At 43.8% G+C, this 144,179-nt stretch overlaps 1 protein-coding gene across 3 annotated transcripts; it reads left to right on the plus strand.

The window, feature by feature from the left end:
• The first annotated feature begins 6,330 nt into the window (after positions 1–6,330).
• Positions 6,331–111,534, plus strand: C4H15orf39 (chromosome 4 C15orf39 homolog). Of its 3 annotated transcripts, XM_069765759.1 has the most exons (4): positions 6,331–6,514; positions 53,326–57,186; positions 85,907–85,940; positions 107,111–111,534. In XM_069765759.1, the coding sequence occupies exons 1-4, from the start codon at positions 6,478–6,480 to the stop codon at positions 107,112–107,114; spliced, it is 3,936 nt and encodes a 1,311-aa protein (XP_069621860.1). In that variant the 5' UTR covers positions 6,331–6,477; the 3' UTR covers positions 107,115–111,534. The 3 variants fall into 3 exon arrangements, with proteins under 3 accessions (XP_069621860.1, XP_069621858.1, XP_069621859.1); XM_069765757.1 differs by lacking the exon at positions 85,907–85,940; XM_069765758.1 differs by lacking the exons at positions 85,907–85,940; positions 107,111–111,534 and adding an exon at positions 76,608–77,576.
• The last annotated feature ends 32,645 nt before the right edge of the window (positions 111,535–144,179 follow it).

Raw genomic sequence — 144,179 nt, forward strand, 5'->3', positions numbered from 1 at the left:
TCTGTGTTGGCAGGTCATCCTGGAATATTTGGTACTAGAGACTTGGTGGCCAGGTCTTTTTGGTGGCCTTCCTTGTCGAGGGATGTGCGTTCTTTCGTGCAGTCTTGTGGAGTTTGCGCTCGGGCTAAGCCTTGCTGTTCTCGGGCCAGTGGATTGTTGTCACCTTTGCCTATCCCGAAAAGGCCTTGGACGCACATTTCCATGGACTTTATTTCGGATCTCCCTGTCTCTCAAAAAATGTCCGTCATATGGGTTGTGTGTGACCGCTTTTCTAAGATGGTTCATCTGGTACCCTTGCCTAAGTTACCTTCCTCCTCTGAGTTGGTCCCTCTGTTTTTTCAAAACGTGGTCAGTTTGCATGGCATTCCGGAGAACATCGTTTCTGACAGGGGATCCCAGTTTGTGTCTAGATTTTGGCGGACGTTCTGTGCTAAGATGGGCATTGATTTGTCCTTTTCGTCTGCATTCCATCCCCAGACGAATGGCCAGACGGAACGAACTAATCAGACTTTAGAAACTTATTTAAGGTGTTTTGTTTCTGCTGATCAAGATGACTGGGTTTCCTTTTTGCCACTTGCCGAGTTTGCCCTTAATAATCGGGCTAGTTCTGCTACCTTGGTTTCTCCTTTCTTTTGTAATTCGGGGTTTCATCCTCGTTTTTCCTCTGGTCAGGTGGAGCCTTCTGATTGTCCTGGAGTGGACATGGTGGTGGATAGGTTGCATCGGATTTGGAGTCATGTGGTGGACAATTTGAAGTTGTCCCAGGAGAGGGCTCAGCAGTTTGCTAATCGCCGTCGCCGCGTGGGTCCTCGACTTCTTGTTGGGGACTTGGTGTGGTTGTCTTCTCGTTTTGTTCCTATGAAGGTCTCTTCTCCTAAGTTCAAGCCTCGGTTCATCGGTCCCTATAGGATCTTGGAAATTCTTAACCCTGTGTCGTTTCGTTTGGATCTCCCGGCATCGTTTGCTATTCATAATGTGTTCCATCGGTCGTTGTTGCGGAAGTATGAGGTACCTGTCGTTCCTTCGCTTGAGCCTCCTGCTCCGGTGCTGGTGGAGGGTGAATTGGAGTATGTTGTGGAGAAGATCTTGGATTCTCGTGTTTCCAGACGGAAACTCCAGTATTTTGTCAAGTGGAAGGGTTATGGTCAGGAGGATAATTCTTGGGTGATTGCCTCTGATGTTCATGCTGCCGATTTGGTCCGTGCTTTTCATAGGGCTCATCCTGGTCGCCCTGGTGGTTCTCGTGAGGGTTCGGTGACCCCTCCTCAAGGGGGGGGTACTGTTGTGAGTTCTGTTTTTGGGCTCCCTCTGGTGGTTACTGATGGTACTGGGTGACTTGTGTTCTCTGCGGTCTCTGGTGTCCACCTGTTCCATCAGGTTATGGGAGTTTCCTATTTAACCTGGCTTTTTTGTCATTTCCTCGCCGGCTATCAATGTAATCAGCGTGTCTTTTTACCTCTGCTCCCTGCGTCTGTTATCTTCAGGACAAGCTAAGTTTTGATTTTCCTGTTCCACGTTTTGCTTAATTTTTGTCTTAGTCCAGCTTGCAGATATGTGATTCCTTGCTGCTGGTTGCTCTAGTGGGCTGAAATTACTCCTCATGTTCCATGAGTTGGCACATGAGTTCAAGTAATTTCAGGATGGTTTTTTGAAGGGTTTTTCGCTGACCGCGCAGTTCACTTTTGTATCCTCTGCTATCTAGCTTTAGCGGGCCTCATTTTTGCTGATTCTATTTTCATAACTACGTATGTGCTTTCCTCTCATTTCACCGTTATTACATGTGGGGGGCTGCTATTTCTGTGGGGTGTTTCTCTGGAGGCAAGTGAGGTCTGTGTTTCTTCTAATAGGGGAAGTTAATCCTTCGGCTGGCGCGAGACGTCTAGGAATCATCGTAGGCACGTTCCCCGGCTACTGCTAGTTGTGTGTTTAGGTTCAGGATCGCGGTCAGCTCAGGTTCCATCACCCTAGAGCTTGTTTTGTTTTTGTGCTTGTCCTTTTGTGATCCCCTGCCATTGGGATCATGACACCCACCTGCAGAACCACTGCTTTATTGAGTGTGTCTTGATAATTGCCAATAATTTCCATCTGTTGTCTATTCCATTTGCACAACAGCTTGTGAAATTGATTGTCAAACAGTGTTTCTTCCTAAGTGGACAGTTTGATTTCACAGAAGTTTGATTTACTTGGAGTTATATTCTGTTGTTTAAGTGTTCCCTTTATTTTTTTTGAGCAGTGTATATGCTCAGTAATGATTAGTGCTGTGGGGTCAGAAGTCAGGGAGATTGAGGAGTCAGTCAGTGGTTTGGCAAACCGACTCCACAGCCTTGAACAAAACTCGATTCTCCTTCTCCACAGACGCAGCTCCATCACTTCTTCATCTCCTCAGACACTGCTCCCTCGCTTCTTCTTAGGCACGGCTCCCTTGCTTCTTCTTCTCAGACACAGCTCCCTCGCTTCTTCCTCTCCTCACACACAGCTCTCTTGATTTTTCATCTCCTCAGACACCGCTCCCTCGCTTCTTCTTCCTGTCAGACACAGCTCTCTCACAATGTCCTCTCCTCAGACACAGCTCCTACACAACTTCCCCTGTCAGACACAGCTCCCTTGATTCTTGTTCTACTCAGACACGGCTCACAGGCACAGCTCCCACACAACTTCCTCTCCTCAGACACAGCTCCCTCAATTCTTCCTCTCAGACACAGCTCTCACAACGTCCTCTCCTCAGACACAGCTCCCTCACAACTTCTTCTCCTCAGACACATCTCCCTCACAACTTCCCGTCAACAGACACAGCTCCCTCAAATTTCCCCTCAACAGACACAGCTCCCTCACAACTTCCCCTCAATAGACACAGCTCCCTCACAAATTCCCCTCAACAGACACAGCTCCCTCACAACAGACACAGATCCCGCACAACCTCCTCTCCTCAGACACAGCTCCTACACAACTTCCCCTTCTCAGACACAGCTTCCTAACATCTTCCCCTCCTCAGACACAGCTCTATTGCTTTTTCCTCTTGTCAAAGACCACTCTCTTCTTTCTCTCAGTCACAGCTCCCTCTTTTCTTCCTCTCGTCAGAGCTCCCTCGTTTCTTCCTCTCCTCAGAAACAGCTCCCTCCTTCTTCCTCTCCTCAGACACTGCTCCCTGGCTTCTTCCTCTCCTTAGACACAGCTTCCTCGTTTCTTCCTCTCCTGACACAGCTCCCTCGCTTCTTCATCTCCTCAGACACTGCTCCCTCGTTTCTTCCTCTCCTCAGACACTGCTCCCTCGTTTCTTCCTCTCCTCAGACACTGCTCCCTCGCTTCTTCCTCTCCTCAGACACAGCTTCGTTTCTTCCTCTCCTCAGACACTGCTCCCTCGCTTCTTCCTCTCCTGACACAGCTCCCTCGCTTCTTCATCTCCTCAGACACTGCTCCCTCGTTTCTTCCTCTCCTCAGACACTGCTCCCTCGCTTCTTCCTCTCCTGACACAGCTCCCTCGCTTCTTCATCTCCTCAGACACTGCTCCCTCGTTTCTTCCTCTCCTCAGACACTGCTCCCTCGCTTCTTCCTCTCCTTAGACACTGCTCCCTCGCTTCTTCCTCTCCTTAGACACAGCTTCCTCGTTTCTTCCTCTCCTCAGACACTGCTCCCTCGCTTCTTCCTCTCCTGACACAGCTCCCTCGCTTCTTCCTCTCCTTAGACACAGCTTCCTCGTTTCTTCCTCTCCTCACACACAGCTCTCTTGATTTTTCATCTCCTCAGACACCGCTCCCTCGCTTCTTCTTCCTGTCAGACACAGCTCTCTCACAATGTCCTCTCCTCAGACACAGCTCCCATACAACTTGCCCTGTCAGACACAGCTCCCTTGATTCTTCTTCTACTCAGATACGGCTCACAGGCACAGCTCCCACACAACTTCCTCTCCTCAGACACAGCTCCCTCAATTCTTCCTCTCAGACACAGCTCTCACAACGTCCTCTCCTCAGACACAGCTCCCTCACAACTTCCCGTCAACAGACACAGCTCCCTCAAATTTCCCCTCAACAGACACAGCTCCCTCACAACTTCCCCTCAATAGACACAGCTCCCTCACAAATTCCCCTCAACAGACACAGCTCCCTCACAACAGACACAGATCCCGCACGACCTCCTCTCCTCAGACACAGCTCCTACACAACTTCCCCTTCTCATACACAGCTTCCTAATATCTTCCCCTCCTCAGACACAGCTCTCTTGCTTTTTCCTCTTGTCAAAGACCACTCTCTTCTTTCTCTCAGTCACAGCTCCCTCTTTTCTTCCTCTCGTCAGAGCTCCCTCGTTTCTTCCTCTCCTCAGAAACAGCTCCCTCCTTCTTCCTCTCCTCAGACACTGCTCCCTGGCTTCTTCCTCTCCTTAGACACAGCTTACTCGTTTCTTCCTCTCCTCAGACACTGCTCCCTCGCTTCTTCCTCTCCTGAGACAGCTCCCTCGCTTCTTCATCTCCTTAGACACTGCTCCCTCGTTTCTTCCTCTCCTCAGACACTGCCCCCTCGCTTCTTCCTCTCCTTAGACACAGCTTCCTCATTTCTTCCTCTCCTCAGACACTGCTCCCTCGCTTCTTCCTCTCCTGACACAGCTCGCTCGCTTCTTCATCTCCTCAGACACTGCTCCCTCGTTTCTTCCTCTCCTCAGACACTGCTCCCTCGCTTCTTCCTCCCCTCAGACACAGCTTCCTCGTTTCTTCCTCTCCTCAGACACTGCTCCCTCGCTTCTTCCTCTCCTGACACAGCTACCTCGCTTCTTCATCTCCTCAGACACTGCTCCCTCGTTTCTTCCTCTCCTCAGATACTGCTCCCTCGCTTCTTCCTCTCCTGACACAGCTCCCTCGCTTCTTCCTCTCCTTAGACACAGCTTCCTCGCTTCTTCCTCTCCTCAGACACAGCTTCCTCGTTTCTTCCTCTCCTCAGACACTGCTCCCTCACTTCTTCCTCTCCTCAGACACAGCTTCCTCGCTTCTTCCTCTCCTCAGACACAGCTTCCTCGTTTCTTCCTCTCCTCAGACACTGCTCCCTCGCTTTTTCCTCTCCTGACACAGCTCCCTCGCTTCTTCCTCTCCTTAGACACTGCTCCCTCGTTTCTTCCTCTCCTCAGACACAGCTTCCTCGTTTCTTCCTCTCCTCAGACACTGCTCCTTCGCTTCTTCCACTCCTGACACAGCTCCCTCGCTTCTTCATCTCCTCAGACACAGCTCCCTCGTTTCTTCCTCTCCTCAGACACAGCTTCCTCGTTTCTTCCTCTCCTCAGACACAGCTCTTTCGTTTCTTCTTCTCCTCAGACACTGCTCCTTCGCTTCTTCCACTCCTGACACAGCTCCCTCGCTTCTTCCTCTCTTGACACTGCTCCCTCGTTTCTTCCTCTCCTCAGACACTGCTCCTTCGCTTCTTCCACTCCTGACACAGCTCCCTCGCTTCTTCATCTCCTCAGACACAGCTCCCTCGTTTCTTCCTCTCCTCAGACACAGCTTCCTCGTTTCTTCCTCTCCTCAGACACAGCTCCTTCGTTTCTTCCTCTCCTCAGACACTGCTCCTTCGCTTCTTCCACTCCTGACACAGCTCCCTCGCTTCTTCCTCTCCTTAGACACAGCTTCCTCGTTTCTTCCTCTCCTGAGACACTGCTCCCTCGCTTCTTCCTCTCTTGACACTGCTCCCTCGTTTCTTCCTCTCCTTTGACACTGCTCCTTCGTTTCTTCCTCTCCTCAGACACTGCTCTCTCGCTTCTTCCTCTCCTGACACAGCTCCCTCACAACTTTCTCTCCTCAGACGCAGCTCCCCACTTTATTTTCTCAAACACAGCTCCTACACAACTTCCCCTCCTCAAACACTGCTCCTTTGCTTCTTCCACTCCTGACACAGCTCCCTCGCTTCTTCCTCTCCTGAGACACTGCTCCCTCGCTTCTTCCTCTCTTGACACTGCTCCCTCGTTTCTTCCTCTCCTTTGACACTGCTCCTTCGTTTCTTTCTCTCCTCAGACACTGCTCCCTCGCTTCTTCCTCTCCTGACACAGCTCCCTCACAACTTTCTCTCCTCAGACACAGCTCCCCACAACTTTATTTTCTCAAACACAGCTCCTACACAACTTCCCCTCCTCAGACACTGCTCCCTCGCTTCTTCCTCTGCAGACACAGCTCTTTACGTCTTCCTCACCACCTCATCAGACCCAGCTCCCTCACTAATAATACCGTCCTCGACATCCATTACACACCCTCAAACAGAACTCCCTCAATCACAACTTCGGACTTCCCCTATTTCCCACATGGCGCCTCCTCCTCTCCCTCCCCGCAGCCTACGTCCGCCCCTTCAGTTCAGTGTCTTGCGCTCAGAGATAACGTGCAGGATGTACACAACGATGTCCTACTAACTTATGGCCTTGGCGATATGAGACTTGTCCCGGTAACCAGGCTGAAGACTGTGCTGGCCGTGCAGCGCTGCGGGTCGGGCTATAGTGCGCCGCTGATGCATGTGGACGAGGAGGCTGCGGGCTGCACACACCGCATGTGAGTACGGGGTGTGAGTACGGGGTGTGTGCGCTCAGTGCTGCTCTGTGGGGTGGGTCCTGGGTGATCCCAGCATAGTGAACCCATGGACTTCTACTATGTGCCTGTGTATGATGGAGGCAGGTTACTGCAGGGTGCGTCTGCACATGTATTGCAGGACCCACAGGTGCCTTGTGCTGGCATAGTGTTTGTCACTACATTGCAGAGGGTACTACATGCCCCATGGCACTTGAGGAATAGGGCACAGAGATAAACCCTTATGTCTTCACCGACAAGTATCTGGAAGTAATGTGTCACATAGAGTGAAGCTTAAAAGCCAAACCGCCTTTTCCTGACAATTCCTGAACTAGTTGATGAAGGGAAAAGTGTGTGTTTTGTTAGTATGGCGGTATGCTCTGTTGGCACGAATTCGGTTCTGTAGGGTTACTGTTTATGTGATGGCTTCATTGAATGGAAGAAAAGCTGCAGTACCCTGCACAACCACTACTAAAAGTCCTGCGCTGTGGAGTACCGAGCAGTGTAAACAATGACAGGAGACAGGGCTTGCTGGGATGCAGCTGCCCCTTTAAACATCTGATTGCTGAGGGTACCACATAATCATGGGTATCCTAAAGCCATCATACACATTTGACTAACATGTGCCAAACCCCCTGATAAGGACAGGTTTGGCTGACCACCCAATGTTTATGTGGTGCCCCCCGACTCTTCTGACAGACTATGTCAAGGGATATAAGATATCCAGCATGTACAGCAGTGGAGGTTTGTACAGAGCGAGTGCTCCTATGTATGGGAGAGTCGGACGAGATGTACTGGCCGAACAATCATTGGGCTGTCACTAAAGTGTGTGTGTTTGGGGGGGGCGTAAGGTTAGATCAGTGGTCGGATAAGTCTTTGAAATAGGCATTAAATGTTTTATTAGTAGCCGGTTAGATCTTGAATGTGACCAGTCACTGTACCGGTGTACACAATGTAGGGGATGCTACATCACAAAGAGCCCTTTACATCACAATTATACACATCACAAATTGGGGTACTGGGCTATTGATGGATATATTGGACTTATGAAGGGCTGGGGCATTTTGATTAGTGGTACCTATGGTACCTATTAGTCATGTGGTGTTGGAGCTAAACCGTGATGTAGGAAAAACGACAAACATCGGACCCGCTGAAGTGCCACTCTGCACGAAACGGCCGTCGTCCGATCTTTATCCACTCCCTTCCCTGCTTTTTGTACAAAGTCCTAATAAAGTGGTGACTATTTTACCTGGGTAAGTGCGCTCCAATCTTTTTCCTCGTTTTTCCTTTATGAACTCTGTATGCTTTTGTTGGATGCAGCACCCCGTTGGTAATGAAAAGGAAATTATCAGCCATATACGCCCTTTGCATGTGGTTTTTGCTGTTGTGCACATTGGGGTCAGATTATCGGGGCAGTACGGAAGTAGAACTTTCTTTTACCCTGTAAATCGTGATATAGGTGTGCATGTGTCTGTAAAATATATAGATCTGTGATATAGGTGGGCATGTGTCTATTATATATATATATATATATATATATATATATATATATGTGTGTGTTAAAATAAAAATAAAAAAAAAATATAATGTAGGCGTGTGTATATATACCTTCCTCAAAGTATTTGTGAAAAGTGCTCTCCCAAGCTGTTACAGCGGGGACTTTCTATGGTTCTGTGATAAATATTGTCTATTTGAAATCTATATTTCCCCCTCCCATTCATTGCTCATGGGACTGCTGGAGGTATTTGTCTTTGCTGAGAAGTCACATAGACAATCAGTAGGACAGTGGTTCCACCTCCGCTCCATTTAGATGGGACACTGTAGAGCCCCATTCTCTGAATACATAGTCCTGTTGTAGGGATTTCTGGATGTTCAGGCGGTCGTCCTCTTAGTGATCAATAAGTTATCTTCTATCCTATGGATTACATTTAAGAAGTAATTGCAAACTGTTTATATTTGGCGAAGGCATCTGTAAGGATAATTTTTTGCATATTTCGAGATGATGTAGAGGTCTTTGTATAAGTCTCCAAAGCATAAATATTGTCTGGTCTCCTCTATATAAAATCTAATGTGTACTAGTACTTAAAAGCAGAAAATAACACAGCGGTTCAGTGCCTGAACAAGCTCGCAGAAATAGTTCAGAGAATGAATATGCTCACGTATGAGTAAGGCCAGACTTGGTTTTCACATCATAGCTGAGAAGCGCAGTGGCTACAGCCGCTGTATCTTTCAAATTGCCTAATAAACAATCTATTGATTTTGCGGATGAACAGTTGTCTGACCCGCACAACATAACAATCAGACTTCTGGTTTTGCAATTGAATCAGTTGTTCCCCATCAAAACCAAGTAACTAAGGACTCATTCAGATGTGAGATTTTTCTTTTGATACACAACAAAAACACCTGTCCGAATTGCATCTGGGTTTGTGATCCTTTTTTCATTAGTGTTTGGTCCGTGTCGGTTTTTATAATCATTGTTTCATCAGTGGTTTTCTCATATGAAAAAATAAATGCATTGCAAAGCCTTGTATCAATGACAATGTTAATCAAGGCCAGCACACAGGTTACACACTGATACCATCTGTGTGCTGTCTCTTATTTTTATAAACCCAAAGACTTGCATGGTAATTTTGATCTGTGAGGCCAGCATGGTGGCTCAGTGGTTAGCACAGCAGCCTTGAAGCACTGGAGTCCTGGGTTCAAATCCCACCAAGGACAACATCTGCAAGGAGTTTGTATGTTCTCCCCGTGTTTGCGTGGGTTTCCTCTGGGTTCTCCGGTTTCCTCCCACATTCCAAAGACATACTGATAGGGAATTTAGATTGTGAGCCCCATCCGGGACAGTGATGATAATGTCTGTAAAGCGCTGTGGAATAAGATAGCGCTATTTAAGCAAAGCATAATACATCTGTAATATATGGTCAACAAAAAGGACATGGACATGTGAATATCGCCACAGATTATAAGGGCTATGTGTTCTATCCATCAAAAACTCTTGCCACAACACATTTGTGATTCACGGACATCTGAATGAGGCTTTTAGTCCGCAGTCTGCATTAGATGGTAGAATAGATTATTTCTTTGCACTAGATGGTAAACAGTGCCCTAGTGCTGGATAACTTTGGATGTGTGCACTGCAGCCACCAGATGTGCGCACTGCAGCCACCAGATGTGCAAGACAATGGGAGGAAACAAATGGTTGCACATTTCATTACTTGATATTGATGTAAAAGCATACAAAAAAATCATTGGCATACAATTGACATGGAAATTTATGTTAATGAAGTGGACAAAGCCACCATATACATAATAAATGCTTCAATAGTAGCAGAAGTAAGTGGTTAAATTTGGAGAATCACATTCAGGTGACATGCTAATTCTGTTAGTTAACATGACAGAGAAGCTGTATATACATGAAACCAAAGGAAGCTCAAAGCCCAAAATGGAAAGGTACATTTATGCTGCACTAGTAGCGTGAATGAGTGTTCATAGGAATACTTGTTTCCTAATAATCGTGCAGTGTAAACAGGCTGCAGATCACCCAACAATCGAGCAAATGATAACCTGATCTTTTTTGCCGTAGAAATGTTTTTTTTTCAGTACATCATCCTGCAGAACTCAAGCTATTGAGAACAATGGCTGCATATGTAGCACTGAATGATCTATTGCAGAATTACACAAAAATTGTTACTTTGTCTGTTGCCGCCGGACAAACAATTTTTGATGGATCCGGCAAACGATGGATGAAACGTGAGGCCATCTGTCGCAATCCATCGCTAAGGCTACGTTCACACTAGCGTTCGGCTAGTGTGCGTCGCGCTAGCGTCGGGCGACGCACGCGTCATGCGCCCCTATGTTTAACATGGGGGACGCATGCATTTTTGCTTGTTGCGTTTTCCAACACGTGCGTCTTTTTTGACGCTAGCGTCGGACCAAGAAAACGCAACAAGTTGCATTTTTCTTGCGTCCGATTTTCGTCAAAAAACGATGCACGCGTCGAAAAACGCAGCGTTTTTGCGTGCGTTTGCACGCGTTTTTCGGTGCGTTGTGTGTCGCGTCGCCGACGCAGCGGCGCACAACGCTAGTGTGAACGTAGCCTTATACAAGTCTGTGAGAAAAAAAACGGATCCGGCAGCATCAGTTGCCGGATCCAATTTTTTCCAAATTTGACGGATTGTGATTCATAGCAAAAAAGCTGATGAGCGAAAGGGGCCTTACAATGCCACCTTTCATGGGGAAACATACATTGTTGGTGATCGTTCTTGGACTTGATGTGTTAGAAGCAGAAAAAAAATTAGCAAATGGAAGTTGCTTTGTTGTGATGTCCTAATGACTGGGTCCAGAGGATGTTCAAACTACCCAGAGTCACCCCTCACTTGAATACTTGGCTTTTTTGCTAGGTTCACTAAATGCTAAAACTGACCTGCCAATATGATTCTCCAGGTCATTACGAGTTCATAGACACTGAACATATCTAGGTTTTTTTTTACCTAAATGGTGAAAAACAATTCCAAAATTTGCTGAAAAAAAATAAAATTGCGCAATTTTCGTTACCTGTAGCGTCTCCATTTTTTGGGATCTGGGGTTGGGTGAGGGCTTATTTTTTTGTGTGCCGAGCTGACGTTTTTAATTATACCACTTTTGTGCAGATACTTTTTTTTTGATCGACCGTTATTGCATTTTAATGCAATGTCGCGGTGACCAAAAAAAATGTAATTTTGCCGTTTTGATTTTTTTTCTCGCTGCGCTGTTTATCGATCAGGTTAATCCTTTTTTTTATTGATAGATTGGGCAATTCTGAACTTGGCGATACCAAATATGTGTTTGATTTTTTTTTAATTGTTTTATTTTGATTGGGGCGAAAGGGGGGTGATTTGAACTTTTATTTTTTTTTTAAACACTTTTTTTTTGGCATGCTTCAATAGCCTCCAAAGGAGGCTAGAAGCATGCACTACATGATCACCTCTGCTACATAAACGTGAAGCACAAATCACCTCTATGTAGCAGAAATGAAGCATTGCTTTGAGTGCCGACCACAGGGTGGCACTCGCAGCAATCTGCCATCAACAACCATAGAGGTCTCAAGGAGACTTCGGGTTGTTATGGCAATGCACCGATGACCCTTGATCATGTGACGGGTTCAGCGGTGCGAGTGCTTCCAGCTGCTCAGCCGTTGGTGCTTGTTAAATGCTGCTGTCAAACTCTGACATTTAACTAGTTAATGGGCGCTGGCGGATCGCGATTATGCTTGCTCTCATTGCGGCCACATGTCAGCTGTTAACAGCTGACATGTCGCGGCTTTGAGGTGGGCTCACCGCCGGATTCCACCTCAAAGTGGGGGAGTCTGCCACCTGAAGGGATAGTACGTCAGTTGGCAGAAAGGGGCTAATCTTTTCCTTTTATTAGCCAGTCTCAGATACGGCTTTTTCTTTGCCACTCTGCCCTGAAGGCCAGCATCCCGGAGTCGCCTCTTCACTGTAAATGTTGACACTGGTGTTTTGCGTGTTCTATTTAATGAAGCTGCCATTTGATGACCTGTGAGGCATCGATTTCTCAAACTACAGACTCTAATGCACTTGTCTTGTTGCTCAGTTGTGCAGCGGGGCCTCCCACTTCTTTCTTCTCTGGTTAGAGCCTGTTCGTGAATCTCCTCTGAAGGGAAGAGTACACACCGTTGTAGGAAATCTTCCATTTCTTGGCAATTTCTCGCATGGAATCGCCTTCATTTCTAAGCGCAAGAATAGACGGTCGAGTTTCACGTGAAAGTTCTTTTTTTCTGTCCATTTTGAGAGTTTAATGGAACCAACAAATGTAATTCTCCTGATTCTCAACTATCTCAGGGCAGTCCCACACTTCCAGATAATTCCGGTAACGGAATTATCCGTTTCTGTGGCACATCAGTGTGGCACACGTGTGCCGCCCGTGTTCCCACTGGGTACCACACGCACTGTGCAGGAGACAGCGCTAAAGTTTAGCGCTGTCCCCTGCATCTGGTGCTGAAGCCGCAATTCATATCTTCCTGTCCTGGCCGCACCTTCTACTGTATGAGCGGTCACGTGGGGCCGCCGATTACAGTCATGAATATGCGGCTCCACCTCCCTTAGGGGTGGGGCCGCATATTCATCACTGTAAATGAGCGGCCCCACGTGACCGCTCATACAGTAGAAGGTGCGGCCAGGACAGGAAGCAGCGCCAGCCAGCGAGGGAGTCGGGTGAGTATTTTAAGAACAGCGGGCGGGCGCACAGGGGGTGGGAGGGGGGTGGGGACATGGACCTTTATTTTAAACACGAGAAACAAAGAAAAAAAAAAAGGATTTATCATATCTTCTTTACAGCAAACGCTGCTGCAGAGAAGATATGAATCGCGGCTTCAGCACCAGTGGGGGGACAGCGCTTACTGTAGCGCTGTCTCCTGCACGGCACACGGACTGCACACGGACAACGTCCGTGTGCGGTACGTGTTTTACACGGACCCATTGACTTTAATGGGTCCGTGTAATTTGTGTGCTCCCACGAACACTGACATGTCTCCGTGTTTGGCACACGGAGACACGGTCTGCAAAAAATCAATGACATCTGCACAGATTCATTGATTTGAATGTGTCTACGTGTGTCAGTGGCTCCGGTACGTGCGGAAACTGTCACCTCATGTACCGGAGCCACTGACGTGTGAAACCGGCCTCAAAGGAAGGTCAGGTTTATAGATTCTCTAATCAGCCAAACTATTTTCAGCTGTGCTAACATACTCGCACAAGGGTTTTCAAGGGTACTCTAACAATCCATTAGCCTTCTTATAAAGTTAGCAAACACAAAGTACCATAAGAACACTGGAGTGATGGTTGTTGGAAATGGGCCTCTATACACCTATGAAGATATTGCATTGCAAACCAGACTTTTGCAGCTAGAACAGTCATTTACCACATTAACAATGTATAGTGTATTTCTGAGTCATTTAATGTTAGCTTCATCGAAAAAAAACTGTTTTTCTTTCAAAAATAAGGACATTTCTAAGTGACCCTAAACTTTTGAACGGTAGTGTGTGTGTGTGTGTGTGTGTGTGTGTGTATATATTGCTCAAGAAAATAAAGGGAAAACTTAAACAACAGAATATAACTCCAAGTAAATCAAACTTCTGTGAAATCAAACTGTCCACTTAGGGAGCAACACTGTTTGACAATCAATTTCACATGCTGTTGTGTAAATGGAATAGACAACAGATGGAAATTATTTGCAATTATCAAGACACAATAAAGGAGTGGTTCTGCAGGAGGGGACCACAGACCACACCTCAGTACCAATGCTTTTTGGCTGATGTTTTGGTCACTTTTGAATGTTGGTTGTGCTTTCACACTCGTGGTAGCATGAGACAGACTCTACAACCCACACAAGTGGCTCAGGTAGTGCAGCTCATCCAGGATGGCACATTAATGAGGGCTGTGGCAAAAAGGTTTGCTGTGTCTGTCAGCGTAGTGTCCAGAGGCTGGAGGCGCTACCAGGAGACAGGCCAGGCGACTTGGAGGGATCCGAAGGAGGGCATCAACCCAGCAGTAGTACCGCTACCTCCGTCTTTGTGCAAGGAGGAACAGGAGGAGCACTGCCAGAGCCCTGCAAAATGACCTCCAGAAGGCCACAAATGTGCATGTGTCTGCACAAACGGTTAGAAACCGACTCCATGAGGATGGTCTGAGTGCCTGTCGTCCACAGATGGGGGTTGTGCTCACAGCCATTTGCCACAGAACACCAGGATTGGCTAATTCACCATTGGCGCCCTGTGCACTTCACAGATAAAAGAAGGTTCACACTGAGCACATGTGACTGTCTGGAGATGCTGTGAAGAGCGATCTGCTGCCTGCAACATCCTTCAGCATGACCGGTTTGGCAGTGGGTCAGTAATGTTGTGGGGTGGCATTTCTTTGGAGGGCCGCACAGCCTTCCATGTGCTCACCAGAGGTAGCCTAACTGACATTAGGTACCGAGATGAGATCCTCAGACCCCTTGTGAGACCATATGCTGGTGCTGTTGGCCCTGGGTTCCTCCTAATGCAGGACAATGCCAGACCTCATGTGGCTGGAGTGTGTCAGCAGTTCCTGCAAGATGAAGGCATTGAAGCTATGGACTGGCCCGCCCGTTACCCAGACCTGAACACATCTGGGACATCATGTCTTGCATCATCCACCAATGTCACGTTGCACCACAGACTGTCCAGGAGTTGGCGGATGCTTTGATCCAGGTCTGGGAAGAGATCACTCAGGAGTCTATCCTCTGTCTCATCAGGAGCATTCCCAGGCGTTGTAGGGAGATCATACAGGCATGTGGAGGCCACACACACACTACTGAGCATCATTACCTTGTCTTGAGGCATTTCCACTTAAGTTGGATCAGCCTGTAACTTTATTTTCCACTTTAATTTTGAGCATCATTCCAACTCTAGACCTCCGTGGGATATTAGTTGTGATTCACATTGATCATTTTTAGGTTTTATTGTTCACAACACGTTCCACTATGTAATGAATAAAGATTTACAACTGGAACATTTTTTTCAGTGATATCTAGGATGTGGGATATTAATGTGCCCTTTATTTTTTTTGAGATACAGTACAGGCCAAAAGTTTGGACACACCTTCTCATTTAAAGATTTTTCTGTATTTTCATGACTATGAAAATTGTACATTCACACTGAAGGCATCAAAAGTATGAATTAACACATGTGGAATTATATACTTAAAAAAAGTGTGAAACAACTAATAATAATAGTCTTTAACTGAAAATATGTCTTATATTCTAGGTTCTTCAAAGAAGCCACCTTTTGCTTTGATGACTCCTTTGCACACTCTTGGCATTCTCTTCATGAGCTGCAAGAGATTGTCACCGGGAATGGTTTTCACTTCACAGGTGTGCCCTGTCAGGTTTAACAAGTGGGATTTCTTGCCTTAGGCCGGGATCACACATGCGAGAAACACGTTTGTGTCTCGCATGTGAAATCCAAGCTCTGGCGCCGGCACTCCAGAGCGGAGCGTGCGGCAGCATTGCAATACATGGAGCCGCACGCTCCGCTCTGGAGTGCCGGCGCCAGAGCTTGGATTTCACATGCGAGACACGGACGTGTTTCTCGCATGTGTGATCCTGGCCTTATAAATGGGGTTGGGACCATCAGTTGTGTTGTGCAGAAGTCTAATGGATACACAGCTGATAGTCCTACTGAATAGACTGAATTTGTATTATGGCAAGAAAAAAGCAGCTAAGTAAAGAAAAACGAGTGGCCATCATTACTTTAACCCCTTAAGCCCCAAGGGTGGTTTGCACGTTAATGACTGGGCCAATTTTTACATTTCGGACCACTGTCCCTTTATGAGGTTATAACTCTGGAACGCTTCAACAGATCCCGGTGATTCTGACAGTTTTCTCGAGACATATTGTACTTCATAATAGTGATAACATTTCTTTGATATTACCTGCGTTTATTTGTGAAAAAAGCGGAAATTTGGTGAAAATTTTGCAATTTTCCAACTTTGAATTTTTATGCCCTTTTGTCACACAAAATACGTAATAAGTAACATTTCCCACATGTCGACTTTACATCAGCACAATTTTGGAAACACATTTTTTTTTTTGTTAGGGAGTTATAAGGGTTAAAAGTTGACCAGCAATTTCTCATTTTTACAACACCATTTTTTTTTAGGGACCACATCACATTTTAAGTCATTTTGAGGGGTCTATATGATAGAAAATAACCACGTGTGACACCATTCTAAAAACTGCACCCCTCAAGGATCTCAAAACCACATTCAAGAAGTTTATTAACCCTTCTGGTGCTTCACAGGAATTTTTGTAATGTTTAAAAAAAATGAACATTTAACTTTTTTTCACAAAAAATTTACTTCAGCTCCAATTTGTTTTATTTTACCAAGGGTAACAGGAGAAAATGGACCCCAAAAGTTGTTGTACAATTTGTCCTGAGTACCCCGATACCCCATATGTGGGGGTAAACCACTGTTTGGGCACATGGCAAAGCTCGGAAGGGGAGGAGCGCTATTTGACTTTTCAATGCAAAATTGGCTGGAATTGAGATGGGATGCCACGTTGCTTTTGGAGAGCCACTAATGTGCCTCAACATTGAAACCCCCCACAAGTGACACCATTTTGGAAAGTAGACCCCCTAAGGATCTTATCTAGATGTGTTGTGAGAGCTTTGAACCCACAAGTGTTTCACTACAGTTTATGACGCAGAGCCGTGAAAATAAAAATTATTTTTTTTTCCACAAAAATTATTTTTTAGCCCCCAGTTTTGTATTTTCCCAAGGGTAACAGGAAAAATTGGACCTCTAAAGTTGTTGTGCAATTTGTCCTGAGTACGCTGATACCCCATATGTGGGGGGTAACCACCGTTTGGGCGCATGGCAGAGCTCGGAAGGGAAGGAGCGCCATTTGGAGTGCAGAGTTAGATGGAATGATCTGCAGGCGTCACATTGCGTTTGCAGAGCCCATAATGTACCTAAACAGTAGAATCCCCCCACAAGTGACCCCATATTGGAACCTAGACCCCTAGGAACTTATCTAGATGTGTTGTGAGAACTTTGAACCCCCAAGTATTTCACTACAGTTTATAACGCAGAGCCGTGAAATAAAAATTTTTTGTCCCACAAAAATGTTTTTTTAGCCCCCCAATTTTTTTATTTTCCTAAGGGTAAAAGTACCTTCACACTGATCAACTTTCCAACGATCACGACCAGCGATACGACCTGGCCGTGAACTTTGGAAAGTCCTTGTGTGGTCGCTGGGGAGCTGTCACACAGACAGCTCTCCAGCGACCAACGATGCCGAAGTCCCCAGGTAACCAGGGTAAACATCTGGTTACTAAGCGCAGGGCTGCGCTTAGCAACCCGATGTTTACCCTGGTTACCATTGTAAAAGTAAAAAAAAAAAACAAAAAACACTACATACTTACATTCCGGTGTCTGTCACGTTCCTCGCCGTCAGCTTCCCGCACTGACTGTGTGGGCGCCGGCCGTAAAGCAGACGTCACCGCTGTGCTTTACGGCCGGCGCTCACAGTCAGTGCGGGAAGTTGACGGCGAGGGACGTGACAGACACCGGAATGTAAGTATGTAGTGTTTTTTTTTTTTTTACTTTTACAATGGTAACCAGGGTAAACATCGGGTTACTAAGCGCGGCCCTGCGCTTAGTAACCCGATGTTTACCCTGGTTACCCGGGGACTCATCGCTGGATCGGCGTCACACACGCCGATCCAGAGATGACAGCGGGTGACCTGACGACAAAATAAAGTTCTGGCCTTCTAGCTCCGACCAGCGATGTCACAGCAGGATCCTGATCGCTGCTGCGTGTCAAACACAACGAGATCGCTATCCAGGACGCTGCAATGTCACGGATCGCTATCGTTCAAAAGTTGCTCAGTGTGACGGTACCTTAACAAGAGAAATTGGACCCCAGAAGTTGTTTTCCAGTTTATCCTGAGTACGCTGATACCCCATATGTTGGGGTAAACCTTTGTTTGGGCGCACGGGAGAGCTTAGAAGGGAAGGAGCACTGTTTTACTTTTTCAGCGCAGAATTGGCTGTAATTGAGTTCGGACGCCTTGTCGCGTTGAGAGCCCCTGATGTGCCTAAACAATGGAATCCCCCAATTCTAACTGAAACCCTAACCCAAAAACACCCCTAATCCCAACCACACCCCAAACCCTAACCAGACCCCTAACTCCAACACACCCCTAACCCTAATCCCAACCATAACCCTAACCACACCTCTAACCCTAATCCCAACCGTAAATGTAGTCCTAGCCCTCACCGAAACTCTAGCCCTAACCCTAATGGGAAAATGGAAATAAATAAATTTTTACAATTTTTTTTATTTTTCCCTAACTAAGGGTGTGATGAAGGGGGGTTTGATTTACTTTTATAGCTGTTTTTTTAGCGGATTTTTATGATTGGCAGCTGTCACACACTAAAAGACGCTTTTTATTGCAAAAAATATTTTTTTGCTTTACCACATTTTGAGAGCTATAATTTTTCCATATTTTGGTCCATAGAATCAAGTGAGGTCTTGTTTTTTGCGGGACGAGTTGACGTTTTTATTGGTTACATTTTCGGGCACGTGACATTCTTTGATCGCTTTTTATTCCGATTTTTGTGAGGCAGTATGACCGAAAACCAGCTATTCATGAATTTCTTTGGGGAAGGGGGGGGTGGCGTTTAAACTATTCCGCATTTGGTAAAATGGATAAATCAGTTTTATTCTTCGGGTCAGTACGATTACAGCAATACTTCATTTAGATATTTTTTATGTTTTGGCGCTATTATACGATAAAAACTATTTTATAGAAAAAAGAATTATTTTTGCATCGCTTTATTCTGAGGACTATAACTTTTCTATTTTTTTCACTGATGATGCTGTATGGCGGTTCGTTTTTTGCGGGGCAAGATGACATTTTCAGCGGTACCATGGTTAGTTATATCCATATTTTTGATCGCGTGCTAATCCACTTTTTGTTTGGCGGTATGATAATAAAGGTTTGTTTTTTGCCAGTTTTTGTTTCTTACGGTGTTCACTGAAGAGGTTAACTAGTGGGACAGTTTTATAGGTTGGGTCGTTACGGACGCGGCGATACTAAATATGTGTACTTTTATGTATTTTTTTTATTATTTAGATAAAGGAATGTATTTATTGGAACAATTTTTTTTTTAGGATTTTTTTCTTTTCTTTTACATATGTAAATATTTTTTTTTTAAACTTTTTAAAAACTCTGTTACTTTACCCCGGGGGGGCTTCACATTATATTGACAGATCACTGATCTGACATCTTGCTGTGCAGCGATCACACAGGCACAGCAGGGAGGCTTACTAGCATTTGCTCTGAGCAGGCGCTGGTAAGCCACCTCCCTGCAGGACTCGGATGCAGCCCCGCGGCCATTTTGGATCTGGGCCTGCAGGGGGGAGGAGGTAAGAGGCCCTCTGAGCAAAGCAATCACATCGCGTTGCTCCGAGGGTCTCAGGGAAGCATGCAGGGAGCTCCTTCCTTGCGCGATGCTTCCCTATACCGCCGGAACATTGCGATCATGTTTGATCGCAGTGTGCCGGGGGTTAATGTGCCAGGGGCAGTCCGTGACCGCTCCTAGCACATAGTGCCGGATGTCAGCTTCGATAGTCCATGAGCGCGGCTGATCGCACTGGACGTACTATCTAGTCACTGGGAATTAATTCCCAGGTCACCTTGACGGGATAGTACGTCCAGTGGGATTAAGGGGTTAAGAAATGAAGGTTAGTCAATCCGAAAAATTAGGAAAACTTTGAAAGTGTCCCCAAGTGCAGTGGCAAAAACCATCAAGCGCTTCAAAGAAACTGACTCACATGAGGACCGCCCCAGGAAAGGAGGAAAGGAAGACCAAGAGTCACCTCTGCTTCTGAGGATAAGTTTATCTGAGTCACCAGCCTCAGAAATTGCAGGTTAACAGCAGCTCAGATTAGAGACAAAGTCAATGCCACACAGAGTTTTAGCAGCAGACACATCTCTACAACAACTGCTAAGAGGAGACTTTGTGCAGCAGGCCTTCATGGTAAAATAGCTGCTAGGAACCCACTGCTAAGGACAGACAACAAGCAGAAGAGACTTGTTTGGGCTACAGATCACAAGGAATGGACATTAGACCACTGGAAATCTGTGCTTTGAGTCCAAACTTGAGATCTTTGGTTCCAACCACCGTGTCTTTGTGCGACGCAGAAAAGGTGAATGGATGGACTCTACATGCCTGGTTCCCACCGTGAAGCATGGAGGAGGAGTTGTGATGGTGTGGGGGTGCTTTACTGGTGACACTGTTGGGGAGTTATTCAAAATTGAAGGCATACTGAACCAGCATGTCTACCACAGCATCTTGCAGCGGCATGCTATTCCATCCGGTTTGCGTTTAGGTGGACCATCATTTATTTTTCAACAGGACAATGACCCCAAACACACCTCCAGGCTGTGTAAGGGCTATTTGACCAAGAAGGATAGTGATAGAGTGCTACGCCAGATGACCTGACCTTGTTGGCGAAAGAGCCAACAAGTGCTAAGCATCTCTGGGAACTCCTTCAAGATTGTTGGAAGACCGTTCCCGGTGACTACCTCTTGAAGCTCATCAAGAGAATGCCAAGAGTGTGTAAAGCAGTCATCAAAGCAAAAGGTGGCTACTTAGAAGAACCAAGAATATAAGACATAATTTCAGTTGTTTCACACTTTTTGTTAAGTATATAATTCCACTTGGGTTAATTCATAGTTTTGATGCTTTCAGTGTGAATTTACAGTTTTCATAGTCATTTAAAATATTAAAATACAGACAAATCTTTGAATGAGTAGGTGTGTCCAAACTTTTGGTCTATAGTGTGTGTGTGTGTGTATATATATATATATATATATATATATATGTATATATGTATATATATATATATATATATATATATATATATATATATATATATATATATATATATATATATATATATATATATATATATCTCTAAGGGTCACTTCCATCTGTCCTTTTGTTTGTCTGTCAAGGTTATTCATTCGCTGATTGGTCTCGCCAGCTGCTTGTCATGACTGCCGCGAACAATCAGCGACGGGCACAGTCCGGAAGAAAATGGCCGCTCCTTTCTCCCAGTCCCCGCAGTCAGTGCCTGTCGCCCGCATACTCCCCTCCGGTCACCGCTAACACAGGGTTAATGCCGGCGGTAACGGACCGCGTTATGCCGCGGGTAACGGACTCCGTTACCGCCGCTGTTTACCCTGTGTGTCCCCAACATTTTACTATTGACGCTGCCTATGCGGCATCAATAGTAAAAAATGTAATGTTAAAAATAATTAAAAAAAAATTAACCTGCTATACTCACCCTCCGTAGTCCGCTGAGCCGCTCCCGCTGGCCGCCATCTTCCGCTGCAGTTTCCGGTGGCAAAGATGGTATGGCAGAAGGACCTGCCATGACGTCACAGTCATGTGACCGCGACGTCATCACAGGCCCTGCGTGACAAGGACCTGCCATGATGTCACGGTCATGTGACTGCGACGTCATCACAGGCCCTGTGCGCCTGCGCTAGAAAGACCTGCCATGACGTCATGGTCATGTGACTGCGACGTCATGACAGGTCCTGCGCTCTGATACCAACCCTGGGACCGGAAACTGCCGTGGACTACAAGGGGCCTTCAGAAAGGTGAGTATATGTTTATTTTTTATTTTTTCACCTGTGACAAACCTGGCTGGGCAATTTACTACGTAGCTGGGCAATATACTACGTGACTGGCCAATATACTACGTGGCTCTGTGCTGTATACTACGTCACTGGGCAATATACTACATCACTGGGCAATATACTACGTTACTGGCCAATATACTACGTGGCTCTGTGCTGTATACTACGTCGCTGGGCAATATACTACGTGACTGGGCAATATACTACGTGACTGGGCAATGTACTACATAACTGGGCAATATACTACGTGACTGGGCAATATACTACGTGGCTGCGCAATATACTACGTGGCTTTGTGCTGTATACTACGTCACTCGGCAATGTACTACGTTACTGGCCAATATACTACGTGACTGGGCAATATACTACGTGGCTGGGCAATATACTACGTGGCTGGGCAATATACGACGTGACTGGGCAATATACTACGTAACTGGCCAATATACTACGTCACTAGGCAATATACTACGTGGCTGGGCAATATACTACGTGGCTGGGCAATATACTACGTGGACATGCATATTCTAGAGTACCCGATGCGTTAGAATCGGGCCACCATCTAAATATATATATATATATATATATATATATATATATATATATATATATATATATATATATATATATATATATATATATATATATATATATATATATATATATATATATACACACATAAGAATCATAGATACTGATTAAAGAGAACCTGTTACCAGGTTTGGCTGTTGACAGATATGACCATCACCTTTCAGGGCTGAGGAGAAAAATAACTTTTATTATACACACCTGCAGTCCGTTCCGATGGGTATCACTCTTCTTGGTCTGGCGCCCCTCTTCTTCTTGCGATGCCGTCCTACTTGCTTCATATGGATGACTCGGCTCCTTAGCACCGCGCTCCTGCGCAGGTGAGCTTCTCTGCTTTGTTAAAGGGAGAGTAAAGTACTGCAGTGCGCAGGTGCCTGGAACGGTCAAAGAGCTCCGGCGCATGAGCACTGCAGTACTTTGCTCTTTCTTTGACAAGGAACGGAAGTACACCTGTGCAGGAGTGCTGTGCCAAGGAGACTGTGTGGATGACGAAGGAACGTGTCATCCACACGAAGCAAGCAGGATTACAGGGATCCTAAGAAGATGGGAGGCACCGGACCAAGACCAGCGACACTCAGCGGACCGGACCACCCCCCAGGTAAGTATAATAAAAGATAAGGTCGGATTGGGGGCTGATATACAGCATTATAGAATGCTGTATATCAGCCCTGAAAGGTGATGGGCGTATCTCTTATCGGCCATACCTTTTGGCAGGTTCACTTTAATGTTGGAATGACCTCTAGTTTGCCTGTACTACATTGTAGGAAGTCACCTCATGTTGATAAAAGATCTACATACTATGTGGAACTTGTGCAAATGGAAAAACCCTAATGATTCTTCCACTAATAAACTTTATTGATGTGAAGGAAAGACAGGATAATAAAGATAACTGACCATATTGATTGACTTTGAAGATTGTGTGAGACAGATGTGAGCTTGACTTAATTGATTAACTATTAGAGTAATATAGATAATGACATGTGGGCGACAGATGTCAGCAATGATTAGCAATAATTATGAGATAAGACAATGAGGTAATGTGTCTTTCATCCCGTGTGGCTCCATCTTGAGTCCATTTCTTCTTTGGATGCTTGCTTCTGGAGTGTTTAGAACATCTTTTCCCAGGATTGTCCCTTTTCCTCTGTTTCCGGATCCATTAGCGAGTACAAATGAGATGTTTGTGTGAAGTGGTAGCATTGCTGCTTCTTTTGCTGTTGCGTCAGCCAGTCTATAGATCACTGCTTTCCTTGAGGTTCCTCCAGTATGTGCTTTCACCTTTACCGCAGCAACTCTTTCTGGCATCAATAAGGACTCCATCAGTTCTTGTATGGCTCTGTGGTGTCTGACGTTCCATTAGCCGTGATGAAGTCTCTTGCTCTCCAAATTGGTCCATAGTCGTGACACATGCCATGACCGTAGCGAGAGTCGGAGTATGTTGTAGCTTTGCATTGAGCAGACATCTTGCATACTTCTGTCAAGGCCTGCAGTTCTGCCTCCTGTGCAGACAAAGATGGAGGCAATGGTTTTGCTAGCAGCATGGTGTCTTCTATGACTACTGCTGTATCAGTGTGGAAACAGCGTTTTTGGTCTGCATACCTTAATCCATCCACAACGAACGTCAGGTCAGGATCATTCAAAGGTACATCAGTGACGGAGTCAAATCCGGAGGTTTCTTGCCTCATAAGAGTGAGACATTCATATTGAGCCATCTCAGAGTTGACTACCTCTTCCACTAGTGTGTTAAAGATGTGATCTAAATCCTCTTTCCCCTTCCCCCCTTGGCAGAGGTAGGAGAGTAGCTGGGTTAAGTACCGTGCATTTGGAGATGGTGACTTTGTCTGGGAGCAGAAGAGAGCATTGTAGATGCAGGTGGCGGGCAGCAGACAGATGTTTTGGCCAGAATGGCAGTAATGTCATGGGCCATTATTTTCAGCTGGTTGCTCAGAATGATGTCAGAAGTCTTATTCAGCAACATGTGGTTTGCAAACATGGCTCTCGAGCAGGTTGGTGCTCCTCCGGCAACTGAGTCAAGTCTGGCAGAGTAGTACCCAAGAGGGTGTTGTTTTCCTCCGTGAAGTTGTCAGGACTCCAGTTGCATGGCCTTGCCTCTCCATGACAAACAGGCGGAACAGTTTGTTGTAGTCTGGTAGGCCTAGAGCAGAAAAGGAACGTGATTGCAGCCTTTAGCATGTAGAAGCCATCAATGACTTTCCTGGTAAGACTGAAGGGAGTGTCCTTGAGGCAGTCATACAGGGGTTGCATGTGTGGAGTCATCAAGGATCCAGGGACGGCAGTAGGGTACAAGTCCAAGGAAGGACTGTAACTGCATAGGCTTTGTTGGCATAGGTATGTTCTGTACAGCTGCTTTCCTGTCTTCAGTCAGGTGTTTTGTTTAGTGGGAGATGTAGTGTCCTAGGAACATAACTTTTTCCAAGCAGAACTGCAGTTTGTGTTTAGATGACTTGCATCCATTGTGTGCCAGGAACTGAAGTAAGGAGACAGACTCCCTCTGTGCTTCTGCCTTGGTGTCCGAGCAGAGGAGGAGGTCATCAACGTACTGTAGAAGAGTGATCGTGGGATGTCATCTTTCAGGGCTCCAGGACTGTGGTCATATTCTGGGTGAACATAGAGGGTCTGTTTTGTGCCCATTGAGGCATTACAGTCCAAATATATTGTTGGCCCTCATGCGTGAAAGCAAACAAGTACGGTTTGTCAGGGTGTAATGGGACACTGAAGAAGGCATTGGCCAAATCGATCACCGTGAACCATGGGGAGGTAGGAACAATTGGTGTGTCCAGTACTGTGCCTTCATTGACAGCACGCAAGTCATGTACCATGCGGAACTTGGTAGGTTGCCCCTTTGGTGTTTTCTTCTTCACTGGAAATAATGGAGTATTGCAAGGTGGCTTAATGGGGTTGATTGCTCCATTTCCAAGGTAGATTTTGAGTTGTTGGGTACTTGCAGATTGTGGAATGGAGAGTGGGTATTGTGGATTCGGAGGTAGCAGGGCTCCTGGTATCAGTTCTACTTTCACAGGCTGGACCTGGAGCCTGCCCGTGTCTTCTGAGCCTTTTGCCCACAGTGTGTCCAGGACTTGTGCCATCAGCTTAGCATCTACTGGGTCTACACGTATGTCCTGTAGCGAGAAAAGGAGTGATGAGGGTGACCATTACATTGTCATGAAATAGAATGCTGGCTTGGAGTTTTGACAGTGGGTCTGATCCCAGAAGGTTGACAGGGCAGGTTGATGATACTACTAGTTGAGACTACATACTCTGTGTAGGTTATAAGAACCACAACTTCATGAGGAGCATGCCCATATAACAGTAATAACAGAATTAAATATAGTCAAAATTAATCATGGGCCATAAAGGATAGACTACGGGATAATCGCTAACCAAAGATATACTTAAACCATAGAAAATAAACGATCCAATACCCAAGCATAGTATAATAAAAAATAATACTTTATTAAATACATATAAAAACAGGGTATTCAAAGAAAGCCAGGGAGGGAAGAATGAAAGCACTCAGGTCACAATGTGCAATATGAAACGGTCAGGGGTACAGGCATGTGGACCATCCAAAATAAGGCTAGACAATAACTAGGTTCCAACGAAGGAATCCTACAAAGCGCCATAGCAGGAATATTAATATCAAATGAAGAAAAAATACGTTTATCTAAACAGAGTACACCATCAACAATCGCTGTTATGTAGGTAAACATCTGTTAGTTACCTGCGTAGGCGCAAAAATCGGCCACGGTCCACAGCGTGCACCCACCCCAACGCACGTTTCGGCGTAATGAGCCTTTTTCAAGGGGTGATGGGTAAGGGAAAATGGGAAACTTAAAATAGCAAGCGCCCACCAATCCCTGCTCAGGGTATCAGCTGAGTTATATCAACATAATCATAGAAGGCTGGACAAGTGATGAAATAGAGGTGCACATTCGGATCATAGGAGTCACACACACTACACTGTGCCGCCATTACCACATGTCAGGAGTCACCGCCATGATGGTATAACGTCACCAACCCAGCCCATATAGTAACCGCCCACCTCATAAAACGCACGCGTAGCTGTAACAACTCAGGACGCCAAGCAATACCGGCGTGTAGCGTCAAAGGGGAGGTGGCACGGGATCATGTCATATCCGGCCCATCGCCACACATACCCGCCCACCTCCAGTGACGCGTACGTCACCGAGGCAACCCAGGACGCCGAGCGGCGCCGGCGTCTAACGCCAGGAGGGAGGATGGTTCCTCACTCCTCAGCATACAAGACGCCGGAAGCCGGACGACGGACCAGGCGCCGCAGTGCGCACGCGTCTGAGTGACGGGCAGTGGGGGCAAGAATTGGTAATGGCAGCGCAGGAGGAAGCGTGAGGCATCAAGAAGGTGCACCATCTATTAAAACCAATGTAACAAACTACCAACATCTGCCTGCTATATATAAATTGGAGTAATACAGCAAAGAAAGAAAGAAACTCCACCTACAACATATATATCAATACTGCAAGGTAACATGACAGTTCACATATATTACACATATTCCAACCACATTAGTATATAAGAAAATAAAATACGTACACACATCATGTTAACATATACAGAAAGAATATAATATGAATATAAAAAATAGTAGGGAGTAACTCCAGATGTTCTTATAGCCGCACATGTTCAAACGACGTGATGTCTTATCACTCCAGCATAATCCAAAATATCCAGAAATTATCAGCAATATATACGTTGAGCAGAGGAGAAGCGGAAAAATGCTAGATAAAAGAATATAAGAAAGTTAAAAACAAGAAAACCGCCTAACTATTGCACAAAACAGAGAAAACCATACATGATAGATTTAATTTAGGCCCGGAGAGAGAGAAAGCTACCTCATAAAAAGGAAACAAAACTAATAGTCTCATTAAGCCCCTTTGGCTGGACAGTGTCCAAAGCCCAAATCCACCTCGTCTCGCAACGGGCCAATTTCTGGCTCAAGTTACCCCCACGAATTCCAGGAATAATAGTGTCAATACCCCTGACCCTCAGGAGGGAACTGTCGCAATTATGATGGAGTTTAAAATGACGTGGTAACGTCCTGAGCGTGGCTACGTCATCATGGCCGGCCGCCGCCTGTATACCCAAGACATGCTCGCGCACCCGCACCTTCAGTTGGCGAGTAGTCATACCGACATAAATGAGATTACAGGGGCACACAGCAAAATACACTACATACCGTGTAGTACATGTGATGTGCCTCCTGATCTCATATGTCCTAGTACCGGCAGAATTAACAAAAGTGCGGGTGCGCTCCACATTTGGGCAGGCGACGCACCGGCCACAAGGAGCACAGCCACACACAGGACGACCCACATCGAGAAACGTGGATTTAATTTCACCCTGATAGTGACTATGCACAAGGTGGTCTCTCAGATTACGTGAACGTCTCACCGTAATACTAGGGGCAGCGGGTAGTAATTGGTTTAGAACCGGATCAGTTTGTAAGATCGGCCATGCTTTTTGGAGACAACTCCGCATCCGCGAAAATTGAGCATGATAGTTCGTGACAAACCTGATCTTTTGGTCACTCTTAGGGGTTTTGTTCTTATACAGTAGAGATTGCCTGGTTGAATGTAAGGCTCTGTTGTATGCTCTCTTAATAGAGCGTCCACTGTAACCCCTTTCACGGAATCTCATGCTCAACTCATGAGCTTTAGTTTTAAAATCACTCTCGTCAGAACAAATCCTGCGAAGACGCAGGAATTGTCCGACCGGAATAGAATTGATAAGATGCCTAGGATGGGCAGAGGAAGCATGTAGCAACATGTTAGATGCAGTTTCTTTTCTAAAGATGGTAGTTTGCAGAGTATCCTCCGAATCCCTCCATAGCCTAACATCAAGGAAATCAATGCTAGTAGCATCATACTGATAAGTGATATGGATATTTTTATCATTCTGATTCACTACCTCCATAAATTCTGATAGTTGAATACGATTCCCCTGCCAGATCAGGAAAATGTCGTCGATGTACCGTACCCAAAATGGGATACGGTCCATCGACACCCCCCGATCTGACAGGGGGAGGTCCCTCTCCCACAGCCCCAGGAACAGATTAGCATATGCCGGGGCAAAAGCCGCACCCATGGCGGTGCCCTGGAGCTGTAGGAAGAAGGACCCCTTAAAAATAAAAAAATTATGGGTAAGGGCAAACTGAAGGAGTTCCATAATCAGGTGGATGATCCCCATATGTAAATTGGACATGTCCAAAAAGAATTTAGTTGCGGCCAGACCATCCTCATGTTTAATATTTGTATACAGGGATTCAACATCACCTGTTACAAGTATAGTTTCTGGCCCAATATGGAGACCATCCACCCTTTTAAGGAACTCCCCAGTATCCAACAAAAATGAGGGGAGGCTTTCAACGAGAGGTTGAAGTTTAGAATCCAACCATAAATTAACCTTTTCCAGGTAATTCCCTGAACCCGAGATAATCGGACGTCCTGGGGGAGCCTCACGGTTCTTGTGTATCTTAGGTAACAGATACATGGTGGAAATAGTTGGTTCATCCACCAGTAGTGCCAAAGCCAGCTCTTTCGTAATAACCTCCTTGTTAACAGCAGTTTTTATGATCTTCTTGAGCTGGTCAGTAAAGGACAGCAGAGGATTGAATGTCAACCGCCTGTAACATGTCCTATTCTCCAACTGGCGAAAGGCCTCAGCTTCATAGGAGGATTTGGGCCAAACGACAACATTTCCGCCTTTATCGGCTGGCTTCAGCACTACGTCTGGAAGCTCCCGCAGGACCTCCAACCTCTCACGTTCGGTATGAGTAAGATTGTCTCTACCAACCCCTCTGGGGATCCTACCAAATTCCCTTGTAACAACCTGCACGAATAGGTCTATTGCTGCACATGTGGATAAAGGAGGGAATTTCTTAGACCTGACTCTGATGGATGACGGGATCTTACCTCCTTCTCCCGTACGATGTTCCAAGGCTAATTCCTCTAGATCTTGTAGTGCTATTTGTTCCTTTTCTGTAGGAAATAAAGATTGTAAATGGGGATCAAAGAAGTATCTTTTAAATATCAATGTTCTAGCGAACAAGTGCAAGTCCTTGATCGCTGAAAACATATCAAACCTTGATTTCATATTGCACATTGTGACCTGAGTGCTTTCATTCTTCCCTCCCTGGCTTTCTTTGAATACCCTGTTTTTATATGTATTTAATAAAGTATTATTTTTTATTATACTATGCTTGGGTATTGGATCGTTTATTTTCTATGGTTTAAGTATAACTCTGTGTAGGTTGTAGGCCTATGTGCAGGAGTTTGGTCATTGGGGTGTACTATGTGTTAGCACCCACCCCTACACAAGGCACCACTTCATCCGTGAGACAATCCGGGTCTGTTAAGTCAATGTTCCTGATTACACTTCTGGCTGCATCGGTATACACTAGGAAATTGAGGGGTTTACCCTCAACCTCTATATGGATGGTAGGTGTTGGTCCACTTGGCTGTTTTGTAGAGTGTAAGAATATAAGTGGTCCTGAAGTATGTGGTGGATCCGGCTTGCCAATGTCCTATTGTGGCTTGGGTCCAAGTGGCCCCTGTGGTTGCCACTGCTGTCTTGACTCCCTCTCCAGAGGAGCTATTCTGCAGTTCCTTTTCATGTGTCCTACCTTGCCACAGTTGTAGCAGGTCATCCTAGGTGTTTGTGCGTTTATGTTGTGTGAAGATTTTTGTGACACCAGAAGATTGGTGCGAGACATGGCTGGCTGTTTCATCTCCAGCCCTTTTGCCAAAGTGTGGAGTACGTTTGAGTCTAGCCTCCAATACCAATCCTTGTGGTCTGTAGTTGTTTGCGTATAGGCTCTCTGAGGCCTTGCATAAAGGCTTTTACCTAGATCTGGTGATAGGCTTTTTCATTGAGATCGAACCCCAGGTCTGTGAACATTTGGTTTAATCTGTGGAAAAATTTTTTCACAGTGTCACCTTTCTCTTGCATGGTATCCTGCAAGGTAGTGGCCTAGTCTGCTAGGCGGTCTTTAGCCCAAGCATGGAGCCTGTCAAGGAAATACTGCCCTGAATCTAATGTTGGAAAATGATCTGGTGTCCCATAATCGGGCCTCAAAGCTAATTCCATTTCAGGCCAGAAGTAATCTGATTTAATTTCAATGAGTCCAATCGGGTCTACCCATGAGGCGGCATGTGTTTTGTGTATTTGACTCATTTTCCGGAAGAAGGTGTAGGGATCTGTACTCATTGGGCTGCACTTGAGGCAGGCACTGGAAGCCGTATTACTGGAATGTCCAAGCAAATTTATTAAAACTGCATGAACCGCTCCGGATAGAAAAACAAATTAACAGCTATTTCCAGCACAAAGTGAAACAAACAGAAAATAAACAGTTCATAAAGAACTGCTGTCCTGCTTGCTCATGTCAATGTGTTCAGCACCCACATGGAGGTCTCTGATATGACCTGGTGGTTAGGAGCACCCGGAATGACCTGATAGTTAATCCTCATACAGGACGAGCTCTGGGATGTGGGAACTCTGCTGACCGCAAGCCCTAATCCTATCACACACACTAGAAATAGCCGTGGAGCGCTCCTGACCAGACCTAGGCGCCACGTCACAGCCTAAGAACTATCTAGCCCTAGAGATAGAAAATAAAGCCTACCTTGCCTCAGAGAAATTCCCCAAAGGTAAAGGAAGCCCCCCACATATATTGACTGTGAGTAAAGATGAAAGTCACAAACGCAGAAATGAAACAGGTTTCAGCAAAGGGAGGCCAGACTTACTAAATAGACAGAGGATAGGAAAGGTAACTTTGCGATCAGCACAAAAACCTACAAAAGACCACGCAGAGTGTGCAAAAAAGACTCACAGTGCGGAGGGGCCACTCTGCATCCCAGAGCTTCCAGCTAGCAAGACAATCATGAAAACCAGCTGGACAAGAAAACAGAGAACAAATAATGACTATCAGGAAATTAGCTTCTGCAGGAGAAGGCAGGTCACCAGAGAGATCCAGGAGCGAACTGAACCAATGCAAAAACATTGACAGCTGGCATGGAGTAACGATCTGAGAGGAGTTAAATAGAGCAGCCAACCAAAGGATAAACCACGTCACCTGTGTAAGGAACCTCAGAAGCAGCAGCTTCACTCACAGCCACCAGAGGGAGCCCATAGATAGAACTCGCCGAAGTACCATTCACGACCACAGGAGGGAGTTCGGCAACAGAATTCACAACAGGTCTCCACACCTCCAGCCACAGACACTGAATGAGGCAATTGGCCTCCATTTTATTAGCCAAACCACGCCCCTGGGTGGGGACATGTGAGTGGTCATTCCCACCCATCTCTTTTGACCGCTCGTAAAATCCGGCCCTGGAGCAGCCCAACAACTCTCTCACCACTATAAGTGCTGGCGCATACATCCGAGCTCACATCACTGCAGCTAATAGCCGCGATGACACATATCTCCCCTCAAGGACTTGTCCGGCGACCACCTTACAAAGGGCATAGGATGCCCATCCGGATCTGGTAAACTGTTCACCAGAGTAGCAGCTTCCTGGGGCTTCCAACTTACATAACGGGTGCTACGTCTAGGAGAAGGAGTTTGACGGTAGGTGTTGCTTGTGAGAGCTCGGTAGTTGTCACAACAGATTGCTTGCTTGGAGTATTTTCACAGTAAAAGGGCATTTTCCCCCCTTGTTTGGTGTGCTCTTGTCCCGTTGTGCTACTGCTGGGGTCTGCTTCCCCGTTCTGTAGTGGGGGTGAGGTTGTAGCATGAGGGGATTCTAAATTTTCCTCCTTAGCAGTTTCTTCATCCTCTTCATCCTCACCCTGTGTGTGTATGTGCCAGATACTACCGGAGCTAAAATAGCCGCTGGGTGGGGCATGCCCTTACCTTAAATGTCTGCTGGTGTGGGTGTGGCCTGGCTTAAGATGGCTGCTGGGACATAGGGCGTTCCATCTGCATTGATGACTGGATACTAGGAAGTAGGATTCTGTGGGCGTGAAGCCCCACAAACAGCGCACTTGTCCCTCCAATCTGGGTTTTTGTTTTGGCAGACTGCACATGTCCACCCCTCTGGGGTGTATGGGGGTGGTCTGTATGGTGTGGGTGCAGCTGCTAAAGTCAGAGACATTTTGTCAGGAGGTGGTTGGTACATACTGTATTTTTCGGACTATAAGACGCACCGGACCATAAGGCGCACCCCAAATTTTCAGAAGGAAAATAAAGAAAAAAGTGTCAAATTGAGGTCCGTCTTACAGTCCGAATTCAGCTTACCGGGGAGGGGTTTCGGCATAGGTGGAGGAGTGGTCACAGGGGTTGTTTGGTGGTCCAGGCTGGTGCGGTGGCCACCAGGAAATCCCATCCCAGGCTGGTGCGGTGGTGCTGCTCTGTGGCATTTTGTGACAGGTGCTCTGTGGGGCTGAGGTGGCCTGTGGGGTCCGGTGCTCTGTGGTACGGGGTGGCCGTGATCTGTGGGACGGGGCGGCAGTGGAAGTGGTCTGTGGGGCAGCGGGGCTCTGCCAACATTTTGTGAATGCCCGGAGGCCTTCGCAGATCAATTCCTGCGATGCGGTGGCCTTCGGGAAAATGGCCACCGGGGGGCAGTGCATGCTCAGATTCAGTTTTTTTGAGGGAAAAAGTGTGTCTTATAGTCCAAAAATACGGTATATTCACCAGTTACAGAATCACATATTTCAATCCACTTTTGTTTCTTAACTTTCTTTGCCGGTCTGTACCATGCCTATGCATCCTTAAAGACCTTGTGATCTCGTAGGAGGCCTTTCTTGCTCATCATACATTTCCATTCCTCATTAAGTCTCCCCCCACAGGTTATAGATCCTGTGATCTTCAAGAGAACGTTTGCATTTTCAACATACTGTTTTCCTTCTTTTTCTGTCACTAACTCCTGTACAGAGAACTGACTGGTTTTAGACTGATTGGTACCCATGTTACAGGTTGAGTCCCAACCATTGTACTTCCTCCTTTGCCAAAATCTCAAACTTCTGGACTACCGTAGTTACGGCTACACCTAAAGGGTGCTACGTGTGTGGGGTTATGAAGACACAAAAGAGCACAGTGAGGTCAAAAATACTCTGTTGTAAAAAAAATCACAGTAATAAGCAAGTGCTTGTCAAAAGATGGAAAAAAAACAGGGTATTTAGTTGATACGTTTTTTTGCAAAAAAATTTATACTAAGCTTCTCCACCAATTGTCAAGGTATACCTTTATAGAGCAGATTCTCCTCACATTAACCCCCTCCTTGATTGTTCCCTAGCCTAACCTACATTGATTTAATGTCGTATAGTTATGACTAGTATATGTGAGTTAATATGGGCAGGTGATACAACCTGTGGTGGGGGTTCTTTTGGAGGCTATTGATCCTTCATTTGTGGTGTACATGATTATGCACTATAAATTGTTCTGTACTATTCCGGTCCGGTGTTTTGAGGTTCCCTCATGGTATCTGTATCTGTCTTTTAAATGTATGTTGTTTATTGTATATTTGTAATAAATTTTTGTACTATTTTTACAAACACTCCACATTTTCCTCCTGTTTTTGTATATGATGCATTGGGAGTTGTAGCTAGAGGGGCCGGGATTTATTCCTGTGCTACCCGTTACCATGAGTCTGGGTTTTTGTATATATTTAATGAAATTAGTCTGACCGGTTGGTAGGCTTAGGACTTTCAAATTGTGGTCAATTATTGTCCAGAGACAACAGCCAACTATCTCTAACCCAGGCTGGACATGCCCTAGAGGGAATTTAGGAAAGATGACCTATTTTCTCACCTGGAGTGGAGCTGCAGTCTCCTGCCCAAAAGCGGCGTCCATCCTGGGGAGAGATGTGTTGCGGTTGTGGTCGTCTGCATGCTTTGCCTTGGCCCCACGTTGGGCGCCAAATTGTTAGAGAGTCACACTAGGGTGTGATCTGCTTAATTGTCTGTAGCTGCCGATGAAATCGCAAGACATGGACAGTGAAATGAGTTCTGCTTTATTGGTTGGAATGCACAACATTTTATAGGAAAAATAAGGGACTTTGTCACATATTACCTCATTGCTGTATCTCATAATTATTGCTAATCATTGCTGAAGTCTGTCTCCCACATGTTGTTATCTATATTACTCTAATGGTTAATTAATTAAGTCAAGCTGACATCTGTCTATTATATAATGTTCAAAGTCAATCAATATGGTCAGTTATCTTTATTATCCGGTCTTTCCCAACCATCAATAAAGTTTATTAGTGGAAGAATCATTTGGGTTTTTTCATTTGCACAGTTCGACATAGCATGTAGACCTTTGACCAACATGACGTGACTTGGTACAATATAGTATGGGCAAGCTAGAGGCCATTCCAACAGTAATCAGTATCTGTGATTCATTATATATATATATACATACATACATACATACATACATACATACATACATACATACATACATGTGTGTGTGTGTGTATATATATATATATATATATATATATATATATATATATGTGTGTATATATATATATATATATATATATATATATATATATATATATATATATATATATATATATATATATATATATATATATATATATATACACACACATACATACAGTTATATGAAAATGTTTGGGCACCCCTATTAGTCTTAAGCTTAATGTTTTATAAAAATGTTTTTTTTGCAACAGCTATTTCAGTTTCATATATCTAATAACTCTTGGACACAGTAATGTTTCTGCCTTGAAATTAGATTTATTGTACTAACAGAAAATGTGCAATCTGCATTCAAACAAAATTTGACAGGTGCATAAGTATAGGCACCCCACCAGAAAAGCGACATTAATATTTAGTAGATCCTCCTTTTGCAAAAATAACAGCCTCTAGTCGCTTCCTGTAGCTTTTAATTAGTTCCTGGATGAAGGTATTTTTGACCATTCTTCTTTACAAAACAATTCCAGTTCAGTTAAGTTTGATGGTCGCTGAACATGGACATCCCTCTTCAAATGATCCCACAGATGTTCAATGATATTCAGGTCTGGGGACTGGGATGGCCATTCCAGAACAGTGTAATTGTTCCTCTGCATGAATGCCTGAGTAGATTTGGAGCGGTGTTTTGGGTCATTGTCTTGCTGAAAGATCCATCCCCTGCGTAACCTCAACTTTGTCACTGATTCATAACATTGTTGTCAAGAATCTGCTGATACTGAGAGGAATCCATGCGTCCCTCAACTTTAACAAGATTCCCGATGCCGGCATTGGCCACACAGCCCCAATGCATGATGGAACCTCCACCAAATTTTACTGTGGGTAGCAAGTGTTTTTCTTGGAATGCTGTGTTTTTTGGCCGCCATGCATAACTCCTTTTTGTATGACCAAACAACTCAATCTTGGTTTCATCAGTCCACAGGACCTTCCTCCAAAAAGAAATTGGCTTCTCCAAATGTGCTTTTGCATACCTCAGCCAACTCTGCTTGTGGCGTGCTTGCAGAAACTGCTTCTTTCGCATCACTCTCCCATACAGCTTCTCCTTGTGCAAAGTGCTTTGTTTAGTTGACCGATGCACAGTGACACCATCTGCAGCAAATTGATGCTGCAGCGCTCTGGAGGTGGTCTGAAGATTGTCCTTGACTGATCTCACCATTCTTCTTCTCTGCCTTTCTGATGTTTTTATTGGCCTGCCACTTCTGGCCTTAACAAGAACTGTACCTGTGTTCTTCCATTTCCTTACTATGTTCCTCACACTGGAAATTGACAGGTTAAATCTCTGAGACAGCTTTTTGTACCCTTCCCCTGAACAACTATGTTGAATAATCTTTGTTTTCAGATCATTAGACATTTGTTTTGAGGAGCCCATGATGCCACTCTTCAGAGGAGATTCAAACAGGAGAACAACTTGCAAGTGGCCACTTTAAGTAGCTTTTCTCATGATTGCATGCACCTGGCTATGAAGTTCAAAGCTCAATGATGTTAGAAAACCAAAAAAAGTGCTTAAGTAAGTCACTAAAAAGTAGGTAGGAGTATTTAATACAAGAAAATAAGGGTGCCCATACTTATGCACCTGTCAAATTTTATTTGAATGCAGATTGCACATTTTCTGTTAGTACAATAAACCTCATTTCAAGGCAGAAACATTACTGTGTCCAACAGTTATTAGATATATGAAACTGAAATAGCTGTTGCAAAAAAAAACAATTTTTATAAAACATTAAGCTTAAGATTAATAGGGGTGCCCAAACTTTTTCACATAACTGTATATATCAGTACAGACATTTTTAACATTAGATCTTTTTACTATTGATGCTGCCAGAAATGGTTTTCCCTTCACAGGTGTGCCCTGTCAGGTTTAATAAGTGGGATTTCTTGCCTTATAATTGGGGTTGGGACCATCAGTTGTGTTGAGCAGAAGTCTTGTGGATACACAGCTGATAGTCCTACTGAATAGACTCATAGAATTTGAACTATGGCAAGAAAAAAGCAGCTAAGTAAAGAATAACGAGTGGACAAGTCAGTCAGTCCGAAAAATTGAGAAAACTTTGAAAGTGTCCCCAAGTGCAGTGGCAAAAACCATGAGGACTGCCCCAGAAAAGGAAGACCAAGGGTCACCTCTGCTTCTGAGGATAAGTTTATCCGAGTCACCAGCCTCAGAAATCGCAGGTCAACAGCAGCTCAGATTAGAGACCAGGTCAATGCCACACAGAGTTCTAGCAGCAGACACATCTCTACAACAACTGTTAAGAGGAGACTTTGTGCAGCAGGCCTTCATGGTAAAATAGCTGCTAGGAAACCACTGCTAAGGACAGGCAACAAGCAGAAGAGACTTGTGGAAATCTGTGCTTTGGTCTGAGTCCAAACTTGAGATCTTTGGTTCCAACCACCGTGTCTTTGTGCAACGCAGAAAAGGTGAACGGATGGACTCTACATGCCTGGTTCCCACCGTGAAGCATGGAGGAGGAGGTGTGATGATGTGGGGGTGCTTTGTTATTGACACTGTTGGGGATTTATTCAAAATTGAAGGCATACTGAACCAGCATGGCTACCACAGCATCTTGCAGCGGCATGCTATTCCATCTGGTTTGCGTTTAGTTGGACTATCATTTATTTTTTAACAGAACAATGACCCCAAACACACCTCCAGGCTGTGTAAGGGCTATTTGACCAAGAAGGAGAGTGATTGATGGGGTGCTACGCCAGATGACCTGGCCTCCACAGTCAACAGACCTGAACCCAATCGAGATGGTTTGGGGTGTACTGGACCGTAGAGTGAAGGCAAAAGGGCCATCAAGTGCTAAGCATCTCTGGGAACTCCTTCAAGATTGTTGGAAGACCATTCCAGGTGACTACCTCTTGAAGCTCATCAAGAGAATGCCAAGAGTGTACAAAGCAGTCATCAAAGCAAAAGGTGGCTACTTTGAAGAACCTCAATATAAGACATAATTTCATTTGTTTCACACTTTTTTAAGTATATAATTCCACATGTGTTAATTCATAGTTTTGATGCCTTCAGTGTGAATTTACAATTTCTATAGTCATGAAAATACAGAAAAATATTTAAATGAGAAGGTGTGCAAACTTTTGTATATATGTTTTCACGAATATTTGAGCCCATGGATTCATTATTTGTCTATATTGCAAGCCGGCGAGAGAATCTCGCCATACGGATGTCACGGATGCTTAAATGCGAGAAAATCGCATTCTCACACTGCACACGGATGACATACGGATCTCTGTTCAGGGAACATTTCTGCGATTGTTGTCCGTGTTAAACGGACCCCCTTTTTTTTTTTGTACGTTCTTTTTGACTCCAGCCTAAAGGAGATCCTCTAACATTAAACATAATGATATTTTACTTACTGATAAGAAGGGGTGTGATTGTCAGGACCTTGCAAAAGAACAGGGGCAGCAGCATTTGTTTCCCCTCCTCAGCAGCACTGCCATCTTTCTGCAGTGTAGTTAACTGCAACAGAGCCCTATGTATGTGAACGGAGCAGCTCCCTGTACGGCAGTGCCACTTTGACAGTAAAAATGATGGAGAATTGACCCCATAATTGAGCATATTTACACCATTATATAATAATTGGGAATATCCCTTTTAAAAAAAAGTAATATCTGCAGATTATTTTACCTTTTTTTTCCCCTACGGTTGGATTTTTTTTTTTTTTGCAATGTTGTTTCCACCAATCTCTCCCATCGGGAAACAACGAATGGTCTGAGTTATGTCTACGCTGCAGTTTTTTTACTTCGAACCAGAGGTGACTCCAGGTCACCAATATGCTGCAACCTTAGAAGGAAGATAGACTTTTCAATGACTGTCCAATAATACGGAAAATCTGATGGTTCAGAACCTGTCCGGTCCTTTTTTTTAGCTGCATTCATTTATATCTTCAGTTTTAAAGCTGAAGTCCTAAACAGGTAAAGTTTTACTTTTATTCTACTTTCACATATGTAGCAAATATTTTATATGTACCTGCCTGAAATCAGCTTGGGCAAGGAGTTTGGCAAGCTGGAAAGCCCCCAAGGCAAATGTTAGGATTTGTTTCAGCCTTGTGGTAGGGCAGCACGGTGGCGCAGTGGTTAGCACTGCAGCCTTGCAGCGCTGGGGTCCTGGGTTCTAATCCCACCCAGGACAACATCTGCAAAGAGTTTGTATGTTCTCTCCGTGTTTGCGTGGGTTTCCTCCGGGCACTCTGGTTTCCTCCCACATTCCAAAGACATACTGATAGGGATTCTAGATTGTGAGCCCAATCAGGGACAGTGATGATAATGTGTGCAAACTGTAAAGCGCTGCGGAATATGTTAGCGCTATATAAAAATAAAGATTATTTATTATTTATTTATTTGGGGTAGTGTGGTTTTCCTTACTACAGGTTTATGAAAATTAATGTTTAAAGTGTATTTTGTGATCACATCGTGGATGTGTGGTTTGTTTGGCTATTTTCTTGCTGAAGGAGGCAAGTTTACCTTTCAAATGGTTTATCATTTTTGTGTGTGGGTGCGTGCAGTATGAACGGAGGTACAAAGTAATCACAAAAAAAGAGTGTTTTGAAATAATATAGAAGGATTCCATCTCAGCAGTGCATAAGTGATGCCTCCATTCTTTTCCTTTGTATTTGGGGTCGTCTGTTTCGACCGATATCTGTGCAGCAGCTGTTACATGCCGTTTGTGTTGCCATTAACCCCTTTTTCATTTTTGCGTTTTCGTTTTTCGCTTCCCTCCTTCCCAGAGCCATAACTTTTTATTTTTCCGTTAATATGGCCATGTGAGGGCTTATTTTTTTGCGGGACGAGTTGTACTATTGAACAACACCATTGGTTTTACCATGTCTTGTACTAGAAAACGGGAAAAAAATTCCAAGTGTGGTGAAATTGCAAAAAAGTGCAATCCCACACTTGTTTTTTGTTTGGCTTTTTTGCTAGGTTCACTAAATGCTAAAACTGACCTGTCATTGTGATTCTCCAGGTCATTTCGAGTTCATAGACACCAAACATGTCTAGGTTATTTTTTACCTAAGTGATGAAAAAAAATTCAAAACTTTGCTGAAAAAAAAAAATGCGCCATTTTCCGATACCCGTAGTGTCTCCATTTTTCAGGATCTCGGGTCAGGTGAGGGATTATTTTTTGTGAGCCGACTTTTTAATGATGCCACTTTTGTGCAGATACGATCTTTTGATCGCCCGTTATTGCATTTTAATGCAATGTCCCGGCGACCAAAAAAACGTAATTCTGGCATTTTTTAATTTTTTTCTCACTATGCTGTTTAGCGATCAGGTTACTGCTTTTTTTTATTGATAGATCGGGCGATTCTGAACACGGCGATAACAAATATGTAGGTTTTTTTTTTTTGGATGGGGCAAAAGGGGGGTGATTTAAACTTTTTATATTTTATTTTTTTCACATTTTTGAAAACATTTTTTTTTTAACTTTTGCCATGCTTCAATAGCCTCCATTGGAGGCTAGAAGCTGGCACAAGTGGATTGGCTCTGCTGCATAGCAGCGATCATCAGATCGCTGCTATGTAGCTGAATTGCAGGCTTGCTATGAGCGCCGACCACAGAGTGGCGCTCACAGCAGGCCGGCATCAGTAACGATAGAGGTCTCAAGGACCTCTATGGTTACTATCCTGACGCATCGCTGACCCCCGATCATGTGACGGGGGTCGGCGATGCGCTCATTTCCGGCCACGCTAAAGGGACTCTGTCACCTGAATTTGGCGGGCTATGTAAATTCCCTGTGTCCGGTCCGATGGGCGGTGTTTCCTCTTCTTTCATTCACCCCTTCCTTTCCCGCTGTCCGCAATATTTTCTTGAAGTTGAGTAGGTTTCCTCCGTAATTCACGTGTGTGCAATGCAATCTTGCCTTGTGCATGCGCAGTATGCTTTGCCCAACTGCGGACAAAGCCGTAAAGGATTACTGCGCATGCGCTGCCGCACTATGTCCCGGAACACTGCGAAATATTTCCGGGACATAGTGCGGTGAGAGGAAACACCGCTCATCGGACCGGACACAGGGCATTTACATGGCCCGCCAAATTCAGGTGACAGAGACTCTTTAACCTTCGTCCGGCTGAGTAGGTACAATTGTAACTATTCCGTTTTAAAATTGCAATAACTTTTTTTTCAAAAAAGCCGTAGAGCAGGGGTGTCAAACTGCATTGCTCGAGGGCCTCAAACCATGCGTGTTTTCAAGATTTCCTTAGCATTACACAAGGTGCTGGAATCATTCTCTGCAGGTGATTAAATTATCACCTGTGCAATGCAAGGAAATCCTGAAAACATGACCTGTTTGCAGCCCTCGAGGAATGCAGTTTGACACCCCTGCCGTACAGGGCTGAAATTTCGTGACATCTCTGCAGTTTTGGTCCAGAATATATTGGCCAAATTTCAATAAAATATATAAGAAGGTACAATTGTACCTCTGCAGCCTGTTAACGTTGTAAAATTATGCAGCCTGACGAAGGTTAAATGCCGCTGTCAGCATTTGACAGCGGCATTTAACTTGTTAATAGCGGCAGGTGAATCGTGATTTCACCCGCGTCTATTGCGCGCACATGTCAGCTGTACAAAACAGCTGACATGTCGCGACTTTGATGTGGGCTCACCGCCGGAGCCCACATCAAAGGGGGAGACACGACATGCGCCGTACTAGTACGGGGCATGTCGTGAAGGGGTTAAGCAACTCAGCAAGGTGAGTGTATCTCCACTTTTCCCTGACACCCCTTTGTCATTGATAAGACCCGATTGTGCTTTCTTTCTTCCCAGTTCTTACTTGTAATACCTTTCATGGGGAAACCTGTATTGCGAGTGATTGTTCTGGGACTTGATATGTAGCAAATGTAAGGATTTAAGTTGCTTTGTTGTTATGTCTACAGTAGATGACTGGGTCCAGAGGATATTCAAACTACACAGAGCTATTGCATATCCTAGTAGGCAGTGGTTAGTTCCAATCAATAGAAGTTTAGGGAATGACAAGCAATAACTGGGTCCTGTGTGCCCAAGGCTCATTAACCCCTTCCCGACCTTTGACGCACCTTATGCGTCATGAAAACCTGTGCCATTCCGACCTGTGACGCAGCATATGCGTCATGGCCGGATTGGGCTCCTGCAGGCCGGGTGAAAGGGTTAACTGTAATTTCACCCGGCCTGCAGGGACAGGAGGAGTTGTACTTTAGCCCGGGGGGGGTGGCTTCACCCCCCCGTGGCTACGATCGTTCTGATTGGCTGTTGAAAGTGAAACTTCCAATCAGAGCGATTTGTAATATTTCACCTAAAAAACTGGTGAAATATTACCATGGCCGATGCTGCAATATCATCAGCCATGACTGGAAACACTGATGTGCCCCCACCCCACCGATCGCCCCCCCAGCCCTCCGATCTGTGGTCCGCTCCCCTCCGTCCTGTGCTCCACTCACCCGTCCTCCTGTCCGCTCCCCCCGTGCTCCAATCCCATCCCCCGTGATCCAATCCACCCCCCGCACTGCGATCCACCCCCCGTGCTTCGATCCACCCCCCGTGCTCCGATCCACCCCCCCCCCGTGCTCGCCCCCCATGCTCGCCCCCCATGCCATCATACTTACCGAGCCTCCCGGGATCCGTCCGTCTTCTCCATGGGCGCCGCCATCTTCCAAAATGGCGGGCGCATGCACAGTGCGCCCGCCGAATCGGCCGGCAGATTCGTTCCAATGTGAATTTTGATCGCTGTGATAGGTTTTATCACAGTGATCAAAATAAAAAAAACAGTAAATGACCCCCCCCCATTGTCACCCCCATAGGTAGGGAAAATAATAAAATAAAGAATTTTTTTTTTCCACTAAGGTTGGAGTTAGAACTAGGGTTAGGGTACAGTATGTGCACGTGTATTCTGGTCCTCTGCGGATTTTTCCGCAGCGGATTTGATAAATCCGTAGTGCTAAACCGCTGTGGATTTATCACGGATTTACCGCAGTTTTTCTGCGCATTTCACTGCGGTTTTACAACTGCGATTTTCTATTGGAGCAGTTGTAAAACCGCTGCGGAATCCCCAGAAAGAAGAGTCGTTCTGCGGAATGTAAACCGCTGCGTTTCCGTGCAGTTTTTCTGCAGCATGTGTACAGCGATTTTTGTTTCCCATAGGTTTACATTGAACTGTAAACTCATGGGAAACTGCTGCGGATCCGCAGCGTTTTCAGCAGCGTGTGCACATACCTTTAGAATTAGGCTATGTGCACACGGTGCGGATTTGGCTGTGGATCCGCAGCGGATTGGCCGCTGCGGATCCGCAGCAGTGTTCCATCAGGTTTACAGTACCATGTAAACATATGGAAAACCAAATCCGCTGTGCCCATGGTGCGGAAAATACTGCGCGGAAACGCTGCGTTGTATTTTCCGCAGCATGTCAATTCTTTGTGCGGATTCCGCAGCGTTTTACACCTGTTCCTCAATAGGAATCCGCAGGTGAAATCCGCACAAAAAACACTGGCAATCTGCGGTAAATCCGCAGGTAAAACGCAGTGCCTTTTACCCGCGAATTTTTCAAAAATGGTGCTGAAAAATCTCACACGAATCCGCAACGTGGGCACATAGCCTTAGGGTTGTGGTTAGGGTTAGGGGTGTGGTTAGGGGTGTGTTGGGGTTAGGGTTGTGATTAGGGTTATGGCTACAGTTGGGATAAGGATTAGGGGTGTGTTGAAGTTAGAATTGAGGGGTTTCCACTGTTTAGGCACATCAGGGGTCTCCAAACGCAACATGGCGCCACCATTGATTCCAGCCAATCTTGTATTCAAAAAGTCAAATGGTGCTCCCTCACTTCCAAGCCCCGACGTGTGCCCAAACAGTGGTTTACCCCCACATATGGGGTACCAGCATACTCAGGACAAACTGCGCAACTTATCTCTCTGATTTAAGGGCATAAAAATACAAAGTTTGAAAATTGCAACATTTTAAAAATTTTCGCATATTTCCGTTTTTTTCATAAATAATCGCAAGTAATATCGAAGAATTGTTACCACTAACATGAAGTACAATATATCATGAAAAAACAATCTCAGAATCAGCGGGATCCGTTGAAGCGTTCCAGAGTTATAACCTCATAAAGTGACAGTGGTCAGAATTGTAAAAATTGGCTCGGTCATTAAGTACCAAATTGGCTCTGTCACTAAGGGGTTAATAAATTTATATTGTACTGTTTATTTGGTGATCCCAACTAGAGATGAGTGAACCTTTCAGGGTTCAGTTTGGTTCGCCGAACGTTTTAAACATCCACCGAATAGTTCGACCAACGTACCCGAACCCCATTGAACTTAATGGGAGGCCTAACTAAACGTATACACAACACATTAAGGGGTGAGTAAAAGCTTCCTAAACCGCAAAAATTGAGAGCAAACACTATGAAGAGTGTCATCAATTGGCCCATGGTAGAAATTTGCAAGTGGCAAAGCAGCAGCCAGCCATGAGCCATGCATGGGGTATCGGGGTCTGGCCCAGTATTTACAGCTTGGAATTGAAGTTTCAATTAGGACCTGGTGGTTAAAGGAGCGGTGACACAAACATCAGTTTCATACGGTACTATTGGTAGAAAAATGTAAGGAAAGTAACAGGTATTTGAAAATAAGTGTAGGTCTGCCTGTTTGGGAGCTCACAGGCAACTCACCAGATAGAGACCCAACTTAGCTACTGACAGAGATTTTTTCAGGGAATAGATAATGTTTTCTGTGAAATGCTGGTGTAGCGCAGGCACAGCTTTCTTAGAGAAGTAATGGCGACTGGGCACTTGGTACTGGGGGACTGCAATGGCCATCAACTTTCTGAAACTGTCTTTATCCACCAGATGGAAAAGCAGTATTTCCGTGGCCAACAGATTGGAGATGAGGGAGTTCAAGCTCTTAAGGTACCGTCACACATAACGATATCGTTAACGATATCGTTGCAATGTCACGCTTTTGGTGACGTAGCAACGATCCCGCTAACTATCTCGTTATGTGTGACAGCGACCAACGATCAGGCCCCTGCTGGGAGATCGTTGGTCGTTGGGGAATGATCAGGACCATTTTTTGGTCGCTGCTCACCCGCTGTCATCGCTGGATCGGCGTGTGTGACGCCGATCCAGCGATGTGTTTACTTGTAACCAGGGTAAATATCGGGTTACTAAGCGCAGGGCCACGCTTAGTAACCCGATATTTACCCTGGTTACCATTGTAAAAGTTAAAAAAAAAAAAAAAAAACACTACATACTCACATTCTGATGTCTGTCATGTCCCCCGGCGTCCACTGTGTCAGCGCCTGGCCGTAAAGCAGAGCACAGCGGTGATGTCACCGCTGTGCTCTGCTTTACGGCCGGCGCTGACACAGTCAGTGCAGGGAAACTCTAGGCAGCAGCGCGTGCATTAGCAGCGCTCCTGCCGAAAGCAGTTTTAACTCTGTGGACGCCGGCGGGGGATGTGACAGACATCAGAATGTATGTAGTGTTTTTTTTTTTTTTACTTTTACAATGATAACCAGGGTAAATATCGGGTTACTAAGCGCGGCCCTGCACTTAGTAACCCGATGTTTACCCTGGTTACCCGGGTGCTGCAGGGGGACTTCGGCATCGTTGAAGACCGTTTCAACAATGCCGAAGTCGTTCCCCTGATCCTTGGTCACTGGAGAGAGCTGTGTGACAGCTCCCCAGCGACCACACAACGACTTACCAAAGATCACGGCCAGGTGTAAAGGTACCTTTAGCTGTGGCTTGTTGTGATGACTCAATGTTTTTTCTTAATTACGCCAGATGAAAATTGTGTAGGTCCAGAATCATAATCTGGTGTCTGAAGTATTGACTCTTGCTGTAGGGTGAATATTAACCCCTAATACTATCTCCTACAGTTTATCTTCTGTTATCTTTGTAAAACAGTAAGGCATGGCTACTGAACAATGATGTTTGCTGATATGCTAATTATGCATTGTGTTACGGAGCCAGTTTGTTGACTTCCAAAGCAGAGTGGGAAGACTGTGCAAATACTTTAAATAATCAAGTAATGCTATTTGATCTAATCACCATTCTTCTCCTTATCTGTATTGCTAGACTGAAGGACCCTTGTTAAATCTAAAAATAGGTTACATTCCACTATATAAAGAGACATTTTCTTCTGGTCCGTGTCACTCTTCAGGATCTCAGCTTAGGGTACTAGGGACCTGGCTGGTAGAACACAGGACTGCTTCATTGACCATCACTGAAACCCCATAGACATCTTAAAGAATCCAGATTGGAACAATCGGTTCACCTGGCCACATACCTCATTGTTCTCGGTTAGCCTCCTAAGCTTGTCGTTATCTCCTCGCTGTGGGGGCCCACCAAAAGTGGGGAGCCACTGGTGGGGGGTATGTGACACTGGAAGCAGCTCTAATCCCAGCGAGGTAGCGGATGGGTAAGACTCTGTAATTTGCACCATCTTGAATATTTGCTGGGTCTGTTCTGTATGCTATTGTGTTGGTAGTTCAATAAATTTTTGCCACACTGTTTTACCCTCGCATAGTGTTCTACCCACATTAAAATGCAGTTCTGGCTAGCGGACCTGGGTGCCCAACGATCCTCCATGTCTCCACACATGTGTAGGAGGAAACATTACTTCACATGACCAAAACTGCGGGACCGAGAGCTTGCTTATGTACTGAGAGAGGGTGGAGTACGGAGAACCCTGTAAATTGTGAGCCCTCGCGGGCAGGGTCCTCTCTCCTCCTGTACCAGTTGTGACTTGTATTGTTCAAGATTATTGTACCTGTTTTTATTATGTATACCCCTCCTCACATGTAAAGCGCCATGGAATAAATGGCGCTATAATAATAAATAATAATAATAACAGGACAAACTGCTGGACTGTGAGTGAGGTGCAGGCTAAGATGTTATGGTGAATTGAGAAAGATGTGTTGTGCTAGGTGACACAAAACCAGCAGTCATGTCCACTTCCGTCACCGCTGACGGGCTTTCACTCACCCCAACTGTAGGGGGTAAACAAGTGGAGTTTATGCGGCTAGAGACCTGTGTGAAAAGATTTGGCAAGGTGACAGAGAAGGAAGTAGCAGCAGATGTGGTTGATGGGACGGCTTGTGGTTGGCGAGGCCCTCTAATCTGCATTTTAGCACAGTGAAAGGTGGCTCTTTTACTTAAAAACGCCCTGCGGGAGTGACAAGTTCCCTTTAATTATTTAAAAATCATATAATGTGATTTTTACTTTTAGATTCTGTCTCTCATAGTTGAAGTGTACCTACAATTTCAAAATTAGACCTCCATTCTTTGTAGGTGGGAAAACTTGCAAAATCGACAGTGTATCCATCACTTATTTTCCACACTGTATTTGTTTTTGTTTTTTGTTAAGTAAACTATTGTCCCTAAAGGTACCGTCACACATAGCGACGCTGCAGCGATACCGACAACGATCCGGATCGCTGCAGCGTCGCTGTTTGGTCGCTGGAGAGCTGTCACACAGACCGCTCTCCAGCGACCAACGATCCCGAGGTCCCCGGTAACCAGGGTAAACATCGGGTTACTAAGCGCAGGGCCGCGCTTAGTAACCCGATGTTTACCCTGGTTACCATCCTAAAAAGTAAAAAAAAAAAAACACTACATACTTACCTACCGCTGTCTGTCCTCGGCGCTCTGCTTCTCTGGTCTGGCTGTGAGCGCCGGGCAGCCAGAAAGCAGAGCGGTGACGTCACCGCTCTGCTTTCCGGCTGACCGACGCTCACAGCCAGAGCAGGAGGAGAGCAGAGCACAGCGCTGGAGGACAGACGGCTGTAGGTAAGTATGTAGTGTTTGTTTTTTTACTTTTAGGATGGTAACCAGGGTAAACATCGGGTTACTAAGCGCGGCCCTGCGCTTAGTTACCCGATGTTTACCCTGGTTACCAGCAAAGACATCGCTGAATCGGTGTCACACACGCCGATTCAGCGATGTCTACGGGGAGTCCAGCGACGAAATAAAGTTCTGGACTTTCTTCCCCGACCAGCGATCTCCCAGCAGGGGCCTGATCGCTGCTGCCTGTCACACTGGACGATATCGCTAGCGAGGACGCTGCAACGTCACGGATCGCTAGCGATATCGTCTAGTGTGACAGTACCTTAAGTGCAGTTCAGTGCAAGATAAGCAGACCACCATCTACTTGTCTTCCCCCAGTGCCCAGCAGCATGTGCCGACTATTTCAGCTATGCCGCTGGGCTCAGTAATTGGCTGCAGTGCTGTGATTATGAAGTCAGCCCTGTATACTGCAGCAGAAACTGGGGCAGCGGAGGAGACACATCACTGAACTCTGAAAGGGTACGGCTAAATTCCCACAATGAGCTTTTGGTGAGTTTTTGATGTTGGCGATTATCTGAACTATTTCTGTACCCATTATGTAAAATAGGTTACTTACATTTTTTTTTTTAGAAAATATGCAGCATAAAAACTCATTGTGCTTCGTAGCCTAAAGCAATTTTTTTTTTACACTGAGCTGCGTCTGTATATATGATACTTTACCAATACTGAAAAACCTGTTTAAAAAGGTAGTAGTTGTGTTTTAGTAGAGCCATATTCTTTTTTGGATTACATAGATGCATATATGGCTGTATTTACTTTCCATTCTGTGTTTGTCGTCTTCGTTTCCTTGATCAGATTAGACTTTTTTGTTTTGATTGCAAACTGTCATGGGATCCATCCTTCAGTCCTGAGGGCATTGTTACAATTTAGACTTGTGAATTTGTGCCAGCTCGCATTGTACTGTATGTGTACACTTTCTGTGGGTTCCTCCTTTGTTATATTAGTTGGCATTATTTAAGATGCTGGTCTTGTGGCCTCCGCAGACTTTTTGCTTGCTACTAACCATTGTGCTTTCTTATGTTTGTTGATTGATTTGTGATTCTTGAAATATGGTCACATAGTAGTGTCATTTGAATAATGTTGCTCTGCTTTGCAGGAATTGCAGATGATTTTCAAAGTGGATCTGTTGCCTTATTTCACAATGCAAACTACATTATTAACCGTATCAGGCAGACAGTTGCTACGCTACCATTATAAGGCCACAACGCTGCAAAAGTGTGAAGAGCGGCTTCTAGCTGTACAACTGTATAGATAACATATCACTTACTATGAAATGGCTAGCAGCTGTGGGGAGCGTCCTCCCATTGCTGGGCAATCCCCCTGCACTTGCACAGACACAAGGTGGCGGTGAGCTCCATCTGGAAGCGCCGCCGTGCAGTAGTGAGGTAAGCGGAGGACTTGGTTTTTGGGACAGGCTTGTGTATGGGCCAATTACCGATGCATTTCGAAGGACACAGGAATTAGGACTGTGTCCGCTCTTCACACTTTTGCAGCATATACTCACCTGTGCATATTGTGGCTTCATATTGGTAATGCGGCAACTGCCGCCTGATTCAGTACTTTCTTTTATCTACATGGACAGGATTGCACACATAGCCTGTCAAGTTGCCAGCAGCTCCAGCAGCAGTTTTGTGAGCGCCAGTGTGTATTGGTGTTTTACATTATTAGCCCCTTTAATGATGTAGCCAGTTTTGTGTTTTTTTTTTTTTTTTTTTCATCCCCTTCTACCAAGAGCCATAACTTTATTTTACCATTCCATGTAGTGGAATACAGGAAAAAAATGTCATGAGGTTATTTAAAAAAAAAAAAAGAAAATACTGCAATCCTGCTACATTTTTTGGGTCTTGTTTTTATGATGTTCATTTTGCAATTAAGTGACCTGGCAATGGGCATCAGAACAGAGGCCCCACCATGCTCGCACCACTTGAAAGAATTAAAGGCGTTGAAGTGGTCAAACAGCAGCGATTGGTGCTGGCTTTAAAACAGTTGGTACCTGCCCTGTGTGGTTCAGACTCTGGTCTGTGAACCATCTTCATAAAGTAATAGTACATCATGGGCAGGGAGGGGTTAAGTTAAACTTGGACCTGGTGAGGCTGGAGTCTTTGAAATTCCAGGTCCTAATGTCTGTATAATCATGATAATTAAATATGTAACTATATAATGAGAGAACTCAAAGTTCAAGTGGCTTCAATCTCCTCCCATCCAGTCTGACTGACAGCTGTAGGTTGTACTGAGCAGTGTGAGAACTTAATAGCAGGAAGGCGGGACTTGGAAAAAAGATTACTGCCATTTTGACATGGATATTTCGGAGTACAGCAGCCTCATTTACTATATAATTGTCTAAGGGTCACTTCCATCTGTCTGTCTGTCACGGATATTCATTGGTCGCGGCCTCTGTCATCGAAATCCATGTCGCTGATTGGTCGTGGCAAAACGCTCACGACCATTGCCACGACCAATCAGCGACGGGCACAGTCCGGTGGCAACATGGCCGCTCCTTCCTCCATGCAGTCAGTGCCCGCTCCATACTCCCCTCCAATCAGCGCTCACACAGGGTTAATGGCAGCGCTAACGGACCGCGTTACGCACTCCATTAACGCTGCTATTAACCCTGTGTGACCAAGTTTTTACTATTGATGCTGCCTATGCAGCATCAATATTTAAAAGATCTAATGTTAAAAATAATTAAAAAAAAATAAAAAATCGTTATACTCACCGTCCGTCGGCCCCTCGGATCCACAACAGGCCTTTCCCGCTCCTCGTGACGCGCCGGTGACTGCTCCATGCATTGCGATCTCGCGAGGTGATGACGTATTGGTCTTGCGAGACCGCTACGTCATCATCTCGCGAGACCGCAATACACTCTTCAGACCGGAGCGCGCGAGGAGCGTCGGTAACCGCTTCGATCCGGGGGGCCAGCGGAGGTGAGTATATAACTTTTTTATTTTAATTCTTTTTTTTTAAACAGGGATATGATGCCCACATTACTATGTACTGCGCGGGCTGTGCAATGTACTACGCGGGCTATGCAATGTACTACGCGGGCTGTGCAATGTACTACGCGGGCTGTGCAATGTACTACGCGGGCTGTGCAATGTACTACGCGGGCTGTGCAGTGTACTACGCGGGCTGTGCAGTGTACTACGCGGGCTGTGCAGTGTACTACGCGGGCTGTGCAGTGTACTACGCGGGCTGTGCAGTGTACTACGCGGGCTGTGCAGTGTACTACGCGGGCTGTGCAGTGTACTACGCGGGCTGTGCAGTGTACTACGCGGGCTGTGCAGTGTACTACGCGGGCTGTGCAGTGTACTACGCGTACTACAGTGTACTAATATATATATATATTTTTTTATTCTTCAACCACTGGTGGCTGAAATTTGCGTGTGTTGTAATGTGTCAAAACATGACACTTTCACAGAGCAAATACGGCAGACAGGTCATAGGAGAGTAGGATTGCATCAGCTGGTAACTGTACACACTCCCTTCCATGTGTAGTTCACCGCTGTATTTTCTGCTAGGTGCCTTTTTATTGCAGCCCAGCGCTTTGCGCTGAGCTACGTTTTTTACTCTATGACCACTCGATGCTAATTAGAGAAATGTTGCGAGCATAGCAGCCTACTCCTATCCTGTAATTAACGGTGAGTGGTGACAGCAGATCAGGTCAGCAGGATGTTGTGATGACTATGACCTGTTCTCACTGCAGGAAGACCTGCTTTCACCGCTAACCACTATTTACAGAATTCAGATTGCAGTAGTCAAATAATCGCCGACTGCTGCTCTCTGAACACTGTAATTAGCGGTGAGTGGATGTGGTGATGACTTTGACCTGTTCTCACCACAGGAAGGGCAGCCTGCCATAGCACTACTATTACAAGGTTTACCGACCTGTTTACCCTGCAGGAATAAGTCACTGCCACCTGCCCTGGAGCACGACCCGCTGTCGCAACTCACCAGTAATTACAACGTGCAGAGTACAACAGCCAGCGATGATAAATACTGCAAGTAGTGATGAGCGGTGACAGCAGGTTGAGCATCGGGGCATGTGGCTGTGACTTCTTCCTGCAGTGAAAAAAGATTGGGAAGCCTTGGATTAGTAGCTCATCCCCCTTCGCTTTCAATAAAAATAAATAAAAACAAAACATAGTTATTACCTCATCGAGTCTATCAAAATTTAAATTAATTGTCAAAAAAAAGAAAATTGATTCCAATGCCAGAATGGTGTGTTTTCGGTTATTTCATCTCCCAATAAAAATAGCAATAGAAAGCAATCAAAACATTATATTTACCTGTAAATGAAATTAATAAAAAGATCAGTTGACTACACAAGAAACAAGTCCAAACACCTGTCCATTAGCTGAAAAATAACATTACTGGTCTCGGAAAATGGGGGCACAAACAAATTATTTGCTTATTAATTTTTACAAACTTCCGATTTTTTTTTTTTTCCGAAACTATCCACATGTCAGTATCACATTGCAGTCACCACCCAGATGGCTCTACTTTAGCAAACATCCAGAAAGGGGATGATGTCTCGCAATTACTGCAGTTGTAATGCAAGCTAAAGGTACCTTCACACATAACGATATTGTTAACGATATCGTTGCTTTTTGTGACGTAGCAACGATATCGTTAATGAAATCGTTATGTGTGACAGCGACCAACGATCAGGCCCCTGCTGGGAGATCGTTGGTCGCTGAGGAAAGTCCAGAACTTTATTTCGTCGCTGGATCTCCTGCTGACATCGCTGGATCGGCGTGTGTGACACCGATCCAGCGATGTCTTCACTGGTAACCAGGGTAAACATCGGGTAACTAAGCGCAGGGCCGCACTTAGTAACCCGATGTTTACCCTGGTTACCATCCTAAAAGTAAAAAAAAACAAACACTACATACTTACCTACCGCTGTCTGTCCTCCAGCGCTGTGCTCTGCTCTCCTCCTGTACTGGCTGTGAGCGTCGGTCAGCCGGAAAGCAGAGCAGTGACGTCACCGCTCTGCTTTCCGGCTGCTGTGCTCACAGCCAGACCAGAGAAGCAGAGCACAGCGCTGGAGGACAGACGGCTGTAGGTAAGCATGTAGCGTTTGTTTTTTTTACTTTTAGGATGGTAACCAGGGTAAACATCGGGTTACTAAGCGCAGCCCTGCGCTTAGTTACCCGATGTTTACCCTGGTTACCGGCATTGTTGGTCGCTGGAGAGCGGTCTGTGTGACAGCTCTCCAGCGACCAAACAGCGACGCTGCAGCGATCCGGATCGTTGTCGGTATCGCTGCAGCGTCGCTTAATGTGAAGGTACCTTAACACTACATTTGCTCTACATGCCCAATTTGAGCAGCTGCTCCACCTAGTGGTGTTGAAAATTTCAAAATTTAAATCATTTTTCATATTTTATACCAAATGAAAAAATTAATGCTTAAATTATAAAAAATCAATCATAAAAAATATTTTAAGAATGTTGGTGCTTTATTAACAGAAACAAGAGGGTTTTTTTTTCCTTTGATGTGGTATTTTTGTTCATGTATTATGATCACTTCTATGAATTAATTACAACCAATGTTTTGAGTAGTGGTAATACCAAGCAATGGTGACGAACAATGGCTATTTTAATTTTTTTATAATACAAAATATCTTTTACGACTTTGTACTCAGTGTCACTCTTCTTTTACAGGGCAAGAGACTTGGCCACAAGAAGTTCTTTCAGGACTATATCAACTTGTTTTAATAATGGCTGGAAAAAGACACTTTGGCGCCTTGGATCATGTATTGCACAATAAGTTATCCAGATTGGAGTCTGCAACACAACGTTCTACAGCTTGTTTTGGGATTGCAGCCACACAAGATTTGCAGACATGTCAGAACTTCATGACCTATTCTATGTCTGATGCTGAGGGGCATGGATCTTCGAGTCCCTGGAGCTCTTCAGCATATCTACAGTATGCAGGCAGTACCCCAAATAAGCATCTGCAAACGAAGGAAACTTCCGTGAATTATCAAAGACCACATACTGACAGACCACATAACCCTTTGCAACTGTCAGATAATCCAAACAATCAGGTTTCTGTTCACCAAAATCTCCAAGGACATAGTTACCATATGCCATATCCACGTTCATGCCCTCCAATTGCAATGCCCAGGCCTGTTTACAGAAATGCAAGCAATTTTATGGATGTAGCATATGGATCGAGTGGTTTTCAATCTATGAGTGTTTGTGTAGCTTCTAAACCGTTATGTCCACCACCTGTAGAATGGAGTCCTTCTAGATTTGCTAATTCAACATCCCCATTATATGTCTCTGGAACAAAGATGCATCTCTCCACGCCAAGCACTTACCCTGAGGTAGCTCTGAGCCCATCTTCTCTGTCTCATGACATACAAGAGCAAAATTCTGCTTACAGACACAGAGCTGATTTGAATCTTGGTGTAGGTGTTTCTGCAACATGTTCACAAAAAGACATTGTCACTGATGCCTGTCACCCTGTTTCTCGTGAAAATATGCAGCTTTTTTATGGTGAAGGCAATATACCTTTAGGAAAGCATAGAAGTTCAGCCTTTACAACACCCTCTCCACAACATAACAAAAAAGCTAGTCCATATCAAGGGAGCCTAGATCACAGATTGGGGCATTTGCATTCAAATAATCTTTACAGTAATACAATAGATAATATACACCAAAGATCCTCTCCACTTTCTGCCAGTTCGGACTTGACAGGATCTCCCCATAGTGTAAGGGGGGGTGCAGTTTATTTAAATCGTGCACACCATATGCATTCAGGCTATGTAAATGCAGAGATAAGAGCCCAAACATCTTACCTTGACGGAACCATACAACCAAATAAGACACCATTTCAAGTAAACACAAGTCCCCAAAAAAACATTACAGTGAATCCATTGTGCGCATTCGAAAGAGATAAGAATTTGTTGGTGCATTCTCGTCAGATGAATCAAGATATATGTGGGATGTCTAGCCGACTGAGCAAAGAAATGTTTTTTGACTCAACCCCAACAAATAGGCAGTCCTTTACTGCAAACTACTATCGAGAGCCTTTTACTGGACCAGATACACATGCTGCTTTTGTTCAACAAAGTACCAGTTCTGTTCTATCCCCAGTTGGGTCCAGTCATGAGCTTTTTTCTGGTCAACATACTAGTAGACATTCAGTGACATTAAAGGAAGCTTCATTGCATAGCTCGATCCAATCTTACCAAGACAGTAGCGTTACAGGTGTCCAAGCTGTAGAAAACACTACCTTGATTCAAAGTAGTAGATCACGCGTAACTGTAGAACATGCAGAATCAATAGTTCCAAGTCCTTCCTCTGTTTCTGTAGTTGGCTGTCAGTATCAAATGAATCGTAATAATGTGAGATCAAGACATAATGAATTGTCTCCAGAACGTGAAATTGTGGAAGGTGGTGAGCCAAAATCTACTCCTACATCTGTCAGTGAAAATGTGAATTTTGATAATCCAAAATCCCCACCAATGCCAGTTATTAATGATGTGTTTAGTCTTGCCCCATATCGTGATTATTTGGAAGGAAAAGCCCCTCATCCTTTTTCTTCACATCAAGAATCTGAAGCAGAAAATGGAGCATCTACATCTGATTTCTTAGAGGATCCACTTTCTGAAGGAAGGAACAAAAAAACAGAAGGAGTTTGTAGCAGCACTGAAGAAGTCGGTGCTAAGAATATAAAAATTCAAGATGGAGAATGTGTGCAAACTGGAGAACGAGAGGTGTCTGCACAAAGTACAGGCATCGAACCTGTGGTTCTGGATCTTAGTTTGAAAAAGTTACCTCAATCCAGTTCCCATCCTTGTAACCAACAAGATGTTTCTTACCATGACACGGATACCCTGCTAACTGCCTCTGCAGTCAAATTCAGTGATAAAGTTGGAAATCAAATTGAGGGTCAAGATGGATTCAGATCTTCAGACAGCAACAGGATGTTACAATTGCGACAGGAGTGTTTTTCCTCTAAAGCAGCCTCTAACGTCAAGAGTCAAGATAGCTGTCCACCTGTTGACAAGCGGTCTTCTTTAAGCCAAGAGAATAGACTGTATAATGAAAATGTATTTTGCCAAAGGCAGGAAAATATTGCATCTCAGACCCACAAACACTCTCAATGGATGCTTCAGGAAAATTGTCAATCTCAAGGTTCAGGCTCAGAAAATAACAATTTGAAGGAAAGCTCAATGTCTTTGGCCACCAAAACCTTGTCCAATCAACATCGGGAGAATGATTATTCTCAAAGTACTCAGCGATTTCCCAGTCAACATCCAAAAAGTTCCTCATCTCGGGTGATTGAACGCTTAACACAACAACGTCAGCAGAATTCCTCATTTCCGTATAAAAGCAAATCCCATAACATTACAGGCAGTTACAAATCACATTCAAACAAAAGCCTGTCCCTCGAACCCCATGATAATTATTCTTCATGGGTACCTGAAAGAAATAACCTTTCCAGTAATACAAGTCAGGCTGTAATGACATTACCTGTTCAAACTTCAGTACAACATTCCAGTCACTCAGATTTTTCAATCTTTGTGAATAACCTACAGACCCAAAAGACCAGTTTGCCAGTTGTGGTATCCTCATCACCTACTGTTTACTTCACAAACACTATAACGATACAAGCTTCACAACCACCATCTATACAGAGACCTATGCAAATTGCAACAAAAAACCTGGAATTGTGCCATTCACTTTCTTCACCCTCGAGTTCAGAAAATGAAAATAATGGCTTCCAGAGTTCAAAATCATTCATGCTTCGGAAGTACAAACTAAACAAGATTTCTTCGTCTGAGGAAGAGACACATAGACCTACTACCTACTCCATCTCCCAGAATGTGTCAAACCCATTTTTAACTGACACAGTTCATTCTCTGCCTCCCAGTGCGCCTGAATCCTCGCCAGCACTAGGGGAAGCTAATGTGTCTTTGGCAAGTGTTGGCGAACCTCCTGTTAGTAGTAGTCCTGGTCAGCAGTTTTCTGAACTTCACCGTTCTGTACTCACAACGATCACTAGTTGTACTGCTAGATCTCCTTCTGGCTTGCTTGAGGACTGGCTCTCAAAAACCAAAGAGGAAGAGGGAAGCAAGGCACCGGTGAAGGCTAAAAATAGTTCTAGGTCAAATGATCAGTCATTAGCCTCGAAAGACCATGATATATGGCTTGAATTCGATGGAGTTCGTTTACTTATTCAAAAGCTGCTGTCCCAGTTGGAGACTTTCATGTTTACTCGGAGTTGCCCTTTTCCTCATGTCATACGAGCAGGGGCAATCTTCATCCCGATCTGTCTCGTAAAGGAAGTTTTGTTTTCAGAGTTGTTGGGCCCTGCTATTGATAAAGTTTTACAGAAGCACAAGGTTGAACTTCGTCCCACTACGTTGTCTGAAGAAAAACTCCTTAGAGAGACCAAGCTTAAAGATTGTTCTTCTCGAATGTTAAAATTACTTGCTTTGAAACAGCTTCCTGATGTTTATCCAGACTTGCTGTGTCTGTTTTGCAAACACACTATACATCAGAAGCTCGGTGAGTAGAATTTGTCTACTGTTGAATTTAGTACTTTACATGCTGCTTTCTTTAAAATGTGCTGTTAGTTTTTATTGGAAGGCATTATTTAACAAGTGGCAGTTTAGAGTATTTTACTAAATCTGTTTGCCATTTAGATCACTGAATTACCATCCTTCTTTTCTAACTTTCTGCTTTGACATTTCCGGCTGAATGTTTGTATTTTCAGATGCTTGACACAACCGCATTATGGGAAAAAAATCCTTATCTAGCAGAATTACTTTCAGAACCATTGTCTCCAAAAATAAGAAGGCAGTATAATTAACTCATTCCTGACCAGACTAGGTTTCCTATTATTACCCGTTAGTTTTTTTTTCTCTTCCTTTCTTACAAGAGCAATCTTTTTTTTTTCTTTCTTTTTTCTTCTTTTTTTCCTTCAACATAACGGTATGAGATTTTTCAAGTGTGGCAAAATTGTGGGGGAAAAAAAGCCATTGTTTTGTTTTGGGGTTTTCTTTTTACAGCCATCATTTGACTTTAAAAATGAACTGGCAGTATGATTCTCCAGGTCAGTAAGATTACATTGATATCACGCATGCTTGAATCTATCTTTCTTTTAATTGAAGGGGTAAAATATATGCAGTATTTTTTTCTTTTTTGCCTCTGTCGCCATTTTCCAAGACCTATGAGTTTTTTTCAGTTTTTAGTCAATGGGGCTGTGTGACTTTTTTTTTTTTTTTTTTTTCTGCGCTCCCTGAGTTGACATTGAAACCATTGTGTGGTAGATGCGCTGTTTTGATTGCTTCTTATTCCTTTGTGGTGATGGGGCAGCCAAAAAACCCGCCATCCTAGGGTTTAGATTTCTTTCTCATAATGTCATGTACCCATTGGGTTAATTAATTTTTGTTTAAATTATTTTCAATAAATATATATATATATGTTTATTTGTTAATGGTCTAAGGGGTAATGTTTCTCCTTGTGGTGAGTGACATACCAGCTCTGGCTTGTCAAGGTATGGAGGCTTATTTGCTGTGCAATGCTCCTCTGGGAAATTTAATATGCAAATTGCCTCTTCAGAGAAAAAGAGGACTTGAACTCTATAGCGCCACCTGTTGAAAGCAGCGATCCTACAAGTCACAATCAACCCTTTAACGAGTCTTGCAATATGACTTAGGATAAAAGCCAAATCAGTATCTCAATTCGCAGACACGGTGTTTTGGGCTTTTGGCCCTCGTTGGTGACAAACCAGAGCTGGTATGTCACTCTCCACAAGGAGAAATGTTACTCCTTAGACCCCAGTCCAGAGCCTCTCACCTAGCCAAATCAGTTCTCATGCTTCGCACTGATGAGGCCCCAAGAGCCCGAAACACCGTGTCTGCGAACTGAGATACTGATTTGGCTCTTATCCTAAGTCATATTGCAAGACTCGATAAAGAGTTGATTGTGACTTGTAGTATCGCTACTTCCAACAGATGGCGCTATAGAGTTCAAGTCCTCTTTTTCTTTGAAGAGGCTATTTGGTATTTGTTAACTTTTTTGCTGTATTGTAGGACTTTTTAACATGCGATCGTCTGATCGATTGTACTATATACAGCAATGCCATAGTATTTCTGTACATTAAAAAAATCATGGTCTCCTATGAACGGTAGACCACGTCAGGGGACACCAATGGGTAGTTAGAACAGCATGCCTTCAGAACGCCGTGCACTGTAAATGCTGTTGTCACAGATTTAAAGCATCAATTAACAGGTTAAGGCTACGTTCAGACTAGCGTTGCGCGCCGCTGCGTCGGCGACGCAACGCACGACGCACACAAAAACGCGGCAAAACGCACGCAAAAACGCTGCGTTTTGCGACGCGTGCGTCGTTTTTTGCCGAAAATCGGGCGCAAGAAAAATGCAACTTGCTGCGTTTTCTTGGTCCGACGCTAGCGGCAAAAAAGACGCAAGTGTTGCAAAACGCAACACACAAAAACGCATGCGTCCCCCATGTTAAACATAGGGGCGCATGACGCGTGCGTCGCCGCTGCGTCGCCCGACGCTAAGGCGACGCACACTAGCAGAACGCTAGTGTGAACGTAGCCTAACAGCTTCAGATGAAGCTCTGCTCAAGTAGCTAATGTTAGTCAGATGACGGCTGAATAATACAACTGTCATCTGCCAGCAAAGATGGCGACTCAATTCTTGAGCCCGCATGAAAGACAGAGAGCCAACGTATGACAAACCATTTTGTCCTATATTGGTAAGGGGTAGTGGTGTGCGAACGTGCTCGATAACGTGTTATAATGTTTTGAGTAGCTGTTTCATTCAGATGAGCTACCTGTATCGCTCGTGTTTAAAGGAAACATGTCAGCAAGATTGGGCGCAGTAACCTACAGACATTGTCAGGTCGGTGCCGTTATACCGGTTAAAGTTAAAATGATACCTTGGTGGATGAAATCAGTCTTATGGTGGTTGTTTAATCTTTTTTTTTTTTTCAGTTCTGAATTTATGATATGCTCGTGTTTCTGCAGGCATGCGCCAGCCGTGGCACCTGCATTGCAGCCTGATCGCATATCTACTGTGTATATAATTACCATATATACTCGAGTATAAGCCACCCCGAGTATAAGCCGAGACCCCTAATTTTGCCACAAAAACCTGGGAAAACTTAATAACTCGAGTATAAGCCTAAGGTGGGAAATGCAGCAGCTACTGGTAAATTTCAAAAATAAAAATAGATACCAATAAAAGTAAAATTAATTGAGACATCAGCAGGTTAAGTGTTTTTGAATATCCATATTGAATCAGGAGCCCCATATAATGCTCCATACTGTTCATGATGGCCCCATAAGATGCTCCATAATAAAATATGCCCCATAAAATACTCCATAAAGTTTGTGATGGGCTCCATAAGATAATTCATAGATAATATGCCCCATATAATGCTGCATAAGTTGATTATGGCCCCATAAGATCCTTCATAGATAATCTACCTCATGCAATGCTGCATAGATTGATTATGGCCCCATAAGATGCTCCATAGAAACATTTGCCCCATAGCCGGCTGCTGCGATAAAAAAAAAAATCACATACTCGCTTCTTGTCCTGAGCAGGCCCTCGACACTTGCAATATTCACCTATCCGCGTTCCACCGCTGGGCGCCGCTGTGTCTTGCGCGTCCTCCGCAGTGACTGTCCAGGCAGAGGGCGGCGCACACACTAATCGCGTCATCGCGCCCTCTGACCTGAACGTCACAGGCAGAGGACGCAGAAGACACAGAGGCGCCCAGCAGTGGAACGCGGACAGGTGAATATTTCGCAATACTCACCCTCCAGTCCCCTTTATACTCACCTGATCCCGGCGCGGTCCCTGGCAGCCTCTCACTGACAAGTGATCTTCAGCGCCCGCAGCTTCTTCCTGTGTTCAGCGGTCACATCCTACCGCTCATTAAAGTAATGAATATGCGTCCATATTCATTACTTTAATGAATGGTACTACGTGAACACAGGAGGAAGCTGCGGGCGCCGGAGAAGCAGGAACGTGCAGAGACACGCCAGGAGCAGGTAAGTATAATTTGACAGCTGTCACTCCCCCGTTGACCCCCTGGGACAATGAGTTGAGTATAAGCCGAGAGGAGCACTTTCAGCCCCCCAAAAATGGGCTGAAAATCTCGGCTTATACGCAAGTATATACAGTAATATGTTTTAGGTTCTCCTGATATTCAATATAAAAAAGATCCATTTGAAAATGGCACCTGCCAGGCCTGCGCAGTAGCAGCTATTGGTGATCCGATAGTTGCTACTGCACAGGCGGCAGCGGTGCCATTTTGCTAGAGAAAAAAAATGTCCTCCTCCAATATGGCGCTGGCGGCGCCTGCGCAGTAGCAACTATCAGCGATCACAATCTTGGAGTAGGAATTATTTTTCTTCTCAAGCAAGATGGCTCTGCCTGCACATTAGCAGCTATTGAAGATCGCCAATAGCTGCTACTGCGCAGGCGCCGGTGAAGCTATCTTGGAGGAGCATTTTTTTTTCTGTAACAAGATAGTGCCGCCTGCACAGTAGCAGCTATTGGATCACCAATAACTGCTACTGCATGGGCAACGTTTTCAAGTGGATTTTTTTTCTTCAATATGTATAATTAATATTCATTATGTAAACTAGGGGGCAGGTCAGTGAGGGATCAGTGACCTGACAGCAGTCTGCATTATGAATAGCTAATCAGAGCACCACATTATTATTATTATTTATATAGCACCATTAATTCCATGGTGCTGTACATGAGATGGGGTTACATCAAAATACAAATATCACTTAGGCTATGTGCACACGTCCGGAATTGCCGCGGAAATTTCTGCGGCAATTCCACAACTGTGCCGCGGGTAAAACGCATGCGGAATTGGCATGTTTTGCAAGCGTAATTAGCTTGCGGAATGCTAGCGTTTTCCAAGCGATCTGTAGCATCGCTTGGAAAACTGATTGACAGGTTGGTCACACTTGTCAATCAGTGTAGTAAAAGAATATTAAAAATAACAATTAAAATAAAAAAATCGTGATAGTCTCACATTCCGGCATCCCCTGCAGCGTTCCCGCTCCTCACGATGCTCCTGTTCCCAATAATGCCTCGCGGCAATGACTCCAGATGATGTAGCGGGCTCGCAAGACCGCTACGTCATCCCAGGTCATTGCCGCGAACCATCCCTGGGAACGGAAGCATCGCGAGGAGCGGGAAGGCTGTGGGGGACGCCGGAAGGTGAGATTATCACGATTTTTTATATTAATTCTTTTTTTTTTTTCTTTTTTTTTTTTACAGGTGTATGGGTCCCAGGGCCTAGAGGAGAGTCTCCTCTCCACCACCCCGGGTACCAACCACACATGATCCGCTTACTTTCCTTATGGTGGGCATAGCTACATGTGGAAAGTAAGCGGATCAATGCATTCTTATGTGTGCGGAATCCCCGCGATTCCGCACAAAGAAAGAACATGCTGCGTTTTTTTCTGGAATGCGATTCCACCGCCAAAAAAAGTGCAACATGTGCACAAAAATTGCGGATTGCATTCTAATAATAGGATGCTTAATGTGTGCGGTTTTTTTCGCGATTTTTATCGCGTTTTTATAGCGAAAAAACGCAAAAAAATCCTGAACGTGTGCACACAGCCTTACAGTAAACAAACTAACAATAACAGACTGGTACAGAGGGAAGAGGACCCAGCCCTTGCGGGCTTACTTTCTGCAGGATTATGGGGAAGGAGACAGTAGGTTGAGGGATGCAGTAGCTCCGATGGTGTTGAGGTGGCCGTGTGGTCATTACAGGTTGTAAGCTTTCTTGAAGAGGTAGATTTTCAGGTTTCTTTTGAAGGATCCAAATGTGGTGGATAATCGGACGTGTTGGGGCACAGAATTCCAGGGGATGGGGGATATTCAGGAGAAATCTTGGAGGCGATTGGGTGAGGAGCGAATAAGTGTGGAGGAGACAAGGAAGTCTTGGGAGGACCGGAGATTACAAGAGGGAAGATATTGAGAGATTAGTTTGGAAATGTATGGAGGAGAAAGGTTATGGATGGCTTTGTAGCTCAGTGTTAGTAATTCAAACTGGATATGCTGGGAAATTGGAAGCCAGTGAAGGGATTTGCAAAGAGGGGAAGCAGGAGTGTAGCGAGGAGAGAGATTAATTAGTCTGGTAGCAGAGTTAAAGGGACACTGTCACCTGAATTTGGAGGGAACAATCTTCAGCCATGGAGGCGGGGTTTTGGGGTTTTTGATTCACCCTTTCCTTACCCGCTGGCTGCATGCTGGCTGCAATATTGGATTGAAGTTCATTCTCTGTCCTCCGTAGTACATGCCTGCACAAGGAAATCTTGCCTTGCGCAGGCGTGTACTATGTAGGACAGAGAATGAACTTCAATCCAATATTGCAGCCAGCATGCAGCCAGCGGGTAAGGAAAGGGTGAATCAAAAACCCCAAAACCCCGCCTCCATGGCTGAAGATTGTTCCCTCCAAATTCAGGTGACAGTGTCCCTTTAAGGACGGACTGGAGGGGTGCGAGAGTGTTAGAAGGTAGGCCCCAAAGAGGCTGTTGCACTAGTCGAGGCGGGAGATGATTATGGCATGCGCAAACATTTTGGTAGAGTGAGGGTTGAGGAAAGGACGAATTTTGGAAATATTTTTGAGCTGGAGGCGACAGGAGGTGGCGAGAGCTTGCATGTGGGGTTTGAAGGACAGGGCAGAGTCAAGGATTACTCCGAGGCAGCGGATTTTGGGGACGGGGAAAGTGTGTGAAGACCCCCCCACAAGCTGCCCCGGAGCACAGGCATATCATTAACTCAAGACTGAAAATAAAGATTACACAACAACCACAAGACGGATTTCATCAATCAAGGTATCATTTTAATCAGTATAACAGTTCTAACCTGACAATGTCTGTAAGTTACTGAACACAATCTTGCTGACAAGTGCCCTTTAAGTACAAGCCCATTTAGACAGGTTACTGCTCATAAATGAGTCTATTTGTGCTCATTTATGGTCCAGTTACATAATAATAGTCATCAGCATGCATCATGCACATTGTCGGCATAACATTCCCAGTTTACATTGGGGCCATGTGCTGCTGAAAACGTTGAATAAATGATCTGAACAGCTGACAAGCGGCTGTCTTCTAATCGGCAGCATATTTACACAGATGGATGATCAGGAACTAGTACTCTTATGAATGCTCATTTGCCGAATAACCATTTGACATTGTAAAAAGCTTTCTTTATAGTTCGGTACAGAATATAGCATATGTTTTCTGCAGTTTGTCAATCACCCACCTTCTTTAAACCTTACCCCAGTATATTCAGAGGGGCTACAATAATGATTTGCTCGTGTTTTCTTTGGTATCAGTAGCTCCTATCTCTTCAGAATGTTTTTGTACATGCTTTCTATGTACAATTTTCCTACCTTTAGAGAACTGAGGCTACTTGATGTTTTAGAGAATTATGTTGAACATTTAGATAGAAACCATTGTATTCTGCAGTTATTTACACTGTGGTGAAGCTAGGTGTTCAATATGTTGGCAAACTAAGATCCTAAATTATATGAAAGTTTTTATTAACAGGTTTATAGCAGGAACAAAATCACATAACGATTATTGGTAAAATTAAAGTTATGTTTAGTAAAAACAATTCTATAGATATACAGTGCCTTGCTAAAGTATTCGGCCCCCTGGAACTTTTCAACCTTTTCCCACATATCATGCTTCAAACATAAAGATACCAAATGTAAATTTTTGGTGAAGATTCAACAAGTGGAACACAATTGTGAAGTTGAACGAAATGTATTGGTTATTTTACCTTTTTGTGGAAATTCAAAAACTGAAAATTGGGGCGTGCAATATTATTTGGCCCCTTTAACTTAATACTTTGCTGCACCATCTTTTGCTGCGATTACAGCTGCAAGTCACTTGGGGTATGTCTATCAGTTTAGTACATCGAGAGACTGAAATTCTTGCCCATTCTTCCTTGGCAAACAGCTCCAGCTCAGTGAGGTTTAATGGGACATCGTGTGTGAACAGCAGTTTTCAGCTCTTTCCACAGATTCTCGATTATTCGGCCCCTTTACTTGCAGTGCAGCAAACTTACTACAGACATTCGTTGTGGATCTCTGAATGATCCAATGTTGTCCTAAATGCCTAATGATGCTACATATAATCCACTCGTGTGTAATTAAGTCTCCGTATAAATGCAACTGCTCTGTGATGGTCTCAGGGTTCTGTTTAAAGCACAGAGAGCATCATGAAGACCAAGGAACACAGCAGGCAGGTCCGTGATACTGTCATGGAGAAGTTTAAAGCCGGATTTGGATACAAAATGATTTCCAAAACTTTAAACATCCCAAGGAGCACTGTGCAAGCGATCATATTGAAATGGAAGGAGTATCATACCACTGCAAATCTACCAAGACCCGGCCGTCCCTCTAAACTTTAATCTCAAACAAGGAGAAGACTTATCAGAGATGCAGCCAAGAGGCCCATGATCACTCTTGTCGGGATCACACTCAGTCGGAGCAGCCTTTGGAAGTGGGGAATCACCAGAAATAATACACAAGACACGTCTTGTATAGTGTATCACTGGGAAGTCTCTGAAGCACGCCTGCCTTCAAGGTGCTATCCCTTCTTTATATAGTTGTTTCAGTAGGTTTAGTGGTTATACAAGTTTTGCATGTTTAAACAAAGAGACAAAACAGGAAACAAAGAAAAGAAAACCGTTTCGTGGGCGGCAGTTTCACAACAAACAGTACAAAGGCAATTCCACAGACAAGAAAAACAGGATTTCATACTATAGCTAAAATGTCCTTGAATGGACAGGTCAATGTTTATCACAAATTCTTTTTTTTTTTTTTTTTGTTCATTGAGGTAATCATTTTTGTTCTGCTCTTCACAATCCCCCCTTTGACATATTCCATTCAAAACCTTGTCGATCATTTTAGTCATTCTTTTTGTGATATTACAAAAAAAAAACTTTATATTCTCGCATCCATTACACAAAATTTATTTGTGCATACCGAGATACCCTTGAGTACAACCTTGAATAATACATATATAATTACAATAACCATAACTGTATGTATTAGGCTTTGCATAATCCCGGTAACCCACCCACCGATCCCTCTGAACCAATTGGCCGGGTTAAGAAAAGAAAAGGTATCTGACCACCAGCTATCCTTATTTTGGTCATTGTCTTTGTCATACTGATCCCTGAGTCGTTGTACGTCTTTTAATTTAAATCTCATACTCATAGTACTATTCGGGTCTATATAATGACAGCAGGTGGGTCCGATGATTTGACACATACCCCCTTGTGAGGCAGTTAGGTAATCCAATACCAGGGTATGTTGGTTAGTGACTATTATAAGCTGATTCTGTACAGCTACACTAGTATTTAATATGTCCAATATATCCCAAATCTGATCATCTAGATAATCCGTGGCTCTAACTAATTTATCCCACATCTGTGTTAACATAGGATAAATAAAAATGGTACTAGCAATTTTGTTGGGAATTCCCATTTGTACTATATGCGGCCTCCCCGAGGGACGTGGTGAGTTATCTGCAGCTCTTTTATACAGTGTGTGCTTGGGCACGGCTTGCATATTCACTTGTTTATTTGAAATTATGAAAGTAGCCGGGGTTAGGCGTCCTAATGTACAAGTACCCTTTATACCTACGGGAAGCCATTTATATGCTCCTTCTCCGCATATCCAAAATGTACCCTCAGGCAGATCCCACAAAGCTGAGTGCTGCAATACCAATCTGTGAGCCAAATCCACAAAACTAGATACATTCTGAAGCATACACCAAGAGGGTTTTTGTCCCAAGGGGCTACAGTACCCGGCTGCGGGATTCCCACATACATGCATTCCGTTGACATACTCATTGGATTCATTACAAACCAGGTTCCCCGGCTTACTTGTACAACTGTTTGCATCACCTTGGGGGAACAACTCAGAATGTTCCCATTTTCTATTATGTATATATCTTTCCAATACTGTAGGTTTGAAAGCATCAGAGGAAGGGGTGGTTGTACTGAAACTGAGCTGTAGATTTTCAGTGGGGACCTGTCCTAAATCAGTTAATCCAGTCTTATTCCTAGGTACCCATTTTCCTCGCTTGAATGCTAAATATTGTAAGTTGTCTATTTTTCCTGTAAGATTGCCCTGCCACCAAGGAAATTCTACCCATCCCACAATTGGTATGGCGATTGTAGTATTCCATAGTCTAGTATTGCCAGGTTGGTTGTTGGCCAGGTTGTCTGAACAATTAGGCCAAGCGAATATTTCTTCAGCTGACACGGGAACTGCTAGAAAAGGTATACTTGTGGCTGATACTGGTGAATGGGTACAGATCCAACAATCTGCCAGGGGTTGCGTATTATTTAACAAGTCATGCACTAATTTTCTATGATGTTGTACGAATCTATTGTTCAAAGGGGCTAGAGAATTCAGTCTTTCCCATGCCTCCGTTGAGGTTAACATTATTAACATCAATATCATGAGTCTTATACTGCTTTTTTGCAATGGCTTGCATGTATCCATGATGCCTTTCCTTCAAGCTTGACTGCTGTTGGAGTTGTTAACAGGACTTGGAAAGGTCCGTCAAATCTCGGTTCCAGAGTCTTTCTGGTGTGTCTTTTCACGTAGACTTGTTCACCAGGTTCCAACTTGTGGCCTCCTTCGAGATTTTCTGGATCTGGAAGCAAAAACTTGCGAATGCACTTTAGTTAAACGTTTTTGTAATTCTTGTACATAAGCAGTTAAAGTCTCAGTATTCAACATCAGTTGTTGTGGAAAATAACAACCCAAATTTGCTGCTCTACCAAAAAGAATCTCATGTGGTGACAGCTTAGCCTTCCCCCTTGGGGTGTTTCGGATGGAATACAGGGCAAGTGGTAGACACTCGGTCCAAGGCTTTCCTGTTTCTGCCATGGCCTTCTGGATTTTTAATTTTATTGTCCCATTTAATCTTTCCACTTTACCTGAACTCTGTGGATGATATGGAGTGTGAAACTGGTTTTCTACTCCCAACATTTTCATAACATTCTGGAATATTTCCCCAGTAAAATGGGTACCTCTATCTGACTCGATCACCTCAGGCATGCCGTAACGGGGTATCAGTTCATGTGCTATTTTAATGGCAGTAGTTTTTGCTGAGGCTTTACGAACTGGATAAGCCTCTGGCCACCCTGAGAACCTGTCCACACACACAAGCACATATTCGTATCCATTGTACCTAGGAAGTTGGATGTAGTCGATCTGGAGTCTTTGAAAGGGATACAGTGGTCTTACATGATGCTTGGTTGGGGTTTTAATGGCCTGACCTGGATTGTGTGCCAGGCATATAGCGCATGCAGCACACATGTTCCGAGCAAAATTACCAAAACCTGGAGCCAACCACCTTTCTTTTACCTTGAGCGTCATACCATTTGCCGACACATGCGTGGGTAGGTGGAGGTCACTTGCCACTGCGGGGTACCAGGCTCTGGGTAAACACAACAAAGTTCCTTTTTTCCATAATCCTTGCTGATCTTCTGCCCCTTTTTTCTGCCACTGCCCTCGTTCTTCGTCGTCTACCTGTTTCTGAGCTTCCTACAATCTTTCCTCATCATCTTCAGAGCTATCTAGTGTGTGGGCATGATGTAAGGGTTTACGTGCTGCCTGTTTTGCTGCCTTATCGGCTTTATCGTTACCCCTGGCTTCCTCGGTGTCGAGTCTCACATGTGCAGCTACCTTTATCACCGCTATTTCTTTAGTTTCTTGTACTGCCTCCAGAATCTGTCTAATGAGGGAGGCATGTTTAACAGGTTGGCCTGAAGCAGTCATATAACCTCTGGCTCTCCATATTACGCCAAAATCGAAAATAATGCCATGTGCATATCTAGAATCAGTGTATATGTTTGCTGTCTGATCTTTGGCTATTTTTAGAGCTTCAACTAATGCCGTAAGTTCTGCTTCTTGTGCAGACTGATTAGCAGGGAGAGGTTCTGCTTTCAGCACTTCATGCTGAGTTACTACCGCATAACCTGTATGAAATTGTCCATTCATATCTGCATATCTACTGCCATCTATGAAAAGTTCAAATGTAGCATTACAGAGTGGCTTGTCACGTACATTACATAAGCCCTGAGTCTCTTGTTCCATTAATTGTACACAATCATGCATTGACTTTGATGGGTCAAAGGAGTTGGAGAGTGCAGTTGCAGTTTCCTCAGGTATGGTACCCCCCTCAGACTCTAAAGGGAGCAAAGACGCGAGATTAAGAGTCTGAATCCTGGCAAAGGAAATTTTGGGCGGCAGTAGTAGGGAACATTGGAGACGGAGGTGTCTGGCCATTGAAATATGTTTAGGTTGGACCTGGTTAAGAATGCCATGTACATCATGAGTGGTCTGAACTAGAAGTGGGTGATCAAGAACAATCTCAGAAGCTTTATCTAATAACAGTGAAATTGCGGCTACTACTCTTACACAAGAAGGTGCGGCTCTAGCTACAGGGTCCAGATGAGCTGATATGTATGCCACAGGTCTCTGTTTGTTTCCATGTTTTTGTGTGAGCACCCCTGTAGCATGTGAGGATATCTCAGCTGCCATCAATTGAAAAGGTTTAGTGTAGTCTGGGAGTCCCAAAGCCGGAGCTGATACCAGTGCTGTTTTCAAAGAGGAAAATGACTGTTTAGCCTCTTCACTGAGTGAATATGGTGTGTTGGCAATACAGTCATATAAAGGCTGCATGAGTTGACTTGCATGTATGATCCACTGTCTACAGTGTGAAACAATACCTAGGAAAGCACGCAGCTGTTTGTGATTCCTGGGTTCAAGCATGTTACGTATGGCTTCCGTACGTTGAGGTGTGAGGTGTCTGATGCCCTGTGATATGCAGTGACCTAAAAACACGACTGTTTGTTGACAAGCCTGGAGTTTCTGTCTATTTACTTTACAGCCTTCTTGCGCTAGGAAAATTAAGAAATTAACAGTTGAGGTAACTGCCGTCTGCTCATCAGGGCAACAAATAAGTAAGTCATCTACATACTGTAGAATGACTACTCCTGGTTCTGGGATGAAATTTTTTAGCACGGTCTGCATTGCTTCAGAGTACAAAGTTGGTGAGTGTACCATACCTTGTGGCAATCTTGTCCATGCTAATTGTTTACCCTTGAATGTAAAGGCAAACAAATGCCAACAGTTCTTATGTAGTGGCACAGAAAAAAATGCGTTTGATAAGTCAATTACCGTAAAATATGCAGCAGTGCTGGGAATTTGAGACAGTAAGGTATGAGGATTCGGTACCACAGGGGTGACCGGTGCCAAAACCTTATTGATTTCCCGTAAGTCGTGCCCCATGCGATATTTCACCATAGTTTCTTTGGAGGACACTTTCTTTTTAACAGGATATAAGGGTGTATTGGCGGGTGACCTGATTTCTACCAAAACACCTTGTAACACATAATCCTGAATTTGTTGAGAAATCGCCTGTTCTTGCTGGGCGCTGATGGGGTATAGCCTAAGCTGAGGTAATATGGTTCCTGGGGCAGTTTCTAACAGTATAGGAGCTACTGATAAAAATCCTACATCAGTGTCTCCTTTTGCCCATAGGCTGTCAGGAACCCGAGACAAGTCAATTTTTGCTTGTTGAGTGTAAATTTCGGGAAAATCCTCCATTGCCTGTATTCTAACATATGGTTCCAGAGTTTCTGCATCTTCAGGGATGGTCAGCATAACTGTGCCATCTTCTCTAAAATGGATGTTTGCATGCATTTTACTTAAGACATCAGTACCCAACAAGCAGGTAGGTGCACCTTTAGCAAATAAAAATTTGGATACAAAAGTTTTAGGGCCAAAGCTCACATTTAAAGGTTTTGTAAAGGGCAACGCCTGAATTTTACCATCATACCCTTCTGCATATGTAACCTTTGAGGATATATTGTCAGGATATGGTAAAAAGTCCTGATTTAAAATGGAGGATGTTGCTCCCGTATCTATCAGAAAAGGTACATTTTTACCCTCAACTTCAACTTGTATTATTGGTCTTCTAGAAGGAAGAGAGACCTGCATAACTTTCAGTCATTCTGAGCTGTCTGTTTGATCAGGCACTGGGTTATTTATCCTATTTTTGGGTACAAAGGTTCCTGAATCTATATATATATCTGCTTTTCTCTTCCTACATTCCCTTTGGAAATGTCCTGGCTTCTTACAGTAATGACAAGTAAACTTTTGATTAGCAGAGCCAGTATTAGCCTGTGCAATTCTTACTGGCTTAGAATTTTCTCTTAAGTCCATTTCTATCCCTACAGCTTTCTGTCTAGCCAGGTGTGGGTCTTCCAAGGTTCTCCAATCAGGGGTTGCGGCCTTAAGCTTTTCCTTCACTTTTGGAGACAATCCATCTATAAAGGTTTTTGTAACTAACCTCATCATTCCTGGAGCGGTTAGATCCATGCCTTCATCTCTGAAATTATTTTCTACACTTAGATAATATTCGTCTACTGATTGTCCAGATTTCTGAGCCACCACTCCCGTTGTTCCTCTCTGCCTCTGTCTCTCCCTCATGAAAACCATTAAGTGATCTACAAATTGTGTACCCGATTCTATCGTTTGTAAGGCACCATCTCCTGCTTGGGGCCTATGTACCTGTAGATTTGCTAATAGCTCCTGGAAGAGTCCAGGAGTCATTTTCATTCTACATAATTCTTCTCCATCTGCCCAAACTCCAGCGTGAGTCTGCATAATTTGCTGTATATATTGTGCAAATCTAACTGGACACTGGGTGGGATCTGGTGCGTTATGCAAGAGAGACATGCCTTCAGCGGGGGACCAAGGGAAATATTGTCGAGTTTGGTGATATCTAGTTCCCATTACTCCGTCAGCACCAGGTTCCCTAAAGGGTCTTGGTACTACCCTAACAGGGGCAAGTACAGCGCCATGTCTAGGTGTACCACAGGCTAGGCAATCATTTCTCCAGTCTGGATTTTGTTGTCCACAGTGCGGACATACCCATCCTCCTGGTCCGGCTAAACTTTGAGGTGGTGTTTGGAGAAAAGATGGGGCATGTGGGTTAAGGTATGGGGGTGGGGTATTTTTAGATTCCACATTTTGTTTTTCTCCACAGCCTGTGGGTCTAATACACCACTTTTTACTCTGTTGATTATATGTCCATCCCTCATTTTCTGCTACCCTAGAGACATCAATCAATGCTTGGATCTGATCTATCCATTTCTTGTCTCTGATTATGCCTTTTTTCCTTTCCTGAATTCCTTCCCATAGTTTTCTACTAAAAGCTTCGGCCCTAGTAACTCCAAACTTACTAAAAATCTTTTTCAGCCCCTTAGTGGCATCTTCACCACTTCTCTCCTTTATGATAGTATAGATATCTAATTCTTCTGGTTCCGACTTTGTTTGCTTATTCCCCATTTTCTTATCCTGAGCTTTCTTGCCCTAGGTGGCGTTTGGGTATGAGAATACCTCGTTACCTTCTTCCTAAGGAGCTAGGATGTCTTTTTCTTGCCCTAGGTGGCGTTTGGGTATGAGAATACCTCGTTACCTTCTTCCTAAGGAGCTAGGATGTTTAAACTGTGTTGATGTAAGAAAATCCTGATTCCTACACCTATAGCAAACAACACAAATGCAACCAGGCAGAAAAAGAAAAAGAACATACAACGTATCTTGTCCCAGGCTAATTTATCTGTCCTGGGCTTATACTATCACATACAACGTATTCTTGTCCCAGGCTAATTTATCTGTCCTGGGCTCATACTATCATACACTTATCCGTCACCAGGTTTTTGTCAAAGACAGGATCAGAGATTGAACATAGGCGCGGAGGTCTTCCCGAAAGGACGCAACCACGTTGCCCAGTGGGACAGTCACTTCTTCTGTTTCAACCCCCTGGGCGGCTTATAGGGCTATTCCCAACTTCCACACACCTTCTATTCACATTCACTCTCATTCAATGCCGTACTCCGTGAGGTGATCAATTCCTAAATAGTTCAAGAACCCGAGCTATAGGTATCCTCCTCTACTAGAACTACCCGCTAAAGAACACGACACAGAAAATCTTACGGACAGTGCAGGGCAGATATAAGAGATCTAACAGTGTCTCTTACCTGGCCAGGTTTTTGTTCATCTGCCGTCCATTATCCCAGATTCTCTTTTCGTTCGTATTCTGCCGGTGTTCTTGAAGGAATACACAGACCTCGGGTCCCTGTTCAGGCGCCAGGAAATGTCGGGATCACACTCAGTCGGAGCAGCCTTTGGAAGTGGGGAATCACCAGAAATAATACACAAGACACGTCTTGTATAGTGTATCACTGGGAAGTCTCTGAAGCACGCCTGCCTTCAAGGTGCTATCCCTTCTTTATATAGTTGTTTCAGTAGGTTTAGTGGTTATACAAGTTTTGCATGTTTAAACAAAGAGACAAAACAGGAAACAAAGAAAAGAAAACCGTTTCGTGGGCGGCAGTTTCACAACAAACAGTACAAAGGCAATTCCACAGACAAGAAAAACAGGATTTCATACTATAGCTAAAATGTCCTTGAATGGACAGGTCAATGTTTATCACAAATTCTTTTTTTTTTAATTTTTGTTCATTGAGGTAATCATTTTTGTTCTGCTCTTTACACTCTGGATGAACTGCAGAGATCTACAGCTGAGGTGGGACAGTCTGTCCATAAGAAAACAATCAGTCGTACACTGCACAAATCTCGCCTTTATGGGAGAGTGGCAAGAAGAAAGCCATTTCTCAAAAGGAATCCATAAAAAGTGTTGTTTAATGTTTGCAACAAGCCACCTGCGAGACACACCAAACATGTGGAAGAAGGTCCTCTGGTCAGATGAAACCAAAATCGAACTTTTTGGCAACAATGCCAAACGATAAGTTTGGCGTAAAGGCAACACAGCTCATCACCCTGAACACACCATCCCCACTCTCAAACATGGTAGTGGTAGCATCATGGTTTGGGCCTGCTTTTCTTCAGCAGGGACAGGGAAGATGGTTAAAATTGATGGGAAGATGGATGAGCCAAATACAGGACCATTCTTGAAAAAAACCTGATGGAGTCTGCAAAAGACCTGGGACTGGGACGGAGATTTGTCTTCCAACAAGACAATGATCCCAAACATAAAGCAACATTTACAGTGGAATGGTTCACAAATAAACGTATCCAGGTGTTAGAATGGCCAAGAGAAAGTCCAGACCTCAATCCAATCGAGAATCTGTGGAAAGAGCTGAAAACTGCTGTTCACACACGATGTCCCATTAAACCTCACTGAGCTGGAGCTGTTTGCCAAGGAAGAATGGGCAAGAATTTCAGTCTCTCGATGTACTAAACTGATAGACATACCCCAAGTGACTTGCAGCTGTAATCGCAGCGAAAGATGGTGCAGCAAAGTATTAAGTTAAAGGGGCCGAATAATATTGCACGCCCCACTTTTCAGTTTTTGAATTTCCACAAAAAATGTAAAATAACCAATAAATTTCATTCAACTTCACAATTTTGTTCCACTTGTTGATTCTTCACCAAAAATTTACATTTGGTATCTTTATGTTTGAAGCATGATATGTGGGAAAAGGTTGAAAAGTTGCAGGGGGCCGAATACTTTCGCAAGGCACTGTATATGACAGAATGACTGTTCATACCTAGCACAGTGTCCTTAGGATCCTATGAGTGACAGATCAGCCGCCTTATAGGATCAGAGGCATGCGGAGCTGTCAGTATCCTTGCATCTGCTAATTTCAATCTATGGAGGCTTGGAGTATGAGGTTTGGAGAATTGTGGATTCTCATAGGGTCAAAAATTGCCCCCAATACCTCCTCGACCGAAGGGGATACAGATCTGAGGAGAGATCCTGGGTCTCAGCTAGAGATGTGAAGGGCGAGTGATTAGTCAAGGCCTTCCAGCTGAGATTTCCTGGGAAACCTGGGGTCCGGTGGCCCCCCGTAGAAGGGGTACTGTCACGATTCCACCCCTCAATGTGACTAGGATGCAGTTACTGACAGCTCAGCCGTACACTCTGGTGCATGCTGAAGCTGTTAGTATTTTGATTGAACGACTGAGCTGTCAATCTGGTACAGGGGCTTGCTGAAGCTGTCAGTATTGTAAATGCCAGTTCAGCTGTCCATTTGGCCTGGCCTGTGGGGTTTCTTCCAGGTGTCTCCTGTTTTGATTGATTGCAAGCCAGCTAAATAGCAGGTAAAGATTAGAATATTGCCAGTTGTAGCTTAACTCAAGTGGCGTGTGTTTTGCTCTGTTCTTATATTCTGATCTTTGTTGCCTGACCTTGGATTTGTCTTTGATCATCCGTTTGCCTAGCCCTTTTGTCTTGATGCGCTTCCTTCCTGGAAGTCTGACCCCAGACTGACCTAACTACTACGCATTTGTATCACGCCTGTTTATGATGTATTCTCCTGGCTTTTGACTTCTGACTCCTTGACTTTTTCGATTCATGCCTTGTCCATGAGAAGTGACTCAGCGTCACATTACAACTGGTCTATACATTTCTCTATTTCGGCAGCAGAAATCCTGTTCACATGCTCTGTGACCAAATGGTGAATCTGATGCAATTGATTCAGGATGTGGCAAATGAATACTAGAGTCTTGAATCGTCGCAATATTAGTTGTAAGGTCAGATATTTGGTTTGAAAACTTCCCATTGCTCTCGTCTTCTGGCAGTGGCTGTGATGTCTGCAAAATGGCCTCCAAAACTTGGAAACAAACTGTGCCCCCCCCAGCCCCCACCCCCAGTCAGAAGCAATATTGATCGGGATCCCATGTAATTTAACAATTTGCAAAGGAAAAAAGTTCCAGCACCAGGCGTCTCTTTATTAAAATCTTCAATATTTTATTTTCATGTCAAGAATAAAGCATCATTCGGGGATGTTTAATTCTTGACATGAAAATAAAATATTGAAGATTTTAATGAACAGACGTCTGGTGGTGGAACTTTTTTTTCCTTCATTTGCTATTGCTAATGAATGATATCCAGCCACTTGTTCCTGGCACCTGTGTTCATCTGGATTCCGGTGAGGCACCACTAATCCCCTTCCCTGCTCCCAATATGATGTTCTGTTTAACAATTTCCCTGATGAAAAATTGTGCCAAGGGCTTGGTGTTCGGAAAAACTGATAATGCAATAAAATGAGACCTCTTAGGCCTCTTTCACACTTCCGTCGTCTGGCTGCTGTCACAATCCGGCGTCGCGACCTAGCGACAGATACGTCAAAAATAGTGTAGAACGTATGCAACGGATCCAGTTTTTTTACGGATCCGCTAGACGGTTCCGTCAAAAAACTGAATCCTTTGCATCCATCTTATACGTTTTTTTCCATCCGTTTCATCCGTTTTTTTTGACTGATCCGTTTTTCATACCTCCAAATGGGAGGCTCCCAAATGTGATTGGCTACTGGAAAATAATGGAAACCTATATATTGAGTGTTTTAACACCCCGTCTTTGAGAGGTTTTAGAGCAAGTGGCAGAAATGGAAGTAGTTATAGCAAATTGTGACCATCTATGCGGATTTTGCTTTTGAGGCCAATAGGTTGGCAGTGATTGTTCGGGAAAAGGAGGAAGCAAGACATCGCATCCTTCGTCTGCGGCGTCGCCAACGCTTTTGGATCCATCCAATCACTGCACAGCAATTGACCCATGGTGTCTATTCAACTCTGTACATGGAATTGGGGCAAAAGCCAGAGAAGTTCTTCAATTATGTACGCATGAGACCTGAAAACTTTGACGTTTTGGTGGAACGGGTTGGAGTACTAATCTGGAGAAAGGACACCTATTTGCCCATTTCAATATCACCGGCGGAACGTCTGATGGTGACACTTCAGTAAGCCTTTATTATTATTTTTTTTTTATGGTTTCTCATTCATCAGACTAAACTGTAATGTTGCTGGTAGTTTTGTAATAATAATTTTCTGTGTTTTTTTTTTTTTGACAGATTCCTTGCAACTGGCGAATCTCTTTCCTCCCTCCATTATCAATTTCAGTGTGGGATTTTGACAATATCAGGAATAGTAAAACAGACCTGCCGGGCATTGTGGGATTGTTTACAGGAGGAGTACATCCCAAATCCAACCACGGAGAGGTGGCTGGAGATTGCCGCAAATTTTGAACAGATTTGCCATTTTCCAAATTGCTTGGGTGCTGTGGATGGCAAGCACATAAGGATTGTTAAACCTGCAGGATCGGGCTCAGAATATTCGAATTATAAAAAATATTTTTCTATTGTGCTGATGGCCATAGCTGATGCCGAATGCAAATTCATAGCGGTGGATATTGGTGCCTATGGCCGCTCCAATGATTCGCAGATTTTTAAAATGTCTCCTATGGGCCGTTGTTTATATGGAGACACATATCATTTTCCACCTCCAAGACCACTCCCTGGAACCTCTGGCCCACCAATGCCATTTGTGTGTGTTGGTGATGAAGCCTCCCAACTTTCACCACACCTGCTCAAACCATATGCAAGTAGTGGATTAACACGAAGGAAAATGGTATTTAATTATCGGTTAACACGAGCAAGACGAGTGGTGGAGTGTGCCTTCGGGATTTTAACTGCAAAATGGCGAGTTCTATTGACCGCTATCAAATTGAAAACTGAGACTGTGGATGAGGTGGTGAAGGCTTGTGTGGTGCTGCAGATTTTTGTCCTATCCAAGGAACTGGTTGCCATGGAGGAAAATGAGTCTGAAACCACCTTGCGTGACTATCAAAATATTACTTTTCGTAGCGCTGTTGCTGTTTCCAGAATGAGGGACCAATTTGCCGATTACTTTGTCACCTCAAGGTAGAGTTGAATGGCAGGATGACATGGTTTGATATGTTTTGTGTTTTTATATAATGTATGTTGCTGAAGTCACACTTCTGATTTTATACCTGTTGAAGTCACACTTGTGATTAGACCATGTTTTTTGTTTTGCACCAATTTTTATACCTTTCAGTAAAGTTGTTTTTTTTTGTATATCAACCTTTTTTACCTTTACAACAAGTGTTTTATGTTTTGTACCTTTTATACCTTATATAAATACAATTGAAAATAAATGCTTTTTTAAACCAAAAATAATTTTTATTAACAAAGATTAAAATAAATATTTACAAATTTGTGAACTGTTGGGTGGAGATATTATCGGAGAGGCTGGCATGGTGGACCACGTCGATAGTGGGTGAAAGGCGATCGGGTTAGGGTTGATCAGAAGTGGAAGGGGGGGGGAAACATGAGGTTGAGCAGGGAGGACAGGTTGGGTGGGGGATTGGGGTGTTGTAGGTGGGAAATTACAAGGTGCAGGAAGCTGGGCCGGGAAAGGAATACGTAACCGGGAAGGAAACTGGGGGGGAAGGCATTTGGGATAGGGACGGATTTTGGAAACAGCAAGGATTTTGGTACTAAACAGGATTGTTAGGAAAGACAGTGGATGGGGAGAGGTGTGGTAGCAGCTAACAGGGTAGGTGGAGGGGCTTGGGAGGTGGCCTGCGCTAGAGCAGCATGGCAGTCTTGCATTACATGCATCTGCTGGTCAGGAGTTAGATTTTCCATACTGATTGAAGAAAAACATTAGGCGAGCTACTTGCATCTGAATGCAGCCTATACAGACGACTGCTGAGTTCAAGGATGCTTTTGTTTAACATGTTGAACCCAGCAGTCATTTGCTCGGCTAAAAGTTTGATCGAGTTTTGGAAGGCTGCATTCAGATGCAAGAACTTGGGCACATAGTTCCTTTCCTGACCCCTCTGGCGCTGCTGCCCAGAACCTAAAGGTGTTCTAGAGGTGGCAGCATCAGAGGGGTGTGGTAAAGGGAATGCTAACTCGTCACCAGCAGCTTCAAGTGATGAAGTCTGTGATGATGCTCCAGCGCTGGTGGATGGGGCTGAGGGACCAGAAGTGAGGGAAGGGTCAGACGAAGGGTCAGAGGGGGTGGGGTCTATCGACGTGGCCCCTGGTGGCGGACTCCCATGGAATCGCTCCAGAGGGGTCCATGGCAGCAGCAGGCTCCCAAGTACTGCAGATGGTGCTGTGAAAGAAAAGAAAAAAAAAATTAATATATTGACATTACATAGCCCTGGCTGAAACTAAAAAATAAGCTAAGACAGGTAAGCATTGTGACTTCATAAATAGGCTGTGGAATATTTACCTTCTGCTAACCATCGTCGACCGGAGGAACAACAGGGCCCTGCCGTACTTGTATTAGCTCCTGCATCCTCCCGATCCACTCGGGGCCTGCATCTCCTTGTTGAACTCCCTCTTGAAGCAATCTCTGAGTGACCGCCACCGCTTCATTACCCTTTCACCTGTAAATTGAAAAAGAAAAATTGATTACAACACATTCCGTCCTGCAACCAAAATTACTGAAATATAAATACTTACGCGCTTGAGTCTGCTGCCGAGGTTCGAGGTACTCCCAGTTGTCCACAGCGATGAAGCATACTTGCTCCCAGAGCCGACGGGTGATGAACTGATCAGCATGGCTGCGGTCAGCCATGTTGTACAGCGGCTCCCACTCGTGTACCTCTTCAATTAGGCGGTCCACATCGATGCCACCCTCCTCACTATCCGAGTCGGGAGCACGCTGTGAAGACTGTTAAAAAAAAATAAAATAAAATAAAATTATCAAAATGAAATCCACATCTAATATATAAAATTTTAAAAAATTGTACTTACTGGAGGCTGACCGCTGCGGCGATCACGACACCGACCCTGGGAGCTGCTGGGAGGACCTTGACAGCATTGGCTAGAATGTGCAGCAGACTAGAAAAAAATAAATAAATTACCGTATATACTCGAGTAGAAGTCGAGATTTTCAGCCCATTTTTGGGGGGTGAAAATCCCCCTCTCGGCTTATGCTCGAGTCATACCCAGGGGTCGGCAGGGGAGGGGGAGCGGGGGCTGTCTAACTATACTCACCTACTCCTGGCGCGGTCCCTGCAGGTCCCTGGTTCCCTGGCGCCCAGCTTCTTCCTGTACTGAGCGGTCACATGGTACCGCTCATTACAGTAATGAATATGCGGCTCCACCTCCCATACAGAAGACGCTGAAGATTGAGCGGCGCCGGAACGAAGTCAGGTGAATATTGAAAGTGCCGGGGGCCTGAGCGACAGAGAGGTGAGCATGTGATTTTTTTTTTTTAATCGCAGCAACAACAAATGGGGCAAGTTTCTGTATGGAGCATCTTATGGGGCCATAATCAACGTTTCTGCAGCACTGTATGGGGCAAATGTCTATATGGAGCATCTTATGGGGCCATAATCAACTTTTGTGGAGCATTATATGGGGCAAATGTGTCTATGGAGCATCTTATGGGGCCCTTATTAATCTCTATGCAGGATTATATGGGGAATATTTTAATATGGAGCAGCTTATGGGGCCATCATATACTTTATGGAGCATTATATGGGGCTCCTGATTCAATATGGATATTCAAAAACAGTTAACCTACTGATGTCCCCCCCCCCAAAAAAAAAATAAAATAAATAAATAAACCTTGAAAAAAAAAACCTAAATGAATAAACCCCAGTTGAAAAACTATTGACCACATATGCTATTTTTAAACATCCATTTAAAAAATCAAATTCTGCTATCCAATTTTTCATACACCTTTTATTTAAAAAAAAAATACCCTCAACCAACTCTGTATTGCATGTTGTGTGTTCCAGTTTTACATGCACCACATTAAATTTTACCTTTGTGAAATGATACTACGTAGTTTGAAGATAAATTTTTCTTTTCTTTTTTTTTTTTTTAAAGTAGGAGCTACAATGCTCTTTATTTTAAATACAAGTACATTAAATGCAAATTTTGTAACCAATACATGTAAATTAAAAAAAAAACAAAAACGCATGGACACACGCAGCACACAAACACACCGCCATTACACACACATGCCACACGCTGCGCTCTCACACACGCCACACTACTTTGGAAATACATAACAGTAATAAAATAAACAACCACGGCTGGACACACACACACACACACCGCAGAACTTAAATAAAAAAAAAAAATGGACAGATACGCAGCACGCACACACCGCACATACAGACACCACATTTTACACACACATGCCGCACACATGCTGCACACACACCACACTAATTTGGAAATACATGACAGTAAAAAAAAAAAAAAAACATGGCTGGACACGTGAACACACACACACACAAAACACTGGCAGGACTCGTGCTGGCTGGCAGGCCTCTTGCTGGCTGGCTGGACTCTGGCTGGCTGGTAGTCCTCTGGGTGATAGTTCTCTGGCTGGCTGGCAGGAGTCTTGATGGCTGGCAGGAGTCTTGCTGGCATGTAGGCTTCTTGCTGGCACATTGAGGAATGAAGCCACATGGCAGGTTTATATAGATTTGGGGCTTTCTGGCCAATTAGCAACTAAATACTGATTTTGAGCATGCTCAGTGCAAAAAAACGGATTCCAGAGCTGGATTCTGTCATGTGACGTACCACGACGGATCCTGCGTCCATAGGCTTCCATTCTAACCAACGACGTATGCCGCAGTGACCTCAGATGCTGACTTGGCGCAGATTTAATCTGCGTCAAATCCTGAGGAAATACTGAGCCTTTCCTGATTGTTTGCACATACCCTAAGAGACACATGCTGGCGATTTAATATAGCTAGCATCTGCCATGTGTGGATAGAGTTCAGCTCCTGAGCCCCCTCCACTCGTGACCACCTTTACAATCATGTACACATACATGACATTGTGTCACGGGGTTAAAATACTAGCTTTTTGTCATCTAGAAAAATGATACCAAGCAGATGCAGAACCTTTTAATGTCATCTGTAATCGATTCAATTGAGAAGCAAACTTTTTTTTTCTGCCCCAAATAATTTAAAAGAACTAAAATAATGTGGATGAATAAGCAAACTGTTCATTAAACTAGTACCTTATTGATTTACCCTTTGAATTTATCACAGAATTCAGTCTTTTGGGGTAGGAGATTATCAGCATGGCACATTTACAAATGACAATCTTAGAGTTGTGATGTTGAAAGGTGAAATTCATATTTGCATTTAAACGGAAGCTTGGAGGTTTTGATGAAAAATGTACTGATATTTAGAACTGTTTATTATTCACTCTACCTTGACTAAAACACTAGTTCCAGCTGCCAAAAAATATCCCCATAGCATAATTTTGCATCCACCATGCTTCACTGTGGGTATGATGTTGTTTTAGTGATACGCAGTGTTGACTTTGTGCCGATCATACTCTTTTAGATTTATGGCCAAAAGCTTCAACCGTAGTCTCATCAAACCATAAAACGTTTTCCAACATGCCTTTGGCAGACTGCATGTAGAGTTTGGCAATACGTAGCCTGTCTTGGATGTTTTTCTTTCTAATAAAAGGCATATGAAGAATATCGGAGATTGTTGTTCAATGCAGTATACAACCAGTACTTGCCAGATATTTATACAGCTCCTTTAATGTTGCTGAAGGCCTCTTGGCAGCTTCAGGGACCAATTTTCTTTTGGTATTTTCATAAATTTTTCAAATACGTCTGGTTCTAGATAATGTTACTGTAGTGTCAAATTTTAGCCACTTCTTGATGATCGTCTTCACAGTGTTCTGTGTATCTAATGCCTTGGAAATGGTTCTGTACCATTCTGACTGATAACTTTCAACAATGCGATCCTTTGCTGTGTTGTAAACTATGTTCCATGACTTTTGCTGTAAAATGCAACTATCCTAACATTTTTACAGGGATGTATAGACTATTTATTCCCACTGTGAGTATATATGTTTGTATGTTGTGCTATTTTAATGTTTGGATCCACAAAGCTTTTCATAAAGATGAATTTTATTTGCTTTGCAAGTTTTCGTCCAAGTACAAAGTACAATACTTAACTTCTATATCTGTTTATTGAAAACTGTAGCCTTTCAAAGCTGGCATTTATCCACTTGTCAGCTCTTGTGTGAATTTGATGTATGAGTTTTATGTATTTAAAAGTTTAAAAAAAAAGTTTTTATACTGTCTTATCCAGTTGACAAAAGATTAATTGTTCTCAGAGGGAGAAACAAAATAATAATCTTGTAGTTATGGCTAACAAAAAAAAAAGTGATGTTACAAAGTAAGCTTTCGAGACTACTTGGGTCCCTTCATCAGGAATGGTATAACAAAGTGTCTGAATAACCAGGTTTTATTGCCATGTCTGATGTAGACACCTAAGTAGTCTTGAAAGTTTGCTTTGTAACATTACTTACCATATTTTATTTTTGTTAGCCATTAAAAGGTTTCATAACTACTATATTATTATTTTGTTTCTCCCACTGAGAACAAGTAGTATTATATATTTGTACAGCAGATATTATTGCTTAATTTTAATGCTTGTATATTTTCTTGCAACCTATTTTTATTACGAAATGTCAGTGTGTTTCATTCATTCTACAGTCATGGACAAAAATTTTGAGAATGAGACAAATATTAATTTTTCCAAGGTCTACTGCTTCATTTTTTCTAATGGCAGTTTGCATATACTCCTGAATGTCAGAGTGATCAGCTTAACAGCAATTACTGTACTTGCAAAGTCAATATTTGCCCAGAAAATGAACTTTATCCCCCAAAACACATTTCAACATCATTGCAGTCCTGCCTTAAAAGGAGCAGCTAACATCGTTTTAGTGATTGATCCATTATCACAGGTGTGGGTGTTGATGAGGACAGGGCTGGCGATCAATCAGTCATGATTACGTAAGAATGACATCACTGGACACTTTAAAAGGAAGCTGGTGCTTGGTATCATTGTTTCTCTTCAGTTAACCATGGTTATCTCTAAAGAAACACGTGCAGCCATCATTGCACTGCACAAAAATGGCCTAACAGGGAAGAGTATCGCAGCTACAAAGATTGCACCTCAGTCAACAATCTATCGCATCATCAAGAACATCAAGGAGAGAGCTTCCATTGTTGTCAAAAAGGCTCCAGGGCGCCCAAGAAAGACCAGCAAGCGCCAGGACCGTATCTTAAAACTGTTTCAGCTGCGGGATCGGACTACCAGCAGTGCCGAGCTTGCTCAGGAATGGTAGCAGGTTGGTGTGAGTGCTTCTGCACTCACTGTGAGGCGGAGACTCTTTGAGCAAGGCCTGGTTTCAAGGAGGGCAGCAAAGAAGCCACTTCTCTCCAGAAAAAACATCAGGGACCGACTGATATTCTGCAAAAGGTACAGGGAGTGGACTGCTGAGGACTGGGGAGAAGTAATTTTCTCTGATGAATCTCCTTTTCGATTGTTTGGGACATCTGGAAAACAGCTTATTCGGAGAAGAAGAAATGAGCGATGCCACCAGTCTTGTCTCATGCCAACTGTAAAGCATCCTGAAGCCATTCATGTGTGGGGTTGCTTCTCAGCCAAGGGAATCGGCTCACTCACAGTCTTGCCTAAAAACACAGCCATGAATAAAGAATGGTACCAGAATGTCCTCCAAGAGCAACTTCTCCCAACCGTCCAAGAGCAGTTTGGCGCCCAACAATGCCTTTTCCAGCATGATGGAGCACCTTGCCATAAAGCAAAGGTGATAACTAAATGGCTCATGGAACAAAACATAGAGATTTTGGGTCCATGGCCTGGAAACTCCCCAGATCTGAATCCCATTGAGAACTTGTGGTCAATCATCAAGAGACGGGTGGGCAAACAAAAACCAACAAATTCTGGCAAAATGCAAGCATTGATTATGCAAGAATGGACTGCTATCAGTCAGGATTTGGTCCAGAAGTTGATTGAGAGCATGTCAGGGAGAATTGCAGAGATCTTGAAGAAGGGTCAACACTGCAAATATTGACTTGCTGCATTAACTCATTCTAACTGTCAATATAACCTATTGGTACTCATAATATGATTGCAATTATATTTCTGTATGTGATATAAACATCAGACAAACACTAATAGAAACCAGAGGGCAGCAGATCATGTGAAAATATAATTTTGGTGTCATTCTCAAAACTTTTGGCCATGACTGTATTAGTCCTTTTTATATGTGACTGATACACCTAAAGCAACTTTTATAAATCTTTCACAAGTTTTAACTTGCAGAACAATTTCTCTCATCTAATTTAATAATCTATACATGAGATTGACACCGAATTTAACCAATGTACTAGAACTTTTTTTTTCTTTTTAACAGAAACCTTTGGTTGTGTACATTTTAGTTCTGCAACTCTGTAATGGCATGTAAATGATGTACAGTGTAATTGCTATCGCTCTGATTTTATTTTTGATCTAAATTGATTAGTGCACATTGTCTTGTTCTCTTGTTTCCATCAACGTCTGTAGTTAGTTTTTGCTTTCTAAAGTATCTAGACTTACTGCTGTAGACTAGCTAGATATCTGCTGCATGACCTTATTGCTTTTTTTTGGTTGTGTACATTTTAGTTGTGCAACTCTGTAATGGCATGCAAATGATGTACAGTGTAATTGCTATCGCTCTGATTTTATTTTTGATCTAAATTGATTAGTTCACATTGTCTTGTTCTCTTGTTTCCATCAACGTCTGTAGTTAGTTTTTGCTTTCTAAAGTAACTAGACTTACTGCTGTAGACTAGCTAGATATCTGCTGCATGACTTTATTCCTTTTTTTTTTGGCTTAAGGCTCTCATACACAGTCAGTGAAAATAAGCTATTGCTCGCCAGTGCCCCCAGATACATCAGACTACATCAGCCAATGCTTTTTTTTTTCTGCTGATTTGTAGCCAGTGTTGATCATTAGCTAAAAAAATCACTATGCCCGTCCCAAGTTTTAAATGACAATCAACGCTTGTTTGTCAGTCATAAGCCAATGCGTATCAGGTAAATCTCAAATGAATTGACCCTTTTCAACCAAAATGAATGATCATCTACTACTGGTTTGAAGAGAAGACCGACAAACGTTTGCAGTCATTCAAAACATCAGTCTGCATTTTGGATTTTGCAGGACAGGTATTAACATTGGACAAAATAATCCAATATTAATCGATTTGTAGTCTGTGATGTGTTTGGAGATATCAGTCATTTTCATCTAATGTGTATGGTGCCCATAGTAGTAGTGGTTTCTGGTGTTAAAGTGTTCAACTCCTCCTTTCATCTTTCAACAGGAAATCTGTTCCACTGTCGGGTAATTAACAGCTGTCGCTCATCTTTGACTAACAGAAATATTAATTTAAAAAAAGAGTAATTTAACCGACCTGTAATGCCTGGACTTGTGTGCCCCGTGACCGACTTTCCTATTCTCTCTGGGCTCATGTCCCTAAACTTTATATCTTCCAGGTTCCCGCTCACAGTCTGGGCAGCATACACAAAAGTACGTATGCGATCTTTGAAAATCACACTACTTAGGGTTTTAGAAATGTGTGTGTGTGCCAATGTATATACATCTGTGTGTACATTTGCCTGTTTCTCTTGTGTGACTGACTAACATTTAAAAAAAAAATAGTTTTCTTCATTCTGCAAAGGCAGATGTTATTCTGTCCATACATTAGACTTAAATGTTCCATTTTCAAGATCTAGTTATAAGGCATTAGAAAAAGTCATTTTTTTTCTCCATTGTCCATAGGCTATGCCTTGCTTCAACCACATGTATTCAAATAAAAGGCCCAGTCCATGGCCAAGAATGTTTAGGGGGTAAAAATGTCACAATTTTCAGGCAACCAGATTAATGAATATATTTTTACATGCCTCAACCTTGATGTTGCAAGTTGTGGAACTATGGAAATCACTGTGCTGATATGCAAATGAGCAAATGATAAACAATTGAAATGTTTTTAAAACGCCTTGATTTATTCAGTATCGAACATGAGCACCATAAACAGAAATACACACCTTGGCATGCTGTTACTAAGGTTATTATTGGCTGTCTAATTCAATGTTCTGCCACAATGAATGCATTTTGGCATGCAAATCATCAAGATCCACTGCTGACATCTTCTTTTACAACAATTGCCGATCAATAATATCCTAGATGTGCTTGATGGAAGACAAGTTCGGAGATCCTGCAGGCCATGCAGGCTGGTCATTATGTTATGACCATACTGCAGCCTGGTGTTGTCAGGCTGGAAATTTGCTCCTGGGTCATTTTTACATTCTCTTGTGAAGAGCTCGTCATGCCACTAGTATGTGATATAAAAACAATCTCCAGCAATTATTGCATCCAAGTCAAAAGTGGGACTCCTCACTGAAACCTTTCATTCAAGCCTCTATTGCTCTTTTGCACTGCACCATGATAACCTTTTGAGAGCGATGGCATCAGGTTATTGAATCATCTGCATTGTGCTCATAAATCAGTGTTGTTCAAATGTTTTCTTATGGTTTGTATAGATGCTGTTTAAGTCCTTAGGCGTACAGTATAGGTCACTGCTCGCCATTCTTCTAATCTGATAAGATGACGTGGACAAAAACATGAAGAGACCTTCACTAGGGACCTTCACACCAGTCCTTCTCCTGTGATTATCATCATTCCAATGACAATGATCACGCACTGTTAAACTGGTTTGGTAATACAACCAGTAGTATGGCCATTTCTCCAGTGTCCCGGTAGCCGTTTTTCATCATAACAATGCTAGAATGCATGTTGATCGTGTCGCTGTCAGCAACTTGTGTGGCCTAAAAATGCTACTATTGCCCGCAGCACATCTGGGAAATCTTTGTTCGGCAATTGCAAAAGGAGCTGCAAACAGCGGATTTTGATTGGCCTGCAAAAGTACGTTTAATAAAGAAAAACATTCCTCAGACAACCATTAATGACCTCACTGATAACATGCTAAAACATGTAAGTGTAGGGATTTTTGCATGTGGGCCTCATACTTGAGACTGAATGAATCAAAATGTTTTGAAAAATTACCGTATATACTCGAGTATAAGCCGAGATTTTCAGCCCACTTTTTTGGGCTGAAAGTCCCCCTCTTGGCTTATACTCGAGTCATACCCAGGGGTCGCAGGGGAGGGGGAGCGGGGGCTGTCTAATAATACTCACCTACTCCAGGCACGGTCCCTGCAGGTCCCTGGCTTCGCCGGCAGCAGCAGCTTCTTCCTGTACTGAGCAGTCACATGGTACCGCTCATTACAGTAATGAATATGCGGCTCCACCTCCCATAGAGGTGGAGCCGCATATTCATTACTGTAATGAGCGGTAATGGTGACCGCTCAGTACAGGATGAAGCTGCAGTGCCGGGGAAGCAGGGACCTGCACAGCGCCAGGATCAGGTGAGTATATCGGGGAGGGGAGCGCTGCGCAATAGTCACCTTTCCTCGTTCCGGCGCCGCTCCGTCTTCAGCTGTGACGCTCAGGTCAGAGGACGCGGTGACGTGGTTAGTGCGTGCCCTCTGCTGAACGTCAGTGCTGAACATGAAGTGGCACCGGAATGAGGAGCAGGTGACTATTGAAAGTGCTGGGGGCCTGAGCGACGGAGAGGTGAGTAGGTGATTTATTTTTTTTAATCGCAGCAACAACAAATGGGGCAAGTGTCTTTATGGAGCATCTATGGGGCCATAACGTTTGTGCAGCACTATATGGGGCAAGTGTTTTGTATTGAGCATCTATGGGGCCATAACGTTTGTGCAGCACTATATGGGGCCATAACGTTTGTGCAGCACTATATGGGGCCATAACGTTTGTGCAGCACTATATGGGGCCATAACGTTTGTGCAGCACTATATGGGGCCATAACGTTTGTGCAGCACTATATGGGGCCATAACATTTGTGCAGCACTATATGGGGCCATAACTTTTGTGCAGCACTATATGGGGCCATAACATTTGTGCAGCACTATATGGGGCAAGTGTCTGTATGGGGCCATAATTAACGTTTGTGGAGCATTACGGTATATGGGGCAAGTGTCTCTATGGAGCATCTTATAGGGCCATAATCAAGGTTTGTGTAGCACTATATGGGGCAAATATCTTTATAGAGCATCTTATGGGGCCATAATCAGCATTTGTGCAGCATTATATGGGGCAAATGTGTCTATGGAGCATCTTATGGGGCCATCATAAACTTTATGGAGCATTTTGTGGGGCTCCTGATTCAATATGGATATTCAAAAACACTTAACCTACTGATGTCTCAATTAATTTTAGTTTTATTGGTATCTATTTTTACTTTTGACATTTACCAGTAGCTGCTGCATTTCCCACCCTAGGCTTATACTCGAGTCATTAAGTTTTCCCAGTTTTTTGTGGCAAAATTATTGGGGTCGGCTTATACTCGGGTTGGTATATACGGTACTTTGTATTTTTTCCTCATTTGCATATACTTTAGATGTCTATCAATCCTGTGATTTCCATAAATCCATCGATTTGCCTTCTTGGCTTTGCAGTTTTAATGTTGTAGAGTGTATATGCAATGTAAATCTGAATGAAAGAAGGAGTATATAGGTAAAAAAGATACTTTAATAATATTTCGAATTGAGAGTCCTCAGTGGTTGATACCTTTTAATGGGTAACTGAAAAGATGGTAACAAATTGCAAGCTTTCGAGACTACACAGGTCTCTTCATCAGGCAAAGACTAAAGAAATTCTGAAGAATCACATATTTATGCACAACATAGCACAGAAAAAAAAACATGGATAAGACAGGTGACATGAAGCAGAATTACCATGAGTGATAAACAGTTATGTCCATAAATATTGGACCAGTTCTTAGATAAGGCATGTTTTATTGTCCTCTTATTGGGGTCTGGTTCTGTTGTGATGACCCCTCATAGTCTGAGGGGCAAGTTTCTTAGTTCAGGGGTCCCCAACTCCAGTCCTCAAGGCCCACCAACATGTCATGTTTTCAGGATTTCCTTAGTCTTGCCCAGGTAATAATTGCATCACCTGTGCAATGCAAAGGAAATCCTGAAAACATGACCTGTTGGTGGGCCTTGAGGACTGGAGTTGGGGACCCCTGCCTTAGTTGATGTAAAAAGACATAAATCCATGCGACACATTCATTCCTCCACTAAGGCTGTCAAAGGTCGTCATCAGTTTATATTCCCATACTCTTCTGTCTCTCTTAGATTTGAAGCTACCTTTTAACCCCTTAGTGACCGAGCCAAATTTTTGAAATCTGACCAGTGTCACTTTATGTGGTAATAACTCTGCAACGCTTCAACAAATCCCAGTGATTTTGAGATTGTTTTTTCGTGACACATTATACTTTATGATAATGGTAAATTTAGTTCAACATTTTTTGTTTATTTATAAAAAATATAAAAAATTTGAGAAAAATGTTAAAAAATTAGCAATTTTCTAAATTTGAATGATTATCCCTTTAATCCAGATAGTCATACAACAGCAAACCATTAATAAATAACATTTCCCACATGTCTGCTTTACATCAGCACCATTTGTAAAATGTTATTTTATTTTGTTAGCATTTTAGGAGGTTTAAAAATGTAGCAGCAATTTTTCATTTTTTCAAAGAAATTTACCACATTTATTTTTTTAGGGACTTATCCATGTTTGAAGTGACTTTAGGGGTCCCATATATTGGGAAACCCCCAAACGTGATACCATTTTAAAAACAGCACCCCTAAACATATTGAAAACTGCTGTCAGGTAGTTTATTAACCCTTCAGGTGCTTTACAGGAATTAATGCAAAGTGGCATGACAGAAATGAAAATGTGTATTTTTACCACCTAAATGTTGCTTATCAATCAAAAAAATCCGGCACTCAAATAATCTGCAACTTAGATTTAGTTAAACGCAATCCAAAATTCATATGACGTTTCGGTCCGTAACTTAGACCTTCCTCAGACGGATTGCTGTGGAGAGAGAGGTCAGCTGTGAGCGGCGCGTGGTAAAGGATAAAACTCCTGTGGGTAATGGCGCGGTCTCAGCATTTGACAGCGGCATTTAACTGGTTAATAGCGGCGGGTGAATCGCGATTTCACCCGCCGCTTTTGTGGGCACATGTCAGCTGTTCAAAACAGCTGACATGTCCTGGCTTTGATGCGGGCTCACCGCTGGAGCCCTGCATCAAAGCGGGGGATCTGACCTCGGACGTACTATCCCGTCCGAGGTCAGAAAGGGGTTTATACCAGGCACAGTATTAGCAGCAGCTGCCAGCTTCGTTTAGCGGTGTTGCGATCTTGTGTGCCTGCTATAAGAGAATGAATATTCACTGCTCCCCATGCTCATGGGAGTGAAGAGCAATGAATATTCAATTTCTTTAATAGCAGTGATCGCCTGCCGCCTGTGGCTAGCATTATGCCTGCTATTAAAGAAAATTAATATTCACTGCTCTCCACAATCATAATCACGGGTGTGGAGCGCAGTGAGTATTATTGCAGCTGACCTCAGCATGTGAGGGGGTGCATGGCAGTAACATCAAGCGCTGTTACATGCTGAAATCAACTGCTAGCATCAGAAAAGGACACTGCTGCAAAGAAGCTGAGGGAATATAAGTAGAATTGTTTATTTTTTTTATGTGTGCGGCATGATGGGCGGGCCATGTATACCAGAATGGAGATGGTGGCCATTTATACCAGGATGACAATGGGGGGCCAAGTATACCAGGATGAGGATAGGGGCCATGTATACCTGGATGGGATGGAGGGGCCATGTATACCTGGATGGGGATGGTGGCCATGTATACCAGGATCGAGATGATGGCCATGTATACCTGGATGGGGCTGGGGGGCATGTACAATGGGTACGGAAAGTATTCAGATCCCTTAAAATTTTTCACTCTTTGTTTCATTGCAGTCATTTGGTAAATTCTAAAAAGGTCTATTTTTCTCATTAATGTATGCTCTGCACCCCATCTTGACTGAGAAAAACAGAAATGTAGTATTTTTAATAATTTATTAAAAAAAAAAACTGAAATATCACATGGTCATAAGTATTCAGACCATTTGCTCAGTATTGAGAGTAGAAGCACCCTTTTGAGCTAGTACAGCCATTAGTCGTCTTAGGAATGATGCAACAAGTTTTTCACACCTGGATTTGGGGGTTCTTCTGCCATTCTTCATTGCAGATCCTCTCCAGTTCCGTCAGGTTGGATGGTGAATGTTGATGGACAGCCATTTTCAGGTCTCTCCAGAGATGGTCTGTAGGTCAGGGCTCTGGCTGGGCTAGTCAAGAATGGTCACAGAGATGTTCTGAAGCCATGCCTTTGTTATTTTAGCTGTGTGCTTAGGGTAATTGTCTTGTTGGAAATGTGAACCTTTGGCCAAGTCTGAGGTCCAGAACACTCTGGAAGAGGTTTTCATCCAGGATAACTCTGTGCATGGCCGCATTTATGTTTCCTTCAATGACAACCAGTCATCCTGTCCCTGCAGCTGAAAAACACCCCCATAGCATGGTGCTGCCACCACCATTTTTACTGTTGGGATTGCATTGGACAAGTGCTGAGCAGTGCCTGGTTTTCTCCACAAATAGACCTTTTTGGTGATAATTTTAAGGGATATCTTCATCTCATCAGACCAGAGAATCTTATTTCTCATAGTCTTGGAGTCCTTAATGTGTTTTTTTTAGCAAACTCTGTGCAGGCTTTTATATGTCTTGTACAGAGGAGAGGCTACTGTTGGGCTGCTCTGCCATAAAAGCCCGAGTGGTAGAGGGCTGCAGTGATAGTTGATTTTGTGGAACTTTCTCCCATCTCCCTACTGCATCTCTGGAACTCAGCCACAGTGATCTTGGGGTTCTTCTTTACCTTTCTCACCAAGGCTCTTCTCCGACAATTGCTCAGTTTGGCTGGACGGCCAGGTTTACGAAGATTTTTTGGTCCCAAACTTCTTCCATTTAAGGATTATGGAGGCCACTGTGCTCTTAGGAACCTTGAGTACTGCAGAAATGTTGTTGTAACCTTGGCCAAATCTGTACCTTGCTGCAATTTTGTCTCTGAGCTCCTTGGCCAGTTCCTTTGACCTCATGATTCTCATTTGGTCTGACATGCACTGTGAGCTGTGAGGTTTTATATAGACAGGTGTGTGCCTTTCCCAATCAAGTTCTATCAGTTTAATTAAACACAGCTTGACTTCAATGAAGGAGTAGAACCATCTCAAGGATGATCACAAGGAAATGCACAGCATGCGACTTTAATATGAGTGAGTGTCTGATATTTCAGTGTTTCTTTTTTATTAAAATTGCAGAATTTCTACATTTGTTTTTTTTTCAGTGGAGAAGGGGTGCAGAGTGTACATTAATGAGAAAAATTTTTTTTTTGAATTTACCAAATGCAATGAACAAAAGTGAAAAATGTAAAGGGGTCTGAATACTTTCTGTACCCACTGTATGTTTGCTTAAATTTTTTTTTCTATTCGCCTTCTCTAAAACTTAGCTGCGTCTTATGGTCCGGTGCGCCTTACAGTCCGAAAAATACGATCATTTACATTTTTTGTTCAAGAAGCTATGCATTCTTAACCATCATTCTTTCTCAAAAATGTTACATTACAAGCTAAGCCAGGTTCCTATCTCTTCCTTTAGTTTGAGGCTTGTATGGGCATGTGGAAAAGTGAGTAACTAGAACTAAGGACCATCTATATGAGGTACTCCTTGACGTGATTGGATGAATTTTACGTTTTTTTTATCAACTCTAGTACTACTTACTCGAAGTAGCAATCCTAAAAGGTAATATTGACTTCAGTGATTGCTACTTCCAATACATGGCACTAGAGTTCAAGTCCTCTACCTATTTGAAGAAGCTATTTGTACACTTGATTTCCCAGAGAAGCATTTCAGGGCTTATAATCCACCTCATCCTGTCATGCCAGTCCAGGCATGTCACTTTCCACGAGAAGAAACATTAACCCTTAGATCCCATATAGAAATTGATCAGTGTGTTGACACATAGTGTGTATGTATGTGATTGTAGATTCATTTGAATTCAAACTCTTTAGAGATGGTTTTGTAACCTTTTCCAGCCATGTAAGCATCAACAACTCTTTCTCTGAGGTCCACAGACATTTCCTTTGCTTGTGCCATAATAAACTTCCATAAATGTGTGGTGAAGATCAAACTTTGATAAAAAACCCTGTTCTTTAACCTTAAAGGGGTTCTCCAAGAATGAGATATAATTCAAACTACCGCCTGTCCTAGTCACGTGTCAGGACTGGCTGCAGACTGAAGACTTACATCTCTCAAGAACTTTGTCTCAGCAGACAAGAACTGTATCACACATACCTCAGTCTGCAGTTGGAAACAGGGTTGTGATATGTGAAATAATGTTTTAACCCATGTTGTACTCAGCAACATGATCTCCAGCTTTATCCTCTTTCTCCTGCGTCAGTCTGACGGCGCCCAACCATACTACAAGCATTGAGAAGGATGAAGCTGGAGATAACCCCCAATATGCTTAGTGAGGAATAGTTACACAGTGGCATGTAAAAGTTTGCCCACCCATGGTCAAAATTACTGTTATTGTGAACAGTTAAGCGAGCTAAAGATGAAATGATCTCTAAAAGGGCTGAAGTTAAAGATGACACAATTCATTTTGTAAAAAAAATGAAATATTGTGTATGTGTGTGTATTTAATCATTTCTTACATTTTAAAATTTACAAAAAGGAAAATGGAACAGTTTGGGCACCCTTGGATGTTTGTATGCTCAGATAAGTTTGACCAAGGTTTCAGACGTTAATTAGCCTGCTAGGGTTTTGGCTTCTTCAATGTCTTCGTTACAAAAGGTCAGGTGATGCAAATTTCACAGCTTTGTAAAATCTAGTGTCCTTCTAAGCAGCTGCCTTGCACTTTCAAAATGGGGGAGACCCACAAAGCAGGAGAAGACTACAAGAAGATAGCAACGTGTTTTCAAGTTGCCCATTCACCAGTTCAAAGTGTAATTAAGAAATGACAGCTAAGGCTACTTTCACACTAGCGTGGGAATCTCCCCGTCGCAATGCGTCGGGGAGAGATTCCGACGCTAGCATTTAGCGCATTGCACAATGGAGGCAGCGGATGCATTTCTCCGGTGCATCCGCTGCCCCATTGTAAGGTGCGGGGAGGTGGGGGCGGAGTTCCGGCGGCGCATGCGCGGTCGGAATAAGCGGTCCGTCAGGAGCAAAAAACGTTACATGTAGCGTTTTTTGCTCCCGACGGTCCGCAGAAGCACGACGCATCCGTCGCTCGACGGATGCGACGTGTGGCAATCCGTCGCAAATGCGTCGTCAGTACAAGTCTATGGGGAAAAAAACGCATCCTGCAAGCACTTTTGCAGGATGCGTTTTTTCTGCAAAACGACGCATTGTGACGGATTGCAGAAAACGCTAGTGTGAAAGTAGCCTAACAGGAACAGTGGAGATCAAGATAAGGTCTGGAATACCAAGCAACATTTCAGTGAGAGCAGCTTGTAGGATTGCTAGAGAGGCAAATTGGAACCCCCACTTGACTGCAAAAGACCTTCAGAAAGAATTAGAAGACTTTGGAGTTGTAGTACATTGTTCTACAGTTCATAGACACCTGCAAAAATATGGTCTTCATGGAAGAGTCATCAGAAGAAAACCTCTCCTGCGTTCTCACAATAAAAGTTAGCGTCAAAACTATGCAAAAGAACATCTAAACAAGCCTGATGCATTTTGGAAACAAGTCCTGTGGATCAGTGAGGTTAAAATAGAACTCTTTGGCCACAATGAACAAAGGTATGTGTAAAGAAAAAAGGGCACATAATTTCAAGAAAAGAACATCTCGGCAACCCTTAGGTATGGAGGGATAGAATAGATTCATTTAAATTTCGTCAAATCCTTGATGCAAACAAAACACCAACTGTAAAAAAGCTGAAGTTGAAAAAGAGAGATAGCTTCCACAAATGGATAATGATCCTAAATGTGTCAAAATCCACAAAAGACCAACTCAGAAGGATCAAGCTGAAGGTTTTACAGTGGACCTCACAGTCCCCTGATCTGAATATCATTGAAAATATGTGGCGAGATGTCAAAATAGCAATAAGACAACCCTAGCAACTTCCAGAACTGAAAGAATTTTCCAAGGGAGAATGGATGAACATACCGCAAACAAAAATTGACAGATTCTTGGCTGGCTATAAAAAGCAATTACAGGTTGTGCTACAAGGTACTAACCAAGCAGGGTGCCCAAACATTTGCAGCGGCCCATTTTTTCTTTTTGCAGTTTTTCAAATGTAAATAATGAAAAAGAAATATACAGCTCTGGCAAAAATTAAGAGACATCTGCAAAATTTTCAGTTTGATTTTTCTCTCTATAGGTATATTGTTGAATAAAATGTATATTGTTCTTTTATTCTATAAACTACTGACAACATGTATCGAAAGTTCCAAGCAATACATTTTGTATTTTCTGAAAATGAGAAATTGTCATAATAAGAAAAAAATGCATTGCTTGCAGACCTCAAGTAATGCAAAAAAAAAAAAAAGTTCATAATCAATTGGAAACAACAATACTAATGTTTTAACTCAGAGTTCAGAAATCAATGTTTTGTGGAATAACCATGATTTTTAGTCACAGCTTTCATGCTTCTTGGCATGTTTTCCACCAGTCTTTCACACTGCTTTTGGGTGACCTTATGCCACTCCTGGTACAAAAATGTAAGCAGTTCTTTGTTTGATGGCTTGTGACTATCCATCTTCCTCTTGATTACATCCCAGAGGTTTTCAATGGGGTTCAGGTCTGGAGATTGGGCTGGCCATGACAGGGATTTGATACGTCCTTCGCAAAGTACAACCTGCCCAATTACAGCCTTGCTAAAGCATCCCCAGATCATCACCGATCCTCCACCAAATTTCACAGTGAGTGCAAGACACTGTGGCTTGTACGCCTCTCCAGGTTTCCGTCTAACCATTAGATGACCAGGTGTTGATCTGGGGATGCTTCAGCAAGGCTGGACTTGGGCAGGTTCTTTGCGAAGGACGTATGAATCAAGCTGCATACAAGGTTATCCTGGAAAAAGAGTTGATTCCTTCTGCTCAGGCAATGTTCCTCAACTCTGAGGACTGGTTTTTCCAGCAGGACAATGCGCCATGCCACACAGCTAGGTCAATCAAGGTGTGGATAAAGGACCACCACATGAAATCCCTGTCATGGCCAGCCCAATCTCCAGACCTAAACCCCATTGAAAACCTCTGGAATGTAATCAAGAGGAAGATGGATAGTCACAAGCCAACAAACACAGAAGAACTGCTTACATTTTTGTACCAGGAGTGGCATAAGGTCACCCAAAAGCAGTGTGAAAGACTGGTGGAAAGCATGCCAAGATGCATGAAAGCTGTGATTAAGAAGCATGGTTATTCCAGAAAATATTGATTTATGAACACTTCCTTAGTTAAAACATTAGTATTGTTGTTTCTGAATGATTATGAACTTGTTTTTTGTTTTTTTTTTGCATTATTTGAGGTCTGCAAGCAATGCCTTTTTTTGTTATTTTGTCCATTTCTCATTTTCAGAAAATACAAAATGTATTTCTTTGAACTTCGGAGACATGTTGTCAGTAGTTTATAAAATAAAAGAACAATTTACATTTTCCTCAAAAATATAAATATAAAGAGAAAAGTCAAACAAACTGAAAATTTTGCAGTGGTCTCTTAATTTTTGCCAGAGCTGTATGTGTGTGTATGTGTATATACACTACTCAGCATATAGTGCTGTACAAACGTTATGGCCCCATAAGATGCTCTATACAGACACTTGCCCCATTATAGTGCTGCACAAACGTTATGGCCCCATAAGATGCTCCATACAGACACTTGCCCCATTTGCTGTTGCTGCGATAGAAAAAATATAGTTCTTACCGATAACGGTATTTCTCTGAGCCCATGACGGCACCACGGAGATAGGGGATCCGCCCACCAAGGACAGGAAACCTACGGATAAAAAGGCGGTACCACTCTCCTGCATCAGTTGTTTTACATAGAGAACGATGGGAGACTACTAAAACGTTTGTTAATTTTAACTGTTTAGCATAACAAGATACCGCGTGACTTTAAACTATGAGTAGACTATAAGTAGACTATGGCACTATTTTAATGTGTGCACCCACAAGTGAAGGGAGGGAATGTACGGGTGCCGTCATGGGCTCAGAGAAATACCGTTATCGGTAAGAACTATATTTTTCTCTGATCGCCCATGACGGCACCACGGAGAGAATTGCATAGATAGTACATTCAGGGAGGGACCACCGCCTCCAGAACCCTTTTACCGAAAGTAAGGTCTGAAGAGGAGATTAGGTCCAATCTATAGTGCCTATAGAATGTGGATGGTGAGGACCAGGTAGCAGCTCTACATATCTGGTCAATGGAAGCTCCGGCCTTCTCCGCCCAGGAAGTCGCTACTGCCCTTGTTGAGTGAGCCTTAACCTCCCCGGGGACGGACATCCCACTTGCCGAGTATGAGAGACTGATGGCGTCTGTGATCCATCTTGCTATGGTGGCTTTAGATGCTTTTTTCCCCTTCCGGGGACCCTGGAAACACACAAACAGAGAGGAATCCTCCCTACTCTCTCTAGTGACTTCTAGGTAATGTAAGAGACATCTTCTTACATCTAGTGTATGTAGTGTTTGTTCCTCCTTATTTTTAGGATTGGGACAGAAGGAGGGGAGAGATATCTCTTGAGACCTGTGAAATTTTGAAGCCACTTTCGGGAGATATGCTGGGTCTGTTTTTAAAATGACCATATCCTCTAGAAATTGTGTGTAAGGAGGGTTAACTGAGAGAGCCTGTAAGTCGCTAACCCTACGGGCAGAAGTAAGGGCGACTAATAGAGCTGTTTTGAGAGATAGGTTTTTTATTGTAGAATCGTGTAATGGTTCAAATGGTGAACTAGTCAGGGCTTTAAGGACCAAGTTTAATTCCCATTTAGGAACAACTTTTACTGGAAGAGGCCTTGATCTTCCTGCCGCCCTGATGAATCTAGAGACCCACCTATTTGAGGCTAAATCAAAATTGAATAGGGCTCCCAAAGCCGCCACGTGAACTTTTAGGGTGCTAGTGGCTAAACCCATCTCCAACCCATTTTGTAGGAACTCTAATATGGAATTAAGGGGAATTTCTTTCCCTATTTTTGCACCTGATGATGACAGAAACTTTTTCCATATCTTGCCATATTGTTTTGTTGTAACCGGCTTCCTACTTTGTAACAGAGTTGAGATTAAGCCCGGAGAGAACCCCCTGCTTTCTAATAATTTCCTTTCAAGAGCCAAGCTGTCAAGTGCAAGTTCTTGACCTGCGGATGACAGACTGGGCCCTGTGACAACAGATCCTGGAGGTCTGGTAATACCCAAGGGTCGGATATTGACATCTTCCTCATCCACGAGAACCAAGGTCTCTTCGGCCAGAACGGGGCAATTAAGATGACCAATGCCCCGTCCTCCCGAATCTTCCTCAGCACTGCTGGAATCAGAATAAGAGGAGGGAAGGCGTAGACCAGATGGTGACCCCAAGACATCATGAAAGCGTCCACGGTTACTGGGTTCCCCAGAGGAGATAGGGAGCAAAAGGAGGTTACTTTTTTGTTTAGATGACTCGCAAAGAGATCTATTTTGGGAACACCCCATTTTTCTGTGATCTGGGCAAATATCGACTGATTTAGTTCCCATTCTCCCTGTTTTAGGCTGGACCGGCTGAGGAAGTCTGCTTTGTAGTTGTCTACTCCCTTTATGTGCAGGCTTGTTAGGGATAGGAGGTTGCTCTCGGCTATTTGTAGGATTGAGCTGGTCACTTCCATTAGATTTTTGGAACGGGTACCCCCCTGGTGATTTAGGTAAGCTACTACCACCCGGTTGTCCGACATCACTCTTACATGGTGAGAGTGAAGGACCCCCAAGAATTCCTGAAGTGCAAATTTTACCGCAAGAAGTTCCTTCATATTGGAGGATTTGTTTGCCAGAGATATGCCCCGGGCTACTAGGTCGCCCAGGTGAGCCCCCCACACTGAAGGGCTTGCGTCTGTAGTCAGGACCTTTGAGATCTGAATTACCCATGGGACTCCCTGGGAAAGATTTTCCTGTGATTTCCACCATGTCAGAGAGTGACTGGTGCGAGGAGATATAGTTAACCGCCCGTCTAAATGCCCTCCTAGATGGGTTTGCTCCGATAATATCTGCCATTGAAGATCTCTCGAGTGTAATTGGGCCCACTGGATCGCGGGGATGCAAGAGGTCATGGAGCCTAAGAGGGACATGGCCTGACGGAGTGATATAGAGGGGAGAGATTGGATCTTTGATACTAAACTCTTTAGTTTTTGTATCTTGTTCTCCGGGAGCCGACATTCCATTTTTTTGGAGTCCAGAGTGAGACCTAGGTACTCCTGGACCTGAGAAGGCATTAGTCTGGATTTTTCTATATTTATTAGCCAACCCAATTCCTTTAAGGAATGTATCACTATCGCCAGTTGATCCTCGCAATGTTGCGGGGAGGAGCCTATCACCAGGAAATCGTCGAGATATGGTACGATTAAGATATTTTCTTCCCTGAGGTGAGCCATTACCTCCGCGATCAGTTTTGTAAAAATCCTCGGGGCTATGGCAAGACCGAATAGTAGGGCTGAAAACTGGAAGTGATTTAGGACTCCCATGATGTGAACTGCCATCCTGAGGAATCTCTGGTGATCTTTGTGTATTGGGACATGATAATATGCGTCCTTCAGGTCTAGGACCACCATGAAGCATTGGGGAAACAACATTTTGATAGATGACTTTATCGTTTCCATCCTGAATGCTTGAACCTCCAGGTAATTGTTTAGTTTTTTTAGATTTATAATGGTCCTGAAGGAACCATCTGTTTTTTTCCTCAGAAATAGAGGGGAATAGTAGCCTTGCCCTCTTTCTTGAGGGGGAACCTCCCGGAGTACTCCCTTTTTTACTAACCCGATGACCTCGTTTTCTAGTGCCAGCTGTTCTTCTGCCGAAGATCTTGTGGATGTCATCGTAAAAGAGGGACGGGGGCATCTTTTGAATGTCAACCTTAGTCCTGATTCTATGATGTTCAGAATCCATTGACTGGAGGTAATCTTTTCCCAGGCTGGGAGAAAGAGAGATAATCTCCCTCCCACCTGGGGCGAACCTTCATTGAGGAGGTTTCTTGTTATCATTGGGGTTTTGTTAAAGATATACCCCTTATTTTTGTTCCTCTTATCTTCCCACTTTCCCTGGCCTCTCCCCGGGTTCTTACGAAAAAACCTCTTGTTCCGAAAGGGCTTTCGGTAAGAGGAGAGACCTAGAGAGGGAAAGGACTTCTTTTTATCCCCTGCTTTTTCCAAGATGTCGTCTAATGTAGAGCCGAACAAAAATTCTCCTTCGCAGGGGATAGTACAGTTTTGTTTTTGTTTGCAGATCGCCAGGCCAATTCTTAAGCCAGAGGGCACGCCTGGCCGCATTAGCAAACACTGCTGACCTGGCGGCTAACCTGATAGAGTCTGCCGAGGCGTCAGCCAGGAAAGCCGCAGCCCCCCTTATTACTGGTAAAGTATTCAGCATCGAGTCTCGGGAAGTCTTCCCCTTTAATTGACCCTCTAGTTGATTTAACCAGATCATTAGGGAGCGCGATGTACATGCGGCTGCTACTGCCGGTTTTAGGCCTCCTCCCGCTGACTCCCAAGAGCCCTTGAGAAAGGCGTCCGCCTTCTTGTCCATAGGGTCTTTTAGGACCCCCATGTCCTCAAACGGGAGAGCAAATTTCTTTGATGCTTTAGCTATTGCTACATCTAATTTGGGGGCTTTCTCCCAAAAGGAGCAGGATTCATCCTCGAAGGGGTATTTCCTTTTTGGAGTTAGGAGAGTCTTTTTCATGGGTTTTTTCCATTCTTTCTTAATCAAAGCTGCAATTGCGTCATTAAGCGGAAAAGCTCTTCTCTTTTTCTGTTCCAGGCCCCCAAACATGATATCTTGTGCCGATTTTTTAGGGTGGGAGTCTACCAACCCCATAGTACTTCTTACTGCCTTTATGAGGCCATCGGTATCCTCTAGCGGGAAACAATTGTGTCCGCCTGAGGAAGAAGTGGATGATGAAGATGAGGTGGAGGAGTCTGAGGATACTGAACTCGCACTATCGCTGTCAGATTTTGAGACCGGGGACGGGGACCTGTGTCTGGTCCTTCTCCCTTTTTTTCCCTTTTTAAGGGATCTAAAGGTGTCTTCCACCTGCTCTTTAATTAGGTTTTTTAAATCAGTTGCAAACCCAGGCAGGCTTTCAGATACCGTCTGCTGTATGCAGGAATTACATAGCTGCTTCTCCCAGACCGGTGGAAGATCCTCTTTACAGATGGCACAGACTTTGTGCTTTGTTTTACCTATGTTTTTCCTCCCCTAAAAGAGACAAATAATAATCTTACTGTCTCTGACTTTCACGAAGATCCACTTACCACCTCCAGGACCCATAAATACCAGTTGGGGATTCTCTGCCTCTGGCTTTCTCCCCGACGCCGCACTGGACTCCTTACTATGTTGGGACCTTTGGCGATCTTTACTGGTGTCCTGGTGACCCTTTCTGCTGTCGCCTTTTTTGCTGCTGCTGCGGCGATGCAGTAGGTGGAGGTGATTCTGGCAAGGGTGATGCTGGGTCGCTCATCCTGCTGCTGGTCTGCGGTCGCTGCTAATAGCACTCGCTGCGCTGTAGCGACTGGTAGCTCCTGAGGCTCCTGCGATGTACTGCAGAGCCACTGGGAGGAAGTAGCTCCTTCTATTTCAAGCTTCCCGCCGCTCTATTTTTTTTTGCGTCTGTGCAGTCCCTAGCCGACGGCGAGGAGCGCCGAACGCCGGCGCCTGCGCAGTTGAGCTTCAGTGGCTCGTATGCAACGCCTGAGCGGCCCTCCGCCTGCGCAGTAGTGTCCAGCTGACGGCGAGGAACGCCGGCGCCTGCGCAGTTGAGCTTCAGCGGCTCGTATGCAGCGCCTGAGTGGCCCTCCGCCTGCGCAGTAGCGCCCAGCCGACGACGACGAGCGCCGAACGCCGGCGCCTGTGCAGATGAGCCTCGGCGGCGCCCGCGCATCGCGAGACCAGCAAAAACTCTGGGCATGCGCCTGACTCTCAAGATGGCGCCCGGAGTGCAGATATGGCACTGCTGACCGGCGCTCCCGGTCCTATGCAGCCCCTGCCGCGCGGCTCTACATGCCTGATGGCAGTGCAGTGTGCAGACTGATTTTTGTTAGGGAGGCCCGCGCCGCACCTCCCGCAACCACAGAGGGACCCCCCTGGATGTTGCCGCTGCTGCATCTTACCTGGGGAAGTGACCGCGAATTCCCTGTCACCTCCCCCGCACACCCTAGAGGCCCACTAGCCTTCAGCGGTGGCGCTTCGGGTCACCACCCCAGCCGAGGCAGAGGGACCCCAGCTGCCTGAGTCGGACTGGATGGCCCTGGAATTCCAACGTCGATCTTCGGTAAGTCCGTAGGTCTCCCATCAAGGACAGGAAACCAACTGATGCAGGAGAGTGGTACCGCCTTTTTATCCGTAGGTTTCCTGTCCTTGGTGGGCGGATCCCCTCTCTCCGTGGTGCCGTCATGGGCGATCAGAGAAAAAAAAAAATCACATACTCACCTCTCTGTCGCTCAGGCCCCCGGTACTTTCAATATTCACCTGACATCGTTCCGGTGCCGCTCCATCTTCAGCGTCTTCTGCACTGACGCTCAGGCAGAGGGCGCGCACTAACCACGTCACCGCGCCCTCTGACCTGAGCGTCACTGCAGAGGACGCTGAAGACAGAGCAGCGGCTGGAACGGGGAACAGGTGAATATCACGCAGCGCTCCCCCTCACCGATATACCCACCTGCTCCTGGTGCTGTGCAGTCCCTGCTTCCCCGGCGCTGCTGCTGCTTCCTGTACAGAGCGGTCACCGTTACCGCTCATTACAGTAATGAATATATATATATACATATATATATACAGTGGGGCAAAAAAGTATTTAGTCAGTCAGCAATAGTGCAAGTTCCACCACTTAAAAAGATGAGAGGTGTCTGTAATTTACATCATAGGTAGACCTCAACTATGGGAGACAAACTGAGAAAAAAAAACCCAGAAAATCACATTGTCTGTTTTTTTAACATTTTATTTGCATATTATGGTGGAAAATAAGTATTTGGTCAGAAAAACTAAATTTCATCTCAATACTTTGTAATATATCCTTTGTTGGCAATGACAGAGGTCAAACGTTTTCTGTAAGTCTTTACAAGGTTGCCACACACTGTTGTTGGTATGTTGGCCCATTCCTCCATGCAGATCTCCTCTAGAGCAGTGATGCTTTTCGCTTGGCAACACGGACTTTCAACTCCCTCCAAAGGTTTTCTATAGGGTTGAGATCTGGAGACTGGCTAGGCCACTCCAGGACCTTGAAATGCTTCTTACGAAGCCACTCCTTCGTTTCCCTGGCGGTGTGCTTTGGATCATTGTCATGTTGAAAGACCCAGCCACGTTTCATCTTCAATGCCCTTGCTGATGGAAGGAGGTTTGCACTCAAAATCTCACGATACATGGCCCCATTCATTCTTTCATATACCCGGATCAGTCGTCCTGGCCCCTTTGCAGAGAAACAGCCCCAAAGCATGATGTTTACACCACCATGTTTTACAGTAGGTATGGTGTTTGATGGATGCAACTCAGTATTCTTTTTCCTCCAAACACGACAAGTTGTGTTTCTACCAAACAGTTCCAGTTTGGTTTCATCAGACCATAGGACATTCTCCCAAAACTCCTCTGGATCATCCAAATGCTCTCTAGCAAACTTCAGACGGGCCCGGACATGTACTGGCTTAAGCAGTGGGACACGTCTGGCACTGCAGGATCTGAGTCCATGGTGGCGTAGTGTGTTACTTATGGTAGGCCTTGTTACATTGGTCCCAGCTCTCTGCAGTTCATTCACTAGGTCCCCCCGCGTGGTTCTGGGATTTTTGCTCACCGTTCTTGTGATCATTCTGACCCCACGGGGTGGGATTTTGCGTGGAGCCCCAGATCGAAGGAGATTATCAGTGGTCTTGTATGTGTTCCATTTTCTAATTATTGCTCCCACTGTTGATTTCTTCACTCCAAGCTGGTTGGCTATTGCAGATTCAGTCTTCCCAGCCTGGTGCAGGGCTACAATTTTGTTTCTGGTGTCCTTTGACAGCTCTTTGGTCTTCACCATAGTGGAGTTTGGAGTCAGACTGTTTGAGGGTGTGCACAGGTGTCTTTTTATACTGATAACAAGTTTAAACAGGTGCCATTACTACAGGTAATGAGTGGAGGAAAGAGGAGACTCTTAAAGAAGAAGTTACAGGTCTGTGAGAGCCAGAAATCTTGATTGTTTGTTTCTGACCAAATACTTATTTTCCACCATAATATGCAAATAAAATGTTAAAAAAACAGACAATGTGATTTTCTGGATTTTTTTTTCTCAGTTTGTCTCCCATAGTTGAGGTCTACCTATGATGTAAATTACAGACGCCTCTCATCTTTTTAAGTGGTGGAACTTGCACTATTGCTGACTGACTAAATACTTTTTTGCCCCACTGTGTATATATATATATGTGTATATGTATGTGTGTGTGTGTGTATATATATATATATATATATATATATATATATATATATATGTGTATATATATATATACCGCTCAGTACAGGAAGAAGCTGCCAGCGCCGGGTAAAAGACGTGCAGTGACCGCGCCAGGAGCAGGTGAGTATAATTAGACAGCCCCCACTCCCCCTCCCCTGCCGACCCCTGGGTATGACTCGAGTATAAGCCGAGAGGGGGACTTTCAGCCCCAAAAAATGGGCTGAAAATCTCGGCTTATACTCGAGTATATATGGTATATATTAAAGGTCGTGAAGGGGTTTAAACTGCCATCAGAAAATTAAATGCTTCAGGTGTTTCATGGCAATTAACACAAAGCACAATGATAAAATTATATTTTTTTTCACTAAAATATTGATATATTTTTCCTGTATGATAATAGAAAATGATACCTACATTTTATTGTGCAATTTCTCCTCCACACAGAAATCATGTTTTGGCATTTGTAGGGCTTGGGGGAGAGAGAGAGCGCTCTTTGATTTGTGGAGAGAAATTTTTGTTGAAACTGCAGACTACATAGCATTTGCAGAGCCCCCGAAGTGGCAAAACTGCATAAACCCTTGAGAAGTTACACCATTTTGGAAACTATACCCCTTAATGAATTCATCTAAGGGTTTAGTGACCATTTTGTACCCACAAGTGTTTCACCAAAGGTCATAATATTAGGACAGAAAATGAAAGACTTTTTTCCACACACATGTTGCTTTAGTTTAAGATGTTTAATTTTCACAAGGCTATTAGGAGAAAATGGACTTCATAATTTGTTATGCAATTTTTCTCGAATGTAGCAACATCTCATCTGTGGTCAGCAGTTGCTGTTTGGTCATACTGCTGGGCTCTGAAGGGATGGAGTGCTCATTTGTCTGATTTCGCTGGGCCATATTGTGGATATCACATCACTTTTATTGAGCCTTAGGTGCTACACTATAAGGCCAAGGGTCACACTTGCGAGTTCAATGCGAGAAACTCGCGCATCAAGTCCTGTCACTGCCGCCGGCACTCGGGACTGGAGCGTGCAGTTGCATGTATTTCTATGCAGCCACACACTCCGGTCCCGAGTGCCGGAGGCAGTGCTGGGACTTGATGCGAGAGACTCGCGCAAGTTTCTCGCATTGAACTCGCAAGTGTGACCCCGGCCTAACTCACGAAATTGACTCAGTGGTGTGATTTTCAACTCACTGGTGGTGTCCACATTTTTTTTGTAAGATTGGGCCATGAAAATGAGAAGCTTGGATGGGAAGAAATGCCATTTTGACTTTTGGAGTTTAATTTTGTCTGTGTGTGGGTGTAGTGAGTATTTTGAACATGCGAGTGCCCCATAGACTTTTATAACATTGGGCTGTGGAAATTAAAAATTACACTATATTGTTATTAATTTTGGCTGCAAATGTTTCATTTTCACAAGGGTAATGGGTAAATATGGTCCTTCATTTGTTTTGCAGTTTCTCCTGAACACAGTGATACCCCCCCATATGTAGCTGGATGGAGACTGAGACAGGAGGGTTTAGAACACCCACCCTGCAGTACCTGACAGCTGTCTCTGATCTTTTCTGTGGCATTACTGAGTTGGAAGAGCAGGTTAAGAACCTGTGCAGCATATACTTGTATATCGCCATTGATTACTTGGGTCCAAGGAGAAATTCTCCTTATGGAGACTGCAACAAGGAGAAACCGTTCAGTGTCAGAGGCCTCTCAATTAGCTAAATCAGATTTTCTCGATTAGCTAAATCAGATTAGCAAACACCCCAAACCACATGACTGCAAATGGAGTGTCTGGTTCTATTTGGCTTTTTATCCTAAATCAAGTAGCAAGGCTTGTTAAAGGGTCAATAGGCGGCATTAGAGGTCTAGTCCTTTCTCTCTGAAGAGGATATTTGCATAATTAATTTCCGCAGCAATTTACAGACATCCTAACATAATCTCATTGTAAATATTACAGTCACTTAACTTTAGACGAACAATTGTCTTTTCATTATATCACAATAAAACTTTTTTTTCTTATTTAATTTTTTTTTGTAATTTTACTCAAATTTATATACATTTTCACAGGTAAAAGTTCACGAAGTAAAGGAGAAGATCAACACAAAGCAACGGAATCCTCAAAGAAGGAACCACTAAGTGCCTCACCGAGGAAAGTAAAAAATTCCCTAATTCTGAAGCTGCGGAGAGTGCGCATGCATACCGGCATCCATGTATATAGGGCTCAAAGTCCAAAGACTCCTCAGAAGAAGGACAAACTACAGAAAAGAACAGTTTGTGGCAGGAAACAAACTAGAGCATGCCCAGTGTTTACCTACAAGAAAAGAAATCAGCGACGTACAAGTAAACGTTTTCCAAATCTAGTTGGGAGACGTATCTTACACTTGTTTGATGACGGCGAGCAAGACGTCTGGTTTCGAGGTAGAGTGCTACGGGTGCACCTCCGTTCACGTAACCCTCGTGACACACAGTATGAGGTGTGGTATGATGAGGAGCCAGGCACGCGCTATTTTTTAGAACTGTTGCAGGACTATGAGAAAGGATGGCTCCGATTGGATGATTAAACCAGTCTTTGTAAATCAGTGGTTACACAATAGACCTGGCTGCAGGTATAGATCAGTGATTGGTGAAACATTTCTGTTCAGGGCTGTGGAGCGGGTAAGCTAAGGTTCGGACTTCTCTATTTTTTTTCACACTCTTGACTTCTGCTCGTTCTTCATAAATGGTCAATAAATAGTAAGAACACAATTGCTGTAATAAAATGGTAACAATTTTATTAAGTAACTAGGACCCTTAGTTTGTTAAAATATATTTTTATTAGCTGTTATACATTTTTCTATTTTGTATGAAAGATAATCAATTACTTTATATTAGCAGAGCATTTTTTTCATCTGGAATCGGTACATTTTTACTGACTGACTCCAATATAAACTTGACCCAACAACTCTGACTCCACAGCCCTGTTTCTGTTTAAAATTTTCATATTTTTTTTCTCCTTTTGTGAGGAAAATGTAAGTGTAGATAAAAAAGTGCCTCTTTTACATTTCCTGTAACCTCCTTGATTGTTTCAGGAGGTAATTTTATGTACATTTTAACCAGGTATCCTGGAATTCAGTATGTCTTAGAAAATTTTATATTAAGAAGTTTCTCCTAAATATGTAAAAGGTGCCTTAATGCCGTCTTTTCTTGTTTTCTTTTAAGTATTTTCATGTGTATAATAATATGGTATGTCATTGGTTTTGTTATAAGAAAATAATGTAGCTATGTTTCAATTCATGTTATTTTTCCAGTTTTATTAAAACATACCTCCACTTTAAAGAGAACCTGTGAGCAGGTTTGGCTGTTTAGTCTGATAGCAGCATGATGTAGGGATGGAGACCCTCGTTCCAGTGATGTATCGCTTAGTTTACTGGGTGCCGCAGTTGTGATAGAACCACAATGTCCTTTGCTGTAGGCCTAGCAGTGTTCTGAGTCCTGTTTAACCCCACCCACACCACTTATTATTAGCTTTCTGTGTACATTTGTATAGTGACAGAGAGCTACTAATCAGTGCTGGGGTCATGGTTGGACCAGGAAGCACATGGCTCCTAGTCCTCTAGTGATAATCTTCTGCTGATAAAACACAGCCTAGTAAGTGACACATCGCTGGAGTCAGTATCTCAGCCCCTACATCATGGTGCCATCAGATTACATAGTAAAAACCTGTTTTAGATTCTCTTTAATGCACTTCCTGTTTACTCCCTGCACTTGCCATAATGCAGTGCATCATCTTTTCCTGTAATGTACGGTAGCACTGAAGTTGTTTGAAAGTGGAGATATGTTTTAACAGGATTTCACACTTTTCTTAAAATTTTGTTCATGATTTTTAAGTTTGAAACTCTTTTAAGGAGTACCTATCATCGAAAAAGTCGACTTTTTCATATTAATATTACATTAAAAAAAATTGTAAATTCAATTCATTAAAATAATAGATAAAAGGCACTTGCATACCATGCGAAGGGCACGCGAATGCTATAGAAATCTGACCCATCTGCTGAAAGTTGATGCCGGTTCCCTGCGTTTCTAGCAGCGTTACATCATTCCACATTTCGGAAGTGATCAATATGTCCAGAGCAGAGAGAGCTGGGTCTCCGCTGTACAGATAATGTTTGTGCTGCCTCTTGGGGACAGAGTTACTTTATTCGTAGAGGTCTCCCTGCACTGAGCAGCGCTTCACTGCCTTTCGCTATCACTGGTCTTTGCTTTGATTGGTGTGAGAATACTATGATCATAGCAGAGACCAGCGTGATAATGATAGACAGGGAAAAGTGCTTACAGCTGACAACTCCTAGATATTGAAGCAGTGGAGCAGCTTCATGATGTCAAGTGATGTCCCGGTAGCAGCGCATAAAATACTGTTCCTTCTAAAATCTCCTCACTAAATGCTGAGATTTCCAAAATTATCTTGAGATCTCGCTGCTTAGCGGAGTGATAGATATTGAGGCGATGTGGATAAGCAAGGAAAGACTCCTTTATAAAGTGAAACTATGGCCCCAGCAGTAGTACTGTACGCTTTCTGTTTTTTTTTTTTTTTCTGGAGCCACACATGTGCATTATAGGCTTGTATGGTGCAAAGGGATCAATGAGAAACCATACTGTCCACAAGATATTTATACATACATATAGAATGACACTTGTTTTTTAATAAGTGGATTTTTAATGGGTCCTCTTTAAAGGTCCTCTCAATATGTAGGGGTGTAGTAGTAATAATAATATTCGCAAATACCGCAGATTAGAAATGTACTGTAGCTTTTATGATTCGCTATGTCTCTTTCCTCATGTGCAGGCATTGCAGGACCTTTGGTATCCATGGTTGCGACCACTGATATAGTGACAGTTAGCTAGTTGATAGTGGACATAACTGTCATGGGGCTAACGCGACAGAGAGGTTCCAGAGAACCGCAGCGCTCTGGGCCTCGTTCACACTCTTTGAACAGAAGCTCTTCTCCTGTATTCTGACCTGGCTGCTTTGTGCCCGCAGTGCAGGAGTTAATCTTGTTGCCGAGTTGCTGTGAGCTTGGTGTCTCAGCTGAAGGTGATTTTTTAATCTCCTCTATATAGACCCAGCCTGGACTTCAGCTATTGTCAGTGATCAGTTCAGCTGCCTGGCTTGGAGGCTGAAGGAGCGTGGTGTATTAGGAGCTTGGAGGTTTATTTACAGAGATTGGTGTCTGCTGTTTTGGTTGCATGTTAAACCTGTTTTCCTTCCTAGTTTTTTCCTTCTCTTTCCTTCTATGTGTTACCTCTGTGGTTGTGTGAGCATTTGGTGAGTTTGAGACTTTGTTACCTTGTCTGTATACCCTGTTTATTGTTGTATTTATACACTGGTGCAGTCCACCTCCTTTGGGGAGTGAGGGGGCCATTGATAGGGCCTGCACAGGAGACAGGGATACGCTGGTAGCTCAGGCCTCCTAACCATCATAGGTACCCCTGAGATAAGGGAAAGTCAGGGCACCATTATAGTGGCAGGGACAGGTGCGGGTTCCAGTACGCTTTCCTGCCCCTTTATCGCCGTTAACGGCGTGACAATAACCATGGATACCCAAGATCCTGCAATGCCTCTACATGAGGAAAGAGATATAGCAAATCAGAAAAACTATGCTACATTTGTAATTGAAGGTATTTGCTAATATTATTATTATTACACCGACTACATATTAGGATAGGATCTTCGAGTTGGGAATACCCCTTTAAGGACTAATTCACAACCCTGTTTACTGTACGTTTGCATTCTTTCAAACTTCCGTCATGCCAGTGCTCTGTTGAATGAAAGCAGTGATATGATATTGATAGAGAGATCCATTTATAGGATTATTGCTTTTTATTCAAGACAGCAGATTTACAACAAAATTTAAAAGGTATGGTGTTTGAAAGTTTAGATTAACATTCCAGCCCATTTAATTGGATAATGTAATCTTATCAATTATTAACCATCTATAGGTATCCAGAAAGAAGCTTATCCCAATGGTAGTCCATGCGCTATGAACAAAAAGTAATGCAAAGAGAGACGTTGCCAATGGCATCCGGCCATCTTCCTTGCACCAAGTTTCATCCGCCATCACTACCTCATAGTTATGCGTATTGTAATTTGCAGCTGGATAAATTTCAACTGAATAATTTTTATATTGAATGAACTGTTCGTTATTATTCTTAACAATACCAAATATTCCAACCAGTGATTTAAAGTACAAAACCACATTTTCCTTTTTATAAGGGCCATGTATAGTTTTCACTCTTTAAGGATTGTTTTTATACGGTTGTATTTATACACATGGTCAAATAATGATGCACATTGCATCAAGAGAGCTAATGTGGACCAACTATTGTCTGAAGTGATAGCTGTAAATTTATTTTAAGCTGTGTTTGTAATGTGTAATGGTTGTAAATTGTTTTGTTTCACATGCAAGAAGTGCCTATTAGTCAAACATTAAAAGAACAACATGACCATGTTAAAATTGCATTTTGCATTTTTATAAATTTGATCAATGTCTCTGTATATTTACAGTAGTAAACTGAAAGCAACGTGTAAAAGCGCCACAAGCTATGCATAAAACAAACAGATGGATGGTACATTGCGTTTGTTATACAATTAAGCCATAGTGGGATGTTGGAGGCATCGTAACGATAAATTGGAGTTAATTGACATGATCAAAGTCGAAAAAATCACGTATTTATGTGCCCCCCCCTCACCTCCGAAACATCCTCACTTCAAAATTAAAAAAAATACTTGTATGCTTAATTTTGCAGAATAATCTGCTTTCAAGAATCTTACATACAGTACAGACCAAAAGTTTGGACACACCTTCTCATTCAAAGATTTTTCTGTATTTTGATGACTATGAAAATTGTACATTCACACTGAAGGCATCAAAACTATGAATTAACACATGTGGAATTATATACTTAACAAAAAAGTGTGAAACAACTGAAATTATATCTTATATTCTAGGTTCTTCAAAGTAGCCACCTTTTGCTTTGATGACTGCTTTGCACATTCTTGGCATTATCTTGATGAGCTTCAAGAGGTAGTCACCGGGAATGGTTTTCACTTCAAAGGTGTGCCATGTCAGGTTTAATAATTGGGATTTCTTGCCTTATAAATGGGGTTGGGACCATCAGTTGTATTGTGCAGAAGTCTGGTGGATACACAGCTGATAATCCTACTGAATAGACTGTTAGAATTTGTATTATGGCAAGAAAAAAGCAGCTAAGTAAAGAAAAGCGAGTGGCCATCATTACTTTAAGAAATGAAGGTCAGTCAGTCCGAAAAATTGGGAAAACTTTGAAAGTGTCCCGAAGTGCAGTTGCAAAAACCATCAAGCGCTACAAAGAAACTGGCTCACGTGGGACAGCCCCAGGAAAAGACATGTCCGCTGCTCCTGTCAGCACCACTAAGCATACACAGATGTTAATTTCACCGCACTGCTGATGCGATAGCATCGGGCCTATTTCTAGTTTCAAAATAAAAACCAGATGGATTTCATACATATAAAGAATTGGGATATAATCCGGTGTCACTCAGACTGATACCCCATGCCCTACAATAAGGAAGAATTGCAAGAAAATATATTATTTACCCCTTAGTGTTGAGGCCATATTTTTCAAACCTGACATGTCTTTTTATGTGTGTTAAAACTATGGAATGTTTCAACATATCCCAGTGATTTTGAGATTGTTTTTTGTGACACATTGTACTTTATATTAATGGTAAATTTAGGCTGCTATGTTTTGAGTTTATTAAAATGAGAAATTTGACAATGTTTAACCCCTTAACCCCCCAAGGGTGGTTTGCACGTTAATGACTGGGACAATTTTTACAATTCTGACCACTTTCCTTTTATGAGGTTATAACTCTGGAACGCTTCAACGGATCCTGATGATTCTGACATTGTTTTCTCGTGACATACTGTACTTCATGGCAGTGGTAAAATTTCTTTGATATTACCAGCGTTTATTTGTGAAAAAAAACAGAAATTTGACGAAATTTAGAAAATTTTGCAATTTTCCAACTTTTAATTTTTATGCTCTTAAATCAGAGATATGTCACACAAAATACTTAATAAGTAACATTTTCCACATGTCTACTTTGCATCAGTACAATTTTGGAAGCAATTTTTTTTTAGGGAGTTATAAGGGATAAAAGATGACCAGCAATTTCTCATTTTTACAACACCATTTTTTTTTAGGGACCACATCACATTTGAAGTAACTTTGAGGGGTCTATATGATAGGAAATACCCAAGTGTGACACCATTCTAAAAATTGCACCCCTCAAGATGCTCAAAACCACATTCCAGAAGTTTATTGACCTTTCAGGTGTTTAACAGGAAGTTTTGGAATATTTTTTAAAAAATGAACATTTTAACTTTTTTTCACAAAAAATTTTCTTCAGCTCCAATTTGCTTTATTTTACCATGGGTAACAGGAGAAATTGGACGCCAAAAGTTGTTTTACAATTTGTTCTGAGTACACTGATACCCCATATGTGGGGGTAAACCACTGTTTGGGCGCATTGCAGAGCTCGGAAGGGAAGGAGTGCCATTTGACTTTTCAATGCAGAATTGACTGAAATTGAGATAGAACGCCATGTCGAGTTTGGAGAGCCCCTGATGTGCCTAAACATTGAAACCACCCACAAGTGACACCATTTTGGAAAGGAAAACTGATCTAGATGTGTGGTGAGCACTTTGACCCACCAAATGCTTCACAGAAGTTTATAATGTAGAGCCGTAAAAATAAAAAATCATATTTTTTCACAAAAATGATCTTTTCGCCCCCAATTTTTTATTTTCCCAAGGGTAAGAGAATAAATTGGACCCCAAAAGTTGTTGTGCAATTTGTCCTGAGTACACTAATATCCCATATGTGGGGGTAAACCACTCTTTGGGCGCATGGCAGAGCTTGGAAGGGAAAGAGCGCCGTTTTGACTTTTCAACGCAAAATTGACAGGAATTGAGATAGGAAACAATATCGTGTTTTGAGAGCCCCTGATGTGCCCAAACTCCCCACAAGTGACACCATTTTGGAAAGTAGACCCCCTAAGGAACTTATCTAGATGTGTTGTGAGAACTTTGAACCCCCAAGTGTTTCACTACAGTTAATAAGGCAGAGCCGTGAAAATAAAAATTATTTTTTTTCCACAAATATTAATTTTTAGCCCCCAGTTTTGTATTTTCCCAAGGGTAACAGAAAAAATTGGACCACAAAAGTTGTCCAATTTTGTCCTGAGTAAGCTGATGCCTCATATGTGGGAAACACTGTTTGGGCGCATGGCAGAGCTCGGAAGGGAAGGAGCGCCATTTGGAATGTAGACTAAGATGGATTGGTCTACAGGCATCACGTTGCAATTGCAGAGCCCCTGATGTACCTAAACAGTAGAAACCCCCCACAGGTGACCCCATATTGGAAACTAGACCTCCCAAGAAACTTATCTAGACGTGTTGTGAGAACTTTCAACCCCCAAGTGTTTCACTACAGTTTATAATGCAGAGCCGTGAAAATAAAAAGTAATTTTTTCCCATTAAAATGATTTTTTAGCCCCCAATTTTTTTTCCAAGGGTACCAAGAGAAATTGGACCCCAAAAGTTGTTGTCCAATTTGTCTTGACTACGCTGATACTCCATATGTTGGGGTAAACCCCTGTTTGGGCGCACGAGAGAGCTCGGAAGGGAAGGAGCACTGTTTTACTTTTTCAACTCAGAATTGGCTGGAGTTGAGATCGGACGCCGTGTTGCGTTTGGAGAGCCCCTGATGTGCCTAAACAGTGGAAACTCCTCAATTCTAACTCCAATCCTAACCCGAACACACCCATAACCCTTATCCCAACCCTAAGCACACCAATAACCCCAACACACCTCTAATCGCAACCCTAACCACACCCTCAACTCCAACACACCCCCAACCATAACCCTAACCAAACCCCTAACCCTGACACACCCCTAATCCCAACCGTAAATGTAATCCAAACCCTAACTTTAGCCCCAACCCTAACTGTAGCCCTAACTTTAGCCCCAATCCTAACCCTAACTTTAGCCCTAACCCTAGCTGTAGCCCCAACCCTAGCTGTAGCCCCAACCCTAGCTGTAGCCCCAACCCTAGCTGTAGCCCCAACCCTAGCTGTAGCCCTAACCCTAGCTGTAGCCCCAACCCTAACTGTAGCCCCAACCCTAACTGTAGCCCCAACCCTAATTTTAGCCCTAACTTTAGCCCCAACCCTAACCCTAATGGGAAAATGGAAATAAATACATTTTTTTAATTTTATTTTTCTTCCCTAACTAAGAGGGTCATCAAGGGGGGTTTGATTTTCTATTTTTAACGGGTTTCTTAGCGGATTTTTATGATTGGCAGCTGTCACACTCTAAAAGACGCTTTTTATTGCAAAAAATAGTTACAGTAATACCTCATTTATATATTTTTTTAATGTTATGACGCTTTAACCCCTTCATGACCCATCCTATTTTGACTTTAATGGCCTGGCCATTTTTTGCAATTCTAACCAGTGTCCCTTTATGAGGTAATAACTCAGGAACGTTTCAACGAATCCTAGTGGTTCTGAGATTGTTTTTTCGTGACATATTGGGCTTCATGTTAGTGGTAAATTTAGGTCGATAATTTTGGCGTTTATTTGTGAGAAAAAATGGAAATTTGGCAAAAATTTTGAAAATTTCGCAATTTTCAAATTTTGAATTTTTATTCTGTTAAGAGAGAGTTATGTGACACAAAATAGTTAATAAATAACATTACCCACATGTCTACTTTACATCAGCACAATTTTGGAAACAAAATTTTATTTTGCTAGGAAGTTATAAGGGTTAAAATTTGACCAGCGATTTCTCATTTTTACAACGAAATTTCCAAAACCATTTTTTTTAGGCACCACCTCACATTTGAAGTCAGTTTGAGGGGTCTATATGGCTGAAAATACCCAAGAGTGACACCATAAAAATGATTTTTAGCAACAATTTTTTTTATTTTCCCAAGGGTAGAAAGAGAAACTGGACACCAAAAGTTATTGTACAATTTGTCCTGAGTACGCCGATACCCCATATGTGGGGGGAACCACTGTTTGGGTGCACGACAGGGCTCGGAAGGGAAGGAGCGCCATTTGACTTTTTCAATGAAAAATTGGCTCCAATCTTTAGCGGACACCATGTCGCGTTTGGAGAGCCCCTGTGCGCCTAAACATTGGAGCTCCCCCACAAATAACCCCATTTTGGAAACTAGACCCCCAAGGAGCTTATCTAGATGCATAGTGAGCACTTTGAACCCCCAGGTGCTTCACAAATTGATCTGTAAAAATGAAAAAGTACTTTTTTTTTTTCACAAAAAATTTCTTTTAGCCTCAATTTGTTGATTTTCACATGGGCAGCAGGATAAAATGGATCCTAAAATGTGTTGGGCAATTTCTCCTGAGTACACTGATACCTCATATGTGGTCACAAACTACTGTTTATGCACACGGCAAGGCTCAGAAGGGAAGGAGCGCCGTTTGACTTTTGAATGAAAAAATAGCGCCAATCGTTAGCGGACACCATGTCACGTTTGGAGAGCCCCTGTGTACCTAAAGATTGGAGCTCCCCAAAAGTGACCCCATTTTAGAAACTAGACCCCCCAAGGAACTCATCTAGATGCATAGTGAGCACTTTGAACCCTCAGGTGCTTCACAAATTGATCCGTAAAAATGAAAAAGTACTTTTTTTTTCAAAAAAAATTTATTTTAGCCTCAAGTTGTTTATTTCCACATGGGCAGCAGGATAAAATGGATCCTAACATTTATTGGGCAATTTTTCCTGAGTACACCGATACCTCACATGTGGGGTAAACCACTGTTTGGGCACACGGCAGGGCTCAGAAGGGAAGGAGCAGCGTTTGACTTTTTTAATGAAAAATTAGCTCCAATTGTTAGCGGACACGATGTCATGTTTGGAGAGCCCCTGTGTGCCTAAACATTGGAGCTCCCCCACATGTGACCCCATTTTGGAAACTAGACCTCCCATGGAACTAATCTAGATGTGTGGTGACCAATGTAAACGCCCAAGTGCTTCACAGAAGTTTATAACGCAGAGCCGTGAAAATAAAAAATCATTTTTCTTTCCTCAAAAATTATTTTTAGCCTGCAATTTTTTATTTTTGCAAGAGTAACAGGAGAAATTGGACACCAAGAGTTGTTGTCCAGTTTGTCCTGAGTGTGCTGATATCCCATATGTGGGGGAACCACTGTTTGGGCACGCGTCGGGGCTCAGAAAGGAAGTAGTGACGTTTTGAAATGCAGACTTTGATGGAATGGTCTGCGGGCGTCACGTTGCATTTGCAGAGCCCCTGATGTGCCTAATCAGTAGAAACCCCCCACAATTGACCCCATTTTGGAAACTAGACACCCCAAGGAACTTATCTAGATATGTGGTGAGCTCTTTGGACCCACAAGTGCTTCACAGAAGTTTACAATGCAGAGCCGTGAAAATAAAAAATCATTTTTCTTTCCTAAAAAATTATGTTTTAGCAAGCAATTTTTTATTTTCGCAAGGGTAACAGGAGAAATTGGACCCCAATAGTTGTTGCCCAGTTTGTCCCGAGTATGCTGCTACCCCATATGTGGGGGTAAACCACTGTTTGGGCGCACGTCAGGGCTTGGAAGGGAGGGAGCACAATTTGATTTTTTGAACGCAAGATTGGCTGGAATCAATGGTGGCGCCATGTTGCGTTTGGAGACCCCTGATGTGCCTAAACAGTGGAAACCCCTCAATTCTAACTCCAACACTAACCCCTACACACTCCTAACCCTAATCCCAACTCTAGCCATAACTCTAATCACAACCCTAACCCCAACACACTCCTGACCACACCCCTAATCCCAACCCTAACCATAACTTTAACCCCAACACACCCATAACCCTAACCACAAGCCTAATCTTAACCCTATTTCCAACCCTAGCCCTAATTCCAACCCTAACCCTAAGGCTATGTGAACACGTTGCGGATTCGTGTGAGATTTTTCCGCACCATTTTTTAAAAATCCGCTGGTAAAAGGCACTGTGTTTTACCTGCAGATTTACCGTGGATTTCCAGTGTTTTTTGTGCTGATTTCACCTGCGGATTCCTATTGAGGAACAGGTATAAAACGCTGCGGAATCCGCACAAAGAATTGACATGCTGCGGAAAATACAATGCAGCGTTCCCGCGTGGTATTTTCCGCACCATGGGCACAGCGGATTTGGTTTTCCATAGGTTTACGTGGTACTGTAATCCTGATGGAACACTGCTACGAATCCGCAGCGGCCAATCTGCTGCAGATCTGCAGCCAAATCCGCACCGTGTTCACATAGCCTAATTCTATCCCTAACCCTAGTTCTAGCCCTAATTCTAACCCTAACCCTAGTTCTAACCCTAACCCTAGTGGAAAAATAAAAGTAAATATATTTTCTTTGTTTTATTATTGTCCCTACCTATGGGGGTGATAAAGGGGGGGTTCATTTACTATTTTATTTTGATTATGGTGATAGGTTTTATCACAGTGATCAAAATGTACCTGGAACTAATCTGCCGGCAGATTCGGCGGGCGCACTGCACATGCGCCTGCCATTTTGGAAGATGGCGGCGCCCATGGAGAAGACTGACGGACACCGGGAGGCTCGGTAAGTATGAGGGGGTGAGATCGGAGCACGGGAGGTGGGATCGGAGCACGGGGGAGCGGACAGGAGGACGGGGGAGTGGACAGGACGACGGAGGGGAGCGGAGCACGGGACGGAGGATGGGGGAGGAGATCGGTAGGGGGGGGCAGATCAGGGTTTCCAGCCATGGCCGATGATATTGCAGCATCGGCCATGGCTAGATTGTAATATTTCACCAGTTTTCATAGGTGAAATATTACAAATCGCTCTGATTGGCAGTTTCACTTTCAGTAGCCAATCAGAGCGATCTTATCTACGGGGGGGGGGGGGGGTGAAGCCACCCCCCCCTGGGCTGAAGTACCACTCCCCCTGTCCCTACAGATGGGGTGAAATTGGAGTTAACCCTTTCACCCGATCTGCATAGACGTGATCCCTCCATGATGCCACATAGGCGTCACAGGTCAGACTGGCACTGACATTCATGATGCCTACGTGGCGTCACAGGTCGGGAAGGGGTTAAGGGTATGTGCACACGTAAGAAAATCCGCATCGTGTGCACATAGCCTTATACAATAAAAACTATTTTATATAAAAAATAATTATTTTTGCATCGCTTTATTCTGAGGACTATAACTTTACTTTTTCGCTGATTCTGTGTGGTGGCTCGTTTTTTTGCGGGACAAGATGACGTTTTCAGCGGTACCATGTTTATTTATATCCGTCTTTTTGATCCTGTGTTATTGCACTTTTTTTGTTCGGCGGTATGATAATAAAGCATTTTTTTGCCATTTTTTTTTTTACAGTTGTCACGGATCCCTTCTCCGTGGTGTCACTTATTCGTCACGTGCCTGCTCTCACACGTGACTTGGGGTTGTGACTGCAAGGGTTAATCTATCTCCCCACTCTCAGCCCAGCATTGAACCTCTGTCCTATGCTGTAATGGAAGCATAAATCATACACCGACCCAGGCCACACACCCGCTCATTCACGCTGCCACCACTCACCGAATACACGGGCGATGAGTCCCGGAACTAATAATACTAATAATGTCTATCACTCATAAGGATCACACACCTTAGGCCAGTGTTCCCCAAGTTCGGTCCTCAAGAGCCACCAACGGGTCATGTTTTCAGGATTTCCTTAGTAATGCCCAGGTGAGAAGTCCATAATCTAGACAGGCAACAATTCCATCACCTGGGCCATACTAAGGAAATCCTAAAAACACGACCTGTTGGTGGCTCTTGAGGACTGGAGTTGGGGAACACTGCCTTAGGCTATGGATTCTTTTAGAACATTCAAGGTTCAACTTGTTAAAGTTTTCTACTTTAATAACAAAAGGTTCAATGCTTACAATAAGAAACAGGTATAAAAATAGGATAATAAAAAGACATACAACTTATGCAAAACAGTATAAAATAAAGAGGAGAAGCTTACAGAAATTATCTAACTGGTAGTTGCTTCTGCTCCCTGAGGCTAGGATGAATGTAGATTGGATCACACCAGCTTGTCAGGCTGCCCCCATCATGTGAACACAATTCTCTGTCTGCAGCCTAAATTTATAACTTTGGTCTGGAGGTCAGGTTTCTAGACCGGCCCCTCAGATTAATATCATAATTGCTGGCTTTCTGATTGGCCACGGCCGCACTACTAATGAATATATTATTTTTCTCTTGAGACACTTGTGAAAAGGTTCTCAGGAATAGATACCCTCAGGACACAATTTACATCTCCCCTCCAAGACCTAGGAGGTGCCAAATGTTACCTTTCTTCTTGGCCCTAGCTAGACCTCCTGGTGAGATATGGAGGCACAATTTCTACTAGTCCCAATGAAGTACCTAATAACACCTAGGTGCGACTTGCCTTCAGGACAGATGTTACATTATCACTAGTCACACATATAACCCTAGACATATGTCACTACACACATATAGATATATATACACATTTCACAACGGTGTTCACTGAAGGGGTTAACTAGTGGGACAGTTTTATATGTCGGGTCGTTACGGACGCTGCGATACTAAATTTGTGTACTTTTATTGTTTTTTTTATCTAGATAAAGAAAAGTATTTATTTGAAAAATATTTTTTTTTTCTTTATTTAGGAATTTATTTTTTTTACACATGTTTATTTTTTTTTTACTTTGTCCCAGGGTGGGACATCACTGTATTTTGTCAGATCGCTGATCTGACACTTTGCAAAGCGCTGTGTCAGATCAGCGATCTGACAGGAAATGCTCCAGGCTTGACGGCACCTGCTCTGAGCAGGCACCTGCTCTGAGCAGGCACTTGCAAGCCACCTCGCGTTCCGAGGGTCACAGGGAAGCACGCAAGGAGCCCCCACCATGTGCGATGCTTCCCTATGCCGCCGCCACACTGCGATCCTGTTTGATCGTAGTGTTCCGGGGATTAATGTGCCGGGAGCGGTCCATGACCGCTTCTGGCACATAGTATCGGATGTCAGCTGTAATAATCAGCTGATACCCGGTGGCGATCGGCCGTGCTTCCCCCGTGAGCGCGGCAGATCACCTATAACGTACTATCCCGTCCCTGGGAATTAAGTCCCATGTCACCTTGACGAGATAGTACATCATATGGGATTAAGGGGTTAAAAAATTAGCAATTTTGAAACTTGGAATGATTATCCCTTTAATTGAGTCATACCACACAAAATATTTAATAACATTTACCTCATGTCTGTTTTACATCAGCATCAATTGATTTTCGGGGTGACAAGTTCCCTTTAAAGAACTTTTTAAGATTTGGTCATGAACTCAACGGTTTAACATTCTCTACACTCCCGTCTCTACTCAAATAGGATGAGATATCAAAACTCAAAATTGATGATATTCCGGTTGGTAGCCCATATCATTAAATAAGTCAGGTTGGGAGTAGACACTGCTATTGGGCATACTGGAACGATGGCCAGTTGCACTAGGTACAGGTGTATGGCCACTGCACGCATCTACATGGTTGGCCCTGTATGTTGCCGCCTGTCCGTAACGCTGCGATGCAGCAGCTGGTGGTGGTGGTGGTGGTGGAGGCATAATGGGGTTGCTGAAAACGTTGAAAATACCCGTCATTACTTGTGGAGCAGGGGGTAGGGTTGGTGTGTCATCAATTGCCATAAACAGACAATTGACAGCTGTAACGAACATTTGCTGCTTGTCCCGTGGCAGTGTTCTAACGCGGTCTGCCAAAAGTGACCCAAATTTGTCATGCTCATCTTGCTTTGAAGAATTATCAAGAAGATTGAGCGTTTTAGTCGTTAATTGTTCAATAATTTGACCTTGTTTGGTCTTCTTTTGGACTGTCCTTTTCAATGCCAAGGGACGGACAGAAACAGCCCCCCTCCCCATGTGGCTCGACACACCGCTACCAGAGTTTGCACCAGCGTCAGACGAAGTAGAAGTAGTGGTATTTGCTGCAACGTCATGTTCTCCAAGGGAATCAGTTATTTCGGGTGACCTTCCGGACAAAGACATGTTCCCCGGAGATTCTTGGCTGTTCATTATGCTGTCTTCTACTTCCTCTCCAATACTGTCCACCGTGGTGTCACCATCGTTAGGGTCCGGAGGTGTTTGGGCAGAGACGTTGCTTTCTGTTCTGCAGACCAAAAAATAAAACAAAGGTTGCAAAAATACAAATCATGACGTCAAGCAACACTATTTCTTTATATTATCTACCTCCTCAAACTCCGGCTTCCCAATATGAACTGCAGCTGGTCTCCATAGGGCACCCTCTTCCTTGGCGGCGAGCTGCTACTCGGAGTCTTGAGTGATTTCAGATATCTGTCTGTGACAGACCGCCATCTCGTCTTCACATCGCCCACTGAAAATTAAAAATTTTTAAATAAAACATTCCAAATCAATTCTTCTTACATTTTTTTTAAAAAAAGAAAAGAAATTGATACTTACTATTTTGGGCCAGGCATCACGTTTTGCCCCCTTGTACTTTTCGCTTGACCGGTCCCAGACCTCAGGGTGTTGTTCAATCTACAAAAAAAAAGGTAACAATGAAAAAAATTAAAATTAATTGTGGGCTACAATAAATACACGGTTATGTACATTTGCATATTGTAGATATAGTAGCATATATCCCAGCCACGTAACATAGTGCCCAGCCACGTAGTATATTGCCCGGCCACGTAGTATATTGCCCAGCCACGTACTATATATTACCCATCCACGTAGTATATTCCACGTAGTATATTGCCCATCCATTTTGTATATTGCCCAGCCACGTAGTATATTGCAACGTGAATGGGTAATATACTACGTGGCTGGGCAATATACTACATGGCTGGGCAATATACAAAATGGATGGGCAATATACTACGTGAATGGGTAATATACTACGTGGATGGGCAATATACTACGTGGATGGGCAATATACTACATGGCTGGGCAATATACAAAATGGATGGGCAATATACTACGTGAATGGGTAATATACTACGTGGCTGGGCAATATACTACGTGGCTGGGCAATATACTACGTGGCTGGGCAATATACTACGTGGCTGGGCAATATACTACATGGCTGGGCAATATACAAAATGGATGGGCAATATACTACATGGCTGGGCAATATACTACATGGCTGGGCAATATACAAAATGGATGGGCAATATACTACGTGAATGGGTAATATACTACGTGGATGGGCAATATACTACGTGGCTGGGTAATATACTACGTGGCTGGGCAATATACTACATGGCTGGGCAATATACAAAATGGATGGGCAATATACTACGTGAATGGGTAATATACTACGTGGATGGGCAATATACTACGTGGCTGGGCAATATACAAAATGGATGGGCAATATACTACGTGAATGGGTAATATACTACGTGGATGGGCAATATACTACGTGGCTGGGCAATATACTACATGGCTGGGCAATATACTACATGGCTGGGCAATATACAAAATGGATGGGCAATATACTACGTGAATGGGTAATATACTACGTGGATGGGCAATATACTACGTGGCTGGGCAATATACAAAATGGATGGGCAATATACTACGTGAATGGTTAATATACTACGTGGATGGGCAATATACTACGTGGCTGGGCAATATACAAAATGGATGGGCAATATACTACGTGAATGGGTAATATACTACGTGGATGGGCAATATACTACGTGGCTGGGCAATATACAAAATGGATGGGCAATATACTACGTGAATGGGTAATATACTACGTGGCTGGGCAATATACTACGTGGCTGGGCAATATACTACATGGCTGGGCAATATACAAAATGGATGGGCAATATACAAAATGGATGGGCAATATACTACGTGAATGGGTAATATACTACGTGGATGGGCAATATACTACGTGGCTGGGCAATATACTACGTGGATGGGCAATATACTACGTGGCTGGGCAATATACAAAATGGATGGGCAATATACTACGTGAATGGGTAATATACTACGTGGATGGGCAATATACTACGTGGCTGGGCAATATACTACGTGGCTGGGCAATATACTACATGGCTGGGCAATATACAAAATGGATGGGCAATATACTACGTGAATGGGTAATATACTACGTGGATGGGCAATATACTACGTGGCTGGGCAATATACAAAATGGATGGGCAATATACTACGTGAATGGGTAATATACTACGTGGATGGGCAATATACTACGTGGCTGGGCAATATACAAAATGGATGGGCAATATACTACGTGAATGGGTAATATACTACGTGGATGGGCAATATACTACGTGGCTGGGCAATATACAAAATGGATGGGCAATATACTACGTGAATGGGTAATATACTACGTGGATGGGCAATATACTACGTGGCTGGGCAATATACTACGTGGCTGGGCAATATACTACGTGGCTGGGCAATATACTACATGGCTGGGCAATATACAAAATGGATGGGCAATATACTACGTGAATGGGTAATATACTACGTGGATGGGCAATATACTACGTGGCTGGGCAATATACAAAATGGATGGGCAATATACTATATTTAGTATATTGCCCATCCAATTTGTATATTGCCCAGCCACGTAGTATATTGCACGGCCACGTAGTATATTGCCCAGCCACGTAGTATATTGCCCATCCATTTTGTATATTGCCCAGCCACGTAGTATATTGCCCGGCCACGTAGTATATTGTCCATCCATTTAGTATATTGCCCAGCCACGTAGTATATTAATGAAATAAAGACACCGAGTTTTAGACCATATTTTATTATTGGGGTAATGCAAGGGTTAAAAAAAAATTGGTTTACAATGGAACAGGTGCAATTGCACCTGTCCCGTTGTAAACATTACTAATGATGACAAATATCATCTCTGCGCAGCCTCACCGGCTGAACGGAGATGAACTGATAGCATGGGAAAATTTTCCCACGCTCCAGCGTTCACCTCCGGTCAGCCGGGGAGTCCGCGCAGCTGCAGTGACTGCCAAACGAGTTCCCCCGAACAGCGCGAGCTGCGTTCGGGAGAACTCGGTATACAGTGAACGGGATCGCTTTACGATCCCGTTCATTGTATCGGCGGCCGCGGTTTAGAGCAGCCGCATGTTATGTGGCTGCTCTAAACTCCAGATCATCGTGGGACAATCGTTTAATTGGATGCTGCGGAGGGTAGGTATACGTTGTGGTTTGTTATTTTAATTTTTTCTGACGAGGGAATCGTGGAATTGGGCGTTTAGGTGAGTATGGGTTTGTTTTTTTATTTTTTATTTTAGGTGGCGATCGCCGGGGACAGGTAATTATAAGGTAACCACTGGCCACCAATGAAGTTGTACTTTTTATTATTATTTTTTCCACTGTCCACCAATGAAAATAAATAATAATTTATATATCAGTTCCACTGGCCACCATTGATAATTATTATACACTGGCCACCAATGATAATACACTGGCCACCAATGACAATAATTATACTCTGGCCACCAATGTTAATACACTGGCCACCAATGACAATAATTATACACTGGCCACCAATGTTAATACACTGGCCACCAATGACAATAATTATACACTGGCCACCAATGTTAATACACTGGCCACCAATGATAATAATTATACACTGGCCACCAATGATAATACACTGGCCACCAATGACAATTAAGTTTAGGGGTGAATAGGGGTAAATAATTAAGTTTATTAGGGGAATGGGCCCGTAACCACTGTTCACCAATGACCATAGGGGACATTTGATGGGGGAAATAGTACATTGCAGCAGGGACAGTTCGATGGGAAATACTGCTCCCATCGAGCTGAGCCTGCTGCAACGACTTGGAGGGAACAGACATCGGCCGATGAGACTAGTCTCATCGGCCGCTGTCCGAACACACGCGCACACACATATATACACAGACACACACATATATACACATATACACACACACTTACCACACTTCTCATCTGCACCACATCCAGCCTCATCCGATCATACCCCTCCATGTCGGCAGCCATAATACAGGAAGACGGGAATGGTGTGGGAGTTTCCTCTTCCTGGATTATGGGATGCGCATGAATGGCATGATGGGATAGATGGGATGTCACTTCCTGTAGTTTTTCAGGAAATAAACGCTAGAAATCCGCAAATTTTTATATGATTGCGGATTTCTAGCGTTTCAATGCAAGTCTATGGATGCGGGAAATCAGCGATTCCGCAAAAATAATGAACACGTTGCTTCTTTTTCCGCAAATCGTTTTTTTTGCGGAAAAAAACGCTACATTAGCACAATTTTTGCGGATTCAATACAAAAGATTGGGAACCATATGTTAGCGTTTTTTTCACTTTTTTATCGCGATTTTATTGCGTTAAAAACGCGAAAAAAACGCAAAAAAACCTGAACGTGTGCACATAGCCTTACACACTTTCGGTTTCCAGTGGAAGGCGCATGGTGATCTGCAGTCTCTGCGTGCGTTTGAGCGTGGAACTATGGAAGATTAAGGTTGGTGGTTTTTGGATGTGTTCCTGATTTAACTTCCAGGTAATATACTATATAGTTTCTTATTACTATGGGATGGTCTTGTGGTTAAGAATCCAGTTATTCCAACATTCTATCTTCTCCCCAAGGTCCATAAGGATGCAGTCAATCCTCCGGGACGTCCTATTATCTCTGGCATATGGGGGCTGTGCGATCCTATATGTAAGTTTATAGATTTTTATCTGAGATCGCAGGTTGAGACATTGCCCTCCTATGTCAGGGACACTACGGACGTCCTGAAGAGATTGGACGGTGTTATTTTGGAGCCTGACATGTACCTCGTCACGGCGGATGTTGAGGCATTATATACCTCCATCCGCCATGATGATGGTCTAGAGGCGGTTTCTTTCTTCCTGGAATCCAGCAATGTTGAAACGGAGATGAGAGATCTGGTGTTGACGCTTTTGCGGTTCATCCTTACGCACAATTTCTTTACGTTTAAGGATAGATACTACCTCCAGAATCGGGGTACTGCAATGGGGGCGGCGTGTGCACCTTCATATGCTAACCTCTTTCTGGGTTTCTGGGAGAGGGGCATTTTTCAGGGAGGCGCACACTCCGCCTCCCAGATTCTGGGGTGGTATCGTTTTATTGATGATATTTTGTTTATTTGGCAAGGATCCAGTGAGGATCTTCATGGATTCATGCAGGATTTGAACCGCAATGGTCTTAACATCAGACTCACATACACCTTTGATTGGAAAAAAATCTCCTTTTTAGACATTAGTTTGCTGGTCCAGGAGGATGGATCCATCAACACCGATGTATATAGAAAGGAGACGTCTGTCAACTCCCTCCTCCACGCATCATCATCCCATACTAGCTCAACAATTAGAGCTATTCCTACTGGACAATTTCTTCGTATGAGGAGGATTTGCAATACGGACGAGGCATTTGAGAGACAATCCCGGGACCTTGGGGAGAAATTTCTGGTAAGAGGGTATAGTAGGAGGAATATTAAAGCTGGACTTGTCCGTGCCAGGAAATCAAAAAGATGTGACTTATTAAATCCGAGGAAAGTGGAGAAACAAGAAAATTCGGGGATACGTTATATTTCCACCTTTAACCATCAATGGGGGAGGATGTATGAGATTCTGAAGAGGCACTGGCCCATTTTGATGACGGAACCGAGCTTAGCAAGATGTCTCTCGGATTCACCCCTCATGACGGCTAGAAGGGGAAAAAATCTGAAGGACATCTTGGTCCGTAGCCACTATGTGGCTAAGACACCTGAACTGTTTGGGGCGGGAAAACGTAAATGGGGATTTTACCCATGTGGTGATTGCATGGCATGTCGGAACCATATCAGGGCAGTTTCCTTCTCTTCCTCAGATGGCCGGAGAAATTTTAAAATCACAGATTATATATCATGCAGTACGACATTTGTGATATATTTGGCCAGATGTACCTGTAACTTGAGTTACGTTGGACTAACATCACGTGAGATCCGGGTACGTACCCGTGAGCACGTCAGGGATATCCAGGCGGCCGCGGAGATCGAGGATTACACTACTCTAAAAACGATCCCACGCCATTTTAAATCGTGTCATGGATGTAATCCAAAAGATCTTCAAGTGATTGGGATTGACCGAGTTAGGTGTGGGATTAGAGGTGGTGGTTTGAAGAGGATGCTTGCCCAATTAGAATGCCGGTGGATTACAACATTGGGCACTATGACCCCAAGGGGTCTTAATGAACAACTTAGTTTTTCGGCATTCCTTTGAGGTGTAGTGTATTGGTACTATAACTACTGTTCCTTTATTTGTAGCCTTTTAGGTAGATCTATTCCTTGGTTTTGGTTTTTAATTACGTGTGTCTTTTGTCATTTCATGTAGCTATCTGTGTCATCATTTCTTACCATTCTGTGGTCGACTTCCCGTATGGAGAGACTCTTCTGCGCAGCTTTTCCTGCTTCGGAGAGATGATTGGAGAAATCGTTCATGAAGAATTTGGAATCTCCTTCACATTGGATCTGTGGGACATTCACTTATTGGTTTTGGATGAAATTTATATATCGGAATGTTTAAATATTGATTTTTATTATATTGGTCACTATTGTAGCCATGTCTTTTATTGGGGGGAGTTATATTGATAATGTCATTGTATAACATATCTCAGATATGAGCTATCTTTTGCACTTGTCACTTTTATTATATCGAAAAGCATGAGACGTTGTTTTTCCTTATCTTATATATTTTATTGTAATATTCTCACGATAATTTAGTATATTGGGTGTCTTCATTCTCCCTTTCTTATCTCCTTCGTCTCCTTTTTGATCGGTTGAAGGAAAATAGGTGTTATATCCTGTTTTCCTTTCTTCCTGCATGTTAGGCCTATTAGATTTACCTTTCAGCATGTGCGCATGTCCGCTGGTGATGCATCCTGATCCATCCCTGTGGGCTTCCGTAATGTCAGGTGGGTGATATGACGTCATGGGGATTTCCCCTCACCCATCCTGTCAAGTGTGCGGTCCGCGGTGATGCATCATGGAGGGTGCGTTGCACGGCGCACATGCGCCGTAAGATGCTGTGATATGTGTTAGGCAGCGATATATTTGTATGGTGCCGCTGCCCGATGAGCTTCTTGGTGCCGGTGTGCGCACGCGTGAATATCGTTTATTGCAGTGATAAGTGCGCAGGCGCTAGGGATGAGCATCGGGTAAACAGCGGTATATGAACATTGCGCTGCCTACTTAGGTTACTGATGGCATCGTTACACGCATGCGCGGATATCACCTTACGACCGTGCGGTCGTGAATTACATCTCAGTGCGCAGGTGCAGGGGCATGGATGATTAGTAGTGGGAACAGCTGCGGGAGGGATATATAAACATATGGGAATGACACACACATACAGCCCCCGGAAGAAGCCCACGCGAAACGCGCGTTGGGGCTGCTGTGGAGTGCACACTAAACGGATTACATTATGGGTAAGATGAGCGTCCTTTGAGAGGGGTCAATGTATATTTCCCTATTACACTGTGTTTGTTAGAATCTTAGTATGTGGGGAATAAGTCACTGATATCCATGCATAGAGGGCTTGTTGCTCTTATTAATGTTCAGCCCTATTATGGGGTGTTACGCGTTATAACGGATATTGGTTATCTTGAACTATATGCCTCTTTGGTACGCTTACTTTCTCAGTCCGATATTTTAGTTGTGCTGTTCTCTCTTCACATGAGTTGCTGTTTTGAGCCTGTTTCATGTCTGTTATGTACGTATGTGTTATTTTTTATATACTGTATATTTATGAATAAAGTACCTTTAAATGTTCACCTGAGTGGGACATATACTCCTTTTGTGGTTTTGTGTAGGATTTATGGGATGTTGGTGTGTGCAGTTTTGTCATGGAGTCTAATCCTGCCTGTCCTGAAACACCATCCGAGCAGTCTATGGGTCTAGTAAGTTCTAAATGATTATTATTTACCCTCTAATTTACCTAGTGCTCAGGGAATTATAGCCGTTTCACATCTCATTTGCTTATAGGACAGGGGAGCCCTACATAACCAGGAGCTGTGCTACGTGTAATGCCAAATTGCCCAAGACACATAAGAAGCAACTATGTATGGACTGTATTAAATCAAAAGGATGAAGAGTCTTCTTTCTTGGTGGATATGAGATCCATAATAATGGAGGAAGTGCAAAGTAGCATTCTCATGGTATGTTTATCCAGCCTGCTCCCCTGCTTTGTCTGTCTATGAAGTGCACATAATACATCACCCAACTTTCCACACAGACTTTCCTCTGCTCCTAGCATTCTCATGGTATGCTTTTCAGTTAACCCCAGCTTACCCCAGTGTTATTTATGACCTTGTTTACTCAGGCCTGATTGTATGCATCTGGTCCACCCTTAATTCTCTGACCAAGATGAGCAGAGACCACTCCTCTCTGCTTCACACCTGAACGCACTTAGTTGTACATATATTGCATAGCAAAAGTCTGCAAGGACTTCAGTCTGCAGTGTGATCCCTTAGAAGTGTGTCCTTAAAAGTGTGGATTACAATAGAATTAAAACCTGAATTGAACCAGAAGGGAACTGAAGGTAACTGGCCAGTCACTGTAAACAATGTTTCTGTTTGTTTTCACATTCACCTCTATAATCCTTCACTTTCTGCTACCTCCCCTAACCCCTACTCCTAGTAAGGAACTGTTCATCTCCTCTTCAATCCTCCCCATCCACCTCACCTCCTCCACAGAACTGTTCCTTAACATACAATCTTCTGTCTCCAAGCACAGACAGCCCACCTCATGCCATCTCCTGCTCCCACTTGCTAACACTTTCTCTGCTCCTTCTTACTGCTGGTGATATCTCTCCAAATCCTGGTCCTCCTCACCATATTCCCACAATCATTTCTACCTCCCATCCACGCTCTATCACAAACTTCCGTAACCTCTCTAACCTTATACCCATTCGCCCAGCCCCCGCCTCCCCAGTCCCACTAACAGGAGCTCTGTGGAACGCTCGCTCTGTCTGCAACAAGCTCTCCTACATCCATGATCTTTTTGTTACTACCAAACTTTCCTTCCTCGCCATCACCGAAACCTGGCTCACCCCTTCTGACACAGTCTCCCCTGTTGCACTCTTACGGTGGCTTCCACCTTTCCCACACACCCTGCCCCAGCAGCAAGCATGGCGGAGGAGTTAGTTTTCTCCTGTCAGATAACTGCTCCTTCACCCCAATCCCACTGTCACCCTCTGTTACCCTCCCTTCCTTTGAGGTGCACTCTATGCGCATCTACTCCCCCACCAACCTCCAACTGGCTGTCATTTACCGCCCCGCAGGGCCAGCCACCACCTTCTTTGACCACTTCACCACCTGGCTACTTCATTTCCTTTCTGCGGACATTCCCACTATCATCATGGGCGACTTCAACATCCCCATTGACACTTCCCTCTCAGCTGCCACTAAACTTCTAACTCTCACTTCCTCCTTCGGCCTCACTCAATGGTCCTCTGCAGCCACTCACAAAGACGGTCACACACTGGACCTCATCTTCACCCGCCTCTGCTCTCTATCTAACCTCTCTAACTCACCTCTTCCACTCTCTGACCACAACTTTCTCACATTCTCATCTCTCTCCACTCCATGTCTACAATCCCCACCCCACAAACTTTCACACCCTCGCAGAAATCTTAAACATCTTGACCTACATTCATTCTCTGAATCCCTCCTCCCCCTCACAGGCATAAGTTCCTTACACAATGCGGATGACGCTGCTGCTCTATATAACACCACAATAGCTGCAGCTTTGGAATCTGCTGCCCCACTTACACATACCAAAGCTCGCAAAATCAACAGACAGCCCTGGCACACCAGCCTGACCAAAGAACTGAGGCGAGCTTCCAGGGCTGCTGAGCGCAGATGGAAAAGATCCCACTCCAACGAGCACTTCATCGCATTCAAACAGTCCCTCACTACTTTCAAGACCACACTCGCCACAGCTAAACAAACCTACTTCTCATCTCTCATATCCTCTCTCTCTCACAACCCTAAACAGTTATTCAACACCTTCAATTCTGTCCTCCATCCCCCAGCACCTCCTCCCTCCCCACTTATCTCCGCTGAAGACTTTGCCTCATTTTTCAAGCAGAAGATTGATAGCATTAGAGACAGTTTTGGTCAACAACCCCCAGAGCCCTTCCTCCCGATTTCCCAGCCCTCCACCTCCAAAACCAACTTCTCCACCATTACAGAAGATCGACTCTCCACTCTACTCTCAAGATCGCATCTCACCACCTGTGCACTTGACCCACTCCCATCCCACCTCATCCCAAACCTCACCACAGTCTTCATCCCAACCCTAACCCATCTCTTCAACCTATCACTAACAACTGGTGTTTTCCCCTCAAGCTTTAAACATGCCTCCATCACACCTATCCTCAAAAAGCCCTCTCTGTATCTAGCTATCGCCCTATATCACTTCTCCCCTATGCCTCCAAACTACTGGAACAACACATTTACCTTGAACTGTCCTCCCATCTCTCTTCTTGCTCCCTCTTTGACCGCCTACAATCTGGCTTCCGGTCACACCATTCCACCGAAACTGCCCTAATTAAAGTCACCAATGACCTCTTAACCGCCAAGAGCAAGCGACACTACTCTATCCTCCTCCTCCTCGACCTGTCGGCTGCCTTTGACACAGTGGACCATTCCCTATTATTACAAACTCTCTCATCCCTTGGCATCGCAGACTTGGCCCTATCCTGGATCTCATCATACCTAACAGACAGGACATTCAGCGTCTCCCACTCACACACCACCTCCTCACCTCGCCCCTTATCCGTCGGAGTCCCACAAGGTTCAGTTCTTGGGCCCTTCCTCTTCTCCATTTACACCTTTGGCCTGGGACAGCTCATAGAATCTCATGGCTTTCAGTATCACCTCTACGCTGACGACACACAGATCTACATCTCTGGACCAGATATCACCTCCCTTCTAACCAGAATCCCTCAATGTCTGTCTGCTATGTCATCCTTCTTCTCCACTAGATTTCTAAAACTTAACATGGACAAAACAGAATTCATCATCTTTCCCCCATCTCACGCGACCCCCCCAACGAACCTATCCATTACAGTAAATGGCTGCCCACTCTCCCCAGTCCCACAAGCTCGCTGCCTCGGGGTAATCCTTGACGCTGATCTCTCCTTCAAACCACATATCCAAGCCCTTTCCACTTCCTGCCGCTTTCAACTCAAAAATATTTCACGAATCCGTTCATTCCTCAACCATGAATCTGCAAAAACCCTAGTCCATGCCCTCATCATCTCTCGCCTTGACTACTGCAACCTCCTGCTCTGTGGCCTCCCCTCTAACACTCTCGCACCCCTCCAATCTATTCTAAACTCTGCTGCCCGACTAATCCACCTGTCCCCCCGCTATTCCCCGGCCTCTCCCCTCTGTCAATCCCTTCACTGGCTCCCCATTGCCCAGAGACTCCACTACAAAACCCTTACCATGACGTACAAAGCCATCCACAACCTGTGTCCTCCATACATCTGTGACCTCGTCTCCCGGTACTTACCTACCCGCAACCTCCGATCCTCACAAGATCTCCTTCTCTACTCCCCTCTTATCTCCTCTTCTCACAATCGTATACAAGATTTCTCTCGCGTATCACCCCTACTCTAGAACCCTCTACCACAACACATCAGACTCTCGCCTACCATCGAAACCTTCAAAAAGAACCTGAAGACCCACCTCTTCAGACAAGCCTACAACCTGCAGTAACCACCGATCGACCAAACCGCTGCATGACCAGCTCTACCCTCACCTACTGTATTCTCACCCATCCCTTGTAGATTGTGAGCCTTCGCGGGCAGGGTCCTCATTCCTCCTGTACCAGTTATGACTGTATTGTTTAAGATTATTGTACTTGTTTTTATTATGTATACCCCTCCTCACATGTAAAGCGCCATGGAATAAATGGCGCTATAACAATAAATAATAATAATAATAAAGTACAGTTTCCAATCTAGTTTCCAATCAGACAATACAGGTTATGTCCTGTCATAAAAGACCTAGGAGGGAGATGGAGATGAGCTCTGAAGAGGATGAAAGCACATATTATTCTGACCTTGATCTGAAGGAGAAGAGGAAATGCTTCAGGTTCTCGCAGGGGAGAGGAAAAGGTAAAAAATTTTCTTCAGACAATACGGACAAATTTCTGTATGCAGTCCGGAGTACGATGAAAATTGAGGAAGAACAGGTGCAGGATGAAATGTTTTGTGGTTCGAGGACCCAAAAGCATAGGGTCTTTCCAGTTAAAAAAAACACATTAAGGCTATGATAATGAAGGAGTGGGAGCATGCAGAGAAGAGACTAGTTAACCCTAAAAACTTCAAAATCCACCTTTCCTTTGAACCAGAAGAAGATAAAGTCTGGGAGGAAATTCCAAAAATATATGTTCCAGTGGACAGAGTGGCAAAAAATACATCAATCCATTTGAGGACTCCTCTTGCCTCAGAGACTCTATGAACACTAAGGTGGGCTGATTGCTTAAAAGGACCTGGAAAGCATTGTCGACCATTACTGGGCCAATGTAACTGCCACATCAATTGCCAAGAGTATTAACTTGTGGATTGATTAAATGGGTGACCACCTTTTGATGCCCTTAAGCAATAACAAGGAGACCCAAAATAGCAAAAAATACCTACAAAGAAAAAGGTCCTCCAACAACTAGAGTTTAAATGAAGACATGTTATTGACACACATAAAAAATATATAAAATCCAGAAATGCCAAACACCCAGATAGAAAAACAAACACTGTGACTGATATAGAAGGGTTAATGTTTTTCTTCTTTTGCTAGAATTTGTTATGTTATTGTAGCCTTATAGTCTCTTATTCAAGGATTTTATACTTCTTATCTCATATGAACTGTTTTCAAGAGTCAGCAAGAACATGTACTAGGTACATAGTAAATAAAGGTCAGCATGGCCTGGGGTAATGGTGGGGGCTACATCAGTTACATTGCTGGCTGTAAATGGTATAAAATACTGCTTCTTGATGCAATAAAGCAGAAAAGTGACTTGTTCACAACCTGGGCTAGTGTGAACATGCTTTTACATCATGCATGTTTTCAAGTCATACTTCGGCTCAGTTTTCTGTTTTTCTTCAGTATTTTTGAATTCAGTACAAATAGGGTGTGGCCCCCTTTTTTACTGAGCTGGACAGTTCATATATACATTAATTTTATACAGCTGCCCAAGGTAGGAGTGTATGAATATGTCCTAGTCTGTGTAGCTCTCGTCTCTGGTCGGCCAGAATCGTATCCGGTAAAATGTGCTAATAATAAAATGACACTTAAACTTAAAAATTCAAAAGGCCATGACCAAGACAGGAAAGAACTGGATAGAGTGCTTGTCTCTTGCACCCTTTTTAGTCAGACACACTCCAAATAGAAGGGCTTGTCTGCTGTTGAAGTCCTGTTTGGTAGTGCCCCAAAGACTAGTCTGGACTTCCCACAGGTGCTACAAATGCAACACGATTCTATGACAGCCTATGTCCAGATCTTGAAAAAAAAGACTTAAAGGGAACCTGTCACCCCCAAGGGTGTTTTTAAGTTAACCCCTTCATGACCCAGCCTATTTTGACCTTAAAGACCTTGCCGTTTTTTGCAATTCTGACCAGTGTCCCTTTATGAGGTAATAACTCAGGAACGCTTCAACGGATCCTAGCGGTTCTGAGATTGTTTTTTCGTGACATATTGGGCTTCATGTTAGTGGTAAATTTAGGTCAATAAATTCTGCGTTTATTTGTGATAAAAATGGAAATTTGGCGAAAATTTTGAAAATTTCGCAATTTTCACATTTTGAATTTTTATTCTGTTAAACCAGAGAGATATGTGACACAAAATAGTTAATAAATAACATTTCCCACATGTTTACTTTACATCAGCACAATTTTGGAAACAAAATTTTTTTTGTTAGGAAGTTATAAGGGTTAAAATTTGACCAGCGATTTGTCATTTTTACAACGAAATTTACAAAACCATTTTTTTTAGGGACCACCTCACATTTGAAGTCAGTTTGAGGGGTCTATATGGCTGAAAATACCCAAAAGTGACACCATTCTAAAAACTGCACCCCTCAAGGTACTCAAAACCAGATTCAAGAAGTTTATTAACCCTTCAGGTGCTTCACAGCAGCAGAAGCAACATGGAAGGAAAAAATGAACATTTAACTTTTTAGTCACAAAAATTATCTTTTAGCAACAATTTTTTTATTTTCCCAATGGTAAAAGGAGAAACTGAACCACGAAAGTTGTTGTCCAATTTGTCCTGAGTACGCTGATACCTCATATGTGGGGGTAAACCACTGTTTGGGCGCACGGCAGGGCTTGGAAGAGAAGGAGCGCCATTTGACTTTTTGAATCAAAAATTGGCTCCACTCTTTAGCGGACACCATGTCACGTTTGGAGAGCACCCGTGTGCCTAAAAATTGGAGCTCCCCCACAAGTGACCCCATTTTGGAAACTAGACGCCCCAAGGAACTTATCTAGATGCATAGTGAGCACTTTGAACCCCCAGGTGCTTCACAAATTGATCCGTAAAAATGAAAAAGTACTTTTTTTTCACAAAAAAATTCTTTTAGCCTCAATTTTTTCATTTTCACATGGGCAACAGGATAAAATGGATCCTAAAATGTGTTGGGCAATTTCTCCTGAGTACACCAATACCTCACATGTGGGGGTAAACCACTGTTTGGGCACATGGTAAGGCTCGGAAGGGAAGGAGCGCCATTTGACTTTTTGAATGAAAAATTATTTCCATCGTTAGCGGACACCATGTCGCGTTTGGATAGCTCCTGTGTGCCTAAACATTGGCGCTCCCCCACAAGTGACCCCATTTTGGAAACTAGACCCCCCAAGGAACTTATTTAGATGCCTAGTGAGCACTTTAAACCCTCAGGTGCTTCACAAATTGATCTGTAAAAATGAAAAAGTACTTTTTTTTCACAAAAAAATTCTTTTCGCCTCAATTTTTTCATTTTCACATGGGCAGTAGGATAAAATGGATCATAAAATTTGTTGGGCAATTTCTCCCGAGTACGTCGATACCTCATATGTGGGGGTAAACCACTGTTTGGGCACTCGGCAGGGCTCGGAAGGGAAGGCGCGCCTTTTGACTTTTTGAATGGAAAATTAGCTCCAATTGTTAGCGGACACCATGTCGCGTTTGGAGAGCCCCTGTGTGCCTAAACATTGGAGCTCCCCCACAAGTGACCCCATTTTGGAAACTAGACCCCCCAAGGAACTTATCTAGATGCATATTGAGCACTTTAAACCCCCAGGTGCTTCACAGAAGTTTATAACGCAGAGCCATGAAAATAAAAAATAATTTTTCTTTCCTCAAAAATGATTTTTTAGCCTGGAATTTCCTATTTTGCCAAGGATAATAGGAGAAATTGGACCCCAAATATTGTTGTCCAGTTTGTCCTGAGTACGCTGATACCCCATATGTGGGGGTAAACCACTGTTTGAGCGCACGGCAGGGCTCGGAAGGGATGGCACGCCATTTGGCTTTTTAAATGGAAAATTAGCTCCAATCATTAGCGGACACCATGTCACGTTTGGAGAGCCCCTGTGTGCCTAAACATTGGAGATCCCCCAGAAATGACCCCATTTTGGAAACTAGACCCCCAAAGGAACTAATCTAGATGTGTGGTGAGGACTTTGAACCCCCAAGTGCTTCACAGAAGTTTATAACGCAGAGCCATGAAAATAAAATAAAAAAATTATTTTCTCAAAAATGATCTTTTAGCCTGCAATTTTTTATTTTCCCAAGGGTAACAGGAGAAATTTGACCCCAAAAGTTGTTGTCCAGTTTCTCCTGAGTACGCTGATACCCCATATGTGGGGGTAAACCACTGTTTGGGCACATGCCGAGGCTCGGAAGTGAAGTAGTGACGTTTTGAAATGCAGACTTTGATGGAATGCTCTGTGGGCGTCACGTTGCGTTTGCAGAGCCCCTGATGTGCCTAAACAGTAGAAACCCCCCACAAGTGACCCCATTTTGGAAACTAGACCCCGAAAGGAACTTATCTAGATGTGTGATGAGCACTTTGAACCCCCAAGTGCTTCATAGAAGTTTATAATGCAGAGCCGTGAATATAATAAATACGTTTTCTTTCCTCAAAAATAATTATTTAGCCCAGAATTTTTTATTTTCCCAAGGGTTACAGGAGAAATTGGACCACAAGTGTTGTTGTCCAGTTTCTCCTGAGTACGCTGATACCCCATGTGTGGGGGTAAACCACTGTTTGGGCACACGTCGGGGCTCAGAAAGGAAGTAGTGACTTTTGAAATGCAGACTTTGATGGAATGGTCTGCGGGCATCACGTTGCGTTTGCAGAGCCCCTGGTGTGCCTAAACAGTAGAAACCCCCCACAAGTGACCCCATTTTAGAAACTAGACCCCCCAAGGAACTTATCTAGATATGTGGTGAGCACTTTGAATCCCCAAGTGCTTCACAGACGTTTACAACGCAGAGCCGTGAAAATAAAAAATAATTTTTCTTTCCTTAAAAATGATGTTTTAGCAAGCATTTTTTTAGATTCATAAGGGTAACAGGAGAAATTGGACCCCAGTAATTGTTGCGCAGTTTATCCTGAGTACACTGATACCCCATATGTGGGGGTAAACCACTGTTTGGGCACACGTCAGGGCTCGGAAGTGAGGGAGCACCATTTGACTTTTTGAATACAAGATTGGCTGGAATCAATGGTGGCGCCATGTTGCGTTTGGAGACCCCTGATGTGCCTAAACAGTGGTAACCCCTCAATTCTACCTCCAACACTAACCCCCCCCACACCCCTAACCCTAATCCCAACTGTAGCCATAACCCTAATCACAACCCTAACCACAACCCTAATTCCAACCCTAACCCTAAGGCTATGTGCCCACGTTGCGGATTCGTGTGAGATATTTCCGCACCATTTTTGAAAAATCCGCGGGTAAAAGGCACTGCGTTTTACCTGCGGATTTTCCGCGGATTTCCAGTGTTTTTTGTGCGGATTTCACCTGCGGATTCCTATTGAGGAACAGGTGTAAAACGCTGCGGAATCCGCACAAAGAATTGACATGCTGTGGAAAATACAACGCAGCGTTTCCGCGCGGTATTTTCTGCACCATGGGCACAGCGGATTTGGTTTTTCAGATGTTTACATGGTACTGTAAACCTGATGGAATACTGCGGCCAATCCGCAGCCAAATCCGTGTGCACATAGCCTAATTCTAAAGGTATGTGCACACTGCGGAAAACGCTGCAGATCCGCAGCAGTTTCCCATGAGTTTACAGTTCAATGTAGACCTATGGGAAACAAAAATCGCTGTACACATGCTGCGGAAAAACTGCACGGAAACGCAGCGGTTTACATTCTGCAGCATGTCACTTCTTTGTGCGGATTCCGCAGCGGTTTTACAACTGCTCAAATAGAAAATCGCAATTGTAAAACCGCAGTGATATGCGCAGAAAAAAACGCGGTAAATCCGCCATAAATCCGCAGCGGTTTAGCACTGCGGATTTATCAAATCCGCAGCGGAAAAATCCGCAGAGGACCAGAATACGTGTGCACATACCGAAACCCTAACCCTAGCCCTAACCCTAACCCTAGCCCTAACCCTAGCCCTAACCCTACCCCTAACCCTACCCCTAACCCTAGCCCTAACCCTAGCCCTACCCCTAACCCTACCCCTAACCCTAACCCTAGCCCTAACCCTAACCCTACCCCTAACCCTATTCTAACATTAGTGGAAAAAAAAAATTTCTTTATTTTTTTATTGTCCCTACCTATGGGGGTGACAAGGGGGGGGGGGTCTTTTATTATTTTTTTTATTTTGATCACTGAGATAGATTATATCTCAGTGATCAAAATGCACTTTGGAACGAATCTGCCGGCCGGCAGATTCGGCGGGCGCACTGCGCATGCGCCCGCCATTTTGGAAGATGGCGGCGCCCAGGGAGAAGACGGACGGGACCCCGGCAGGATCGGTAAGTATGATGGGGTGGGGGGGACCACGGGGGGGGGATCGGAGCACAGGGGGGGAATCGGAGAGTGGCAGGCGTGGAACGGAGCACGGGGGGCGTGGAACGGAGCATGGGGGGCTGGAACGGAGCACGGGGGGTGGAATGGAGCATGGGGGGTGGATCGGAATGCAGGGGGGGTGATTGGAGCACGGGGGGGTGATTGGAGCACGGGGGGAGCGGACAAGAGCACGGGGGGGAGCAGAGCACTGGATGGAGGGGAGCCGGAGCAGTGTACCGGCCAGATCGGGGGGCTGGGGGGGCGATCGGTGGGGTGGGGTGGGGGCACATTAGTATTTCCAGCCATGGCCGATGATATTGCAGCATCGGCCATGGCTGGATTGTAATATTTCACCTGTTATAATAGGTGAAATATTACAAATCTCTCTGATTGGCAGTTTCACTTTCAACAGCCAATCAGAGCGATCGTAGCCACGAGGGGGTGAAGCCACCCCCCCTGGGCTAAACTACCACTCCCCCTGTCCCTGCAGATCGGGTGAAATGGGAGTTAACCCTTTCACCGGATCTGCAGGGGCGCGATCTTTCCATGACGCCACATAGGCGTCATGGGTCGGATTGGCACCGACTTTCATGATGCCTACGTGGCGTCATGGGTCGGGAAGGGGTTAAAGAGCCACCTTCAGCAGCACTAAGGCTGCATTCTGTGAAGGTGGCTCTTATGTTTAGCATCCCTAGGAATGCTGAATTAATCACTTTTATAAATTTGGTGCCATACCTCTATTGAGTCAGAGAAGTATGATTTCTCCTTGACTCAAGGGCCTTGCAGCCGTCCTACATCCCACCAGGTGCCGCCTCCTTTCTGTCGTGACGTTACGGCACCTTCGTGTAGCCGACGCCCCAGATCCCATCCCGCAGTGTTATGAAACTGGCGCCTGCGCAGTGGAGCGGGTCACCATGCTCAGTTAAAAATAGTGCCGAAGTCTCGAGAGACTTCATAAATCTCGCAAGACTTTGGCACTATCTTCAATGGAGCACGGTGACCCGCTCCACTGCGCAGGCGCTAGATTCTCAGCCCCGCAGTGTGAATACATCATAACACTGCGGGGCGGGATCTGGGGCCTCAGCTACACGAACGTGCTGTGACGTCACTACAGAGAGGGGGCGGTGCCCGGTGGGATGATGGACGGCTGCGAGGCGCTTGAGTCTGGAAGAAATCATACCTCCCTGATTCAATAGAGGTACGGCGCCACATTTATAAAAGTGATTAATTCAGCATTCCTAGGGATGCTAAATATAAGAGCCACCTTCACAGAATGCAGCTTTAGTGCTGCTGAAGGTGGCTCTTTTACTTAAAAACGCCCTGGGGGGGTGACAGGTTCCCTTTAATGTGGTGCATAAATGTATTCTCATCCATTCCAGATCCTAATGAAAGTGCAGATGTGCATCAGCTGAACCCAGGTGATTGGGTGGTCATACGCAGACATGTGAGAAGGAGCATAAATCCACGGTTTGATGGCCCATTCCAAGTCCAGATGACCACATCCACCTCAGTGAAAACTTGAGGGAATACCCACCTGGATCCACGCCAGTCACTGCAAAAAGGTCACCTTACCGGCAGAATGACTTCTGCTAATCGCCTTGCTGAGAGTGGCAGAATTATTGCACCCTACAGAGACACTGGATAAACTTTTAAATATTTACTGGGACAACAAACTTATGCTTTTCTTATCAAGGACCTGGATGGACAAAGACCAAAAGACTGTTGGATCTGTACACACACAGCCCAGTATCAGCAAGGACTATGCCGTACTTAGCCTTACCTCTGGAGCCATGGAAGGTATTAACACCACACTGCATACAGAATGAGACCTGGACTCAATCTAAGCTTTGGGGAAAAGATGTGCCCCGTGATAGATCTACTTCATTAGCTATCGTCGGATTGGCCACTAATCCCTGCTTCCAGTTAAATATAGCGCAACCTAAGATACAAATGTGGCGACAGTATGATTTAGAAGTTGGAAATGTGGTCACCAAGAGGAGGACTGAGTGCCCTCATTCAGACCCCATTTCCAATGATGGATTGTGGTTCAGTCTTCAACACACTGGAGCAAATACCTATGGTAAGGACAATAATTGCTTTCGTATATACACTCATGATCAGGTTAATGAGACAGTGTACCAAGATGGTGTTGGAGGCTATAAAACATCTATTGGTAAAATAGGAAAGAAAGGAGTAAATGTACATTTGGTATAAATGGAAAACAAATGAATAATACTTGGTGCGCCCATAAACCTTTGTTGGGACTTTTGAATTTATACCAATGTATACGGACCCCTGGTCACATTTGTGTTCACCCAGAAGGAGTATTCTTAGTTTGCGAACATCATGCCTATAGGTGGGTAAGCCCAGACATAAGAGGGGCTTGCACTCTTGCCAAATTTACAACAGCCACTTTCATAGTTCCTCATAGTAAAATAGACACAGTAGCAGTCCCAATTCACACCTTGTATAGAAGGGCTGCAGACAATAAGCACGTCCAAATGGTAGGCCACATTTAGAAGAAATGGGGATAACAAATAAAATATTCAGTAGTATGAAGGAGGGATGTGTCAAATAATTGGTCCCACCTTTTTCAATTATATTGACCCCACTGACAATCTCCAGATCAAGGCCAGTATAGACAAAATAGGTGAACTTGGATACCAATAGATAAAGCAACACAGGGACTCCTGGTGGAGCAACACATTCTCCTTTTTAAATCTAGCCAACTCGTTGCTGATGGGGGAAGTGAGTGTCCACACTGAGGGTGGATGGGTGAAGCAGATAGAAAGCCCCCTTATGAGTACTAGACCCATGAGACAGTAGCTCCTTTGTGGACACCAACGGACCCTGCGGCGAAAGGTTATACCATTTACAAAAGGGGAAATTGATATAGAAGTGTTAATGTTTTTTCTTCTTTTGCTAGAATTTGTTCTCAGGCTGGGTTCACATTTGCATATCTGTGCACAGCGTACGATCTGCATCAATCCGCATGCTTCATGCGTACATATCTTTAACATGTTGTACGCAGGGACATGCTTTTGCATGCGGATGCATACGCATGCGTCGTTTGGCGGTGTCCGGCGAACCCAACATGTTGGTTGCATTTTTTGAGGCGTCAAATATTGCACAATTGTCCGCATGCGGACGATTGTGCAAAAAAAAAAAAACGCATTACTGTCTATGGGAATGCATTGGTACGCAAGGACATGGGTACGCATGCGTACTTTAGACTGCGCATGTCCAGAAAATGATGTCACCCCTCCACCATGCACATAAAAACACAAACGCATGCCAAAACATATTTAACCGCATGCATACGCAGCGTTTTTGTTTGCGTCAAGCGCAAGATGATGCGTAGATGTAACCATGCTTTTGCATGAGCTTTCGCATGCGTTTGCGCATGCAGACGATACGCTGCGGACACATACGCAAATGTGAACTTAGACTTATATTGTAACCTTTTAGTCTCCGATTCAAGAATTTTTATACTTCATATTCATATGAAATGTTTTCAAGAGACAGCAAGAACATGTTCTGGGTACATGGTAAATAAAGGTCAGCATGACCTGGGGTAACAAGGGGACTACATGAGTTACATTGCTGAAAATGGTGTAAAATACTGCGTCTTGTTGCAATAAACCAGAAAAATGACTTGCTCACAACCCGTGTGCATTCTTTTCTCTGAGTGCTTGTTATTTGAGGGCATAATCTCTTAATTTGGCCTCGCTGGTGATCCGGCATATCTAACTTTGGGTCAGAACGAAAACAGCTACAAGAAGACAAAAAGTGTCCGGGATGAAAATTCACCTCTTCATATCATGTATCGTTGCACAAGAGGATTGGGCTCCTAAAGTGACTCACTGTTCAACTTAATGTATTAATAAGTCTCAACCAAACATTTCATTCTCTACCCTATATCGGGGTAGGTAATAATGCAATTGGTTATTGATTCGGATTTGATAGAGTA

Source organism: Ranitomeya imitator, chromosome 4 (assembly GCF_032444005.1).
Source record: "Ranitomeya imitator isolate aRanImi1 chromosome 4, aRanImi1.pri, whole genome shotgun sequence".
In the NCBI taxonomy this organism is placed as follows: domain Eukaryota; kingdom Metazoa; phylum Chordata; class Amphibia; order Anura; family Dendrobatidae; genus Ranitomeya; species Ranitomeya imitator.

Coding starts and splice junctions, on each gene's coding strand:
- C4H15orf39 (XM_069765757.1), top strand. CDS start 6,478: ATGTGGACGAGGAGGCTGCGGGCTGCACACACCGCAT. Junction 6,515..53,325: donor GCGGGCTGCACACACCGCAT/GTGAGTACGGGG, acceptor CTTCTTTTACAG/GGCAAGAGACTTGGCCACAA. Junction 57,187..107,110: donor CACTATACATCAGAAGCTCG/GTGAGTAGAATT, acceptor ACATTTTCACAG/GTAAAAGTTCACGAAGTAAA.